Source organism: Balaenoptera acutorostrata, chromosome 5, assembly GCF_949987535.1.
Source record: "Balaenoptera acutorostrata chromosome 5, mBalAcu1.1, whole genome shotgun sequence".
Classification (NCBI taxonomy): domain Eukaryota; kingdom Metazoa; phylum Chordata; class Mammalia; order Artiodactyla; family Balaenopteridae; genus Balaenoptera; species Balaenoptera acutorostrata.
This window is the reverse complement of record NC_080068.1, coordinates 134,664,232-134,808,410: the sequence shown is the minus strand read 5'-3', so window position 1 is coordinate 134,808,410 and position 144,179 is coordinate 134,664,232. Positions and strand designations below refer to the sequence as shown.

Below are 144,179 nucleotides of genomic sequence, written 5' to 3'. Positions count from 1 at the left end.
CCATTTTTTGATTGGTTTGTTTGTTTTTTGATATTAAGTTGAATGAGCTGTTTGTATATTTTGGAGATTAACCCCTTGTCAGCTGCATCATTTGCAAATAATTTCTCCTGTTCTATAGGCTGTCAAAAAATTACAGATTTTTTGTGTTCTTTGTGTAGCTTGGTCTTCTTAATCTCTAACCTTGCCAGTTCAGTTGTTGATACTGATTATCTTAACTATACTATAACAAGGATTATATGAGGAAACTTTGTAAATTGTAATATTTGCATCAACTTGATAATGTTTAGAAACTTATTTTTTCCTCATGTTCAATAGCTAAAGAAGAAGTGATCTCAATATGATCAAGTTGATGCCAAACATCTAAACATGGAACCTGTTTTTGACAAAATAAATAAAACTTTCAAAAATAGTATACACTTTCCTGTGAAATTTATCTGATAATTAAAAAAACTGTATGTGATATTTATGTTGTTCTGTTTGGTTCATGCGGTAGTTCATGTATAAGGTGGGAGAATATGATTGATAATGTAATTCAGAACTTTGGGTATTAAATGAGCAGGGTTTCCTGAATAGAGTCAGCAATCAGGAGTTTTGTCTCTTTATATTACCATATTTTGTCTAGGGCACTCTTTTTATTTTATAGTAAAATAAGAAGCCAAGCATGAACAGTAGAGACATTAAATATGTCGGCTATAAATAAAGGCAAGATAAATTTTAGAAGACAATAAATACAGATATGGGTAATATTGAAATAGAGTTCACCATAAAGTGTATGTCATAATATGTTATTCAAACTTATCAGTTTCTTATAGAGTCAGTAATTCATATGCAAACAATTTTTACTTTCACACAGATAATTTAAATGGATTCTCTTTGTTGTGTGAATTTCCTTTCTCCTTGATTCCAAATTAGTTCCCTTAGAGGGCTGGTTCATTTTTCTGAGACAAAACAGGATTCACCATCTTTCTTTTTTCCTCTTTGGAATAGGCTGAAATTTTAAAATTCCCTTTTAGTTCAGCCACTAGTAATTTCACCTATGAAAGCTTTAAAATATTCAGAAAATCGGGAAGGCTCATTAAGAATAAAGAAGTTTGTATTTGTATTTAAACAAACTAGAATATTGATTCTGGAAAAATTATCTAAACATATATAATCTTTAACTAAGGTGATTTTTATTCACATTAAATAGATCACATGAACAATAAAGTTGAGTTTGGACATAAAACCTTTGAACATTTGTTGAACTCAAAATTGTGATTTGTTTTTTTACTCGTTAGACTAAATACTAATTTGTTCTGTAAACTTTATGAAAATTCATGTAGGTAATACTCTTGGTCTATACTACTGAAGAAATTATCTGTGGGGTGTATTTCAAAAGAATGTGAATGTTCTGAAAACCAGCATCTGAGCATAATCTCTAAGTATAAAAAGTGATGATTTAGCATACTAAAGTACTAAGGAGGTAGAAAGGTAGAAAAGTGACAATTTTTTTTTTTTGCTGTTGGTGTTTTATTTGTACTTGATTTTGAAAATAGAGTAATTAACAATGAGGGACAGACTATAATCAAAATGAGTTAGAAGGAATTTTGTTATGTTAGAATGAGTAAGGATAGTTGTTTCTCTTGTATTCATTTGTAGAACATGTAACAAGGCTATTCTTCAGATCAAGAATTTCAGTGAATTGATGGGCTGCAGAATTCAAACAGCACATTTAATGTATGTGCACAGGTAACTTTATAGCTTATTATAGAATTTTTTCAGTCTAATTTCAATTTTCTAACCCTATACGTTCCTATCTCTTTTTTTCTGTTTTTTATATAATAAAGTTTGGATGGCACTTATCTGGTCCAAAGGTAACCATTTCAACCCTTTCCAACAAATGAATTAAAGACTTCAACAAACAAAAGCTCAGTTGCATATCATTGCATCTTTATTCCATGCATTAATTTACCTCATGTCCTATAATTATGTGAATCCTTTAACTTGAATTGGAGAAGGACTTGAATTAACTTGAATATGGAACAACATAATGTTTTGTTTTGTTTCATTTTTTTCTTTCTTGGGAACTCTGTGAATTGATTATGTAAATACACAGCAAATTTGAAACTAAAAGTCACAAACCACGTCTTAAAATCTAGACATAATTTTCCCTGCCACGATAGGATAGAAGCACACTTTATTTTATTTTGAAATTAAGATCGGTAATTTACCAATACAATAAATTTTTCTGCAGTGGTGTGAGGGGATCTGGATAGTCAGATGAAAATTACAACTTCTGATTTTAATAAAATTACTGCTAAATTCCTTTGTGGAAGCATTACTCTCTAAAACCTTAAGCTTGGTGACTTAAAACCTCAGGCATTTATTTTTTCACAGTCCTGGAAGCTAGAAATTCAATATCAAGGTGTCAGTAGGACCATGTTTCCTCTGACGGCTTTAGGAAAAAATCCTTCCTTGCCTCCTCCTAGCTTCTGGTGGACCCTGCGACCCTTGGCATTCCTTAGCTTGTAACTGCATCACCTCAATCTCTGCCTTTGTCCTCACATAGCCTTCTTCCCTCTGTATGTCTCTTTTGATGTGTCCTCTCTTCTTATAAGGACATCAGTCACTGGATTTAGATCCCAGCCTAATCCAGTATGACTCCATCTTATATAATTACATCTGCAAAAACCCTATTTCCAAATGAGGTTACATTTTGGGGTTCTGGTTAGACATGAATCTTGGGAGGACACTATTCAATCCACTACAATTACCAGTTAAAATTTTTAGGTAAATGCATTATATTTGTAGATCAGAGGAATTATGTAAACTGAGCATGTGGAACAAGTAGAAGACTGACAAATGGATGATAGAGGTGGATGAAATGGAAAATAAATCTAAATGTAGTACTAACTTCATTTTGGGAGGGACCCTGGCTGTCTGTAAGGCTAGGTTTTTATAAAGGGTGCCCCTGTACCTCCAAATTGGTGACTTGGCTGACAACTCTGAAGTCATCTTGTCCATTCCAGCCTTCAGTGTGATCGACAGTGGTTCTCATGCTGGCAACAAGCTGGCCATGCAAGAAACTCTGATCCTCCCTGTTGGTGAAGCAAACTTCAGGGAAGCCATGCACATTGGAGAGGAGGTTAACCACAACCTGAAGAATGTCATCAAGAAGAAATATGGGAAAGGTGCCACCAATGTGGGGGATGAAGGCTGGTTTGCTCCTGAAGAATAAAGAAGCTCTGGAGTTGCTGAAGAATGAGATCAGGACAGCTGGCTACACCGATGAGGTTGTCATTGGCATGGACTTGGCTGCCTCTGAATTCTTCAGGTCAGGGAAGTATGACCAGGACTTCAAGTCTCCCAATGATCTCAGCAGGTACGCCACACCTCACCAGTTGTTCGACCTGTACAATTCCTTCATCAAGGACTACCCATTGGTGTCTATTAAAGATCTCTTTGACCAAGATGACTGGAAAGCTTGGCAGAAGTTCACTGCTAGTACAGGAATCCAGGTGGTGGGGGGGACAATCTCTCAGTGACCAGCCTGAAGCAGATTTCCAAGGCCGTGGGTGAGAAATCATGCAACTGCCTCCTGCTCAAAGTGTACCAGATCGGCTCCATGGCCAATTCTCTTCAGGTGTGCAACCTGGCTCAGTCCGATGGGTGGGGCATCATGGTGTCTTATAACTCATAACCGAAGTTATCTTCATTGCTTACCTGGTGGTGGAGCCCTGCACTGAGCAGATCAAGACTGGTACACCTTGCCTAACCCAGTGCTTGGCCAACTACAACCAGATCCTCATAATTGAAGAAGAACTGGGCAGCAAGGCTAAATCTGCTGGCAAGTAGTTCAGAAACCGGGTACCCAAGTAAGTTCTGTGCAGGTGAGCACCTGAGCCTTTCAGTCACTAGTTGGCTGGCTAGAACCCTGCTTCTGATGTTTGCACAGATAGTTCAAAGTCTCAGTTGATACATGTAGGGGCTTCTGGTAGTTAATGCCCTTCTGTTATCCCTGTGATGTTCTCTCACTGCTTCCTTAGAACTGCTTCAGAAGCCAAGTGGACCATCTGAAACCCTGTTGGAAACCTTAGCTCTGTAATCATGTCATTGACCCAAATCATAGTTTTTCTCATCTTTCTTTCCACCAACTGGAGCCATGAGAATCTACAGTGCAATCTCTGAGGTGTCCACAGGCAAGATCCTTATTGGTTTTGTGTGCAAAATAGAAAGACCTCAGTGACCAGTAAAAAGAAATTAACGTATCAAAAAGAACATTTAATAAAAGTTAATATATCAGGAAAACATTTTCATACCCCTTCATTTTATCCTATAACAATATAATATGTTCTTTTTGGTGAACAAAGAAAAATTCAAGTAAAACAATTATTTTTTTTTTTGTTTTTACAAAGTAAAATTTTTACAAAGTACTGAGAAAAGTTCAATTATGTTTTGGGATATAATGATTTTCATGCACAACTGTGAGATCTTAATTTTTTTGTTCTTTTTATTTTTTATTGTGAGTCGTAACATACAGACAGTAAGGTATATAGAACACAGTCGTACAGCTTCAGGATTTTTTTCACAAATGCCTCTGTAATCACAAACAGTTCAAGAACAGGACTTTTCCAACATTCTAAAAGTCCCTTTCGTGGCCCCCTCCAATTACAACCCCCTCTTTCTTTCTCTAAAATAACACTATCCTGAATTCTAACACAATACAGTAGTTTTGGCTGCTTTGTACTTTATCTTCATAGAATCATGTAGCATGTACTTATATGAGTCTGACTTCAGATACTTGACATAATGTTTGTATGACCCACCCCCATCTTTGAGTGGTTTTACTTTAGTTCATATATTTTCATGGCTATTTATTAATATCCCCAAATTTACATATCCCTTCAACTGCTTATGGACATTTGGGTTATTCTGAGTTTAGGCTACTATGAAGAAAGTTGCAAAACATTTAAAAAAAAATCCTTGACCATGAAGTCGTCACACATGTGCATGTATTTCTATTGTGTTATTAATTAATTAATTAATTAATTAAACTCTGTTGCTAACTCTGATACAAATCCTAGGAGTCCAGGAATGCCAAGAGTGGGGAGGTTCTGTATATTGAGTTGGGACTTGGAAAAATCTATTCCCCAGGTATCAAAGTGAACAGAATAAAAACATAGCCCTTAAAGCAACTGTCATCAGTTTTGAAACACCTCCATCCCTAAAATTAGCTTAATAAAATTAATTGATCAAAATTATCTACAAAATTATTAGTATAAGCATAATTTACCAAACAACTCAGGTAAAACTTAGTTCTATAGATAGGCCTGCATAAATGAGCAAAGATATATCACATGTTTATTGATTGTAACATTTGCTAAAATACCAAATAATAGAGCCAAAAAACCAATAACAACAGCAAAACAGAAAACAACAAAAATGTTCTGTCCTTAGTCATCCTAGTGCTTAACACTTGGTTGTAATGAAAGGAATAGCCATAATAGCAGGCTTGGTGATATGCCAGGGCCCAACAATAAGAACTCCCTCTCACTGAACCTATAATAGGTGACTGCTGAGTGCTCAACCAATTAGCAATAGAGACTGAAGTTAAACCCTTGGTAAGGCATCATCCTTTGAGCAACTTAGCTAGCCACCATAGGATAGACTGATTACATTGGATCCTTTCCATCCTGGAAGGGTAAATAATTATCCCCGTGCTGGATTGATACATATTCTGGGTAACCAAGATGACTTTAAACTTCTCCTCAGTTTAATGAAGCTTTGGACAAGTTTCTTCTAACTACAGACCACTGACCTAGCTTTTCTTAGAGCATTTACTTCAGAAACTTTCAACTGTAAATTCTTGTTTTGTTCCTTTGAAATGTATGTAAATCTGCTTCTAACCTCTTGCCAGTTTTATAGCTCAGGAAGTGTCTTTCTCAAGGACCTGGAAACCATCTCTTTGAAATGTAAACATCAAAGGAGATAACACCCCTATTTCCTAGTCTCTGAGGGAGGGTAGGAGCCTAACTTCCTGAGGCAACACTTAGCAAACACAAATAGCCTAATTAAAGAGAAAAAGCTTTGCAAACTCAGGAAAAGCTCAATGTGTTGGACGCATACCATTGATCAACCTCACCCCCAAAGTCCTCCAATACTTTTCCACTAGCTCATCCCAATGCTTGAAATCTTTCGCATATTTTATTTCAGTGGAGTTGAATTCAGTCTCCTTCCCTGTTGTAATAGTCTTGAATAAGCTCTTTTTGTCCTGCTTAACTTTGCCTGATGCAATTTTTGCTTTGACATGGGTGTGGCTAAGTGTTTTCCTTGTCTGTCTGCAGTGGCTTGGCCAGCAAGTCTACTCATGGGCTAACAAATTGATTTATTGTAATAAGATTATGAACAGTGCCTTAGAAAAGCAATCAACAATATGGTGAAGACGATGCAACATTAAGTACAGTTCCAAGAAATTCTGTGAACCTAATACTCTTAATATTCCTGATAGATAGAATACCTTTGTCTGAGTGCCCTTTCACCATTGCTCTCAGGGACACAATTGATTAATTTTTGCCTCATTGAGCAACTTTTGGCCTCTGCACTAGAGGTCCTGGTTCTGAGGGGAGGGACATGTTTACACAAGAACATATAAAGGATTCCACTAAACTTGAAATTATTGATCCAACTAAGTTATGTTGAGTCCCTCATGCCAGTAAAACAAGGAACAGAAAGAGAGTTACTATACTGGCAGGGATAACTGACCACGTTTATCATGAGGAAGTGGGGTGGCTGCGGTGTAATGGGACAGGGAGAAGTATGTCTGGAGTTAAGGAGATTCCTTAGGGTACCTCTTAGTGCTCTTATTGAGTCAAAACCTTACATGGCAACTGCAGGAAACACAATCTGACAAAGATATGGTAACCAAAGTATCAGAATTCTCAGGCATGAAAGTATGATTTATCACACTGGACAAGCACTCTTGGCTAGCTGAAGTGCTGACTCAAGTTGTGAGAAATCTAGTATGAGAAGTAGAAGAGGAATATAAAGAATATCAGCTGTGGTCAGCCTCAGGACCAACTACAGCAGCAGGGCTCCTTACCATCATCTTGTAATTTGTTGGTTTTTGTTGTTGTTTTTTTTTAAAAAAAATCGTGACCAACCTTTAAGAAGCAGTGACATTAATAGAACTGTGCATTTAATATAGGGCCTGAGGAAGACCTGAACAATGTAAAGTGAAGACATTTATTGCCATGCCCTTCCCAATACCGCAAGTAGTTCCCTATATTATGACTAGTCTCCAAATGTCAATCTCCGCATCCTGGTACCTCAGGGACACTTTCTGGAAGCACAGAAGGCTGTTTGTTCTCTGTGCACTCTTAGTTCTGGGAATGATCAGGGGATTCACATCATTCTGGGAGTTGAGGAATAAATACACAACTGCCTCTCCTCTTAAGTGAGAGAATATTAAAGTGTGATTTTATACCAGTTTTTAGAGTTTCCCCAGTGGATTAAATTCCATTAGCCCGCCATGACAGGAATGCACCTTTTATGACTGCCTTTTTTTCCTATGGTTTTCTCACGTCTCCACCAGTGACATTTGTACTCCAAAATAATTATTTGCATTCAAGTTTTTTTAATCTTAGTATCTGCTTTTAGGAAAAAACAAAATCACACATATACAATATGACTTCTGACAATTGACTGTGTAAGAAGGAAGTAATTTCTAAATCTCTATGTTATACAAAATAATAGTCATCTGTATAATTTTTTAAAGATCCTGATAGAATGATATTTCTAGATCAAATTGAATTTTCTTATCTATTTTAATTCATGAATATATATATATATATATATATATGAATGTGGGTTTAAATTGTACAAATATTATTTCTTATATAATAAAAAACTTCTGTGATAAGATAAAGGTTATCTTGATTACTTCCTTTACTTTAGTTGCCCAGAAATTTTTCAAATTTCATTCCTTAAGGATAAGCATTCACAGAGTAGTTAAGTCTTTGGTCAATTGTGTAGGATCAGAAGTGTGTCTTGGGATTAAGTTAAAGAAGTTAAAAAATATAGAATTATGACTTGCTGCTTACTAACTGACACAAGCTAGAATTTGTAGTTCAAATATGAAGGAAGAAAATAAACCAGCACAATTGGTTACGTGAGAAACACTGATTTATGGAACAAAAGTGTATTGCTTTTTAATGATAATGTTTTTGTTGTGTTCTTTAGCAAGGCGAAAATAAAGCATACTTCACTGAGTTGATAATTCCAGGTTTTCATGTATTTTTTTCATAATAAATTTCTTATATGTAATATGGCCATTAGACATGAGAATGTTTAAACCTGAATTAAAATGAATGTTCAAACTTGAATAGATTATATTATCTATGCAGTTGATGCACTTTAATGATTAAGGAAGTTCAAATGAATGCATCAGCTATTTTTTATCTAGTGTTTGTATTTTATGAATGTAAACTGTGGAGCGATTACTATAATTGTTATTAAGTTAAGAAATGATACACAAAGCCAAGGTATACCCAAAATTAAAACTATCAGAATTTTGACTGACATAAACTGAATAAAGTATGTGTGTATCTCTACATGTACATTTCACTACATTTGTTACCCAAATAAAAAAGCATTTACCAATACAAAATAAATCCACAACTATATTATGTCTTAGGAAGGTTTAGATATTCACTAGCCCATAATTCAATGTATATTTAACACTGTGAAATGGTTGTTATTTTAGAACCAACTTTTCAACAATTTCTTCATGCTTGCATTAAAAATTCACCAAATTAAATGTTTCTAAATGTCTAATAGCAGGGATATGCCTGTTTGATATAATGGATATAATAAATATTTATTATAGGTCTAAAGAATTATACTATCTATGAAATGCTATCATAGAAAAACATGTTATTCACTTCACGTAAACAGACATTTTAAAAATGGGAATCCGATTTTTTAAAATATTAGTATAATTTCTAACAAACCCCAGAGACCAAATGGATAACTCCATCTTGGCCCTTATGTACTTTTCTCCCCAGACCTTCAGAGACCTCTTTGATTATTAGCATAACATTTTCTCACCTCTTAGGCTCTGTATGTGCTTCAATAGTCTCATTTACATTTGGCTTACTCACTCAGCAATACTGCAGAACTTGTTTCATAGAAGGAAATAAGCTATACATGGACAGGAAGATTAAGCAATAGCTCGAGATTTACATTTTTTTTAAATCCCTATTTTCATTTCTATCAACATCCTTCTGGGACTTAGCTCTATTCCTTTATTTGTTGTTTATGTTAGCCTACATTTCTCCACTTATCTTTACTCCTTTTCCTTTTTCTTTTCTAAATAGTAGTAAAGACGGCAATCTCTTTTATCTTGTTTACTTTCTTTTAAAGTCCTTTGTTCCATCATAACAATATTTACCCATCCTAACAATATTTACCTACAGACAGCCTATCATCTGAATTATTTTTGCTAACATCTTAGAATGGCAGTATGTCAGGTAGGCTCACTAAGACACCGGAGTATAGTATAACTGAATACTAATTATAGTTGGGAAAGATCATGCAATTTGTTTACTTGGGTCTGCAAACACTTGAGGGTGCTGTGGAAAGTTAGAGCATTGATGTTCAAATCATTTCAAATAACTTCAGACTACCTCCTGGCACTCATTTTCTGTTTTGTCCTTTACAGAAGTTTTAATTAGGTGGATCAAAGTTGGTTCTCAAATCATAAACAAGGAAAAAATGAAAAAGTCAGCATGGATTTTTATATAAACAAGGGCTGAATGATTCAGATTAGAAGGGGAAAAAAGGAACTAAAAGATGTAGTTTAGATTTAAAATAATTTTAATGTAATCGAATTAAGATATGCAAATATACTTTGAAAAATGTCTGATGAAAGTACATCTAAAAGCAGATCCTGAATCACAGCAGGGTCATTAGTACAATAGAAAAGTCAATGAGAAAATTAATTATAACTGTAAATCCATAGTTTATAGTAGGTCTAAAGAAGTATTTCCTTCATGTATACAAGACTGAACTGCTTTTTAAGCTGGTGGGCAATGGCTTAGAGAAAGCTCATTAAGCTGTTTAATTTTATTCTGTGTCCCTGCCTCAGTTGGATGACAATTTAATTATAAATATGATGTATGAAATCAATAGATACATATTAAAAGTAAATTTGTGTCTTTTCAAGTATAATTTATATAACCAGTTAGATAGATGGTGATAAATACACAGAGAATATTTAATAGCTGTGTCTACCTATGGAAAATTCAAGTAAAGATTATATTTTATATGCTAGAAAATAGGGAAGTATAGGGATAATGATAGGGAGATACCATTATGCCTACTACAATTGTTCAGTTGAACCCAATTTTCTATCACTTTCTTTTACAAAGTTGTTGCTATGTGAACTGAATTCTAATGATCAAATATTTTTATAAATACTTGCAGGGGAATTTACAGTGATTTTGAATACCACAAAGAAAAAGATAATGTAACATATTTTAAAAATAAGTGTTGAATTCTGATACAGCACAGCATCAGAATCTTGTATTGTTTTGGCCTTTCACTGAGAGGTTACCTAAGGGATTATGGCATGTGATCTTTTCAAACAAAATCAATTGTCATCAAAAGTTCTATTTTGCATATTTCTTTTTGAACACTTCAGTTTTCATGAGTAAAATATGCAGGTACAATGTGTAAATAATAAAACTAGAGACATGAAAACCCTAAGCCTTTCTATTTGTCTAGTGGTAGAAAATATAAATTGCTACTGAAAAGAAATTTTAGCCATGTCTGTAAAATTCCATAAAAGCAACTAAAGGCACTTTTGGGGGAAAAAAATGTATTTAATTATCATGATCTAAAATTTAAAACACTTGAAGTTCCCCTTATATTTAGCTGATTAATACATCTTTATAATTTACTTATGAACTCTGATTCAAGACTGAGTCATAGTGCTTACTTTTTTTCTTACAGTGTACTTTATTTAGTTTTACCTCACTTGAAATAATAGAGGTTAGAGACACAATGAAATTATGCCTGGAGATCTGTTTGCTTGCAACAAAAGCATAATCAGTACATTTAGGTGTTGTGAACTTAACATATTTTTCTGACTTGAAAATTTAGATTGCTTATTTTTCAAGTGGACCTAGTCATTACTACCTCTTCAGCAATTCCTTAAAAACAAGTGGAGCTCTGGCAGGAGAATGCATCACTAAAAAAATTATTTGGTCATACTTTTAAGAATATTTTGAAAACTACAGCCTAGAAAAATATACTTGAAAATAACATGTATATATGTTATTTTTTTCCTTTTAAAAGAAGAAATGCAATAAATAAAGATTATAGCCTTAATTACATCTTAAAAGTAATAAAAGAAAGGGGACTAGAGGGGTTAAGAAAGAAGGAAAAGAGCATATGGAATATTTTCCAGGATAAATCATATTAGGCCACAAAATGTCTTAATAAATTTAAAAAGATTGAAATCATATAAAATATCTTTTTTGATCACAGTGGAATGGAACTAGAAATTAACAGCAGAAGACTGGGAAATTCACATATATGTGGAAATTAAACAACACATTCTTAAACAACCAATGAGTCAAAGAAGGAGGCCTGAGGGAAGCTAGAAAATATATTGAGATAAGTGAAAAGGAAAATACAACATACAAAATTTATGGGATTCAGTGAAAACAATGTTAGGAGGGAAATTTATACCTATAAACATTTACATTAAGAAAGAAGAAAGATAAATCAGCAACTTAAGTTTACACCTTAAGGAAGTAAAGAAAGAACAAACTAAGCCAGATCTACCAGAGGAAGGAAATAATAAAGATCAGTTCAGAGGTAAATAAAGTAGAAAACAGAAAACAATAAAGAGAATCAATAAAACCAATCCTTAAAAAACTAAAAATAGAACTACCGTATGACTCAGCAATCGCACTCCTGGACATATACCCAGAGAAAACCATAATTCAAAAACACACATGCACCCCAATGTTCATAGCGGCACTATTTACAGTAGCCAGGACATGGAAACAACCTAAATGTCCATCAACAGAGGAATGGATAAAGAAGATGTGGTACATATATACAATGGAATATTACTTAGCCATAAAAAGGAATGAAATTGGATCATTTGTAGAGACGTGGATGGACCTAGAGACTGTCATACAGAGTGAAGTAAGTCAGAAAGAGAAAATCAAATATAGTAACGCATATATGTGGAATCTAGAAAAATGGTATAGGTGATCTCATTTACAAAGCAGAAATAGACACAGATGTAGAGAACAAATGTATGGATACCAAGGGGGAAAGGGGTGGGGTGGGAGGAATTGGGAGATTGGGATTGGCACGTATACACTACTGATACTATGTATAAAATAGATAACTAATGAGAACATACAGTAGAGCACAGGGAACTCTGCTTAATGCACTGTGGTGACCTAAATGGGAAGGAAATCCAAAAAAGAGGGGATATATGTATATGTATAGCTAATTCATTTTGCTGTACAGTAGAAACTAACACAATATTGTAAAACAACTATACTCTAACAAAAATTAATTTAAAAAATAAAATAAATGAACTTTGTATTTTGGAATAATTTTAGACTTACCAAAATGTAGCAAAATGGTACACAAAGTTCGTGTGTACACTTCACCCGGTTTCCCTTGATGTTAACAACTTACGTAACCCTGTTACATTTGTCATAACTAGGAAATTAATGTCAGTAAATTATAATATGTAAAAATTTTTTAAAAAGAAAATCAATAAAACCAAGATTTAGTTCTTCGAAAATATCAACAGAATTGGCAAACCTTTATCAAGATTGGCTAAGAAAAATAGAAGACAAAAATAACTAAATCAGAAATAAAAGTGGGAATATTATTACTGATTTTACAGGACAAATTTTACAGATTTTACAGAAATATGAAGGTGAGAATTATTTGGGGAGAGGTTAATTATTGTCTTACTGAGCAAAGGTGATTTAAAACTAAGTCACTATTCTAAGTTGAATAATAGCAGTGTGCATGGACTGAACAAAGAAAACAATTTCTCTTACCAGGCTGTGAAGGTAAATATCACATCACATTCTGCTTCAAATCATAGAAATGGCAATGTAAAATGCTCAGAATTATAAACTTTTTGTCTTAGTCAATTTTTATCTTCTTCATCAATTCTATTTCCATTTTATTTATGACTTTAAAATAAGATTAAACTCAATAGAAAGCTATAGCATGGACATGTATTGGAAGAAAATTATTAAAAAGATACACAATTATTTTAACTTTGTGTATTAATTAATTTAATATGATTTCTCTGAAACTCCAAATGGATCTTTATTAACCTCAAGCAAATATTCCAAAACCCATTTGCAACAACAAACAAGTGACAATTATAAAACAATTTAAGCAGTAGAATAATGAGAGAACTGGCACACTATGGTTCACCAAATAATTGTAAAGCTCTAATAATTATGACATGCTACAGGTACAAGATCAATGAAAGCAAAGAATAATCTCAGAAAACAATGTTAGCAATTATATGCACCAAAGAAAAGATGTTTATTATCTATGTTATTTTTTAGAAGGAAGTTTTTGAGAGCAAGTAATGATTTACTTCTTCTGGTAGGTCCTATATGCATCCTTTGACAAATAGAAAAGGAAGGTTGATTGTCCAAAACTCTCTTCAGGCAGATGAAAGATATTCTGTAAAGAGCAGGGAATGATGGGAAAATATCAAAGAGAAATTTAAGCATCTACATTGAAGTTAAACATTTAGATAATATGAGAACTATTAAATAAATAGGATACTTAATGAGACTACATGAGACAAATCTCCTTGAGGAGATTTAGAGTAAAGCTCTATATTGCTCATTAGGTTTCTGGTTTTAACAGTGGTACCTTGGAAAAGAGATTGTGTTATGAGGAGCCCAAGGTTTATTTATACCATATGTACTTAAAATTTTATTATTAATAAAAAGTGATTTTCAAACAATTGCAGAATATTAAGTATTCTTCAGGTGGTTCAAGAAATATGGTAAATTTTGAAGAAAAAAACGAATTCAAATTTCTATGTCACATCATCACAAAAATAAATTCCAGAAGAGTTGAAGAGTTAAATACAAAACATAGAAATATAAAACCAAAAGTAAATACAAGTGAATACTTGAGAAGTATAAAAAAATTTTTTTCTAAGTATCAACAAAAGAAATTTTAAGCTGGAGGTGTTGGTAATTGATATCCCTGAATAGCTACGAATTTTACATTATGGTATTGAAACATACATAAATATTAAAGTTAAAGACAAATAACAAACAGAAACATAGTTTAGAGCATGTAACTCTAACATTAAATAAATAAAAGTATACAACATGATGAGCAAAACCATATATCTCAATATAAAATTTGACCAGAGAAAGAACAAGCATTTCATAAAAGAAGAAATATATAGGTACATAGATCAGTGGAACAGAATTGAGTTTCCAGAAATAAACCCATGCAAATATGTTCAATTAATTTTTAACAAATGAGCCAAGAATATACAAAGAGGAAAGGACAGTGTTGGGTAAACTGGACAACCACATGCAAAGGAATGAAACTAAACTACCATCTTATACCAGATACAAAAATTCACTCACAATGGGTTAAAGACCTATTAAAGACTTTAATATAAAACCTTAAATCATAAAACTCCCAGAAGATAAATATAGGCAGTAAACTTGGTGATGATTTTTTTTTAATCTGACACCAAAAGCAAAGGCAGCAAAAGCAAAAGTAGGGATTAGCAGAAGTAAACTATTATATACACGATAGATAAACAACAACATCCTACTGTATAGCACAGGGAACTATATTAAATATCTGTGATAAAGCATAATGGAAAAGAATATGAAGAAGAATATATATATATATATATATATATATATATATATATATATAACTGAATCACTTTGCTGTGCAGCATAAATTAACACAACATTGCAAATCAACTATACTTCAATAAAATAAATTTTTTAAAAAAGTAAAAATAAACAAGTGGGACCACATCAAACTAAAAAGCTTTATCACAACAAAGGAAATCATCAATAAAATGAAAAGGCAACCTACTGGCTGAATGGGACAAAAAATTTATTTAAAATCCTATATCTGATAAGAGTTTAATATCAAAAAATATAAAGAACACTTACAATCCAATTGCAAAAAAAAACCAATCCAATTAAAAAAAAAATAGGCAGAGAATCTGAATAGACATTTTTCCAAAGAAGACATACAGACGGCCAGCAGATATATGAAAAGATTCTCAAAATCAGGGAAATGCAAATTAAAATCCCTGTAAGATATCACCTCACACCTTTTAGAATTTCTGTTATTAAAAAGATGAAAAATAACAAGTGTTGGAGAGGGTGTGGAGAACAAGAAACACTTGTGCACTCTTGAGGGTAATGTAAATTGGTGCAGCCACTATGGAAAACAGTATAGCAATTCCTCAGAAAGTTAAAAATAGAACTACCATATGATCCATCAATTCTGGGTATTTATCCAAAGAAAATGAAAATACTAATTCGAAAAATACATGCATCCCCCCATGTTCATTGCAACGTTATTTAAAATAGTGAAGATGTGGAAGCAATCTAAGTGTCCATCAATGGATGAATGGATAAAGAAGATGTGGTATATATACAAACATACACAATGGAATACTATTTAGTCATAAAAAAGAATGAAATCTTGCTATTTGAAACAACATGGATGAATGTTGTGGGCGTTATGCGAAGTGAAATAAGTCAGACAGAGAAAGACAAATACTGTATAATCTCACTTATATGTGGAATCTAAAAAACAAACAAAACCCCCCAAACCCACCAAAACAAAAACCAAGCTTATAAACACAGAGAACAGATTGGTGGTTGTGGGACTGGAGGGGGTGGTATGAAATGGATGAAGGTGGTCAAAAAGTACAAACTCCAGTTATAAAATAAATAAGCAATGGAGATGTAATGTACCACATGGTGACTATGGTTAATAATACTGTATTGTATATTTGAAAGTTGCTAGGAGAGTAGGTCTTCAAAGTCCTCATCACAAGAAAAGAAAATTTGTAACTGCATAAGAGAATGGATGTTAACGAGACTTATTTTTCGTGGTCATTTTATAATATATACAAATATCTAATCATTATGCTGTAGATCTGAAATTAATACAGCGTTATATATAAATTATGCTTCAATAAAAAAGGAAGAAATACAAATATCCATTATATGTATAAAAAGAGAAAAACCTTTTAGTAACCAAAGACATTCCAATTATAAGAATGAAATAGGGGCTTCCCTGGTGGCGCAGTGGTTAAGAATCCACCTGCCAATGCAGGGGACAGGGGTTCAAGCCCTGGTCCAGGAAGATTCCACATGCCGCGGAGCAACTAAGCCCGTGTGCCACAACTACTGAGCCTGCGCCCTAGAGCCCGCGTGCCACAACTACTGAAGCCTGTGTGCCTAGAGCCCGTGCTCCACAACGGGAGAAGCCACTGTGGTGAGAGGCCCTCACACGGCAACAAGTAGTGACCCCCCACTCTCCGCAACGGGAGAAAAGCCTGCACGAGGCAGCGAAGACCCAATGAAGCCAAAAATAAAGAAAGAAAGAAAATAAATTTATAAAGAAAAAAAAAAGAATGAAATAAAAGTGATAAAAAATTTGGAAAAATGAAAAGTTTATAACTTTGAGTATTATATGTTAACATTTATAAATGTTGAAGTGGAATGTTATCAGACTGTTAAATTCTTGGCTGGTTAAGAAGAGTAGCATGGCCTGATGTAAAAAATTGGTACTATGTTTTGGACATACTGACCATATTGTACTTAAAATCACAGTACCAATTTACATTCTATCCAGGAGCACAAGAAAGTGTTAAGCCAATACACATTCTTTCATTAAGTGAGTAAACGATAAATGTGTCCTAAGGAAGTAGATATATGAGTACAAATTTATATATACACAGCATCTTCATCTGTGGTGCCATCAGTGTTATAGTAAAATTTTGTAAAATTTTATTATAGTAGAAATATTTAGACAATATAAATACTCTAGAAAAGATAAATTGTGATTTGGTACATGAATAAAACTGCACAGTGTTCATGCCTATGAAACCGGCACTAGAGACTATGTCAACATCTGTCCGTTACCCCTCTAACCAAAGCAGGGAAATCCAACTTAAGGAGCCACATTTGGAGTACTTATCATGTCATTGCTTCTACCAGCGCCTTTTACCTCTAATTATAGCCCATGTTTTTTTCAAATACAATTCAGTTTACCTATATGCCTCACTTTCAAAACAACATTCTGCCAACTCCTTGAGACTTCTGAGTCTCTAAACCTTGCAATTCCGGTAAATGGTAGCTGCTGAACTTTGTCTAAGTAAAAGTCCATTATGGTAGTCTTATCTCAAAGAAATTGCCTACATTCAACAGTAAATTAAATTTTGTACTCTATAAAACATGAAAACGCTGGAAACTTTAGTATTGCCATATTCTGCCATTTCTACTGTGCTTGGTGGTATTTCGGAGCATTGGAAACTATTTTTTCTACCCGTAACCCCAGCTCTAACTACCTTGTGTATCCTACTCTCAAATAATCTTGCAGATTGTTCCTGGGATCATTATACAGGTACACCGTTAAGGGTATCTCCTCAGTTAACATTTCCCTGACTGAAAACCTCTTTATTTCTAATCGTCATCACCATTCTTAGATCTGACTGGGGTGCAGCCAGCCACACCCAATAGCCTGAGAGTGACAGGTGACCACACCAGAAAGACCAACCATATGATTTAAGGTGAGGGCTTTGGGCCAAGTGATATCAGCCCCACCTCCAGGAGAGGGAATGCTGGAGACTGAGTTCATCACATGGGCAATCAATCAATCAATTCTGCTTTTGTAATGAGACCTCAATAAAATCTCTGGACATCTTGCTTCAAGTGAGCTTCCCAGATTGGCAGTGTTCCATGGATATTGTCATCCATGCCAGGAGAGTAATGCATCTTGAGGACAATGAAAACTTCCATTTGGAACCCTCCTGGATTCTTCCCTATGTGTCTTTCCACAGCTAACTTTATTTTTATTTTTATTTATTTATTTATTTTTTTTTTTTGCAATTCCTCCCCCATCGAGCGTTTTGGGTCTTTGGCTCCCCTCCCTGAACTTGGAATAAGCCCTTCCAATTCTTCTTTTTTTTTTTTTTTTTTTTTAAATTTCATAGCTACTTTATTTATTTATTTATTTATTTTTGGCTGTGTTGGGTCTTCGGTTCGTGCGAGGGCTTTCTCTAGTTGCAGCAAGTGGGGGCCACTCTTCATCACGGTGCGGGGACCGCTCTTCATCGCGGTGCGCGGGCCTTTCACTATCGCGGCCCCTCCCGTTGCGGGGCACAGGCTCCAGACGCGCAGGCTCAGTAGTTGTGGCTCACGGGCCCAGCTGCTCCGTGGCATGTGGGATCTTCCCAGACCAGGGTTCGAACCCGTGTCCCCTGCATTAGCAGGCAGATTCTCAACCACTGCGCCACCAGGGAAGCCCTCCACAGCTAACTTTAATGTATCCTTTCCCTGTAATAAATGTAAACGTGAGTATAATAGTTTCAATGAGTTGAATTTTGTAAGACTTACTAGCAAATTAGTAAAACTGAGGGTGGTTTGGAGAAACAACAAAACTTGAAGTTGGTGTCAGAAATTAGAGTGATCTTATATGGACTCTTTAACTTTGTAGTTGAACCCTTACTTCTTACAGCTGGGGTCAGTAGTCTTGGGAAGACTTTGTGGTCTGGAGGACCGTGCCCTTAACTTCACAGTTTGGTTAACTCCAGGGTAAGGGCCTTATTGTAATTCAGTCTTGGGTCTCACAAATATTAGCCTGGAGTTTAAAACTGAAGCATATAAAGGGGTCAGGAAGAAGAATTTCAGTTGGGTTGAAATATTACTTAAGATGTTCAAAAAACTGAATGATGACCATTGAACTGGATGGTGGTGAATATGAAGGAGGGTGGTGTGAGAGGTATTGTCAGATCTGACTTACCTGATTTCTATGTGAATAGTCACTCTTATATGAAGTGGTATTGTAATATGAGAGAAGATGTGGCTGATACCAGCAAATATAGCGAAAAGTATATAAATGATAGATAGATAGATAGATAGATGATAGATAGATAGACAGACAGACAGGACTTGCTGAGGAGGAGGTGGGGAAAAGGTAATAACTGAAGATAAACCCTAAGTTTTTGCCTTAAGCCACTGGATCTACTTAAATTGAAAATAAATTTTTGTCTCAATTTTAAGCATAGTAACTAAGTGTATCCTCCCTTCCATATACTAGTTTTCCACCAGGGGAGCTGAAGGGCATCTTTTAGCCATACCAATAAATGCCCTCACTTTGGAAGGTGAGAAGAATTCCACAGTCTAGAAAAACTGAAGTTGCTGAGTACTTGCCCCCAGAACAGCTGCTATAATCATAGACCTAGTTTTGTTTCAGTGAACACAGGTGATCACCTCATTCATATAAACAATAATGATGAATGCATCTTGTCAGAGTTGTCTGTAAGATCTGTCTCTACAGCTTCTCCTTCAGAAAGCTGTTCTTAGGTGAGACCATGTCTCTATACATGGAGCATATAAAAGGCTATCTTCAAGGAGGACAGGCTCATCTGGGTGGATGAACTCAGACAGTTTTTGCCATGGGCAACTAAATTTTACCATTTCAGATAAGGAGGGGCACCTTAAAGTATTTATAGTTTTCCATTCACTGAGTTTTAAACAACCCACACTGCAATGTATTGGGAATATCAGAGATCTAAAGAGATAGCCATGCTCAGGGAAAGCTTTTGCCTAGAAAACATTATTGCCATTGAATCACAACTTCAACAAACAAGGACAAGCTTTCCATGTAGCAGAGGGACCACCCTGCATAGCCTGGCTGTGCCGTCACCTGATAGGACTTCTAGATGGTCTTTAATTCATTCATTCTATAAATTTATTCATTTATTCATTGAGTCAGGTGCTGTTCTAGACTCTGGAGATATGACAGAGGGGAAGAAACACATTAAAAAAAAATCCTTTCTCGGGAATTTACAATCTAGTGGGGAAGGCAGATGAAAGAGAGTGAGAAAAAGAGAGACAAAGAATGGGCAAAAGAGAGAGAGGGAAAATGAAGAGAAGAGGAGAGAAGAGGAAGATGCCAGAGGGAGGAAATGTGCAGTAGAGATTAAGGAGAGAAAAGAAAGAAAGAAAGGAAGGAAAGTAGAAGTATTGTGGTAGGGATAAAAGTTTACATAGGGTGGGCCAGGGAAGTTTTTGTTCTCACTCTATCTACTTCACTCCCGGTCTTTTATCTGGATAGGTCATTCGAGGACAGCTAGCCTGGCTGGCTTTGTCTCAGAAGACCCTTCTTATGGGAATGGCATAAAGTGGAATCTGTCAACAGTTTTGGCGCTCATTGAAATGCAGATTAAAGGTGGGAAGGAGGACAATATTGAGTAGAAGTTTATAGCTGTGGATTGGTATTCACATTATAAGGAGATGGAGCTGAAATCAATGGCAAATGAAAGTAAAACAGGGTCAAACCTCTAAAAATATGAGAATACAAGATCTTATTTGTAATACAAATAAGATCTCAAAAGAGTCTTTCACGTCTGTGTTTAGTGCTAATTGTTCTTGTTGAGCATCAGATTGAAGGGTAATGAGAGCTGGGAAGACCTTGGTGCCGTGGAGGACCATGTCGGTTCCTGCCCAGACTTGGGGATGATCACAAAACCTACGCTATTTGGGGAGATGGGCAGAGTGTGCCAATTCAGGTGGAAGTCAGAAAGAAAAGGCACTTAGCACATAAGAACATACACCCTTATACCCTAAGGACTGGAATAGAGGAAGGCTGGATTTGGTAACTCGGCAAGTGAGGTTTGAGGCAAAACACAAACACATTCACACACACACACAAACCTGCTGTGCTGCTGTGAGAACGAACTGGACTTTGGAATTTCTTTTGACCATGGGATTTCTTTTGACAGATAAGAATCTATAATTTATCCATCTGGTCATCAAAAAAGATAATTCTCTAGACAAGGGAGCCCCTTAACATGCAAATGAAAAAATAGTCAAGCAACGGCTGACAATGTACTCCTTTGCTGCATCCTAGCTATTCTCCAATAGCTGTTTAATAAATTGAGTTTCTTTTGCATCTTGTTGAAAGAAAACTGGTGGAAAACCTGTGAGCCCCAGAGTACCAGATTGTTTTCACCTCAAGGCATTTGTTTGAAATTCTGTTTCCACTCACTCTCTCAGTACCTTTCAATGTCACCACCAAAGATGATCTTCCCTGATTACTGCATAAAAGACACCCTACTGTCTCTCCCTATCCCTTTACCTTATGGTTCCCTCTTCCTCTACCACACCTAGCAGTATGATATATATTTACCTGTTTATTTTCTGCCTTTCCTTCTAGAAAGTACTGAGAGCAATACCCAGCACCTAGCAGGAAGAAATTTGTTCTGTAAATCAATAAGCAAAATACTGTACTCAGCAAAGTTTGCACATCAGTCAAATAAGGATTTTGGAACATGCTTGTATGTAGTCTTATCTAAGGAGCAATATAAACATAACAAATATTCAGCATTTCTCTTGGTACATCATAGATCTTAGGAAAATATTTCTAGATTAGTCCTCATGTTGTAGGTACACTACCCATAATTCTTTAAATCTTGGAGAAAACACAGTTTTTTCCAGGTAGTAGGATCCCTTGGGTTTTACAATCCATATGACAGATAACAAACAAAATCAGAACATATAAAAAGCCAACTCTAAGGAAATACTGATTGTCTTTCCTTTGTTGTAGATTCAATGCTTAGTCCTTTGAGGTGTTTCAGGAAGAGTATCATAATAGTATTGCATAAAGGGATAGACAATGAGTGAAAATATTTTACAAATAATGTACAGGGTCCCCAAATTTATGATTTTTGTATAAACTTAAGAATGTGTAAAGATCGTCTTAACATTTTATTTTATTTTCATTTAAATTTATTTTCATTTGATAATTATTTTCAAAGACTATATGTGATAAAGTAATCAGTTTTTATTGCCATTATTTAGGAAGCTTTAAAAGTTATTTTTTTAATTTATTTTTTGGAGCAGTTTTACTTTTACAACAAAATTAAGTGGAAAATACACAGATTTCTTATGCACCCCTAACCCATACCCCACAGGCATAGCCTTGCCCATTATCAACATCATTCACCAGAAAGGTACATTTTTTACTAAGGATTAACCTGCATTGACACATCATAATCGAAGTTCATAGCTTACCTTAGGGGTCGCTCTAGGTGTTGTGCATTCTATGGGTTTGGAAAATGTATAATGACATATATCCATCATTGTAATATCCTTTAGAGCATTTTCACTGCCCTAAGAATCCTCTGTGCTCTGCCTATTCATCCCCATTCCCCCCAATCTTTTTACTGTCTCCACAGTTTTGCCTTTTACAGATGTCATATAGTTGGAATCATACAATGTGTAGCCTATTCTGATGGGTTTCCTCCACTTAGTAATATGCATTTAAGATTCCTCCATGTCTTTTCATGGCCTGATAGCTTATTTCTTTTTAGTGCTGAATAATACTCCATCATCTGGATCTACCAGAGTTTATTCTTTCACCTACTGAAGGATATCCTGGTTGCTTCCAAGTTTTGGTAATTATGAATAAAGCTGCTATACATATCCATGTGCAGGTTTCTGTGTGGACATACAGGTTCAACTCCCTTGGGTAAATATCAAGGAGTGTGATTGCTGGATTGTATGGTAAGAGTACGTTTATTTTGTAAGAAACTATCAAACTATCTTCCACTGTGGCTGTACCATTGTGCATTCCTACCAGCCGTGTATCATGTATGATGTTGATTCACATCCTCACCAGCATTTGGTATTGTTGGTGTTCTGGAATTGGCCATCCTAATAGGTGTGTAGTGGTATCTCATTGTTATTTGATTTACATTTCCCTGATGATATATAATGTAGAGCATCTTTTCATATACTTATTTGCCATCTGTATATCTTCTTTGATGAGTCATCCATTAAAGTTTTTGGCTCATTTTATTTTATTTTTATTTTTATTTTTATTTTTGGCTCATTTTAAAATCAGGTTGTTTGTTTTCTTAATGTTGAGTTTTAAGAGTTCTTTGTACATATTGGATAACAGTCCTTTATCAGATGTATCTTTTCCAAATATTTTCTCCCAGTCTGTTGCTTGTCTTATTTCCTTGACATTGTCTTTCATAGAGCAGAAGTTTCTAATTTTAGGGAAGTCCAGTTTACCAATTATTTCTTTCATAGATTGTATCTTTGATGTTGTATCTCAAAAGTCATCACCATACCTAAGGCCATCGAAGTTTTCTCCTATGTTACCTTCTAGGGGTTTTATAGATTTGCATTTTACATTTAAGTCTATGATCCATTTTCAATTAATTTTTGTTAAGGGTGTTAGGTCTATGTCAAGAGTCATTTTTCTTTTTTCTTGCATTTGGGTGTCTATTTATTCCAGTATAATTTGTTGAAGAGACTGTCTTTGCTCCATTGTATTGCCTTTGCTCTTTTGTCAAAGGTCAGTTGATTATATTTATGTGGGTCTATTTCTGAACTCCTTATTCTGTTCTATTGTTCTATTTGTCTATTCCTTTGCCTATACTACACTGCCTTAATTGCTTTATCTTTACAATAAGTCTTGAAGTTAGGTAGTGTCTGTCCTCCAACTTCATTCTTCTCCTTCAATATTGTATTAAATATTCTGGATCTTATGCCTTTCTATATAAACTTTAGAATCAATATGTCAATATCCATAAAATAAAGGTTTTTATTTCTTAAATATGAAAGGGTCAAGTATTAGTATTTTCCAGTGTCACGTCCCTATGGTAGGTCATTCAATATATTTTTTTAACATCTTTATTGGAGTATAATAGCTTTACAATGGTGTGTTAGTTTATGCTTTATAACAAAGTGAATCAGTTATACATATACATATGTCCCCATATCTCTTCCCTCTTGCGTCTCCCTCCCTCCAACCCTCCCTATCCCACCCCTCTAGGTGGTCACAAAGCACCGAGCTGATCTCCCTGTGCTATGCGCTGCTTCCCACTAGCTATCTATTTTACGTTTGGTAGTGTATATATGTCCATGCCACTCTCTCACTTTGTCACAGCTTACCCTTCCCCCTCCCCGTATCCTCAAGTCTGTTCTCTAGTAGGTCTGTGTCTTTATTCCCATCTTGCCCCTAGGTTCTTCATGACCTTTTTTTTTTTTTTTTTTTTTAGATTCCATATATATGTGTTAGCATATGGTATTTGTTTTTCTCTTTCTGACTTACTTCACTCTGTATGACAGACTCTAGGTCCATCCACCTCACTACAAATAACTCCATTTCGTTTCTTTTTATGGCTGAGTAATATTCCAATGTATATATGTGCCACATCTTCTTTATCCAGTCATCTGTTGATGGACACTTAGGTTGCTTCCATGTCCTGGCTATTGTAAATAGAGCTGCAATGAACATTTTGGTACATGACTCTTTTCGAATTATGGTTTTCTCAGTGTATATGCCCAGTAGTGGGATTGCTGGGTCATATCGTTAAAGTAATTTGATATTTGTTTGTTGCTTCTATAGATTTCTATGAGATAATTTTTAGTTATTTTCAGTTCACATGAGACAACTCTAGTCTCAATGCCATATATGCTTTAGTATATTATTTGTCATACAAATCTAAATTGTTATAGTTTGCCTTTTGGGGGAAGTAAACTACATGAATCTCATTCATTTATGTGTAGTTTTTGAAGTACCAGGACATCTGTGGTCTTTTATGGTTAGCCTGACTCCTACTCAGGGTAAGGAAGTCCTTGAGCTACTCCAATAAAAATTGTCTAGACTTGTAATAGAGAGCCATTGACTAGAATAAACAAAGCCCCTTACCCAAGGCTCCACAAGGTTGGAATAAGAGAAGGTGAACCAGCTATAAATAAATATGGTAAGAGAAAAGCTATTGCAAAAGCTTTGTGCTAACTTGCCACTTCTTTCATATTACTACATTGGTAAGTTTTCCAGGTTTGCATCAAAACTGCCTGCTGAAGGAATTCTTTATGATGCAGTAAGAGGTATATCTGAGTGTCCATATTAGGGAGACTAACTCACTTCCTTTTTTAAGTACCCTGGCAGTTTATGTATTTGTTAATCATACCAATGATCACTTGCCATCAATGATCTCTCTGTATATCAATAATCAGTGATGTCTCTCAGTATATACATCTATATCTTTATATATGTATACCTCTCCAACTCTCTCTCTCAATATATATATCGCATGCATGTGCAAGAGGGATGTATTATAAGGAATTGGCTCATGCAGTTATGGACTTGGCAGATTTGAGACCCAAGAGCTGATGCTACAGTTTAAGACAAAAAGCGGGAAAAAACCAATGTCTTAGCTCAAGGCAGTCAGGTAGGAGGAGTTTTCTATCACTCATAGGAAGGTCAGCCAGTTATTCTATTCAGGCCTTCAACTGATTGGATAAGGTCCACACACCTTAGGGAGAGCAATATGCTTCACTTAGTTTACCTATTCAAAGATTAATCTCGTCTAAAACACCCACACAGAATAATGTTTCACCAGATATCAAGGCACCCTGTAAAATTAAGTCTCACACAAAGTAATAGATATTTTTTTGAATGATATTAACACTGTTCACATGAATTATGATGCTCAGACATCTCTTCCCTGGATAAAATGTGCCCCTTCCCCTTTCATTACCTTATGCTGGCTGACAGTCCTTATTTCTCGCACTTGCACCCATACAAATGACTAGCCAAAGGACATCTTTTTGAAAGATTAGTAAATCTGGGTTTTGTGGCTGTCATTTTTAAAAAAATTTATAGTGTTTCCAAAATAAATGATCTGTTTTTGCTTCTGGATAAGAACTACACATCTTTGGAAAACTTTGGACTACTTAGTTCACTTCATATTTCTTAGAGCTTCATGCTGCATATAGGCATTTTTTACTCATTTACATCATTATATTCATTTTTATAAATTCACTTTTTTCTTTTGCATAAACATGAATGTGCCTTTCAATTCATATTGTGTATCTTCTACTGTTATGAAGGTAATTGTGAGGGTGAGGAAAGACAGATAAGCTAGACAGCTACTTTTCAAAGAAAGAAGTGACAGTCTTTTGTTCTGGAATGCCATTTGCATTTATAAGATATTTTCTGATGTGTCTATCAGAGCAGGTTAGCAGTACAGTGTTCAGTGTTTCAGAATGTGTCTGTATTTCGCATTTCTGATGACCTTTTGACATGGCCTTTACGTGATTTAAAGTAAAGGCTCTCAACTTCTCCATCACCCTAGTGACTGGTATTTACAAAAACAGGGAAACATGGGAAAAATAAAAGTTAAAACTGAGCATGTGTGCAGTGAATTTAGAAAGAGGAAGATGAATAAGGCTTAATTGTTTTTAGTCAGGGTCTAAACATTGATTAGAAAACTTGTAAAAATTTAACAATAACTCATCAATAATTTTTTGAATCATGCAGATTACCCACCACCAAATTCATCAGATATTTAAGATTTAACTGTCTATAGGGTATATTAATTGAGCAAGATTTAATGTCATTACCTTTTACTTGATTAATGAAATAATTATTTTTCAAATATTTTCTCTTATGGAAGAGTGGCAAGTTGGAAAAATGTACATATATTTTTCTTTTTTTTTTTTTTTCTCATCTTTTCATCTTGGAAAATTATTGCCAATCAAGATAGAAGAAAATAAAAGCACAGGAATTTTTTGTTGTTGTCTTTTTTACTTTTACTCCCAGTTTAGCCTTTCAATTTTTGGTAACTTTATAACTGAGAATACATTTTGCTTACCATCTCTGTTTTCAAGCAGCAGCAGTTGAAAAAAGCCATAAAGAATAGTTTGTATCCTCTGCCCATGATTTAGGGGTACTGATTCTTTTGGGGCTGCATGTCTTGGACCATCCACAGTTTGAGTGGTTTCATTCGCTTCCATTTTCAGGAAAATTTTATAACTCAAAACATTACTGTGCAGTCATGGTATAATGTGGTTTTCCATTGGCACATTTCCTGCGTCCATGATGGATGAAGTTAATGGCTTCATTCTAATTCTCTTCTTAAAGAATAAAATCTACACGTCCTAATTTCAAATCTGTGGTTGTTTGTTTTACTCCGTAAAAGTTTTTCAAATATTTATCAAGGAACAAATTATCATACAGTGAAGCAGAATGGGCAGAATGCCATGAATCAGATATAGAAAATCTGGGTCATATCTTGGCTTAACCTAATTGTTTCTAAAGACTTATTTTATTTTTTAATGATCAATGGCCACAGATCATCTACTAATGCCATTCAGATAACTTGCAAGTGCATTCCATTGTCTAAAATGATGCTCAACACAGTCAAACTACTCCAAACATGTGCATATTGAATCGGCACATAATTATCTTTGCAAATAAGTAAAAGCACATAGATACTGATAGTGTCTTGACCTTCTAAATTATATATCAACAGTACATATCAGGGTTTGAAAATATTCCATTTTATTAAAAATTCCTACATATATCTGCTCTTATATAAAGCAACTAGTTGACATGTGGTTAAGATTAACTCTCCCTTTCGTTATTATATAACCCAATCATAAAAACAGTAAAGTCAAGGTGGCTAAAAGTCATAATGTGCTTCACACCATCCTGTCTTACCTGTGTATAATGGTAAAAGAAGAACAACACATAAAACTGATTCCTTAATATATGAATATTTTAATTTCACATGAACTTGTCTCCAAACAGAAAAAACACTAAAATAACCTATAATTACTTTTGCTACTAAAATTATCTTTACCTCTCTTAACTTTCTTATAAACTAAACAATAAAACTGACACAGCATAAAAACATGTTACAGACTTCCTTTTCAAATGCATCACCAAACACAGTTCACAATTTTCCTATTACTGTGACTGAAAATGCACAGTTCCTTATAAAAAGCATCCTGCATTCTTGAGAGATCCAATTTTTCATGCTGCACAAATGCTATACAAAATTGTTTGAACCATTTCATACCATAGCACCCTTGTTTTTAGTATTGTTTTAAAAGAATGAAGGGTAAGCCCACAGGATGTTGCTTGTAAACACAGCTTTGCACACTAATTATGTGTAACTCTACATATATCCATATTTTTTACTTGGATGATACTTGGACAATAAGAAAAGACATTACTTGGAAGGGTCATTACAGAGTGAAGTTATGAAGTCTGCCCTTTGAGTAATGAAAAGACCCAGTGTTTTTAGATCTTGTCACTATTTGTGCCTCTGCCCTTTCACTTGTAAGCTGGTTGACACGTTTCCTCAATTATAGCTACCTTGTTTTTAATTGCTGCTTGTCATACTGATTGATTGTTGTCAATTGCTAACAGTCAGCAGCAATGCTTCATTGCTTCATGTCATGGATCAGTATACATTTATTTGATTTCTTCTGCCCACCATAAAGCAGCTGCTTGGAAATCCTGTTATCATGAACCACTCATCTTATTCAGTATATCTGAGATGCAGTAAATATTATTTCAAAGTTAGGGGACTGGCACTGTTCCACTGGAGAAATGCAAATCAAAACTACAATGAGATATCATCTCACACCGGTCAGAATGGCCATCATCAAAAAATCTACAAACAATAAATGCTGGAGAGGGTGTGGAGAAAAGGGAACACTCTTGCATTGTTGGTAGGAATGTAAATTGATATAGTCACTATGGAGAACAGTATGGAGGTTCTTTAAAAAACTAAAAATAGAACTACCATACGACCCAGCAATCCCACTACTGGGCATATACACTGAGAAAACCATAATTCGAAAAGAGTCATGTACCAAAATGTTCATCGCAGCTCTATTTACAATAGCCAGGACATGGAAGCAACCTAAGTGTCCATCAACAGATGAATGGATAAAGAAGATGTGGCACATATATACAATGGAATATTACTCAGCCATAAAAAGAATTGAGTTATTTGTAGTGAGGTGGATGGACCTAGAGTCTGTCATACAGAGTGAAGTAAGTCAGAAAGAGAAAAAGAAATACCATATGCTAACACATATATATGGAATCTAAGGGGAAAAAAAAAAGGTCATGAAGAACTTAGGGGCAAGACGGGAATAAAGACACAGACCTACTAGAGAATGGACTTGAGGATATGGGGAGGGGGAAGGGTAAGCTGTGACAAAGTGAGAGAGTGGCATGGACATATATACACTACCAAACGTAAAATAGATAGCTAGTGGGAAGCAGCCGCATAGCACAGGGAGATCAGCTCGGTGCTTTGTGACCACCTAGAGGGGTGGGATAGGGAGGGTGGGAGGGAGGGAGGTGCAAGAGGGAAGAGATATGGGAACATATGTATATGTATAACTGATTCACTTTGTTATAAAGCAGAAACTAACACACCATTGTAAAGCAATTATACTCCAATAAAGAAGTTAAAAAAAATAAAATAAAAAATAAAGTAAGGAACAATTATTCATACTTTCAAAGCTAAATTTGGCAATTAGCAAACTTTTGTTGAATGGATACAACATTCTGAGAAGAGTGTTTTTGTGCCTTTGTGTTGTGTTGTGCTTTCCCTGTGTGCTTTTGCTAAACTCTAGAGTGCAGTAAAGTTCTTGCACATCTATAGGAGATGACTGTCTAGTGGGGAGATGAAGGCTTGTTTATACCACATTAATGTGGGAATGAGTAGTGGAGATAACATGTACTTTGGAGTCCTTTAGGGCTAAGTTACAATGCTCGCTCCATCATGTAGTAGTTGCATTATTTTCTAATATTCTCAGAGAGCTTCTACAGCCAGCCACAGCTTTAAAGTTGGAATACTGTATGACTCTACAGGACTTTTTAAATTTTTTAGAATTAAATGAGATTGTACATGTAAAATTGAGAATATATTTTTTGCCGTATATTGGGTACTGAGTAAAACTTATTTTCTTATTTTCCTTCCTCAGCTATCTAATAATGGTCAGTTTGTATTTCAGTGATAGAAATTTGATATTGAAAGTCAGTATCTACAGCAAAGTTAGTTTATTATTACCACAAAGCTGATTTAGAAGTTTATCATAATACTTACCTTCCAAGAGAATTATAGCTCTTCAAAGGGCAAGAAGTCACTGCTACTCATTTTAAAAAACAAAAAAAGTATTTAGTATACCTAGTGAGTCATGGAACACTTTGCTAACACATATATGACATCCAACTCTGGCTGACATGTAGATTTATAATTTCAAAGAAAGAAAATTTAAAATTAGGATGTACAGTGAAATCAAACTCCATTTGATTAAAAAGCTACAGTAATCAAAACAGAGTGGTACTGGCACAAAAACAGACACATAGATCAATGAAACAGAAGAGAGAGCCCAGAAATAAACCCAGGCACTTACCGCCAATTAATCTAAGATGAAGGAGGCAAAAATATACAATGGAGAAAAGAGTCTCTTCAACAAGTGGTGTTGGGAAAGCTGGACAGCCACATACATATCAACGAAATTAGAACATTCCCTCACAACATACGCAAAAATAAACTCAAAATGATTTAAAGACCTAAACGTAAGACACGAGACCATGAAACTCTTAGAAGAGCACATAGGCGAAATAGTCTTTAACATAAATCAAAGAAATATTTCCTTAGATTAGTTTCCCAAGGCAAAAGAAATAAAAGCAAAAATAAACAAATGGGACCTAATCAAACATAAAAGCTTTTGCACAGTAAAGGAAACCATCTACAAAATGAAAAGACAACCTGCTGAATGGGAGAAAATATCTGCAAATGATACAACCAACAAGGGGTTAATATCCAAAATATAAAAACAGCTCATACAACTCAATATCAAAAAAACAAACCAATCAAAAATGGGCATAAGACCTAAATAGACATTTTTCTGAAGAAGACATATAGATAGAAACAGGCACATGAAAAGATGCTCAACATCACTATTATTAGAGAAATGCAAATCAAATCCACAATGAGATATCACCCCACACCAGTCAGAATGGCTATTATCAAAAAGTCTACAAATAATAAATGTTGGAGAGGGTGTGGAGAAAAGGTAACTGTCGTACACTGCTGGTGGCAATGTAAATTTGTGCAGCCACTATGGAAAAGAATATTGAGGTTCTTTAAAAAAACTAAAAATATAACTATCATATGATCCAGCAACTCCACTCCTGGGTATATCTGGAAAAAAAGAAAACTTAAATTTGAAAACATACATGCACCCCAGTGTTCATAACAGCACTATTTATAATAGTCAAGACATGGAAGCAATCCAAGTGCCCATCAAGAGACAATTGGCTTAAGAAGATGTGGTATGTATATATACAATGGAATATTAAAAAGAATGAAATATTGTCATTTGCAGCAACATGGATGGACCTAGAGAGTATAATGGTTAGTGAAATGTCAGACAGAGAAAGACAAATACTATATGATATCACTTACATGTGGAATCTAAAAAATAATACAAATGAATCTATATACGAAACAGAAACAGACTCACAAACATAGAAAACAGACTTCCCGTTTACCAGTGGGGGATGGGGGGAGGGATAAATTAGGAATATGGGATTAACAGATAAAAACTACTATACATAAAATAGATAAACAGCAAGGATTTACTGTATAGCACAGGAAATCATACCCAATGTCTTGTAATAATGTATAATGGAATATAATCTGCAAAAAAAAGCCCGTGAATCACTATGCTGTACACCTGAAACTAACACAATTCTGTAGGTCAACCATACGTCAATAAAAAAAATTAGAATGTACAATAAATTTAAACTCCACTGGGCCACTAGACAACATGCAACCCTAAAGCATGGAATTTTAGATCCTTTACTCATGAGAAAACATTTATACCAAATTAAAATGATATTAGATGAAAATCCTGAAATGCCTCGACCATACTTTAGAAAATTATAATGAAAATGGCCTCTTTTATTGGTTCATAGAATTATTAGTCACTGGAAGGAGTGGAAGAAACAGGTTAGAGGAAGTGTTCCGTGAGCTATGACACTTAGATGACCCATTAATTTGATTTTCAATGGGAGCATTTAGTTGTAGGAAAAGGGACAATTTCCCTTTCCTTTATTTTATTTTTATTCCTGAATAATTAGGTCTTCTCAATAGTAATAATTTTCTAATAAACAAATGTAGCTATTCCTTATTTATGTTCTAATGCAATTTGTTATCAGTAGCTTTTGGTAATAAAGTCAGGAAGCAGGGCTTCCCTGGTGGTGCAGTGGTTGAGAATCCGCCTGCCAATGCAGGGGACACGGGTTTGAGCCCTGGTCTGGGAAGATCCCACATGCCGCGGAGCAACTGGGCCCATGAGCCACAACTACTGAGCCTGTGTGTCTGGAGCCTGTGCTCCGCAACATGAGAGGCCCGCGCACGGCGATGAAGAGTGGCCCCCGCTCGCCACAACTAGAGAAAGCCCTCGCACAAAAACAAAGACCCAACACAGCCATAAATAAATAAATTAATTAATTAAAAAAAAAAAAGTCAGGAAGCAAATATAGCAAGATTATTATTTTTTATTGAGATTTCACCTAATAGGGAAGGCTGTTTTTCAAAAAAAATTGTCCATAACGCTCTTTTAGATTTATAATATATATTTTTAATAAATTTATAAATGTATTTATTTATTTTTGGCTGCATTGGGTCTTCGTTGCTGCACATGGGCTTTCTCTAGTTGCAGCAAGCAGGGGCTACACTTTGTTGCAGTGCACGGGCTTCTCATTGCAGTGGCTTCTCATGGAGGGCAGGCTCTAGGCGTGTGGGCTTCAGTAGTTGTGGCACACGGGCTCAGTAGTTGTGGCACACGGGCTTAGTTGCTCCACAGCATGTGGGATCTTCCCCGACCAGGGCTCGAACCTGTGTCCCCTGCATTGGCAGGCAGATTCTTAACCACTTCGCCACCAGGGAAGTCTATATAATGAATTTGTTATCTTCTTAACTGTCTGAAAGTGGAAAGCATACACTACATATATTAGCTTGGCAATTAGATGAAGAAAATAGAAAAATATCTAGAGTAGTAGAATGGGCACAGGAATGGATTCTGTTAGACGTGGGTTCCAATCCTGCTTCTGTCCCTGGTTAGCTAGCTGTGTCATTTGGTAGATGTTTATAATAAAATGAAAACCCCAAAATATTTGAGGGTAAGAGAGATAAGTAAAATGTATTTTGCATAGTTGGTATCAGTAAAAGCTTGTTTCTGTTATTTTGAAATGTTATGGGGATTAGTGGCTAAAATTCCAATTAAGTGGTTTGCCTAATAGTCTATTATAGAAGGAATGTGGGATTGAACTAAGAACATGTAATTCAGAGGCAAAAAAGGAAAAGTGTCATACATATTTTCAGGCATAGAGTTGATGTACCTTGATTGCTGATTTTATGTTGCAGAAGAATGAGAAAAGGAATCAAAAAGAACTTCAGAGTTTTTAACTTTTGTGACTGGAAAGACCATGGTACCCTTAGGTTAGCTATAAAAACACAAATGAAAAAGTTTTGGAATAAATAGTGATAATTAAAGTTTGGGAATTCAAACTGTTTGGGAAGCTTGTTTGAAACTGTGTCTTAGAATTTGACTTTCCTAAAACCCAATGAAAATAAGCTAAACATAGGAAGAATCAAAACTAAATAAAACACTTCAAGTGGTTACCAAGAAAAGGACAAAGTATGCTCTCGTGTCTTCTACTTTTAAACACTGAATCTCAAAGTAATAGAAGATTCTTAGAGGACAAGCACAGTACTCCACCCCTTGGTACCACAGAGTTGAGTTCACAGTACCCTAAGAATCCTTATAAATACTTTCAAATCTGGGGAGAAGCAAACTGAATAGCAAATCATTTGTTTTTCTTTTTTTGTTTGAGAATTAGTGGAAGCAGCTGCTGGGAATAAGTAGGTAGGCTGGGGAAAAACACATGACGGAGATGTCTCTTTCTGAACAAAGTAAACCTTCCAGGGCTATTCTTAAACTGAGTAAATCATTGGGATCACATAAAAATTGTTTTCCCTTCTTTGTCCCTGACACTTATGGGGAGTGAAGTTTGGTACAGATATTTTTAAAACTCTCAGAAAAAAGAGCATAGCCCATTTATTTTTAAATAGACTCCAGCTTTATCTACTCAGCTGCAATTTCTCTGTCCTCTCAGCATCCTCTCTAGGCCATACTCAGCCCTCACACTAGAGCTCACGGGGGAAAACAAAACAATCTGTCCTCACATACAATGGGAAGAATGACAAGAATTCTCATGCAGTCATGAAAGCAAATGTCAGTGTTGGGTAGAACTGGACTAAAAAAGTAAGCCTGCAAAAATAATAGCATACAGTAAAGGAAATACCATATGCCAATAAATGAAAAAGAAAACTGTTAAAACAGACAAAATAACAGAAAGAAACATAGTATCCCAAAGTCCAAGAAGTCAGTTCAAGGAAGAAAAAATTTCTCACAATTGTTTCTTGTATATAAATCAGCATAATAAGAATATAATTTAGAAAAATAAGGGCTCAAACACTAAATGATTAAACAACAGAATGAGATAAAAAGGGTATTTCAGACCTAGGATAACCAGAATTGGCACAACTCCAATTTGAACTTTACAGTTAGTAAGAACAAGAAAGAGACAAGGTACTACTAAAAATCAAATCACTGTCATAGTGGAAAGGCTTAAGATGATGGCAATTGTTGCAAAAACATTAAAAAAAAATTTCAAACAAATAAAGGGATACATTTTCAGAGTGCAGAGACACAAAATGGAAAATCAAATGCATTTTAAGAAAATGAAGAAGGAACTGAATATCGAAAATTGTCCCATGTTCTAAGGAATTTAATAAAACTTAGACATAGTCCAATACAGCAAAATTATTTTTCAAAGATGGAAGAAAGAAAAAAATAATTTGGTAATACAGGTAGAAAAGCAAATTATTACATAGGTGAAATGCATCAGACTGGTCTGTTTTCTCTTTTTTTTAAAAAAAAAAGAAGCAAAGAGCATAATGAATGTCAAAAGACATTGGAAGAATGTCTACAAAATCTGAGAGCAAGAATGCCTTGAGAAGTTTATCACCAGAATACAGGCCATTCAGGAATAGAATGAACAAACTCAGTAAACATAGCACCCTTGAGTTCTTCCTTGGGATGAAGTGGGAGATTACCTACTTGACCACCACATTTACACAAATAAAAGATGAATTTAAATATTGAGGCAGGTAAAACGTAGCCATGTTAAAAACTGTGGTAAATTTTGAATCAATACAAGTTCTCTGCAATGATACTTTCTAATTTGGGTCATGGGATTTGGTCTGATATTTCACTTTCGTCCTTCTGCATTTTTGGTAATGTTTGAAATTTTTACAATAAGTATATACCATTTTTGCAAAAACAATTGAGTAGTTTTGCTTTACAATAGAAAAAAATAAAACTAGTAGCAATTATACCACATTGTTAGTAGAGATTAAATCAGGTGGTGGAAAGATGGATATTATTCTTCTCTTTCTTATATCTTTATTTTTATTTTTAAGAACATCTAAAAACTTTCAAAAATTAGAAAACTTAGTGGATGATGTATTAAGTTTGAAGTGTCTTTAAGATACCCTGTGGGAGATGCTTATCAGGCATTGGGGAACAAGAACTAAAGGTCAAGTTTTGAAATACAAATTTGATAAGGGTTTGACTGGAAGTGATAAATGAAGCCTAGAAAGTGGAGATTATTTTAGAAAATTACCACCAGAGTATCTGTGGACAGAGACCTGTGGATATGACTGCATTTTAAGAAGCAAATAGTAGAAAAAAATCAGAAAATACCAGAAACCTTGCCCACTCACCCCTTTAATTGGTGAATAGGCCAAAAATCATGAACGAAAAAGTGATAAAAGACAACAGAACAAAGTTTCTTTTCTGACATTGGTGTATTTCCCAGGTTAAAAAAATATATTTCTACTTTTCTAATTCACAGTGTTTTGCCAATGATTAGCCTTATCTATTGAGGTTCTACAGATCTACTTTCTTTTTTGCAAATGTTTTATCATTCATTCACTATATTCTCTAATTGTTAGAGTATTAAATTTAAGACACAGTTCTTTTTCTATTGATTTTTTGATCCCCACATCTGGTATACCAGGTTCTGCCTGTGAATTTAATCCCACCCTGTTATATTGGGTCCTCAGCAAATCTTTTCAACTCCCTCTCAATCTGTTTCCTAGCCAGGGAATTGACAGAGCAGGAGGAAGAAGCACTGTTTTAGTTTGTTTTCCCAAAGGGAAATACAATTGCTATTTTGGTTGATCAGATTGTTACATATAAATTTAGTTTTTATGCTACAGCTCATTTATACTTTAGTCAACATGCCTCTGTTGCAGTTATCTAAACATCATGATATGCCAGGATTTCATTTATGATTTTATAAAGAAAATTCAATACTTTTCAATATCACTTTAGTTTGTTCAGGTGAAAAAGTCTTATTAGATTTGAACACATCTGCAATTATATAACATGTATGATATACTAGCTTTGAAATAATCTATTTTATTATTCAGGTTCTTATAAAACAGATTGTTTGCAACTGACTTTTATATTAGGATTAATTTGTTTTAATGTTTTGAAAATCAGACTAATTTATTTTAAATAGCTTTTATCAGAAAAATAACACTAAACTACAGGCTTCAACTGTTAAGAATGAGATTTAAACTCACACTGTTATCTAGGTAGTTAGTATTAAAATCAGATGACTACAAGAAAGGAAAATTAAATCTCTCTCTTTTAATATGTGAAAACTCTTAATTATAATTTGAGGTCTATATTTAAATTTTCAGTAATTTTTATATTGTTAAAATTATTTATCAATGAAATATGTGTAATGGCTCAAATAGGCAAAGTAGTTTTTTTCTTTCAGTGTAGAATTTGCATTAAAAATTGAGAATAGCATCTCATTTTCATTAGTAAGCACATACTATTTTTTAAAAATTCACTTTGACAATCTTAATAAAATATACAACTAATAATTACACTGAGGTCTCTGAACTGTCAATGACTTATTCCCAACCAAAAGAAAATCTAAAAATTTTAAGGGAAAAACATACAGCAAATTGGAATTTTCATATAAAACTAAAGTATCATTTGAATGACCAGAAATTCAGAAAAAGCATCTAAATGCATCTGCCTCAAGATCTGTTTAATCTGACATAGAAAACAGTACTAAACTTTGAGGAGGACAGCAATTCTTAGTGCCAGAGAGAGATACAGACTCTTAATCTGGTAGTAAGAATCATGGCATATTCAAGAAGACAGTGATAGGTGAGAAAGTCAACTCTACCAGCTGAGGGTAAGATCTAAAAATCCGTTCTTTGCAGAACCTGACATTGGGACTCGACCTGTGAGACCCATGGGTCACAGACAGGAAATAGATGTAGAAGCTCAAGTTGGAGTCTCACGTGAGCCCTGGGCGGGGGCGGGGCACACCTGAATTCAACCCCAAAATGCACCAACTTGGCTGTAGAAGGAATATTTTAGTATTTGCTCTAAATAACCTAAGTTGTCCATGAGAAAATGTGTTGTCTGCAGGTAGATACATGACATGGGGCCGAAAATTTGCAAATGTCACATCATGCTTTTTTGCTCTCTGTCTCTTCTGTGTGTGTGTGTGTGTGTGAGTGTAAATTACTGTTACAATTAAATATTGTTTAGATGAATGACATCATCAATTTAGCTGTTAAATTTAAAGGCTATGATTTTCTGATTTGGGGGAGCAGTATCCCAGATTTATTTATTTTATTGAAGTACATTTTAAAAACATATTTTGGACATGACGTAGGATTTAACAATGATATTAGAAATATATTTGCTAATTTTCAAATGGCATCTATATTTGAATTTTTTAAATAGATCTTTATTGGAGTATAATTGCTTCACTATACTGTGTTAGTTTCTATTGTACACCAAAATGAATCAGCCATATGCATACATATGTCCCCATATCCCCTCCCTCTTAAGCCTCCCTCCCATCCTCCCTATCCCACCCCTCTAGGTCACCGCAAAGCACTGAGCTGAACTCCCTGTGCTATGCTGCTGCTTCCCACTAACTATCTATTTTACATTCTGTAGTGTATATATGTCGATGCTACTCTCACTTTGCCCCAGGTTCCCCCTCCCACCCCATGCCCTCAAGTCCATTCTCTATGTCTATATCTTTATTCCTTCCCTGCAACTAGGTTCATCAGTACCATGTATTTTTTTACATTCCATATATATGTGTTAGCATATGGTATTTGTTCTTCTCTTTCTGACTTCCTTCACTCGGTATGACAGACTCTAGGTCCATCCACCTCACTACAAATAACTCAATTTTGTTCCTTTTTATGCCTGAGTAATATTCCATTGTATACATGTACCACATCTTATTTATCCATTCATCTGTTGATAGACACTTATGTTGCTTTCATGTCCTGGCTATTGTAAATAGAGCTGCAATGAACATTGTGGTACATGACTCTTTCTGAATTATGGTTTTCTCAGGGTATATGCCCAGTAGTGAGATTGCTGGGTCATAGGGTAGTTCTATTTTTAGTTTTTTAAGGAACCTCCATACTGTCCTCCATAGTGGCTGTATCAATTTACATTCCCACCAACAGTGCAAGAGGGTTCCTTTTTCTCCACACCCTTTCCACCACTTATTGTTTGTAGATTTTTTGATAATGGCCATTCTGACTGGTGTGAGGTGATACCTCATTGTAGTTTTGATTTGCATTTCTCTAATGATTACTGATGTTGAGCATCTTTTCATGTGCCTCTTGGCCATATGTATGTCTTCCTTGGTGAAATGTCTATTTAGGTCTTCTGCCCATTTTTTAATTGGATTGTTTGTTTTTTTGATACTGAGCTCCATGAGCTATTTGAGTATTTTGGAGATTAATCCTTTGTCTGTTTTTTCATTTGTAAATATTTTCTCCCATTCTGAGGGTTGTCTTTTTGTCTTGTTTATGGTTTCCTTTGCTGTGCAAAAGCTTTTAAGTTTAATTAAGTCCCATTTGTTTATTTTTGTTTTTATTATTTCTGTTACTCTAGGAGGTGGGTCAAAAAAGATCTTGCTGTGGTTTATGTCAAAGAGTGTTTTTCCTATGTTTTTCTCTAAGAGTTTTATAGTGTCTGGTCTTACATTTAAGTCTTCAATCCATTTGGAGTTCATTTTTGTGTATGGTGTTAGGTAGTGTTCTAATTTCATTCTTCTACATGTAGCTGTCTAGTTTTCACAGCACCACTTATTGAAGAGGCTGTCTTTTCTCCATCGTATATTCTTGCCTGCTTTGTCATAAATTAGGTGCCCATATGTGTGTGGGTTTATCTCTGGGCTTTCTGTTCTGTACCATTGATCTATATTTCTGTTTTTGTGCCAGTACCATACTGTCTTGATTATTGTAGCTTTGGGATATAGTTTGAATTTGGGGAGGCTGATTCTTCCAACTCCGTTTTTCTTTCTCAAGATTGCTTTGGCTATTCGGGGCCTTTTGTGTTTCCATATGAATTGTAAAATTTTTTGTTCTAATTATGTGAAGAATGCCATTGGTAATTTGATAGGGATTGCATTGAATCTGTAGATTGCTTTGGGTAGTATAGTCATTTTCACAATATTGATTCTTCCAATCCAAGAACATGGTATATTTCTCCATCTGTTTATGTCATCTTTGATTTCTTTCATCAGTGTTTTATAGTTTTCTGAGTACAAGTCTTTTGCCTCCTTAGGAAGGTTTATTCCTAGCTATTTTATTCTTTTTGTTGGAATGGTGTATTTCCTTAATTTCTCTAAATGAGAGTATTTCCTTAATATCTCTTTCTGATTTTTCATTGTTGGTGTATAGGAATGCCAGAGATTTCTGTGCATTAATTTTGTATCCTGAAACCTTACCAAATTCATTGATTAGTTCTAGTAGTATTCTGGTAGCATCTTTAGGATTTTCTATGTATAGTATTATGTCATCTGCAAACAGTGACAGTTTTATTTCTTCTTTTCCAATTTGTATTCCTTTTATTTCTTTTTCTTCTCTGATTGCCGTGGCTAGGACTTGGAAACTATGTTGAATAAGAGTAGCGAGAGTGGACATCCCTGTCTTGTTCCTGATCTTAGTGGAAATTCTTTCCGTTTTTCACCATTGAGTATGATGCTTGCTGTGGGTTTGTCAATATGGCCTTTATTATGTTGAGGTAGGTTCCCTCTATGCCCATTTTCTGGAGAGTTTTTATCATAAATGGGTGTTGAATTTTGTCAAAAGCTTTTTCTGCATCTATTGAGATGATTGAATGGTTTTTATTCCTTAGTTAATGTGGTGTATCACATTTATTGATTTGCATGTATTGAACAATCCTTGCATCCCTGGGATAAATCCCACTTGATCATGGTGTATGATCCTTCTAATGTGTTCTTGTATTCTGTTTGCTAGTATTTTGTTGAGGATTTTTGCATATATGTTCATCAGTGATGTTGGTCTATAATTTTCTTTTTTTGTGATATCTTTTTCTGGTTTTGGTGTCAGGGGGATTGTGGCTTCGTAGAATGAATTTGGGAGTGCTCCTCCGTCTGCAATTTTTTGGAAGAGTTTGAGAAGGGTGGGTGTTAGCTCTTCTCTAAATGTTTGATAGAATTCACATGTGAAGCCACCTGGTCCTGGACTTTCGTTTGTTGGAATATTTTTAATTACGATTTCAATTTCATTACTTGTGATAGGTCTGTTTATATTTTCTAATTCTTCCTGGTTCAGTCTTGGAAAATTGTACCTTTCCAAGAATTTGTCCTTTTCTTTGTGGCTGTCCGTTTTATTGGCATATAATTGTTTGTAGTAGTCTCTTGTAATCCTTTGTATTTCTGCAGTGTCAGTTGTGAATTCTCCTTTTTCATTTCTAATTTTATTGATTTGCGTCCTCTCCCTTTTTTTCTTGATGAGTCTGGCTAAGGGCTTATCAATTTTGTTTATCTTCTCAAAGAACCAGCTTATAGTTTTATTAATCTTTGCTATTGTTTTCTTTGTTTCTATTTCATTTATTTCTGCTCGAATATTTATGATTTCTTTCCTTCTACTGACTTTGGGTTTTCTTTGTTCTTTCTCTAGATGTTTTAAGTGTAGGGTTAGATTGTTTTTTTTTTTTTTTTAAATATTTATTTATTTATTTATTTATTTATTTATTTTTGGCTGTGTTGGGTCTTCGTTGCTGTTCGTGGGCTCTCTCTAGTTGTGGCGAGCGGGGGCCACTCTTCGTTGCCGTGCACAGGCTTCTCATTGCGGTGGCTTCTCTTGTTGCGGAGCACGGGCTCTAGACGCACGGGCTACAGTAGTCGTGGCCCACGGGCTCAGTGTTTGTGGCTCATGGGCCCTAGAGCGCAGGCTCAGTAGTTGTGATGCATGGGCCCAGCTGCTCCGCGGCATGTGGGATCTTCCCGGACCAGGGCTCGAACCTGTGTCCCCTGCATTGGCAGGCAGATTCCTAACCACTGCGCCACCAGGGAAGCCCCGGGTTAGATTGTTTATTTGAGATTTTTCTTGTTTCTTGAGGTGAGATTGAACTGCTAAAAACTTCCCTCTTAGGACTGCTTTTACTGCATCCCATAGGTTTTGGGTTGTTGTGTTTTTGTTTGTCATTTGTTTCTATGTATTTTTTTAAATTTCCTCTTTGATTTCTTCAGTGATCTCTTGGTTATTTAGTAGCACACTGTTTAGTGTGTGTTTTACAGTTTTTTTCCTGTAATTGATTTCCAATCTCATAGCGCTATGGTCAGAAAAGATGCTTGATACGATTTCAATTTTCTTAAGTTTTCTGAGGCTTGATTTGTGACCCAAGATGTGATCTATCCTGGAGAATGTTCTGTGTGCACTTGAGAAGAAAGTGTATTCTGCCACTTTTGGGTGGAATGTTCTATAAATATCAACTAAATCTATCTGGTCTATTGTGTCATTTAAAGCTTGTGATTCCTTATTTATTTTCTGTTTGGATGATCTGTCCATTGGTGTAAGTGGAGTGTTAAAGTTCCCTACTATTATTGTGTTACTGTCGATTTCCTCTTTTATGGCTGTTAACATTTTCCTTATGTACTGAGGTGCTCCTATGTTGAGTGCATAAACATTTATAATTGTTATATCTTCTTCTTGGATTGATCCTTTGATCATTATGTAGTGTCCCTCCTTATCTCTTGTAACAGTCTTTATTTTTAAGTCTATTTTATCTGATACGAGTATTGCTACTCCAGCTTTCTTTTGATTTCCATTTGCATGGAATATCTTTTTCCATCCCTTCTCTATCAGTGTGTATGTGTCCCTAGGTCTGAAGTGGGTCTCTTGTAGACAGCATATGTATGGGTCTTGTTTTTGTATCCATTCAGCCAGTCTATGTCTTTTGGTTGGGGCATTTAATCCATTTACATTCAAGGTTATTATCGATATGTATGTTCCTATTACCATTTTCTTAATTGTTTTGGGTTTGTTTTTGTGGGTCTTTTTCTTCTCTTGTGTTTCCCGCCTAGAGAAGTTTTTTTTAGCATTTGTTGGAAAGTTGGTTTGGTGGTGTTGAATTCTCTTAGCTTTTGCTTGTCTGAAAAGCTTTTGATTTCTCTGTCAAATCTGAAGGAGAGCCTTGCTGGATAGAGTGTTATTGGTTATAGGTTTTTCCCTTTCATCACTTTAAATATATCATGCCACTGTTTCTGGCCTGAAGAGTTTCTGTGAGAAATCAGTTGATAACCTTATGGGGATTCCTTTGTATGTTCTTTTTTGTTTTTCCCTTGCTGTTTTTAATATGTTTTCTTTGAATTTAATTTTTGTTAGTTTGATTAATATGTGTCTTGGTGTGTTTTTCCTAGGGTTTATCCTGTATGGGACTCTCTGTGCTTCCTGGACTTGGGTGACTATTTCCTTTCCCATGTTAGGGAAGTTTTCCACTATAATCTCTTCAAATATTTTCTCAGACCCTTTCTTTTTCTCTTCTTCTTCTGGGACCCCTATAATTCGAATGTTGGTGCATTTAGTGTTGTCTCAGAGGCCTCTGAGATTGTCTTCAGTTCTTTTCATTCTTTTTTCTTTATTCTGCTCCTCAGCAGTTATTTCCACCATTTTGTCTTCCAGCTCACTTATTCGTTCTTCTGCCTCAGTTATTCTATTATTGATTCCTTCTAGTGTATTTTTCATTTCAGTTATTGTGTTGTTCATCTATGTTTGTTTGTTCTTTAGTTCTTCTAGATCTTTATTAAACACGTCTTGTATTTTCTCAATCCATTCCTCTATTTTATTTTCAAGATTCTGGATCACCTTTACTATTATTACTTTGAATTCTTTTTCAGGTAGATTGCCTATTTCCTCTTCATTTATTTGGTCTTGTAGGTTTTTACCTTGCTCCTTCATCTGTGACATATTTTTTTGCCATCTCATTTTTTTTTTTTTTTTTAATGAGTGGGATTGTGTTCCTGTCTTACTGGTTGTTTGGCCTGAGGCTTCCAACACTGGAGTTTGTTGGCTGTTGAGTAGAGCTGGGTCTTGGTGCTGAGATGAGGACCTCTGTGAGACCTCACTCTGATGAATATTCCCTGGGGTCTGAGGTTCTCTGTTAGTACAGTGGTTCGGAATCACAGCTCCCGCCTAAGGAGCTTCAGCCTGACCCCCAGCTCATGAACCAAGATCCTGCAAGCCGCATAGGGTGGGGAAAAAAAAAAAGAGAACGATAACAAAGTAAAAAATAAAATTAGAATAGGAAACTAACATATGTTAGAAATAATATAAAAATAAAAATATAGATGAATCAACAACCAGAAGGTACAACAGTACCACAATAGTAAAAAAGAGGAGGAGGGAAAAGAAAAAAAAGAAAAGGGGGAGGGAAAGCCTTGGCTGTGGAGCGCGGAGCCTAAGCAAAGTTGAGGTTTGGGTGGTGGACGAGGCCAATGCTCAGGACCCACAGGGTTGGAAAAGATCCTGGGGTCTGTGGGGGGTGGGGCTTAGGCTCAACAGAACAGGAAGGGCCCAGGTGTGCCCCCCAACCCTTGTCTCAGAGGGCAGGGGACCTCACCTGGGAGCCCAGCAGGCTTCCTGGGCTCTAGGGGGCAGGGCAAATGCCCTCCTCTCCTCTGCCACTCCTCCCAGAGGGCCCCACCCACCTGCCTCTCCTGATCTCCCCAGCCTCAGGGGTGCCGATCCTGTCTGGCCTCCACTTCTCCTCCCCCCTCAGTCCCCCCATGTCCTACCGGTTCACTTGGGGGTTTCTCCCTTCTCCTTGGGCATCAGAGTACTCCACTAGTGGCTGGCAGGTGCCCTAGCTGTGGAGACATGCTAACTCCGTGTCTTCCCACACCACCATCTTCTATTTGGCTGCTGATATATCAATATCACTTTGATTTTTTTTTTTTTTTTTTTTGCTTCATATAATAATGGCCTCTGTTTTTTGTTTTCGTTTTTTTTTTGGCTGCATGGCATGTGAGATCTTAGTTTCCCAACCAGGGACCGAACCCGTACTTCCTGTAGTGGAATTGTGGAGTCTTAAGTACTGGACTGCCAGGGAAGTCCCTAATAATGGCCTTTTAAATTGTTCAACTGTAACCCCAAACTATAATATCCATGTATAGAAACTTCTTAAACCAGGCCACCAGTTTATAGCAAAATACACATTCAATAATTTTGACTATAAACTTCTACAAAAGATAGAATTCACATTACCCTTTATGAGGAGGATATTGTTGATTTTTGAAGGGAAAATATGCAGCAGACAAGCAACCACATGAAACTGGAGGGAGTAACCAGGTTCATATGTAAAATTGGATTTTTCTATCAAGGTTTTATTTTTATTAAGTATTCTCCATTTTTTGCAGAGAAAACATGCAAACTGACTCTATCTGTGGTTATTTTATAATCGTGCAATATTTCTTTCAAAATCCTTGTTTCTCTGCTCAGCAATATACTTTAATACATTAGGGTTAATACAGGTTGTGTTCTTTATACTACCATTTTCCATATGCACAAAAAAGAAATAAGACCTGTGTGATTTTCAACCATATATATTACATTAAAGCAGAGATGATGCAATATGGGTTATTAGGAATGCTTTTAATACTCTGAACGCTTGAGAAAAAGAAAAGCCACCCCTTCACCTTCAACAGCTACCCTAGCATTCTCGGTTAGGTGTTGGTGTCGCAGGGGACAGTTGGGTCTCACAGCTAGGTGCTGGTACTGACTTTGAATGTGTGAATTTTGCAAAATAACACGATCATGCAAGGCCACTCTGATTAAGACAGAAGTAAGATTACTTCATAATTATGGTTAAACTTAGATAAGAAAAAGAACATTGTCTAAACATCAAATATAACCAGATATGTCTTCTTCTTGGATGAGTAGCTGCTGCCTCTGCATTTATTACAGCCTCAGCCTCACTACATTCTTTACACTAGATAAGATTTATTAAGATAGGCTACCATAGCATTCCCTCTGCTTCCTGACTGCATGAAATCCAGAGCAAAGCATCACGTCTTTGAAATATCTCCCAAAATCACCTAACATAAGGTCAGATCATAGAATTCCTTTTAAACACCTTCTTACTGAGACATTACATGATTCTCATTAGTGTACTTTCTTCCTCCTTGCAATAAGTCAATAAGCCCAATATTTTTCAATTGCAGGTGTGTTTCTGGTAGTTCTTGGCTGGAGGCCACTGACACCTCTTCTGGCACGTTTTTTTTTTTTTTTAAAGAACTATCAAGTACGTTCACATCTAGGATTTCTTCCATGTCTTCCTCTTAAGCATTTTCGAAAATTGAAATTTTAAATTTCAACTAAAATAAAGATTTTAAACAGTGCTGGTCGGGCCTTCTTCACAGGTCAAAAGATATCAATATGAATTTTTTCTCTCTCTCTCTCAGCAATGTGTGGCTTTTTAACATTTAAATGTATGATAGGAATTTATATACAGCCTATCTTCATGATTCATGAATTCCATATTTGTGAATTTGTCTACTCACTAAAATGTATTTGCAATTCTCAAATCCATACTTGTGGCACGTTTATGGACATATGTGGACAGCTGCAGGGTAGTAAACATTTGAGTTGCCTCACAGGCATGTTCCCACCTGAGAACAAACAAGGTGATGCCATGCTTTATTGTTTCAACTCTCATACTGTAAACAACTGTCTTTTTTGTGGTCTGTTTTGTGCCAGATTTTTCTCATTTTTGTGTGTTTTTTGTTAGTGATTTCCTATTTAAAAAGGTCTCCAAGCTTAGTGCTGAGGTGCTGGAGAGTGTTCTTAAGTCAGAGATGAGTATGATGTGCCTTACGGAGAAAATATGTGTGTTGGATAATCTTTGTTCAGGCATGAGTTAGAGTGCTGTGGACCATGCAGTTTAATGTTAATAAATCAACAACATATATTAAATAAGATGTCTTTTGAAACAAACATAAATGAACTGTAGAAAATAAATACACAAAAAGGAGTATAGGGCCTACCCTGGAAAATAGGTCCTGGAAGCAACCCAAGTATTTAATTGAAACCCATGAGAAACTATGTCCTAGGAAAATCATAACTGCAAATAGACCAATATTTATACAGTTTTAAATTTATCTTTGAACCGTCTCAGTCTCTGTTTGGATCAATATGATCTGCTCCTACTCTAACTAGAGGTAAGAAAAATAAATGAATTTCTTCTGAAGAAAGGTAACATCATTCAGAGTCTCTGTAATTTCTCATTAAAGTGTTTAGCATTCAATAAAAAATCACAAATTATGACAAAAGACATGAAATTGGGACAAAAGCAAACTAAAAATCAGATAATATAAACAGACTCACAGGTGATCTAGATAGTAGTTATCAGACACAGATTTACAAATTAATAATACAGAGTACATATTAATTACTCAGTATTTTCAGGAAACTGATGACGCATTTGAGAATTTAATTAGAGAATTGAGGTTTAAAGAATTGTCATACAGAATGCTAGAAATTGTTGAGAAAAAATGGTTGGAAGTAGGGCTATAGAAAATATAGAGAATAAAACACAGAGAGAAAAAATGAATTGGAATAAAGCACAGAAAATAATATGAAACATCAGAAATGATTTTTTAAAAGTTCAAAATAAATGTAAGTGGGGTCTCTGAAAGAGAGAAAAGAAATATTTTGAAAAAATTTTCCGAAAAAATGATGAAATGCATCAAGCCCCAGATTCATGAAGCCCAACAGATTACAAAAAGGATAAATACAAAGAAACCACATCTAATCATGTTATTGTAAAACAGCTGAAAACAATGATAGAGAGAAACATTCAGAGCTCCTGAAGGAAATAAAGGCACATGAGTTTCAAAGACACAAAAATCAGACTGATAGCTGACTTTACTATAGAAATGGTAGAAGAAAGAAAACAATATAGTGACATGTTTAAAATTCTGAAAGAAAATGATTACCAATATAGAAGTCTATTGCTGATAAAAGCATCCTTCAAAAATGAAATTATAGAAAGATGCTTTCAGAGAAACAAACAAACAAAATTTCTCACCAGTAGCCCTGCATTAAATGATTTACTTTTTAAGGCATAAATAAAATGATCTCTGATGGACACACCACAAAAGGAAATAATAAAGACCACTACAAAGCATAAATGAATTATTAAAGCCAAATGAATATTGTTTATAATATTAATAATTTAAAATACATATATTAAAATAAATATGAAAAATCACCGATATTGGAGACAAATTCAAATTAAAACCACAGTGAAATACCACTGCAACTCATTAGAATGGCTGAAATGAAAGAAAGAAAAAAAAAAGAAAGAAAGAAAGAAAGAGAAAGAGGAAGGAAGGTAGGAAGGAAGGAAGGAAAAAGGAAGGAAAGCAATAGCAGGTGTTGGCAAGGATATGGAGATAGTGGATCTGTCACATAATGCTGCTGTGAATATAAACTGGTAATTGGTGATACTACTTTGGAAAAATGTTTGTCAGTATTAATTGATACTGAGCTTATGTATACCCCATGTTGTAGAAATCCCACTCCAAGATACAATAACAACAGAAATGCATATGCAACAATGAACACTTACATAATACTTCTGCAAAACTAGATTGATGTATCTCCCAAATATAATGAATATTAAGAGAAAGAATTGAAACACAAAGATTATACTCCATGACATCCTTTCGATATTTTAAAGTATATAAAAAACAAAACTAATCTCTGGTGATAGAAATCAGAATAGTGTATATATTTTGGGGCACATAATTGGAGGGAGAGAACACGGGTAGTTTCTGGCTACAAAGTGATGTCTGATATTTTGATTGGGGTGATGCTTCCTGGGTATGTTTACAAGGTACAATTCATTAATCTGTAAAGGCAAGATTTGTTTTGCAATGACTTTTCTTTATTATACTTAGACATAAAAAGTTTAAATATAATTATACTAGTGTAATATTTTGAGTAAATCACTTATCCTATATACCTCAGCTAAATCTTCTGTAACAAATAAACATTATTCTCTTTTCCTTCTTGTGACTTTCCTTCCCACACTGCAAAAGCCATTGTTCTTTTTCTGGGGGGAGAAATAATTAGGAATAATTATACAAAGCCACTGTAAAAAAAAATGTGCAAGAGAAAGAACAACATATCTATTTCTACTAAAAAAATAATTATATTAGTTTGTATTCAGGAAACTCATGCTTTAAATGTAGCTCTTCCTTAAACAGCAAGGATTTACTGTATAGCACAGGGAACTATATTCAATATCTTGTAATAAACTGTAAAGGAAAATAATAAAAAAAGAAAATAGATATATACATATATATGTATAACTGAATCACTTTGCTGTACACGAGGAACTAACACAATATTGTAAATCAACTATACTTCAATAAAAAATAAATAAAAAAAATAAAATATAGCTCTTCTTTAACTTACTCTGTGATATTGGGAAAAGAATCAGTGTCACTTATGTTTAATTTGTAAAATGCAGTATGATATTATAAAATCACCCAGTTCTCCTGTTTTGGAATACAACAATATCTTGCATGTGATTATGTGACAATACTTGCTTATGAAAAATATGTCAAATGTCATAACTATATATTTGAAAACCCAGGCATATACTTCAAAGAAAAAAATTAGTGCCACCACATAGATTAATAATGTTAAGACTAAAAAAAAAAAAAAAGTTAAGACTCATCATTGGTAATAATAATTGCATTTATATGTAGTACCTTAATTGGGAGGAATTTAAACCATTTTAGAAAAAAGATGCTGTAAAACAAGAAACTATCTTCATATTGTTCTTGAGACACAAGCAATTTACTTGATAGAATCATCCTTAACCATTTTACCCCATTCTACATTTAAGTTGTTGAATCATAGTATGACACACAAGAGACAATCACATTGCAAGGCAGAAATAGAGACACAGATGTAGAGAACAAACGTATGGATACCAAGGGGGGGAAACTGGGCGGGGGGGGAATGGTGGTGGTGGGATGAATTGGGAGATTGGGATTGACATATATACACTAATATGTATAAAATAGATAGCTAATAAGAGCCTGCTGTATAAAAAATAAATTAAATTTAATTTTAAAAAAAAGTCACATTTTTTTAAAGCAGATGGTAATTGTCAATTCCTAATTGAAAACTTGTCAGTCCATTGATACAAACTAGGGAATACACTTTTCAAATGGAAGGTAGAAATTAAAGAACAAAGAGAAGGCCCTCTGTGAATTCTTAACACCAACAGACAGAATCCAACTGCGAATAAACCAAATTTTAAAATATCAGCAGTAAGGGAAAATTGATTTTCACCTCCTTATTTGAAACTTTTGGTCAAGATAAAATCAATATTTTATCTAGCAATCTAAGTTTTGTCCGAGGCTGTCACTAATTCCAATCATGATCTTCCACTATCATTAAAAATATCATTTAGACAATTATATTTTAAAGCAGTTAAGTTTTAATTTCTCTTTAGTCAAATAGGCAGCCTCTATGACTATGAAAATGGAGTGTGCTATCCTACATAAGCCTGAGAAGATATAAAAAGTTCAACTGTAATTACTTCTGAAATGTTCTTTAACCTGCTTACAAACTAATGAGCCAGACTCTCACTGTTTCATGGGTGCAGGCAGAAGACAGGACACTATGACACTACTGATTTAGAGACAAAGAACTTTGTCACGCAAGGCAGAATAAGCAGCTAGCACAACATGTTGGTGCTGTAAACACAACCCTGTACAATGTATTCCTGGCATACCCCACAGGAATGTTCAGGGATTCTCAGAGCCCATTGCCTTTACCAACAGTCTTCTGGGTTTCCCCAAACATAATGTATTTAACTGTGTTGCTGCACTGCTTGCAATCAATGTATTGTCATTTTAAACGTTTTAATTATTTTCTTCCAACTAGACTGTGAAAATGAGAGAAGAGTCCACTCATTTTTGTGACCTCAGCATCTGTGGACATCAACATAAATTAGTGTTTCCTCTGCTTCTCTATTGCTGCATAATGAATCACCCCAAATAGCTTAAGACAACAATAATTTCATCAGCTCTCATGGTTTCTGCTTGTTTGGGCATTTCTGACTTGGGACCTTTCACAAAGTTGCAGTCAGATGGCTGCTACAGCTGGGACTCTGTGGGCTGGGAGAAGATGGAGGCTCTCTGGGTTTTGTTTTGTTTTTTTCATTTAATGTAGCATGAGGGATTTTTCCTATAATCTCTCCTGGGTGCTTTTGAGGTTTTTCACAGTATGGTTGCCTCAAGGTACTCAGACTCCATGCTCCCAAAGAGGAGGGTCCCTGAAAGTAAGACAGAGACATCCTTTCCCCCTGTTACTTAGCAGTCCCTTCCTCCAAGGTCAGTAGCCTACTCAGGCACATGGAGGAGTATATAGGATCCCAACAGCATGGCAGAAGTGTCAAGATTACATTTTCGGAAGAGAAAATTTGATGAGAGATAACATTGTGGCCATGCTTGGCATATACAAATTGCCATATTAATATTGTTTTACACATTTTTGAAGGAAAGAAAAATAGAAGATAGGAAAGGTGTGATATTGTGATCTATATTTGTTTTTTGTCCCTATTTTTGGCACAAAGTTCCTAAAACCCTTGGAATTTCTCAAGTGAAAAGAGTGATAAAAGTGTCTTAATATTCATAAAAATCCCTCTCAACCACACCTGAGTTTATGTTAATCAGGTGACTTGGAAAACACCTAAAGATGGGGGCTGTTTGGCAGGGGAACCAAACTTGCGATTAGAAGGTCAGAACTTCTCTCTCTCTTTTTTTTAATAAATTTATTTATTTTATTTATTTATTTTTGGCTGCATTAGGTCTTTGTTGCTGCACGCGGGCTTTCTCTAGTTGCAGCGAGCCGGGGCTACCCTTCGTTGTGGTGCGCGGGCTTCTCATTGCAGTGGCTTCTCTTGTTGCAGAGCATGGGCTCTAGGTGTGCGGATTTCAGTAGCTGTGGCATGCAGGCTCAGTAGTTGTGGCTCTCGGGCTCTGGAGCGCAGGGTCAGTAATTGTGGCGCACGGGCTTAGTTGCGCTCAGGCTTAGTTGCTCCGCGGCATGTGGGATCTCCCTGGACCAGGGCTCGAACCCATATCCCCTGCATTGGCAGGCAGATTCTTAACCACTGCACCACTAGGGAAGCCCTGGTCAGAACTTTTCATTACCACCCCCTGGAGTTTGAATTGACCACCAATACCTAATGATTTAATCAATGGTGCCTATGTAATGAAGCCTCATTTTAAACCCAAAAGGATGGAGTTCAAAGAGTTTCCAGTTTTGTGAACCAGAATACTCCCATGTGCCACTGTGCTGGGCCAAAACACAGGGGCAGAAGTTGCTTTGTTTGGGACACCATCCTATGGATCTCTTCATCTGACTGTTGATTTGTATCTTTTAACAGCCTATGTAATAAACAAGTAATCTAGTGAGTAAACTGGTTTCCTGAGTTCTGTGAGCCACACTAGCAAATTAATAGAACCCAAGGAGGGGGTTGTGAAAACCTAGGATTTAAAACCCTCTGATCGGAAGCACAGGTGACAACCTGGACTTGCAACTGCTACATGAAGTAGAAGACAGTCTTGTAGGGTTGAGTCCTTAATCTACAGAATCTGATGCTACCCCCTGGGTCGATAGTGTCAGAACTGAGTTGAATTGTAGGGCAACCAATGTGGGTGTCTGAGTGTCTGAGTATTGCTTGGTGGTGTGGGGAAAACACCCCTACACACATTGGAATAATTGGGTACAGAATCTTTAGAAGGAAAGGAGAGACAACAGAGAGAGGGAAGAAAAGAAGGACAATAGTAACAACCTAAACGTTATAGAAATATAATTATAGGAAAGATGCAAAAAACTATAAAAATACAGATATTGTGGATGCATACATTTATTTTATTCATGTGTTAAAAGTACAATTATCAATCAAGTCTATATCAGATGAAGGAACTACTGGATGAGTAAAAGATTCAAAATAATATTGAAATCTGATTGAAATCTGACTGGATGATTTAAATGTAAAAATAAAATGTAAATCTCGTAATTCTAAAATAAGTTCATGCATCTTAACATTGTTTTATGTTTTCTTTTAACCATTAGTATCGTAGTATTATTCTGTTCTGACTGACCACTGATGGACACCAACTAGTAGTTTGAATAAGGCAAAATAGCTATTTTATAATGAGCATAGATATAAATGAAAGAAAGAATGAATGAATAAGTGCATAACTAAATACTTTAGATGGGTCCACACAATCTTGAATTTCAGTTGGTGAACAGATTTTTTTTTCTCCTTCACTAGGATGGATTTTAGTGATTCCAATTGCCTATTTCTGAACAAAGAGGTTTGTGAATTTTCTGGTATATTTTTGAGTCCTTGAAAAATATCAAAGAATTATAACTTAAAATAGATACTGTCTATGTCTTATAGCATTGTTGGTCAGGGGCTTTCTATTACTTTTCTTTTGACCTTTGCATCATTTGTTGAGAAGTTTCTACTGTTGTAGGCTAATAGGCAATTTACTTACATGTAACGTGACTCTTTCACTTGGCCCTATAATCATCAACTTCTTTGAATGCTACCAGGAGCTTCCGCAGTGGGTGTGAGTGACAGGTCTGCTGATAATGGAGGTCATGCCATGTAGAGATGATGTGTTTCTGCTTTTCAGTCCTTGGTGCAGCTTCTGCCAGTCAATTGTTCTTTCTGCCTTTATTGCCATGTGGGGGACCTTCTTTATATGAGAAGATAATAACACTATCTTGGAGTGTTTCATGGCATTAAATTATGCTACTATTATGTCTATTTTTCAAGTATATTCCTTTCCCTATGCAAGCAATTCCAAGCCATTTAATCAGTTTTTCAGTTGGCACATTATATTTTAAAAATCGAATCAGAGGATGGTATTCTTTTACAGAAATTATGTTTACTTAATTCTATAAAATACCAGGATTCTCCTTTGTATTCAAACAAGTTTCATATTTCCTATATTCCCCGATGTGATAATAATTAGAAATATTCTGATTTAGATGTTCTTTCTTAGATGGAGTTTCACTTTAAAGTACACCTTGGTATAACTATGTGATTCTTAAGGCAGTGTTCTTCAAGTAGTAACATAATACTCATTTTGATATCCTTGATGGTGGTGACTCCTCAGCATTGCTCTCTCTACCACCTGTTTTGCAGGCCAACTGGACATCCTTATTCCTGAAAGTTACAGTGTTATCTTCAACATCAGAACATTCAATGAGGTCTTTACCTTATTCTGGAAAAATTCTTATTCTCCTGACTCCCAGTGGTACCCAAATAACCCTTCCTCATATGCTACTTCTCCTCCTAAACATTATTTCTCCTGTGAAGACTGACATTTCTAGCTGTATATTAGGTTCCTGTACCATGATCCCATATAAATTCAAAGCCTCTCACTCTCTCTCTGCACACACCCAGACACACACACACACGCACATACACATACGCACACATACATACACCCCCTAACACTTCTTCAGTTGACTATCTTACCTGGTAGACTATAAGCTTAGTGAGGACAAGGACCAATTTTCCCTCATCACCACAGTGCCTGGCCCATCATAACTGCTCAATAAACAATACATGATACATTTGAACTCAGTGTTAATCCCTATTCCTAGCCTCTATTAACGTTTTGAAAAAGTGCTCTCTGTGAAACAAGAGAAAGAGAGAAGTTGAGGAAATACAAAGACACAATGATAAAAGAAAGGCGATAAGAGAAGTAGAAGGGAGAGTAGGAATGAGAAATGATCAGAGGGCGAGAGTTAGGACAAGTATACAGTGGTCTGTCCCAGATATAAAGCAATAAGCTATAACTGGAGTGACTGAAAGGACAGTTTAGTTTCTAATAATACATCTGAGCATAATAAGACTAATGCCGAAGGTATTTATAGTTTTTTTTAATTTTGCAAGGTGCTTTGCTATATCCTATCTAATTTGTCCTCACACAGTGTGAATGAGTTTCACATTCTTACCTGTGTGATAAATGGGAAAAGAGCCTCTGACAATGTCCCCAACCTGTGCTCATGGAGGACACTCCTGGTTATTTCCTGGGTTCATCCTCTCCATCCTATTACCATTTTCCTCTGCTTAGCTCAGCTACTTACCTTATTTCAAACGTAAGTGTCGAACACCTTCCACATATCTCTTCACTTGCTTTCCTGGCCACTCCATACCCTCCAAAGTTCTTCCAGAGTGTTCTTCTCAAAGTTTCAATTTATCATTTCACCCAGCTTTAATCTTTCCGTGGCTTCCCATCACACTCAGGAAAAGGGTGAGTATAATTTGTTGCCTGTCTTATTTATATTCCTTTTCCATTATGCCTCCCTCTTCTCCCTACACTTTTGGTTATTTATAGATGCTTGAGAATGACCTTCTCTTTACTCCTCTGGGCCTTTAAACAGGTGTCTGCTGTCTAGCATGACTTTCTCCTACATTTTGCACTAGGTTAAATGCCACTTACACTCAAACACACTGTTCAAGTGTCATCTCAGCTCAGGAGTCTTTTGTAATCCCTTTAACTGAATGAATTACCTCTCTTCTTTAATTTTCCGAAATATGTCCTTTATATCCTGCATTATAATATTTTTGGTTCTTATTATATTACTCCACTCCCATACTACCTTCATTTACTGAGGGCACAGACATTTCTCTGATTATCTACATATTTTAAGTACTTAAATCTGGACCTGGACCTTGAATTTAAGTACTTAAATCATATACATTACAGAACATGGTCTGGATACTGTGGTTTTAACCCAGGGTCTCTAAGTGGCAAATTATAGAAATCCATTGTAATTTTGCTTAAGCAAAACATAACTTTTTAAGAAATGAATTAAAATAGCCAATAGAATCCAAGTAAAAGTTGAACAGATAGGAACTGGAAAATGCCATTTAATTTTTTTTTTTTTCTGTCCCTTTCTCCCTTATGCCTTTTTCTCCTTTACTTCTGGGGTTTTTAGTGCTTCTGAAGCCATATGGCCACTGCAAAGCTCCTAATTTATACCCCTTCCTTCATTGGTACTGCCAGTAATTTATTTGCTTTTCTGAATTCCAATTCCAAATTCCTATAGAAAGAATTACTATGAAAATTTCACAGAGCTTAAACCATGTGTCACATGACCACCCTTTGTTTAATCACTGGTGTTCAGGTTAATCCAAGTAGTAATTAGATGGAATCATCCCTGCTTGTAACAACAGATCTCTTAGCGAAAAAGAATAAGCTGTAGATAATTTCACATGGGTCACTAGATTTCTCTATAGTAGCTAAAATCAGAGAAAATTTAGTAGAATAACAACATGTGGAATTCAGAAGTGAAAAAGGAGAAAAGAGTCAAATGATCATCAAGCTATGTTACTCTTCAAGAGAAGGTAAAACTATTATGAGACAAAACGCAAACCAGGTTTTGACTAGTATTTTTCAAAAACAAGACGTTGAATCTATGAATACTTTGCGCATTTATTTCTATTCATTTTATTTATTTTAGCTTTTGTATTTGTATATTTTTTAGCTTAGTTACATTTGAATTTTTTTCTAAATTTTAGAACTTGTGAAACTATTTTTTCTTCTTTACTAATCATATATGTTAATCTTTATATTTTCTTCTAAGTAAATATTTGCTGTTTTGCCATTTCATATGAAGTGACTATTTATTTATGTTGTAAAATATTTGATTTAAATTTTTTTTCACGATTTTCTTTGTGGTCAATGTATTAGGGTTCTCCAGAAAAGCAGACTAATAACATGTGTGTGTATACAGAATATACATATACATAAATTTATATATTACTATATGCTACTTTCTCTTATTCTATATATTCATATACACCTATATGTTTAAACATAGAAACAAAATATTTTTTAAATATAAGAATTAGAAAAATAAATGTGCAGAATTTTTATGTAATCCTTTCAGATTTAGAACCATCTAGTAAACAAATAATTAATAAATCCATTGAGGCACTAAGTAATATAATTAACACTCAAAATAAAATATATGTAAATAAAGAAAACCTTATGTCTCGTATATTTGCATTATATACATTTATAAACATCAGTTGAACATTTGACTGTGATGGTTAATTGTATTTATTTTATTTATTTATTTATTTTTTAGACCTTTTTATTGAAGTATAGTTGATTTACCATGCTGTGCCAATGTCTGTTGTACAGCAAAGTGACTCAGTTATACACATATACACATTCTTTTTTTTAATATTCTTTTTTGTTATGGTTTATCATAGGATATTAAATATAGTTCCCTGTGCTATACAGTAGGACCTTGTTGTTTATCCATTCTAAATATAATAGTTTGCATCTACCAACCCAAACTCCAAGTCCATCCCTCTCCTCCCTCCCCTCCCCCTTGGCAACCACAAGTCTGTTCTCTATGTCTGTGTGTCTGTTTCTTTTTCGTAGATAGGTTCATTTGTGCCGTATTTTAGATTCCACATATAAGTGATATCGTATGGTATTTGTCTTACTCTTTCTGACTTAACTTCACTTAGCATAATAATCTCTAGTTGCATCCATGTTGCTGCAAATGACACTATTTTGTTCTTTGTTATGGCTGAGTAGTATTCCATTGTATATATGTACCACATCTTCTTTACCCATTCATCTGTTGATGGACATTTATGTTGTTTCCATGTTTTGGCTATTGTGAATAGTGCTGCTATGAACATAGGGGTGCATGTATCTTTTTGAATTATAGTTTTGTCCAGATATATGCCCAGGAGTGGGATTGCTGGATCATATGGTAATTCTATTTTTAGTTTTCTGAGGAACCTCCATACTGTTTTCCATAGTGGTTGTACCAACTTACATTCCCACCAACAGTGTAGGAGGGTTCTCTTTTCTCCACACTCTCTCCAGCATTTGTTATTTGTAGACTTTTTAATGATGGCCATTCTGACTGGTGTGAGGTGGTACCTCATTGTAGTTTGGATTTGCATTTCCCTAATAATTTGTGATGTTGAGCATCTTTTCATGTGTGTACTGGCCATCTGTATGTCTTCTTTGGAGAAATGTCTATTAAGTTCTTCTGCCCATTTTTTGATTGGGTTGTCTGTTTTTTTGTTGTTGAGTTATATGAGCTCTTTGTATGTTTTGGAGATTAAACCCTTGTCTGTTGCATCATTTGCAAATGTTTTCTCCCATTCTGTAGGCTGTCTTTTCGGTTGTTTGTTTGTTTTTTTGTTTTTTGGGTTTTTTTTATGGTTTCCTTTGCTGTGCAAAAGCTTGTAAGTTTGACTAGGTCCCATTTGTTTATTTTTGTTTTTATTTCTATTGCCTTGGGAGACTGACCTAAGAAAACATTGGTATCAGAGAATGTTTTGCCTATGCTCTCTTCTAGGAGTTTTATGGTGTCATATCTTAAGTCTTTAAGTCATTTTGATTTTAGTTTTATGTATGGTGTGATGGTGTGTTCTAACTTCATTGATTTACATGCAGCTGTCCAACGTTCTCAGCACCACTTGCTAAAGAGAGTGTCTTTTTCCCATTTTATATTCTTGGCTCTAAGTGTGTTGGTTTATTTCTGGGCTTTCTGTTCTGTTCCATTGATCTGTATGCCTGTTTTTGTACCAATACCACACTGTTTTGATTACTGTAGCTTTGTAGTATTGTCTGAAATCTGGGAGAGTTATGCCTCCTGCTCTGTTGTTTTTTATCAGGATTGCTCTGGCTATTCTGGGTGTTTTATGGTTCCATATAAATTTTTGGATTATTTGTTCTAGTTCTGTGAAAAATGTCATGAGTATTTTCATAGGGATCTCATTAAATCTGTAGATTGCTTTGGGTAGTATTGCCATTTTAACAATATTAATTCTTCAAATCCAAGAGCATGGGATATCTTTCTATTTCTTTGAACCCTCTTTTATTTCCTTTATTAATGTTTTATAGTTCTCAGCGTATAAGTCTTTCACCTCCTTGGTCAAGTTTATTCCTAGGTTTTTTTTTTTTTTTTTTGGTGTGATTTTAAAAGGTTTTTTTTTTTTTTTTACATTCCCTTTCTGGTATTTCATTGTTAGTGTAAAGGAATGCAACTAATTTTTTGAATGTTAATCTTGCATCCTGCTACTTTGCTAAATTCATTTATTAGATCTGATAGTTTTTGTGTGGAATCCTTAGGGTTTTCTCTACACTGTATCATGTCATCTGCATATAGTGACAATTTTACCTCTTCCCTTCCAATCTGGATACATTTTATTTCTTTTTCTTGTCTGATTGCTGTGGCTAGGACTGCCAATACTATGTTGAAGAGAAGTGGTGAGAGTGGGCATCCTTGTCTTGTTCCAGATTTTAGAGGGAAGGCTTTTTGCTTTTCACCATTGAGTATTATATTGGCTGTGGGTTTGTCATAAATGGCTTTTATTATGTTGAGATATGTTCCCTCTGTTCCCACTTTGGTAAGAGTTTTTATCATGAATGGATGTTGAATTTTGTCAAATGCTTTTTCTGAATCTATTGAGATGATCATATGGTTTTTTACTTTTCTTTTGATAATGTGGTGTATTACATTGATTGATTTGCATATGTTGAACCATCCTTGTGAACCTGGGATGAATCCCACTTGGTTGTGGTGTATGACCTTCTTTATGTGTTGTTGGATTTGGTTTGCTAATATTTTATTGAGAATTTTTGCATCTATATTCAGCAAAAATATTGGCCTGTAATTTTCATTTTTGGTGATGTCTTTGTTTTTGGTATCAGGGTGAAGGTGGCTTCATAGAATATCTTTGGGAGCATTCCTTCCTCTTCAGTCTTTTGGAAGATTTTGAGAAGAATCCGTTTAAGTTCTTCTTTCTATGTTTGGTAGAACTCACCTGTGAAGCCATCTGGCCCTGGACTTTTGTTTGTAGGAAGTTATTTTATTATTATTATTATAGATTCTATTTCACTTCTAGTGATCAGTCTGTTCAAATTATCTATTTCTTCTTGATTCAGTTTTAGTGGGCTGTAAGTTTCTAGAAAGTTGTCCATTTCTTCTAAGTTGTCAAATTTGTTGGCATATAATTGTTCATAGTATTTTCTTATTTTTGTTGTATTTCTGTGATATCAGTTGAGATTTCTCCTTTTTCATTTCTTATTTTGTTTATTTGGGTTCTCTCTCTTTTCTTTTTGGTGAACCTGGCCGGAGGTTTGTCAATTTTGTTTACCTTTTCATAGAACCAGCTCTTGGTTTTGTTGATTTTTTTCTATTTTTTTAAATCTCTATTTTATTTATTTCCTCCCTGATCTTTATTATTTCCATCCTTCTGCTGACTTTAGATTTTGTTTGTTCTTCTTTTTTAAATTCTTTTAGTTGGTAGGTTAGGTTGTTTTCTTGAGATTTTTCTTTTTTGATAAAGGCCTGTATTGCTATGAACTTCCCTCTAAGAACTGCTTTTGCTGTGTCCCATAGATTTTGTATGCTTGTGTTTTCATTGTCATTTGTCTCAAGGTGTTTTTTAATTTCCTTTTTGATTTCCTCGTTGACCCATTGGTTTTTTAGTAGCATGTTATTTAGTCTCCATGTAATCATTTTGTTTCTTGTTTCTTTTCCTGTGGTTGATTTCTAGTTTCATACCATTGTGTTAGAGAAGATGCTTGAAATAATTCTATACTCTTAAATTTGTTGAGGTTAGTTTTGTGCCCTAGGATATGGTTAGTCCTAGAGAATGTTTCGTGTGCACTTGAAAAGAATGTATATTCTGGTTTTTTGGGGATGTAGTATCCTGAAAATGTCAATTAAGTCTACCTGTTCTATTGTATCATTTAGGACCTCTGTTCCCTTACTGATTCTCTGTCTGGAAGATCTGTCCATGGATGCGAGTGGGGTGTTAAAGTCTCCTGCTATTATTGTATTCCTACTGATTTCTCCCTTTATGTCTACTAGTATTTGTTTTATGTATTTGGGTTCTCCTATATTAGGTGCATATATGTTGATGAGTATAAAATCCTCTTCTTGTACTGATCCTTTTATCATTATATAGCGTCCTTCTTTATCTTTCTTTATAGCCTTTGCTTTAAAGTCTATTTTGTCTGAGATGAGTATTCCTACTTCTGCTTTCTTGTCATTTCCCTTTGCATGAAATATCTTTTTCCATCCCCTCACTTTCAATCTATGTGTGTCCTTTGCCCTAAGGTGGGTCTCTTGTAGGCAGCACATTGTAGGCTCTTGTTTTATCAAGTCTGCCACTTTATGTCTTTTGATTGGAGCATTCAGTCCATTGACATTTAAGGTAATTATTGATACATATGTATTTATTGCCATTTCAAACCTTGTTTTCCAGTTGATTCTTTGTTTCTTCTTTGTTCCTTTCTTTTTCTTTTTGTGGTTTGATGATTTCCTTTTATTTTATGCTTGTTTTCTCTTCTTTTAGTTTTTTGTCAATCTACTGTATGTTTTTGATTTGTGGTTGCCCTGTTTTTCAAGTATGTTAACCCCCTCCTACATCTGCTTGCCTTAGACTGATAGTCATATAAGCTCAAATACATTCTTAAAAAAAAAGAAAAAGAACCTGCATTTTCTTACTCTCCTTCCCCACATTTTATGATTTTGATGTCCCTTTTTACATCTTCATGTTTATCCTTTTGCTGTTCCTTGTTTTTATCATTGCTTTCACAAATAGGTTTTTTTTCCCCCTTTTTGATGTGTATACTGGCTAATTTAAGTGATTAACTTTCCAATTGTTATTTCCTCCTTCCTATTTCTTCTTGCTTCTTTTCTATTTAGAGATGGCTTTTCAATATTTCTTTTAGGGTAGGTATAGTATTGCTGTATTCTTTTAGTTTTTGCTTGTCTGAGAAATTCTTTATTTCTCCTCCTATTCTAAATCTTGCTGGGTAGAGTATTCTAGGTCGCAGATTTTTCTCTTTCAAGACTTTGAATATATTTTGCCACTCCCTTCTGGCCTGCAGTGTTTCTGTAGAGAAATCAGCTGATAGCCTTATGGGGGTTCCCTTGTAATAAACTCTTTGTTTTTCTCTTGCTGCTTTAGAATCCTCTTTTAACTTTTGCCATATTTATTATATTATGTCTTGGTGTAGGTCTGTTTGGATTCATCTTGTTTGGGACCCTCTGTACTTCCTGTATCTGGATATCTGTTTCCCTGTTTAGGTTTGGGAAATTTTCAGCCATAATTTCTTCAAATACATTTTCAATCCCCTTTTCTCTTTCTTCTCCCTTTGGAATCCCTATTATGCATAGATTGGCCTGATTTATATTATCCCATAGTTCTCTTATATTGCTTTCATTTCTTTTTTTCCCACCTGCTGTTTTGATTGGGTCATTTCCATTAGTCTATCTTTCAGGTCACTTATTCTTTCTTCTACATTATTCATCTTGCTATTCATTGCCTTGAGCTCAGCCTTCGTCTAAGTAAATGAATTTTCTAATTTTTCTTGGCTCCTCCTCATAGTTTCTAGTTCCTTTTTACAGTAATCTGAATTTCTGTCGCTAGCCTTTCTTAATTCCTTCAGTATTTTCATTACCTCCTTTTGGAATTTGGTGTGAAGTGGTCTGTTTGATTGTTTGTTCCTTCAGGAGAATTTTCTTGGTGTTTTAACTGAGAGTGGTTCCTCTACTTCTTCATTTTGCTTATATTTCTCTTAGTCTATGAGTTTAGGACAAACAATTATCTACTGTAGTCTTGGAGGGCTATTTATAAGCAGGAGTGTCCCTATGTAGCTTGTGTGGGTTTAATAATTTTTTGGTTTGAGGGCTGTTTTTGGTTTGGATGCTTGACATCTCTTTCCTCAGCATGTGCTGGCTGTTATCCTCTTGATAGAGGGTGTGCAGCTATGCAGGTGCACAGCTTGCACAGGCTCCCAGGAAGGTGGGGGCAGTGGTGGGCTCCTGGTCGCAGGTCCCTCCACAGCGGTGGTGGTGGGTCAGGTCATGTGCCCCCGGGGAGGTGGGGGCAGTGGTTGGCCTGAGATCGCAGGGCCCTCAGCAGCAGCTATGTGTCGCGCAGGCTCCTGGGAAGGTGGGGGCAGTGACCTGCACCTGCTCAAGGACCCTCAGCCGTGATGGCAGCAGCAGCAATCTGCATGTGCCTCTGGAGTCCTGGATGGCAGCCTCAGCTCGTGCCTGCACCTGGAGCTCATGTAGGCATTGCACTGCTGCCAGTGAGCATGCGGAGATAGAAGCTCCTATGGCAGGCCCACCCGTCTCCTTGTACATCCCCCAACAATGGTGCCTTGCCTCTCTGGCAGGCCCAGGATTCTTCTCGGACTCCCTCAGTGGTAGTGCACTACATCCTAGCCCCCTCAGGCTGTCTTCACACAGCCAACCCCAGTCCTCTCCCCAGGGTCTGACCTCTGAAACCCCAGCCTCAGTACCCAGCCCCACCCACCCCAGCCCCCAGTGGACAAGCAGACAAGCATCTCAGGCTGGGGAGTGCTTGTCGGCACCAACCCTCTGTATAGGTCTCTCTCCACTTTGCCCTCTGCACACCTGTTGCTGTGCTCTCCTCCAAGGCTCCAAAGCTCCCCCTCTGTCCTCACTGATCTCCCTGCCAGCGAGAGGATTTCTCAATGTGCAGAAACCTTTCCTCTTTCACAGCTCTCTCCCAGAGGTGCAGGTCCCATCCCTATTCCTTTCTCTCTTTTTTTCTTTTTTCTTTTGCCCTACCCAGTTATGTAGAGATTGTCTTGTCCTTTTGGAAGTCTGAGGTCTTCTGCCAGCATTCAGTAGATGTTCTGTGAGAGATGTTCCACATGTAAATGTATTTTTAATGTATCTGTGGGAGAAGGAGAACTCCATGTCCTACTCCTCTGCCATCTTGATCCGATCTCCTTGTGATGGTTGAATTTATGTGTCAGCTTGACTAGAACGTGGTACCCAGTTTTTGGTCAAATATAGTCTAGCTAGATATTGCTATAAATGTTGATGTGATTAACACTTAAATGTGAAGACTTTGAGTAAAACAGATTAACCTCTCTAATGTAAGCAGGCCTTATCCAATCAGTTGAAGGCTTTAAGATAAAAGACTAAGCCCCACAAGGAAGAAAGAATTCTGCCTCCAGACTGCCTTTGGACTGGAGACTGTAATATCAAATCTTTCCTGGGTCTGCAGCCTGCCAGCCTGCCCTAGTGACACCCTCCCACACCCCACACCCAGTTGCATGGGCCAATTCCTTAAAATAAATTTCTCTCTCTCTCTCTCAGATTAAATGTCATCTCTCAGATAAAATACTTTTAAAATATTTTTATTTGAATAGTTTCTATTGTTTATGACTTTGTACATTTTTCTTATAATAAGTGCTTGTTTATTCTGTTTAGTGCTTGTATTCTTAAATTTTACCTTTCTGACATTTGTATTATGGCATATTTTACTCATTACTTTGTTTTCTACTTTTCTTTATTACTGACTGGGCTGTATTTCTTATTCCAGATACTTTTTCTTCTCTCCTCGATATGTTTATACTATATGTATATGTATTTATATACATACAGATATATTTATACATAGTGTATATATATTTATACTATATGTATGTATATATAGTATGAATAGTGTATATATGTAGTATAAATAAATAAATATTTATTTATTCATTCATTTATTCATTCATTCATACTAGGGTTCTCTGTTCCCCACTGCCTTTCTCTACTAAAATTATGAGGAATTTTTAGAACAATTTTACTTCCTTAAAACAAACTCTACCCTATCAAAGTATCCTATATTTTCTTTAGTTACAATAGCATTTTTAGTTAACAGCTTTTACTGTTTCTTTTGTAGCAAGAATTTTCTTTTCCAAGAATACTTATTCTGGAATATAGTTCATACTCTATTAATTTGGACTTAATTTTTTATATGCTGAAGTTTATTGCTCACCATTGATTTATTTCCTCTGTATGTTCTCCTTTCTTGAGGTTCTGTTCTGGTTCTTTTATTGGTTTGCTAGATTTCTTTTCAGTATTTTCTTCAGATAGTAGAGTGAGTGATATTTTCTTTGTATAAAAAAATTAACTTCTTTCACTTTGTCTAATGAATGACATCATTGATGTGTGTAGGATTCAGTGGGGCAGCTCTTTTCTTTCAGTAGCTATAAATATCATTTGCTATTTTTAGGTTCCAGTGTTGTTGAAGAGAAATCTAATTTACTTAAGTAGCTTGTTTTTCTGAGTGGGAGTCTTTATGATTGTTTTTTAATTTTTGAATTTCTCTAAGTTTATGCTGTTTTGTCATCAATGTCACCCAGCAAAGTGTCATCCATTTACATATTCAGACCATTATTCATCTTAGGAATATTATTTTTCTTTTGATGGAATAATTATTGTCTCACTTCCATTCACTTCTTTTTCTTGTCCTGTTATTCATATATTACATTTCCTAGATTCATCTGTCATTTCTCTTATTTTTTCTCTGAATCTCATGTTTTGATTTTTTCCTTAGAAAACAACAGGAGTCAATGAATATCAAAATTCATACATGGGAGTCATGATTAAAATCTCAAGCCATTCATAACCAAGATCCCACAAAACAAAAGGGCAAATTTATCTAATGCCTCAGCTTATATGTTCTTGAAGGGAATTACTAGATATATTTATAGGTGTCAATTGTGGATTCTTCCTTTTTCCATTCTTAAAGTGGTCAGGTGCCAGCTTTGCTAGACTAGTGTAGTTAATGATAGACCTAAGTATTCAATTTTCTGTTCAGTTGTAATCATTATGTTGTGAATTTTTATTAAATTTGACTAGAGACTTTTGCCAATATCAAACATGAATAAGAGAAAAAGAAAATTTTAGGCAATATTAAGAGAAGAATCTACATTAAAATTTTCAGTTTCTCCTGTGCATAAAAATAATTACTGTATCTTTTTCCTTTCGTGGGATGAAATGAATAATATCTTTGAGAAGGAAAAAATAATATCAGTACATCCTGTTATAATATGATAACTAATCTTTGCTGGTTGTTTTTTTAACGTCATTCCGGAATGGGCTAGAACAAAAACTCTTTCGTAAAATTAATTTTGTGGGTTGGAAGATAAATTTACATTTTGGATTGAATTCAGTTAATGATAATATGTATTCCAATTTTTGCCCACCAAGCCTGCATTGAGGTATATGCACATATGTTTGCATGCTGATGTCAGATGTTTATAATTCCATGTCCTTATTTAACATAATTCAGTTGTGTTCAATCTCAGCTTTCATGTAGTGACTAAGAATAAAATAAAAATACAATATTGATATTTGTCCTTCATAATTGAAAATCTGCCAATGAGAATCATAGGTATTTTTGGTTGTGAATGTGGGTATGACTAAAAATGAATGACATTCCCTGATAAAACAGGGGTTATATCTATGGCCCACAGGTCAAATCCTGCTGGCTGCCTATTTTCATATATCCTGCAAGCTAAGCTTATTTTCACATGTGTAAGTTGTTGAAAAAAAAATGAAAAGAAGAATATTATTTCATAAAAAATTAAAATTATATGAAATATAAATTTCAGGGTCATAAATATAAATTTGCTGGAACACAGCCATACTCATTTGTATATTTTCTATGGTTGCTTTCATGGTACAGCTACAGAGTTGAGTAGTTATAACAAAGAGTATATAGCTTACAAACCCACAAACACTATCTGACTCTTTTCAGAAAAACTTTATTGACCCTTGTGATACAAGATACAACATATACTTGTTAAAACTGGAATTATATTTAAGGTATAAGCTTCCATTTGAATATCTTTTGCTAACAATTAACCCTGTTTTACAATTCCTGTTTTTTTTCAATATTAAGTTCAAAATGACTAGATGAGGGAAAAATTATATGTATAGAAAGTGCAGATTTTCAAAGCAAACTAAGTAATAGAATAAGCTATAAACAGGAATTTTATTTTAAACCTGTATATTGATTATAACTTGTGACCTTAATAGAACCTGAGCAATAATGCTTGAATCAATCCATTTATTTCAAATGAGAAAACGTTTATACAATGGCTGTCTTATGAAGGACACTAGAAGAACCTGTGGAGAATAAACATAGTTCCTTTATCTCTTATATCTAGTATAAGAGATTAGATAAGTGTGATTAATGAATAATACAAAAGTCAAAATAAAAAAAGTACTTAAGAAAACATCAGAACTGGGAAACAGAACATGCTTCTCTACGTTTTGCAAGGTTTACTACATACGTCTCTCATGAATAGCTCCTGTATAAACAACAAAAAAAGAGAAGCACATTTCTGACTCATATTGTAAGAAAAAAAATATCACCCAGGGATTTATACAGTTTTTATTGAAATAAGACATTTTAAGAGTCCATATAAATAGTTCATTATATTTGAACAAACAGACTTTTACAAATAGCTGACTTTATAAAAGTAGGACGGCTCCAGTCTTCACGTCTATCTTCTCCATGTGGACTTTGTAGAAAATGATATTGCAAAAGAATAAAGTGTACTTTTTGTGTGCATATGGGCAAGAAACATTTCCTATACAAAAATTGGATCCTAAAATAATTAGGGTGAATATATTTCCCTGTTTTCCTGGCAGGATCCTTCTTCATTAAACCAAAATAACTATAACCTCACTCCTTTACCTCTCACACGTGTCCTGGTTTGGGTAATAAATTATATGATCATCATAATTATTACAGCAACATTTTGAATAGGGATAGTGGGCGGTTTTAATGCTGATAGTTTATTGCTAATATCTCATTTTAATGTCTCTTCTTAATATTTGTTAGACTTTTATTTAGGTTGTTTAAAAAGGAAATAATTACAGTAGAATAAATTTCTAATTCCTTGTCAAGATAGGGAAAGTTTTTCAACTTTCTTAAACATAACACAACGCAAAATTAGAAGTAATGCTAATTTTATTTTGACTTCAACCACATAATTTTAGTCACCTAAAGTATGGGACATTTTTATAATAGCCAAAAAGTAATATCACAGATATGAGACTAGGTCTGTATGCATATACGTTGGTCTGCATGTGTACATGTTACTTTTTCTTGTGTTTCATAATTAAAAGATATAAAAAATATGGACAAGGATAATATCATTTGCTTATTTTTCTAATTAAAATTAAAATAATTATCATTTACTTTTTTAATTGGACTTGAATATTCTGAAACATATTTGAAAATAGTCTTTATTTTATTATTTGAAATATCCAAATTAGTCTCTTCGCTTAATCTTTAATGTAATAAATCCCTGAATCACATTTCTTCTATTATAATGTGTGGCTTCAAAAGTGGGTAGAATAAAATTATATATGTGTTTTGGGTCTATGCAGAATTTAGAAAGCATTAGAGGTTATATTTAAATAGAAACCAGTTAACATTTAAGGTTAAGAATATTTAAACTTATGATGAAGTAACAAATCTTATTAATTGAATATCTGGAACTGAGAATCCATAATAATGTATCAAATTAAGGGGTTTTAAAGAAGAGATACTTGAATCCAGACCATGCCATTTATAAACTAAATCACCTTGAGTAAATTGTTGATTAATTAGAGATTTTGTTTCCTCATCCCAGCAATTACGTAGGTGCTATCTGCTGAAGAAGGTTATTGTAAGATAATAATGTAGAAAAATGCTTGGCAAGCAGAAGATACTCAATATAATTAGTGATCTTATCTCTGTATCATTTTCCAAACAGTAGCAATGCCCACACTTTAGTGTACAATGTGCATCCAGGTTTTACCTGGCATTTTATAGAAATGTTTCTATTATTTCCTTTGATTAAACCAGCTTGAACTAAATTGAAACTTAATATTTTATTACCTATGAATATAAATGTTTATTAAACAAATTAATAAGGTAAATGTAACAGGATTCTTATATTAGTGAAGAAAATATTAAAATATTAATCATAGTACCTAACTTTGGAAGCGTCCTTATAGACTAAGTATCTACCTACTTTATTTTACATATGAAGAAATAATGGGAAAATAATCTTCCCAAAATCATTTTACTAAATCATTCATATGTGTTTATGAATTTTATATTTACTGTAGGCAGATCTTTTCAACTCTGTGAGATAAAAAGGAAATAAAAAGAAAAAAGTTAACTTGTAAGACTGCAGTGAAGCTCAACAAAGGGTACAGTACTTGAATGTGCTTTTAAAAATTTAAGTCACAAAATGAATATATTATTGTCAAGAAATGATGTTTCCTTAGTAGGTAATTTCTTTACCTAGTTTAGTAAACTAAGCTACTTTCTTACACTTGAAAAAAGCAATACTAAATCTTTACCAACACTCTATATGCCTGTTATATAAGTGGGTTAAAGACTGTATATTGGCCTTATATTGTTCATTTCTTCAAGGCAGGCTGGGACCATTAGCTCAACACCCAAACTCAAATTTTTTACACATCCAATTGCTTTAAATATAGCTAAAGTAAGCAGATGTTTAGACATTTAAAGCCTTCCTGCTTTGCATACTCCACTAACTACACCCAAGATCTGCTAGCCATAGATAAGATAAACCCTGGGACCATGAAAGACCCCATGCCACTGCTGCCCTTCAGAGTTCTATGACTCAGAAAATTTCCCTTGTTTCCCTTGTGCTGTTAAGCCACATCATCAGGACGTGTAAGTTCCCTCTGTGATTCTGCACACCCCCCAACCCAGAGTTTCCCTGTCTTCTTCCCCTTCCTGTTGGTGGCCCACACTGTTGCCTCTGGAAGGTCACAGGCTGTCAAGGATTGCCTTTCATGAGCAACCTTTCAAAGTGGCACCAAAATAAGCCCATTATGTGCTGTTGCCAACTCTTGCCTTACCTTTTACCTTGATCAGCCCCCAAATCCCTTGAATTCACTACAAGACCAAATTTAAAAACAAAAACCTTGTAATTTATTTGGATTAACAAAATATTTTAAAATGTAAATATTTCATTTTATTTTTTAATATATGAGACTAATTAAACCCACATAAAGAGTCATAGATCACATTTTTCTCTTGTTCCTATGAATCAAAAACTTTTAAAAAATTACTCAGATTTATGCTCAAGTGAAAGAAAAAATCAGTTCTGATGCAACTGGTTCAAGTAACCAACAAAACAGCAACAATAACATGTTCATAAACAGAATTTTAAGAATGCAGAGCAACATCTCATAATTTCTTATACAATCATCATCTCTAACCTGACTTAGTTAATGAATGTACCTAAAAAAGCAACAGGATAGGAATAACATGACTTTGGAGAAGAATCTAATCATTATCTAGAAAAATTTATAACCAGGGAACTATAAAGAACAATAAATTTTTCTTCTGGATAAGTACAGCTCTCTCTTAACAAGTCTTCCTGAGTCTGAAACCCAAACCTACAAAAAAAACCTCCCCTTTTTCCTTCACAGTTAACTTTTCAAAACTTAGGTCACATAATTTCTCTTCTCAGTAACTTCTTATGACTCAACATTGATTATAAAATAAAGTCCACTAAAGACTTTACATAGCCTACCTTTCTGGTTCTAACACATTATTACATCATTTTACCCACTAGACAAGTATTTAGTATTGTCATTTCTCTATACTTTGCTAGTGATGAAGTCGAATCATACTTTAGAAGCAAACAATTCAGTTATCCTATTTGGTTTTCAAGATGTGTGTGTGTGTGTGTGTGTGTGTGTGTGTGACACATAGGTACCTAAATATCTTTAAAATGTAAATTCAATTTTTAATATCCAAAGCTTTTACATTTAAAAGTATCAACATTTGAAAAAAAGGCATACTTGGAATCTAGAATATTTTAGTTTTGTTGGCCTGTTACAATTAATCAATTATAATACATATACAAAAAAACTTAATTGTAAAATTTCGTATTAATATACCTCTTACTTTAAAGTTTTATTTTAGTATATTTTCGCTTGTTTTACAAAAGAGCCATATATGTTTCAAATGCTTAAAAACTTAATTTCAGGATTTCAAATGCTGGACTATTTTTAAGGAAAAAATTTTTTTTGCCATTGAGATATATTTTAAAATTGAGGTATGTACATCTCTGCAAATTGGAAGTGTCTTTTTTAAGGTATAAAGAGAAATGTTCCAGAATCTGACGATATTTGCATTTGGTTTTCACTAACGACCTCATTTTTCACTCCTGCAGGTAAAGTCTAGGATAATCCCGTCACTGTGATTCATTGATAGAGACCTACTTAATCACATGGCTGTATTAATAATTTTTGTTACACTTTATACCTTAGTGATTTTAAGAGGTCAGCATTCATCATTCTGTATCATGTTGGGCAACACTTCTTGGAGAAAGCTAAAAATTGAATTGATTTCTCAACTTTATTGAGACATGAGGGCACTGGTAATGCGTAATTGGTCATGCCTGAATCCCATTTGCATTTACCTCTCACTGTTTTCCTCTGTGCAATAGGCAGAAAAGAAACCTGCATTTGCTGTAGATACTGACAGGTTAGAAATCATCTGATAGATGTTCTAGATAACTGAGGTTTGAAGATGTCTGGAAACACTTATGTGAGAGAAATGGCTGAAGGAACCAAAGAAGCTTGACCAGAGAAGAAAATAATTAAAGGAGACATGATCATTTTTTCAGGTATTTGAGAACCGGGAATTTACAATGGGTGTCATGTCTTTGGTGTGTGGTTACAGATGTACTGTAACCAAGTAGGTACCGAGGGGTTAACCAACAGGGTTTGGAGAGATGCCTCAAGAGGGTGCTGACCTCCAAAGATGAGAGCTCCTCAAACTTTAATGTGCACACAAATCACCTGGATGTCTTGTTAAAATGAAAACTGACTCTGTAGGTCTTAGGTGGGACCTGAGATTCTGAATTTCTAATAAGCTCTTAGATGTTACAACTTTTTTGATTCTAGTTGGTGAAGTTGAAGGAGTAACTAGAATCCAAGTTTATGAAGGTTATTTGGGAATAAGCAGAAACTGCAGTTTAGCCTTGAATGAAACTGGTTCAAAGAAGCTAGATATCCAGGCAAATATAGAAAACAGCAGTGCCCAAAGCATCTGACTAAACCAAATGGAACATACAGGTGATCTTGGACAAGTCAAGTGGCATCAATATTGCATAGGAAAAAAAGTGATCAGAAAGCAGCTCAGAGACAAAATGCACCTAATGACAAACAAATGGCAGGATCTAAAATTTGGAGCATCTAACAAAATTAATTGATTCTACCCTCTCCACCCCCCTAAATGCCCCATTTTAGTTGTTGAATTTTACTAATAATTGCCTTGATATTGGAACATATCATTAAAGTCATGGAAGTAGTAGAATTAGGACTAATAGATAAAAAATATAAGAAAGTCAATTCAGCTCACTGTAAGGAATTATTTTCTTAAAACATAATGAGTATACCTAAAAACAAAACCAACAAAAAAATCTTAGTGGCTGGTCTTACATTATGTAATGCAACTTTTTAGAACAGTGGAGCCACTCTACCTTTTATAGATTTTAAACAGGTATTCTTGCTTTAGATAAAATAGATAAATTTCAAAATTCTTTCCGAAATTACAATTTTATGATACTGAGATTTTAAGTGATAATTATGCGGTTAGGGTTCTTATCATTTTTACAGCATCCAGTTGATCTCTAGTCATGCACAGAGCCAACAAAGGTTAATACAAAATCTCCTCCAAATTGAGCATACCACCCTCTTATTCTGAAATCTCCAGTAGTTCTCTTCCTGATGCTGACAAGACATGTATAGGGGAGGAAGAATAATTTTTTCTCTACCCTTCTAGGTTCTTGGCTGAGCTCCCCCACTGTAATTTACACAATTAAAAAACAAATTTATGTACAGGAGTCCCACAAAATATGAGACTCTACGAAGTGACCAGAGATGGAAATTTTGTACCTTTTAGACAAAAAAAAAATAATAATTAAGTAAATTTGTGAAGAATTGACAAGACAAAGGAATTTGGGCTAGGGGAAATAAATGGGAAAGAACCAATTACGAAGATATGGGTTAGTTTAACTAAGTTTGTTTACAGCTGTCTTGGCTCTAAATTCCCTTTCTCTGGTGATAGGATGCCTCCTACCTTCCTGGTACAGGGAAGGTATATTTCCTTTCATCTGGGAGGTTTATCTCCTGTTTTCAGGGAAGAAGGGTGAGGTGGGGGGGAGTCAGAGTGATCTTCCTGCTTCTGCCATTATCTCAAACTCCTTCAACTTAAGAAATTCAATATACCAAGGTGCTGTATTTTGGGGTAGCACATCCAGAACCCCATCACATGGTCATATTCTATAATTATTTGTACAAAATAAAATCCACCATACTGATACTATCCCTAAGTGCCATTATCTTATATCAATCATCCTTTAAAGGTACATGCTCCATTATTTCTTTACACTTACTTTCCTCTACAGCTAAACTATTTTTTCATTGGTCTCTGAACTGATTTGGGCTCTTCCACATCTTCACTTTATTTATGAAATTATTTTTTAAAATATCGGGCAACTACTGTCTTACATATCAATTACTTTCTTTTCCTGAATATTTTTGGCCACTGGTCTATCTGGTTATCTATCTGATTATCTATTTTCCTTTATCTATCTCTCATGGACTGAATTGTGTCTTCTCAGAATTCATATACTGTATCTTAACCCTTAGTTTCTCAGAATGTGACTGTATTTAGACTGGGAATCTTTAAACAGTACGTTTAAATGAGGTCACTGGGGAAGAATGTAGTATTCCAAATGGGCTGGTGTCTTTATAAGAGGAGACTAGGACACACATAACGCAAAGACAGAGGGGCAACCATGTGAAGACACAGCAAGAAGGTGGCCAGAGAGGCCTCATAAGAAACCAAATCTGCAGACTCCTTAACCTTGAACTTCTAGCCTCTAGAACTGTGAGAAAATTAATTTCTGTGTTTTAAACCACCCAGTCTTCCGTTATTTTGGCAGCCCTATCCAAATACATTACCCATCACTACAAAAAATATTATAGGAAAATTTGATTTTGAGGGATATAAGTGTGATATGGAACATATTATACCGTATTATAAAGCATGATCTATATTTTTAACGTTGCAGTGGAACTTTAAAGACCTAAATATTGGTCCACACCTGACTGAATGTCACAGATTAGAGGAATATCAAATGTGCAGGCCAGTTTCCAAGGTTTATTGTAAACCTTCCACATGTAATTATAGAAAGAAAAAATGTAGAAATAAAAACCTAATGTTTCAATATATTTCCAAAAATATTTCATATATGTTCTATATGTCTCATTATTTATCTACATATCTGTATCTTTATATATTCCATATATAGTCTATATTCATATATCAATATCTATGTAGATATAGATACACGGACTCACAAACTTATATAGACCTACATACATAGATATATTAATGTTGAATTCTGCCTTTGGCTTTTCTGGGGACATGATAATTTGGTTTATATATTTTTTGTTTCCATTTTTATATAATTAAATTATTTGGAAATTCTATAATATGGGACATATAGTACTTACAAGTACAACTTCATTTTCTTGACTGATTATTCAAGATTTTCTATGATTGGCTATTAAACCACACCTTCATACAAGTGATGTTCAGAGTAGCAAAACAAATCTATGCCATTCCTTTTCCTTGGAGGTACTGGTTTTCCAATCTGGCTGGACATTAGAATTACCTGGGAACATTTAAAATATTTTAATTCTCAGGCTACATATCCAGAGATTTTTATTTAGTTGTTCTGGGGTAGATGATGGTCATCAGTACCAGGTGATTCTCACAGTCAGCCAAGGAAAATAATTATTGCTCTATAAAACTTGAGAAACAATTGGGATTTTCTTTTGCTCCATACTTCATTTATGAGCTTCTCAGTTAAGGGAGCAACGTATAACATCATTAACATCATTTTGTTGATCTTGAAAATCATTTTACTTAATTATATGTAAGTAAAATACAGGCATACCTCAGAGATACAGCAGGTTCAGCTCCAGACCACTGTAATTAAGTCAATATCACAATAATGTGAATCACATGATTTATTTTTGGTTTCTCAGCGCATATAAAAGTATGTTTACACTATACTGTAATCTATTAAGTGTGCAATAGCATTATGTCCAGAAAAGCAATGTACATACCTTAATTTAAAAAAACATTATTGTTAAATATTGCTAACCATCATCTGACAACTCAGGGTTACCACAAACCTTCAATTTGTAAAAAACATAATGTCTGCAAAGTGCAATAAAGCACAGCACAATGAAAAGAGGTATGCCTGCAAAATATGTTTTGCAGAAAATCATATAGCAGGCTTGGGAACTATTGATTTGCCTAGGAGTTATTTTATTTAACTACCTAGTTTAAGATAGTCTGTCAAGTTATGAGCAAAAGTCTGAATACCTAGGGGTATCTTAGGTGGAGAGGGATGGCATTACTTAGTATTTGCAGGAACAAAATCTTTCAAGTGAAATTAGGTTTGTATGGGCTGGATCATTTAAAAACAATTTAAACTCAGCTTTGGAGAAGTGGAATATTTTTAATTTTATAAAATGAAAAAACATCTAGTTTGGACACCAAATGTTGACATATTCTAAGTTAAAGCATGGATTGAGTGAAACATACATATTTTTGTATATACCCTAAAGTCAGATGTGAATTGAAGGGATAACTTATTTTTAGCTAAGATAGAAGCCTTATCATATATTTGTTTGGGACAGGATCTATTGATCTTGCTTCATACTTTATACACACATATACTGAATAAATTACACTATTGCATTCCACCAATCAAACCCTCAAATAACTGAAAACTGCCAGAAAGAGGCTACTGCTGCTTTTCCTTTTTCTGACTTATTTCGTTGTTAATTCCCAGTGTTTTATAAAAATAAAAATGTTTCCTATAATCTGAAATTGACAGTTCAGTGCTTCATGAGAGGTTTTTTGTTTTGTTTTTTTGTCTTTTTTGTTGTTGTTGGTTTTTGCAGAAAGGTAGAGAAAATTCCTTTCCTCTCTACAATTTTCAACTTTTCCTGTTCAAGTTAAATACCTGTGACAACCTCAAATAAACCCAAAGAAAAAGCTCATTAAAAAAAAAAGATTTTCATCAGTCAGAATGTGTGATGTTTGGAAGCAGAACGTTGGGCAAGTTTATCTTATGCAAAAGAAAAAATTCTGGTCTGAACTGTGTTAATTACCAAAATTAAAAATTTCAGTAGGAGCAGCTCTGAGTTTTCTTTAATGCTAAAATTTACTATATTGCAGCACTTCAAAATGCAAGTAAAGATTCAACATATTTGAGGCACAGTATTTTACTTTTATGTTGAATAGCCTCTGCTTATACCTGGATACCCCAATTTTGGATTCCATAAGTACATTAACAAATAAACAGGAATACTAAATTACAGTTAACAAATTTACTAATCATAATAAAAAGTATAATACAAAATTATTTATTTAGGTCTTTAGACTTGCAAATTATAGAGATTCCAGAGCTGATTCATATGTTAGCTGCTATTAGTTTTCTAATATTTCCTTCGGACAAATTTATTTTTGACAGGAAACGCATATTTCCTTGAGAAGACAAAAGGCAGAAAAAAGGAAATGTGTCACTAAAAGTCATATTTTATGTCTTCATTATAGTTATAAATAAACTCCCAAGTAAGGCTCTATACATATGTTTATTCCTTCCTTAAATGATTAATTGTTAGAATATAGGTAGCCCTCAGAGTAATCTTTTTCTAAAATTGTAAAGGAATTTCCTTCAATGAACACTTTGAACTACATAACTTACTTATCTGACATTACAATAAGAAGTCTCATATTTGGCTTTGGTTAGCCTTTAATTGGTAACCAAATGAGGGGAGATCTATCAGCAAAGTGCCTAGACCTGTACAATCCAGCATAAAATTTGATATATGTTTGAATGTATATTTGGAAATAGTAAAAAAAAAAAAAAAAAAAAAAAAAAAGCTCCTTTTCTGGCCCTTTTACAAAAACAGATACAATAATTGCATATACATCTAGGCTGCATTATCATATTCATGCATTCAGCACACACATTGAATTATCTTCCAAATACGATACTTCTAGTGGTGGTTACCGACTAAAATCAACTTATCTTTTTAATACACGGAATCCAAACAAAATGCAAGGGTTTTGGTTAATCAAATTTCAAATTTATGTAAAGTAAATAATGTGCTATTTAGTTTCTAAATTTTAGTGGGTGTGCACTGGACACTCAAAAGTTTTTCTGTTTATAAAAATTCAATTTTCAGAGACAGTACTGCTTTCATCTTCATTCAATCAGAATGGATTTGTATTTAAAAGGAAGAGATGGACTGTAATTATAAAGTTGTTTGATGCTCTTAAATCAATTCATGTGCTGATGCTTGGAGTTCCAGCTACATGGTCAAAATGTAGTGTCTGGCTCTTGTATTTTCCAAAGCAATAAGAGAGATCTCCGAAGGACAACAAAAGAATGGGAAAGTAGCGGGTACGCTGCTGCAGAAATGAATGCAAATGGCATCGCCCTCGCTGTTCATTTCATTCACAGCAATCTGTCACCTTTTAGTTTCTCTTTCCAGTTAGAAATAGGGAATAATGCTGGAAATAGTAATGCATAAGTGGACAGGGTCTGACCATTAAAATGTTTACCATTTCCAGAATGATGCCTGCAGATGTTACAAAATTGAAACTGGAGAGGTGGTAGAATTGCTGCCGGTTCCCATTCATTTGAATGGCAGCAACCCAGAACTCTGTTTTAATGTTTCGTGTGGAGGAGCAATCCATTATCTTTTTTTTCCCCTTCTGGGATCAAATAGTATTTTTGTGAGGATTATATCCCTGTGGTAAGCAGCAATGGAACTAATACTATGAGGTTTGAATGTCAAGCTTATTTCCAAATTCAACTCCTTTACAATTGCAGGGTTGACTTAGAAATTGAAATCCCAGTTACGTAATTGATTTTTAAAAGTTTTGAATAGGAAACTCTTCCTTCAAAATAAGCCTTAAAAAGACTCACAGGAAATAAAAAGTAGCAGGTGAGAAAAAAATAGGTGTTTTTGTATCATTAAGAATTCTTAAAAGATTGTACGGATGCCAAATAACCAGTATTTACATATTAGTTTTGAGCAAGTAATTTTGTCAGCAGTTTTTTGTAAATGAGAAAAATGAAGCATAGAAAGGTTAAGTATATTTTTTCCAAGATTCACATACTTGGTTAGCCTGAGGTTATAACACGTAGTGATTTTTTTTGAGACAAGAGTCTACCTGCCTCTGAATGTTGCACTTAAGCCCCAAATGAAATAGTCATATTTGTTTTAGAAAAAAAAAAAAAATTTGTATTAAAAGGTATAGAGAGTTCAGTAGTAAAAAATGCAACATATTAATCCTACACATATTTTAAATTATTGTAGAATATTATGCCTGGGAAACAACTCTTATTGATCTTAATTTTCAGAGAAAAATCAGATTGTGTGTAAATGGTTGCCCTGTTTTTCCCCAACCGCCATTTAGTGCAACATTCTACAGTGAGTTGTCTAATACTTGCTGGTTTTAATTTCCTTTTTCTTCTTTTTAAACTCACTTAAATCAAGCTTTTATCCATAGACATATATAAATATTCTTGGCAAGGTTATCTAAAAGCTCCACATTTCAAACTCCAGTGATCAGTTCTCAGTTCTCATCTTACTTGATTTAGCAGTATTTGACACAGTGATTCACACTTTCCTTCTTTAAACAGTTCTTCACTTGGTGTTTTAGAATGTCACAACCTCCTGGTTTTCCTCCTATCACAGTAAGCACTTGGTCTCATTCTCCGTATGCTAGTTTCTCTTCCATTCCCCACCCTGTAAACATTTGAGTGGTCTGACTACCATTGCTATCATGTTCTCTATGCAGTGATCCTCTTTCATAACTTTAATTGTCACCTATGTGTTGATGAGACCTTACTTTTTATCAAAAACCTGGGTATCTCCCATTAATTTCAGATTTGTATATATAATTACCTGCTAGACAATTCTATTTTGAGTTCTAAATATGTAAGTCAAACTTAACATGGTTAAAACCCAAGCTAAAAATCTTAATCTCTCGCTCCTTCTCTCCAATGTTGATGCTGTCTTCCCCAACACAGTTAATGGCAACTCCAGCCTTTCAGACATCCACCCCCTTAATTTGGAATCATCCTCTCCTTACTTTCTCTCAGTAACCCATCAGCAAATTATACTAGTTTTACGCTTGCCTGTAAATTCTGTAATAAACATTACATTTATATAAAATTGCTCTAGTACTATATGCCCATGCATATTCACTTGATAGGAGGCAAATGCAGTTAAAGTTAAAGGCAAATCCCCTAGCCCCCCCTTCCCAGTAGATTGCTGTTCTTAAACCTCCTTTTTAAATAGTATGGAGAATGTAAGGCTGCTGAAAGTGTTAAGAGCCTCAGAATTTAATGAACACATGTATTTTTTCCAGATCTCAAAAAAGGATCAGAAAATATAACACCATCTAGGATAATGAAATGCACTCTGAACTTTTTCCTATCAGGCAGAAGCTTAAAAAGAAGTCAATCTAGTCATTATTTTCATCAAGATTGCTGTTGACAAAACAAAGATATTAAGTCCGAATTGGTTTCTCAGTTAGGAACAATGGTATAAAAAGAAACAACAGGATCAAATGGAAATAAGAGAAGTTATGAAGTTGGAAAAATAAGAGGAGAGAGTAAGATGAAGTACCCGATCCCTTTAGAATGTCAGCTTTGTAAGCGTTTTCTGCTGTATCTACAGGCCTAAGAAGGATGCCAGGCACTAGGAAGGCATCCAAGTATTCGCTGAATGAATAAATGTTGCAGTGACCTTTTCTAACCCCTGGGAATACATTTCCACCATCATTCTAGATTCTTTTAGAGAGGCTAAGACAAGGAGCAGAATCCAATGCTGAATTATGAATATATTAACACAATATTGTGAAGTAATTATACTCCAATAAAGATCTATTTTAAAAAAAAAGACATTTTCAGAAAGTAGGGTTTCTTCTTTCCTTCCTTCCTTCCATCCTTCCTTTTCTCCTTTCTTTTTCTTCCTTTTTTGCTATTTTGATATAATTGATTGGTCTGCAAAAAGTAAAATATTGCAAAAATGATTTCCATTTGGTGTTTGTAAGTTATTTCAAAGATATAGCAGCTTGAGAATAAAAATTATTTTTTTTCCCTTTCTTTCTGATGCTCAGCTGTTTAGTAGAGGCAACATGAATTTCTTTTGAGCCTTCTTTCATGTAATCTTTGAATCTTAAAAAGTATGTCAAGAATCACCAAGATTCTAAATTTAAATTGTCTTCAAACATCATACACAAACTGAATGTAAGCACTGCCTTGACTAATAGGCAGCATTTGCCAAGGTGTATTTTTTTTCTTGATAACCACTTATATAGGCTTGGGCAGGTAATCAAATTCTGACAAGCATTTTCTCCTCAACTAAATATAATAAAACAATTATAATACACACTGCATGCCTCCAGATTGCTCTCATTGAACAGGATGAGGTGATTTTTCCACCATCTGATGTTTTAAACATCCAGGGATAATTGCTCCATAGTCTTATATTTAAATGATCTTTAGAAGATAACACTTTCTAAATCTCCTTCCCAAAATGTTATGCAAGTAGCATTTTTACATAATCTGCATAAGAATATAGAGCTTCACTAAAATTGCTAGATACCAAATGTGATTTAAAATGTGTTATTAAAAATGTAAGCTCAATTTGACAAAAATATACTTCATATATTTTCTATTGACTTGGCTTTTATTTCTTTAGTTTCTAAAAACTTTGAGGCCAAGCAGGGCCCCTACTTAGAAATATAATGAAGTATATGAGGTGTTTACCAAAAGGAGTCCTAATGATCTCTGGTAAAATTGCAAATATCTTTGTTTAGTTGGTAAACTAACTATTTAGTTGATAAACAAACTATCTTTAGTTGATAAAGGTACTACTTTAGAAGATGGTGGACATTTTCCCCTCATTCTCTGATTTAATAATAAACCATTGAAGATGTATAATACCAAGAATGAGGTTTATTACCTGAAAATGATATGGGTATACTTTGTGTAGAAATAATGTGGAGACTTCCATGCATTTTTGTGAATGATTTAGCCTCTATAGTTTGACCCTTAAATTTGCTTATCTTTACTTCACTGAAATTTGAAAAATTTAAGCCTGAGCTGTTCTTACGGCATAAGTGCTTAATTACTATACGTCAGAGTAAAAGTTTTACAAAATAAATTTCGTAATTTTCCACTTCCATAGAAAACCTATATCGTCCCCCCAATCATCAATGTAAGAAGCTCACTTCTATATGTTTACCCTTCAATCCAATTTGATCTTCTGACTTACTCTGAAGATACCCAACAATTTTTTCAAATTATTTTATTGTATTTGATACCAAGAAGGTCAATAAAATAAATAAGTAATGAATAACTCATTTGTTTATTCAGAAAGTGTATTGAATACTGACATTTTGCGAAGAAAAGTTTTAGGCCCTGGGGACACAATAAGAAAACTGACAAAATCCTTGGCTTCTTGGAGCTTACATTCTCACAGGGCTGACTATTTAAAAACCCTGTAAAATAATGTCAATTAATAATAAATGCTCTGAATAAAAATAAGTAGAAAGAAAGGATAAGGAGTGAAGAGGAGTGCTGTTTTAGACAGGGTGATCTGGAAGGAGGTCTCTGTGAGGAGGGGCAAATTTTAAGCAGAATCCTGACTGAAGTTTGGGAGCTGGCCAAGGGTTATGTGGAAGAAGAAAATTTCTCCTAGAGGAAACAGCAAATGCAAACACCTTGATATGGGTTTATGCTTGGGTGTTTAGGAAAGAACAAGGAAACCAGTGTGGCCGAAGGAGAGATAGCAATGGAGGTGGTAGACAATGAGATAATCATATAGTGCTTGGTGGCCCAGGATATGGTAAGGATTTGAATGCTTTCCTTAGCTTTTCAGGGATTTTAGAAGTGGAAAGATATGATCCCAACTTTTAAATTCATTGTTTTGCTGCTCCCCAAGCACATCTGGTTTATTCATTGCTGTAGAACTTTTCTACCTCAACTAGATTAAGAAGAGCCTTTTTCATTTTGTATTCTCTGTACATAACACAGAGATTGGCAAGATGACGATGATGATGACGATTTACTGAAAATGTCACATAATGAAATAAGGTAATTAAGATAAAATTAATATTGAAGGGATGAGTCCCAAAAATTGAAGATCTATCAAAATGATGACAAGCTACTGACGTGCTTAGAAGTTGGTGATTTGGACGTCAAAGTTATAGTCGACCAAGGATGCAGTATGTGACCACTAGCAGTAGATGTAGGGAATATACGGATTGAAGTTGTTAAACGTAAACTGAGGCATATTGAAAATTTTAAGAGTTTGAGAAAACTCTATTCTAATCACCATACTGAAGTGGCTAGGAATGCTCCACCAACAGGAGCTCAAGGAGAGAATTTTATAGAGAAAAGGCTGAAGCAAAGTAAGGAAGTTATTGATTGGCTATAGCTTAAAGCCCAGCTGGCTGCTTGTGATTGGTTGTCCTTAGGTTTCAATTTCATAACTTTGAAGCAATCATAGATTTTGGTTTGTTCATGTGGGCTGCCACAGCATTAGAGCCACCTGAGTCTAACAGCCTCCTTGTGTAACTAATTTAACATGTTTATGATCTGCATAATGTTCTATTTACTATCTGAACATGATTATTTTATTTTCATGTTATTTTGTTCAGAGAAGAGTTTTACATGACCATAGAAATAAATAAATATAAAACATATTTGTTTGTATGCAGATAACATATTATTATGAATATTTTTAAGTTCCTTCCAATCTATGGCTATTGTATAATACCAGAGGGAGTAGTACGTCACTTTATGAAACTTCTCTTTGAGAGGTAACAGAGAACTGTTAAGTCTGTTATACATTCAGAATAATATCGTCAGATGGAAGACATCTGGAGTATATTATCAAGCTCTATATTACAGATCTCTCTTAAAATCTGAAAGTAATTAGGCAAAGAAGATAAAGAAGTAGAAGCATGTTTATTGAAATAAATTTACCAAGAATATGGATAAAATTGGAAAAACAATCTGTTCTCGAAAAAACATGTTACCTTGAAATAAACTTTAATGGGTTGTGAATTTTAATGGACTTTTCTTAAATAATGGTGATTCTAATGCAAAATGCTAACTTAGTTTATATATATAGTTTTGTTGTATATAGTTATATATAATTCCCCCAATTCTTTTACCTAGCAGTTTTTTTAAGAGGGTAGCATTTTCATGTCTAAGAAACAAAAGAACATAGAGAAGAAAAATTACAATGTTCTATTTTCTCATAAGCAATTTATATTTCATATTTTCCTAATGAGATTAACAGAATCATTTACCTTCTTGGCTGTTACTTCAAGATCTGCTACGTTAATTTACAGGTAACATTATTTTTTTAAAAAAACGCTGCCTCTAATATCATTTATTAATAGTAATTTATATGTTGAAATGTCTCCTATGTATTTTTCAGTGATCCAAATTATTTTTTGTAACTTGGCAAATGGTGGAAAAATCTGTCATTACAATATCATATATCATACTTAGTCTAAGAAAACTATAATGATATGTTTCTGTAGCTGAGTAAAATTTAATCAATATTTTTAAACTAATTTAAAATCATCACTTTAACTGAAGTGTTTTGTACCTCCAACTGCTATATTATACTACTTTGCATTGTAAGTGAATTTATTGCTTAAGAAAATGGTATAGAATGGATATTTAGAGCTATAGTATCTTCATAGACCAAAGTAAAAAACAAAGAAAGTAGTCAACAAATATAGAATTTTTAAATCAGATCTTATTTTACACTCTGTAGGTTTGAGTCTACCTATTTAATAGTATCAAATCCCCTTTCCATATATATGTGTTTGTTAGCATATGGTATTTGTTTTTCTCTTTCTGAATTACTTCAAAACACATATATATGGAATCTAAAAAAAAAAAAAAAAGGTCATGAAGAACCTAGGGGCAGGATGGGAATAAAGACACAGACCTACTAGAGAATGGACTTGAGGACACGGGGAGGGGGAAGGGTAAGCTGGGACAAAGTGAGAGAGTGGCATGGACATATATACGCTACCAAATTTAAAATAGATAGCTAGTGGGAAGCAGCCGCATAGCACAGGGAGATCAGGTCGGTGCTTTGTGACCACCTAGAGGGGTGGGATAGAGAGGGTAGGAGGGAGGGAGACGCAAGAGGGAAGAGATATGGGGATATATGTATATGTATAGCTGATTCACTTTGTTATACAGCAGAAACTAACACACCATTGTAAAGCAATTATACTCCGATTTAAAAAAAAAAATCCCCTTTCACTGCATGAAATGAGGCAGGTATAAGTGTGAGCCGACACCTAGGTTCAGAATGGCTTTCAATAAAAACATGGAAAAACTGAAGTAATACAGATATGGAAAAAGGGAAGAAAGATATTTATAACATTTCTTCAAGCTTGATTATACATCAAGATTTGTTATTTTATAACTTAAGTTTCCCCAAATTCATTACCAGTAAAATCATTGAAATTAAAATAATGTGTGCCCTAGTGTCTGGAGTAAAACAGAAGATACTCTTCAGGGATGGAATTCCAAGAGGTAACATGCATGGTGACAGATTAAAAGGAGAAAGGCAGCAGTTGAAATCCCTAGGTCAGACAGCAAGAAAGTTTTTAAAATATAAATATATAGTATAAATATATAAATATATAGTATAAAATACAAATAAAATATATAAATAGAGAACTACTTCTGGGGTTTCAGAATATTAGGAATTAATAAATGCTTTATACAGAAGAACAATAGAAACAGAAAATAGATATTAGACCCAAATAGTCAGCTTATATAGAAAACATTTTTAATGGAAAGCAAAATAGCAGCCCCCTTCCAAAGCAAGTCAAGCATTTTATCATTGGAATTATTCAAAATTACTTCAAGAGCCAAGCTATTTGAATTTCCCATGATACTGGTGTTGGTCTCATAAATTATTAGATATGAAGGGTCTTGGTCTTTGATAACCTTAATATGTCACTGGAAGAATTACAAAATACAGATAAACTGTGAAAAAATAATAATTGGAAAAAAACAAGTCAAAAATGGAAATGGATTCTATTAAAAAGTCTTGGATGAAAGAAAAAATACAACTGAAATATTAGAGTAATGAATTCTATGAAAGCAATAGAATTTATGGGATTTTAAACAATGAACAGAGGAGTATTTATAGTTCTGTGTATTTTTGTTATTAAAAATGAAAGAATGAAAATAAGTGAGTTAAATTCTCAGCTTCAAAAACCAGAAATAGAACAGCAAAGTACATGGAAAGAAAGTACAAGAAAGGAAATAATAAAAAAGCAGAAATTAATAAGTTAGAGAAAGGAAAAAGAACAAATCTATATTTTAAAATCCTTTTTTTTTCTTTTTATTACCAAATCACTCTTTAATTTGATCATGAAAAGAGAGAGAGAGGGGCAGAGACAGAGACCTAGAGACAGAAAGACAGAATAAATAGATGGTAAAGGGAAAATGACCATTTAAACAGAGAACATTTTTAAAAAATCACAAGAGGCTACTTTGCAGGCCTATACAAATAGTTTTGAAAACTTAGATAAAATGAATAATTCCCTAGAGAAATAGAGTTTATCAAAATTATCCCATAAAAAGCTTATGCACTCAAATTTGCACAGGAAAAAAAATAGAATAATGAAGAAATTGCCCTACAATAAAGGATAAAGCCAAGATATTTTCACGAGGGAATTTGGTAAAACTCCAAAGACCAGTGTTCCTGGAGGCTCTGTGACATATCAGTCACATTGCTCTGACAAAAACAAATTTAGGGTTGGATTTTTATGTTTTGAATGTTAATATTAGTTTCAGTAGGATCTTATCAAATAACTTACAAGGCTTTTGTGAAATTTGCATATTAACAGAAAAAATATGCTCACACTGTAATGTTGAGGAAAACACACTACAGGACAGACTAGGAAGATCAGCCCAAGACAAACCAAAAGGAGGTAGGAAGACCTTCTAGATCTCAGCAAGGATTATCACTGCACATGAGATCACCACTGATACTTATTTTGTTTTTAATAGCTTCTATATTTACAAAATTGTCTCTAAAGAACATTTATCAATTATAACTTAGCAGCAAAACTTTAAGATTTTCACTTCTTAATTGTGAAAGAATCAAAATGTGATATCTTTCTGCCTAGTTATAGGATCTCAAAACAATTCTTCAATTGTTAGAACAGAGAATACAAATAAATTATCCCTATGGAATAGCTGATCTTTACTAACCTTTTGATTTCTCTGGGCTTGAGGCTAATACTGACCCACATGTCTTCATCCTGTCTCAAAACTCAACATCCTATAAAAAAACAAATTCACTCTTTTTTCTCAAAAAAGAAAAGAACCACACACATGGACAAACAGAGACGCAAAATTATAAACAAAGCCGGCTTCTAAAAGAGATTAGAAAATGAAAATTTAGGATTATTAAAACTTGGTTTATAATGACCTCCTTAAAATGAAAAGTAATCTAATAAGAAATTCCTCATATTCCTTTTTAATTTTGTCGGAAAGGTTTTCGCTCTGTCTTATGCCTATTTGATGAAGTGAGTGATGTCGCTTAGCTTTTTTAGAGCACTTTATCTTTATTTCCTCTTTCAGAAGTGTCATTTCTCTTTTCTTGGAGCTGATCAACATCCATCACACATTTCATTTCAAGCTGAAAATATGTACAGAGAGTTTTGAATTTTGTGAACTCTTCTATTATTAAGTTTCGTCAATTGTCAGCATCCGTATTCCATTCTGATGATGAATAGAGGCATTATATTTCAGCATTAAAATGTAGTTTGGGTTGTAATGAGCATCATTAGGGACTCTAATGGGAATCAGAACTGTATGTCATTTTATTCAGGGTTTTTTAAAGTTTACTTGTGTTTTATAAATCTTTTAAAACGTTTCTACCAAGCAGGTGGGAGTAGAGTAGCATTATGATTTTAGAAGTACATATAGAAACACCATTCTAAAACATCTATTTAAAAATATTCTGTTTCTAATCCTGTCTATTTTATTGTCTTATTTTCAGCAGCCTTCAAGAGTAGAGTAATAGTCCTTCCTAATACCTATTTCTGCTTCTAAATCCAGAAGCAAGTTTTTTTCTTATAAATCTAGTCTGAGCCTTTATGAAATATACATTTTTAAGTGGACATCTGTACACTTAAATCAGAATAAATTAAGTGATCTATAATAGAAATGAAAAAGACTTGCTTTAAAGTCTGACTCATAAAATGAGTAGTCCCTTGTTTTTGCCTTAGAAATTAGCATATACATCTTTTTGCAGAAGTTATGGAGATATATGCTGTAGCATTTCTCAGTCTCCTATGTGATACATTGTGTGTGGAGACCACTGACATCCTTATGCAAACTTTTTAGGTGTGCTTTCATAATATGTGTAGCTCTGTACAGATTAAACATGGACTAATACTCATTGTCTCATAGACTAATACTAATACTCAATGTATTAGACTTTCTATTAACTCTTACAAATTAAGAAAACTATTCTTAAAAGGAAAAATAACTTTTCAGAAGTTAATCTTTGTCCCTTTATGATACAACTTTCTACAGTTTTATGTAAATATAATTTTTGAAGGTTTCTGTGAAGTAGGATGATGACATCTTATTAATCAAAAATATTGGGTGACCCCCTTCCCGTTTCATAAGCCAAGTTAACTATCACAGTACTTTCCATCTCTAAATTAAAGCATTAGAGATCTGAGACTTACTCTGAAGAATTAACTCTAGTCCTCTGAAAAATGGATCTTAGTAGCAATGAAAGAATAGAACTCCCAAATGAAATATCAAACACAACTTAGACATTCCAAGTCTTACTGCTGTATTGGGAACAGAAGTGAAAATCAATGCCTGATAGAGGGCCAAATACAAATTAAATGAAAGAGAAACATTGCTCTGGGTATAATAGCAAAACTGTATAAGGTGACATCTGAGAGGTGCCAGACTCTTGAAGGGCGCACCTCTTAGGTTCTCCTCTGACGTATGCCATCTGATAAAAGGAGTTAAGGTAGAAATAAGAGATCAAATCTTGATTTTTAACACACTCACACTGCATAATTCAAAATAGATGCAAATTTAAAGACAAAGAATATTTTCTCATGTATTCTGAAACACCATAGTGAACCACATGTATTTTTCTTCGTAGTTGAAGATATTATTTCCAGTAATGTTCACTATGAAATAATCTCATTATAATATTTGAAGCATAACAAGTCTGCAGGTTAAAAACGTTTAATGAAAAAAAAAAGTGAAAAAATAAAACTAACACCAGGTTTTATATTCATTTGATTAATTATATCTTTCTAATCATTTCACTAATATAAAATTTTCTTATAGTTTAACTTTATTGAAAACCTGTCACTGGAATAGCTATCACATATGTATCATTTTATAAAAACTGTCTAACATTAAATGTTAGAATTACTATGATTTTCCATGAATCTTAGCTGTTTTCACATCTAGCAACCCAGTAGGGTGATATTTCATCTCTGTCTCTATGAATTAAGGGAAAAAATATCACACACACATATTCAAGCATTGTTACTGTCACCTTTAGAAGATGCAAATTTTTAAAAGTAAATGCAGGACTTCCCTGGTGGTCCAGTGGCTAAGACTCCCTGCTCCCAATGCAGGGGGCATGGGTTCAATCCCGGATCAGGGAACTAGATCCCATGTGCTGCAGTGAAGATCCCGCGTGCCATGACTAAGACCCAGTGCAGCCAAATAAATAAACAAGTAAATAAACATTTGTTTAACAAAGTAAATGCTGCAAAGTCTATATATAACAAATTCAACCTACTAATTCTGGGACTACAATGAGTATTTTTCTGTCACTGGAGTCTTTATTAGAATTAAACAACTATGAATAATTCTATTTTCCAAGAAACTGACAAACATTATCCCACCATGGCATTCTTTCTAATATTTTCTCTTTTCCTTTCTTCTTTTATTTTAATGCTGAGTGATAGAGCAAGCTCACAAAATTTTGGCTATATTCCCTCTGTTTTACTATATATCTTTAAGCCTATTTTACACACAGTGGTCTGTACCTCCTACTCTCCCCATCCCTATATTTCTCCTCCCACCTTCCCTCTCCCTACTGGTAACCATTAGTTTGTTCTCTGTATCTGTGAGTCTGCTTCTTGTTATATTCACTAGTTTGTTGTATTTTTTAGATTCCACATATAAGTGATATCATACAGTATTTCTCTTTCTCTGTCTGACTTATTTCACTTAGCATAATGCCTTCCAAGTCCATCCACGTTGCTGCAAATGGCAAAATTTCATTCTTTTTTATGGCTGAATAGTATTCCATTGCATATATTTACCACTTCTTCTTTATCCATTCACCTGTTGATGGACACTTAAGTTGCTTCCATATCTTGGCAATTGTAAATAATGCTATTATAAACATTGGGGTACATGTATCTTTTCTAATTAGTGTTTTTGTTTGTGGTTCTTTTTTGGATATATACCCAGGAATAGAATTGCTGCGTCATATGGAAGCTCTATTTTTAGTTCTTTGAGAAATCTCCATACTGTTTTCCACAGTGGCTGCACCAATTTACATTCCCACAGCAGTGTAAAGGGGCTCCCTTTTCTCCACATCCTCTCCAACATTTGTTTTTTGTGTTTGTTTTGATAATAACCATTCTGACAGATGTGCGGTGATACCCCATTGTGGTTCTGATTTGCATTTCCCTGATGATTAACACTGTTGAACATCTTCTCATGTGCCTGTTGGCCATCTGCACTTCCTCTTTGCAAAAATGTCTATTTAGTTCTTCTGCTCATTTCTTAATCGGGTTGTTTGCTTTTTTGATGTTAAGTTGTATGAGCTATTTATATATGTTGGATATTAATCCCTTATCAGTCATATTATTTGCAACTATTTTCTCCCATTCATTAGGTTGTCTTTTGATTTTGTTGGTGGTTTCCTTTGCTGTGTAAAAGCTTTTAAGTTTAATTAGGTCCCATTTGCTTATTTTTGCTTTTATTTCCTTTACTTTAAAAGGCTGATCCAAAAAAATATTGCTGCAATTTATGTCAAAGAGTGTTCTGCCTTTGTTTTTCTGTAGGAGTTTTACAGTATCTGGTATTATATTTAGGCTTTTAATCAATTTTGAGTTTATTTTTGTATATGGTACTAGAGAAGCTTATGTCTTAAGAACAGTGGTTTCATTTCCTTTTCAAACAACCACTTTTTAAATCCTTTTAAATACATAGTGTGTGATACATCTACAGGTGATATTAACCAAAGAAGAAAGCAACCTGCATCTGTTATTTTTACTGACATGATTTGGTGTTTATTATTCCATTTGTGGAAAAGTTCAGAGAATATTTTATGCCTTGATTTGGAAAGTAGGATACATGAACATGGCTGAACTAATTCAAATAATTCCTGTGCTTGGCGTGAGCGTAGAGATATTTGTGTAAGCTTTTAGTTTAGTGTTACTTATTTAAAGTGGGAGGGGTTGTTTTAAATTGGTTATCATCTATCTTAAATCACTGCATGTTTACTGGGTTTTAGATAAGTAGCTTCTTGGTCACAGTTTGTTATACCTTTTTGGTCTTGAAGGTGTGAACCTATTTTTCTTTTTTGTTTTTCTTTTCTTTTCTTTTCTTTTCTTCTCTTTTCCCTCATAAGCATTTATCTAGATAGTGATATTCTGTGTAATTTAGTTAAAGATGAAGATTTAATTGATTGCAAAAGCATGATCAAATTCTACATGTCACATAATTACAAACCTGATAAAAACAAATTGAAGAATCCTTGAAAATAGACTATTTTATATTAAAAACAGCCTTCCAAGGGAGTAAACAGGTATGAGAAAATAAGAGAAAATAATTGAATGATGGAGGAGGGTGGAAATCAAGGCAGTTGGATGTCAACTAAAAAACCCAGAAGGTTATATGACTTTTTTTGACCTTGGGATAGACCTTTTAAGTAGGAGGTGAAAACATGTACACACTACTCAGAAAGAAACCACTTACAGCTTCTGTTTTATTGCTAATCCCCTCACTCCAAAAATATATCTCGTTTATCTCACTGTGTCCCATGTCTTACCTTCCCATATCCCAGGCCAATAATTCTATCTAAGGTTCTTTGATTTGCACAGTTTAGTTAAACTTCCTATTCCTCTTCTGAAACGCTAAAACACTGAATGAAACAGTGATTCTTGTTGTTGTTTTTGTTTGTTTGTATTATAGCTATAAAGATTACAAATGCTTTTTTAGGCTTTCACCAAAAATCTTACTATTGGAGAGAAAAAAAATGTATGTATGTATATGCATTTATATGAAAGTATATATACACATAAATATGTACACACATATCTAGATCTATGTACTTAACTATATTTAGTTCTATATACATATTCATATCCCATATCTATCTCCATATCAAGAGTTCCCTCTAAACTCAAGACCCACTCAATGCCCAGTTGCTCACATGAGACATTTTCTTGGCTATCTCATAGACATCTCAGATTTAGCAGGTCCAAAGCTGAACCTTTGATTTATTATGGCTCCAACAGATTCCCCTCCATCAATCTTATTTTCTCACTAAATGGCACTACTAGTTATTCAGCTGCTCAAGTCAGAAACTACATATCTTTGATTCTTTCTTGTTCCTAACCCACTACACTTAAGACAACAGCAAGCACTATTGATGAGCCCTTCAAAATGTGTGGCTCTTCTCTCCACAGTGAAGAGGTCCCATTACACTACCACTGCTGGCCTTAAGTCTCCTGCATCTATCAATCCATGTGACTGTATGTATGAATGTGAGCAAAAGACTAAAAATCAGATCATGTCACTTGTTAAAACACTTCACATACTTCCTATTTCAGTTTTAATAAAACCCAGCTCCCTTACCTTAACCCAGCCTATGTCCTGAACTCATCTTTTGCAGTCAGGTCATCGGAGACTTTTTAGATTCTCCTTCTTCAAGGCTTCTTCGGCCTTTCACAACTCTGATTTTCATTCTTTAAATATCCTTAACTTCATATTTCAGCCAAATCATCTTCTATGAGAAGTTGTTCCTAAAATTCTACCAAAATTAGATTAGGTCACTACTCCCCCAAAAGAGTAAAAATAGCCTGTGTCATGGTTCTTTTTTGTTTTAATCAGGCCCATCATAATTAATGATTTTATGTTCATTTGTTTATTTACTTACTTCTTGGGAAATATCTATCTTGTTAACCAACGTATCTTTATTGCTGAGAACTTGAATGTCATAGACAATCAATATTAATTTTTGAATGAGTGGATGGATGCATGTAGAGGGATATTACAGGAATATAGGGAGGACAAAAAAAGCAGATGCCGTAAAATACATAAAATGTTACGTGGTCCACTGAGAATAGAGAACAAGTAATGGATGTTTAATAGAGAGATAGGACAGGGAGACTATGATAATGGAAAATTAAAGTGGAACTAGATTGTGAAAGCCGTTGTGTTTTATGTTTTGAAAGTAGGAATTCATCTTGTAAGAAAGCACATCATGAAAATAACTGAAGCCAGCTTGGGGAATATGTTGGAAAGAGGTAAAAGTCTGCACTCAGTCCATTTAGGAGGCTATTAGAATTGTTTATATAATTAATTATTCTTGTTACTCAATAAGTAAAAATGTAGAAAACTCCAGCTGAAGTTTCAGAATATGACTATGCTATTCATTTATTCATTTATTCAATGAAAATTTTGGCTTAGATACTTTTCATCTTAAGAACTGCCATATGTCTAGGTAGGTTCAAGACATGGATGACCCATTCAAAGCCTGGCCTCTCAGCTCTTTGACTTCCTTATCATCAATGAATTTTTCTTTTTCAATATCTGCCATCAACTCCCACATACCTATCCTCTAAGTTGTAACCACTTTAAAGTGTACCAGCTCTGACAGCAGACGTTCCCAGGTCCCAGTAGACTATTTGCTCCAAAACCCCAACGTCACCTGTCTTTGACTCTTTGGAAACATCTAGTCTATTAACCTCGGTGTGCTTTTCCTACCTGTTAGACACTTTTTGTCTTCAATTCTGTCATAAGACACCCTTAAACAAATTCTCACATGGAGTTTAATATCACTCACCTGACATAAATATGTAATGGTTTTTCTCTCTCATTCAAATGAGGTTAACTGGCTGCAGTTATTGTCAATGTATTTTAAGCAAAGTTAACCAAAACATATGAATTTCTTTGCTGAGAAAATCTCTGGGAAACATCTAAGTTCTTTAACTCTCAGTGCCTAAAGTTTTGCTTTTACAAATTTTGCTTCCCCACTTTTCAAGTTGCTATAAAATACAGGGAAAGTACACCTTAGTGTTCTAAGGAAATAAAAACTGCAGCATTTGAAAGGATATCACCATGGGGCCACATTTTATACCCTGAGGGAAACTGTAAAACGGATGTGAACGCTCGGCTTGTTCTTGGCTGAGAGTCTAATAGCTGACACAGAATTAGCTGAAAGACTTAGGAAGAGAGCTGCCATGTGGCCATGTGGTTGATGGATTCATGACAACTCTGGGGCCTAGAAATATTGAGAAACTTGGAGAATCTCATTTTTTATAGAAAGTGCTGGAACCAGTGGTAGGAATAATACCTTGGAATTATGCAACCATGGGAGCAGAGGAAGCCTGAAGACATTTGGATGATTTGTGTCATTCATTGCTCTCTAATTCCTTACTCATTTCAGGCAAAAAGAAGTCAAACACAATTTTTTCCAGAGGGAAACAATATCTAATTTTTCAAGTCCTACAACAATGTCCTATAGAATTAGGCTTATATTAAGTTGTCCATGGGTTCATTATTTTGTCAATGTGTCAAATCCTTGTATTCATTAGTCCATTTGTCCTTCCAATATGGTTAAAACCTAAATTCTAGAGGATTCCCTAGTTCCACTTTGTCTACACTTGTATCTAGGTTGACAAGGATTACTAAAGATTATCACTTAATCAGGGAACTATAAAGTTAGCCTCATTATTTTTAACAGGGCCCACTAAACTGCTCAGAAATTCCACAAGATTTCTCTAAATTGGCTTATCCTCTGGTTCTGTGTACTGGCTATTTTACAATATTTACTCTTTTCAAATATCTGACCCAATCACTTTGTCTTTATTCTTTTCAAATTATTGTGCTTCCTAATTTACAAAGAAAATGAAAAGCCTCCATTTTAAACTACCTTAACCTCCTACCAAATACACACACACACACACACACACACACACACACACACATGCACACATATATATATGTATATATATATATATATATACAATCTTCCTGCTGTATGTAGTCTCTGAATTGGATTTTTAAAAAATCAAAACACATAAAAGAAAGGACTTGGTTATTTTTGATAGTCATTACAGTAAAGACCACCCTTGTTCAGCAGGTATTTTGTGGAAGTTCACCTTATCCATGTGCATTTAGACCCCCTCCAGCTCAGTTCTAGGCAAAACAGTCTCTCCCAGAAGGCACAGGGAGGTGTGAGAGGCACAAGGAGCAATCATAGGAATCTAGATAGTAGAATAATACAAAGACCAAAGGATTTTAATAATAACTGTGATGGGTGTGTTTGGAGAGGGGGGTGATAAAAATTGTCAAACTGCCCCATGGCCAATTAGCATAACTTGTCAAAACAAGTATTACTCCATAAGCATGAATGATGTCACATCCTATGAGAAAGGTGAGAGAGGTAGGCTTCATGAAGGGATCATATTTAAATGATGTATTATTCTTCCCCAAGCAGCTCTAACCCATTATGTTAGTTACATCTCTATTTATCATTTAATAACAACCAAGTGGTCCTCACCTTAAGATCTTGTTTTCCCTCCTTAATATAATATGTGAATATGTTTAATGACATTTTAGAAATTAAGACTTTAATAATAAAGCGCCCTGAGACTCTTTGTAAACACTAATCTCAAATTTCATAAATCCTATTTTGGAATTTGACTGACCTAATTTCTTTTTGGAATTCAGCTCCACCTGTTTTCCCCAAGTCTTTGATGGGAAACAAGGCCAACTTCTAATTTGGACAAGCTAATACTCATTAGACTTAGATAATATCTCTCCCAAAATTTGTATTACAAATTCTAAATATACATAAAATATCTAATTATCATAGAGAATAAGTTTGCTTGCTTATTGTTATTTTTTTCCTGAGTGTGGTTTGTCTTCTAATAAGATAAAAAGTAGGGGAATTGGTGCTTCAAATTACTAATTGCCACCATAAATATTTTTAGGGATAATTTTGAGATTTTTCCTTTGATATAGATTTATAATATCCTGATTAATTTCTCCAGCATGAATAAATATTACACTTTGTTTATAAACAGGTTGAAACATAAGGAAAATATTGTCAGAGAAACTTTTATTCCATATCTAATAGTAAAAACAGTAATATTTCTTTATTAGGAATAAAGATACATTTCCATCCTTCTTTTCATTTTCCAAGTTATAATATTTATGTTTACTGACTAGAATGAAAGGATTTTATACTCATTTTGTATCTGAAACAATATTAAGATTTAATGTAAGGCATTTGAAAATTAGCACACAATTTCCTTATTAAAAATTGTGTGAAGTACATTTTTACTATAATCTGTAACTTTGGCATTTGTTGAGATCTGCTTTGTGACCCAACATATGATCAGTATTGGCCAGTGTTTTATGTTATTGTTGGCTTGGATTTTAAATTTTTCTCTTCACACTCATTTTGTTGTTATTTCTTTATAGAGCACATATTAATTTAGATGTACCCATGCATCTACCTTTCCCATTTGTCTTCTGTACCCATGCATTTACCTTTCCCATTTGTCTTCAGCACATGGTGTCCTGGTCTGCCTTATCTTGCTGCTCTCTTGTATGTTGACAGCACTGTATAAAAAAAATTAAAAAGAGAACTAAGAGTTCGGGAGGAGATGAGATTCAAGACAGTGCTGTTAATAATGAACCTTTTCCTTGTCAGACCCTGGAATCTAAGTTTTGTCCCCCTCAATGCAGAGAGGATGTTAAAAGTTTTGCTTTGCTTCTCAGAGATTCTTGCGCAGCTTTCCTTTCACTGTGGCAACCAGTAAGTGTCTCTAGTTGAAAGTTACCCCTAAAGCTAAGCTCACCTCTCTGGATTTTTCTCCCTCCTTGGACTTCAGATTCATAAATCCTCACAGACTTAGTTGCTCTCCAAAGCCTTCAAACAAAGTCTTCAAGAAGATACTTTAAATATTTTGTCCAGCTTGTCTAGTTGTTAAATGAGGGAAGATTGGTTTGAACCACCTACTGAACCATTACCAGAAGTAGAAACATAACGGATAAATTTTAAGCATGAGCCAATAACATTGTGTGGAATGCCTTTTTATTCTAAATAGGTTACACATCATCTGTGGATTATATATTACTTTTAGTAGAGTGATTTGGTTTTACCATTAATTTTCTTCTTACCTGTAGTGTTTTTTTGGTGAAAGTTTTAAGAACTATTTTTTCACATATAAAATTGGGTAGTACTGGTTAGAATTTTCTTATAGGAATGTCATTCAATTATTTTTTTTATAACATACAGGTTTATGGTCAACATGGCATAGTACAATGTCCTAAAAATAGTTTTCCTGATTTACCATCTGTCAACTTAATGAAATTTTAATCAATTTTGTTGAAATATCCTCCTGCATTGTAATAGGATTTGTTACTCTGCCATTAATTTTCACAATTCCACTATTATCAATGTTGTAATTGTCTCTTATTTTTAGTATCTTGAAGTTTTTCATACCTTAGTACAATGCTCGATTTAGGATGGATAAGGGGTTTGCTTTTCTTTTCGAAAGGGAGGTAGAAGGATTGCAGCAGGGCAAATGGGAAAGTACAACTAATACTGCAAGCTTTTAGGAAGGTCAATTTAGGAAAGAATAAGTATGAAAACTGAGGATCTGGAACTGAATTCCTGAAAAGTGTTCATGTCTGATATCCCATGGAAAATTGTTATGCACTCCCCTGAGTAATGGTTATCTGGTTTTTAAAAAAGCTGGCATATCTCAATATCCTGGATGTGAGCAGCTCCAATCCAGGCTAGGCACTTTATACCTAAAGATATAAATAGGTTTGTTAGGCCTAAATGCCTTTGAAACAGGCAGAATTTCTAAGATTTTTCTTTTTCATGCACTTCCTATTTTAAGCCACACAACTCATAAAGATATTCACATGCTATCCCATTAGATGTAAGATTACTGTTATGACTTTTTGTGACTTGCATTCACAACTTACATGTTTATTGTACTTAACCCCTGATGCACAGCTATCATCCTGTGAGGGCCGATTTTCAATATATTTCACAAATTTTAAAACATTGTTTCTTTTCCTCTCATGTTTCTCCCATCCTCCCTCCCTTCATCCATTCTTTCCCTCTTTCTCCCTCACTCCCTCCCTCCCTCCCTTCCTTCCCTCCTTCCTTCCTTCTCTCTCCTTCTCTCTATGACTGCCTCCTTGCCTTTCTTCCTTCCTATTTATTTCTCTTTTTAGGTGTTTTTTTGATTCTCTATTTAAAAACCAATAAGATATGGCCACTTTTTGCTTCACTCTTGTTTTGGATCTCTGTTAACTCAATCTCATATTTCTCTCTTTTTCTCTCTTGTCTCCCCCCACCCCCCTGCCTGAAACACACAATATTTTTGGTGAACACTTTTTTTTTAATTAATTAATTTGCTTATCTGTTTTTGGCTGCACTGGGTCTTCATTGCTGTGCACAGGCTTTCTCTAGTTGCGGCAAGCAGGGGCTACTCTTCTTTACGGTGCGCGGGCTTCTCACTGCGGTGGCTTCTCTTGTTGCGGAGCACAGGCTCTAGGCACGTGGGCTTCAGTAGTTGTGGCTCGCAGGCTTAGTTGCCACGGCATGTGGGATCTTCCTGGACCAGGGCTTGAACCCGTGTCCGTTGCGTTGGCAGGCAGATTCTTAACCACTGCACCATCAGGGAAGTACCTTGGTGAGTACTTTCTATAGGAACTTCCTGAGGAGGAGTATATGGAGGATACATTTTTTAAAGCCTTCCCTATCTATGTGTATATATAAGTGTATGTTAAAATTTTATACTTCTTCAAAGACATATAGATGTATATATCCTAATATACTTATAAATAGATAATTTTGATTGATGCTATTCTTCTTACAGGACATGTTTTTCCTTTCCTCCTCTACCCTTCTCTCTTCATTTCTTTCTTTTTCTCTTTATTTTTTTAAAATTTGTTTCTTCTGTGAACTTTTAGGATTCCAGGGTTTCTCTTTATTCCAGGGTTTTGATTTCATAATGGTTTATGATGTGACTTTGGAGTGAACTTTGAAATTCATTGACCTGCTGATTCTGTAAGTCCTTTTGTATAAAAATGCATCTTGAGTCCTGAGAAATTTTCTTGAATTATTTCTTTGATCATTTCTTCCTCCATTTTTGTGCTTTTTTTAGACTTCTATTAGAAGTTAGAACTCTTATTTTTAAATTATTTTATTTTCTTATGTTTTCTCTCTTTTTGTATCTCTTTTTCGTTTGCACTATGTTTCTGCTGACTTTCTGTATTTTCTCTTTGAGCTGTTCTATTGGATTTTGTTAAAATTTCCCTATCACTTTTTTTTTTTTAATTTTCATGAACTCTTTCTAGTTGATTGTTCTTAATTTTATGGTATCTTGTTCATATATCATGGCTACAATAAGTTCTATTATCTTTCTGAAGATAATAATATTTAAATATGTACACATAAATGTACATATACATTCTCTTTCTGATAATAATTATAATACAATGTATATGTATTTGCATATATATGTAGTTTCTGCTCCCTGAATTGTTTTTGCTTTTACTGATTATTATTTTTCTTTTTGTTTATTTCTTTCCTCCTTGACTTTTATGATAAAAGGCTTTACTCAATTTTCTTGTGAGTTTTTAAGTATAATTTGGAGCTTTATATACATGAACAAGGCTAGATGTAAATGAGGCTTCCTTTTAGGCAATCTGGTGGGAATATGACAATGTTTGGTGTAAATCATAAAATATTCTCTTAGATTGGAGACTGGCAATTGCTTGGATATTCTGGGAGAGAATAGGAATTCTGGAATAGACTAGTATAGACTTTTTTTTTTTCCTGTGCTATACAGTAGGCCCTCACCAGCCATCAACTTCATACATAGTAGTGTACGTACGTCAATTCCAATCTCCCAGTCCATCATACTGCACCCCCCTTGGTGTCCATACATTTGTTCTCTATGTCTGTGTCTCTATTTCTGCTTTGCAAATAGGTTCATCTGTACCATTTTTCTAGATTCCACAAATATGCATTAATATACAATATTTGTTTTTCTCTTTCTGACTTACTTCATTCTGTATGACAGTCTCTAGTCCCTCCACATCTCTACAAATGACCCAATTTCACCCTTTTTTATGGCTGAGTAATATTCCATTGTATATATGTACCACATCTTCTTTATCCATTCATCTGTCAATGGACATTTAGGTTGCTTCCATGTCCTGGCTAACTGTCCTGCTTCCAACCCTACCACTTACCCCTTTCTCTTGAAGTGTTTGTTCTCTCCAAGAACTGAACCTTTCTGGCTTTTCACAGGGCAGTTCAGCTTGATTCTTTCTGGCTTCACCTTTAGCACTTAGGTTTCAACATTCCCTGTTCTTCTAAATTACTTACCATTCTAAACTTCTTTACTCTACTATAATTTCACTGACATCTCCCTTCTACTGTCATCCTCTCTCCTATTCTTTTTGTCTTGTTTTGTTTAAAAAACAGTGTGTCTTTAGTGCCAATATGCTGGAGTGTCACAAAGAAAACAAGTAAACATGCCTTTCAATTCAATATATTTGTCTATCAGGAGAATTACATTTGATTTCAAGAACAAAGGTGTTTATCTGCTATTGATGTGAGGAGTAAACATTTCATTTTTCAGAATATAAAGAAGTAAATTTTAAGCCTAAATGAATAAATCTATCCTGGCTTCACAGGATGTCATATTACCAAACTCCTTAAATGATGCACCATAATATAAAGAGACTGAGAAATAGGCTATACATTCATTGAGTTGTTTCAGTAACTCAAATTGTGTGTGTGTGCACGTGTGTGCATGTATGTTTCCTATCTCTAACATCTTTAAAGCTCAAGGTACACCTTTTTTTTTTAATGTACTGAAATATGACAGATATCTTTTGAAGCAAATATCCTAGTTTATCATAAGGAGTGCTTATTAATTTTTCAGTATGTATTTTAAAAATTGTGTTTAGAGAGGAATATAAAAGTAAAAGAATAAGATTTTCTATTTTTGCATAGATTTTGGAAAAATAGCAAATCTCTGTTGCTTACTGTTTTTCTCAATTCATTTCACTGCTATCTTCATAGTTCTGTATTTTGTCTTCCCTTTCTTGCTCTCTATTTTTTTTCTTAGCCAATCTCTGTCATTTCTACAGTTGACCAATTAACAGTATGCAAATAGCTTTCAGATTAAAATGTCCAGTCCAGTTCCTTTGTCTGAGCAGCATAATTACATATCTATTCCTTGCTACATACTTGGATCCTAATATTTTTCATCACCTCAACTTATACCAGAAAATGCTGTTTTTTCACAAGCTGGATGTGATTATAAATAATGAGATACTACCTTTCTGTGTCTCATAAAGGAGCTTGAATTTACTCCCCAAAAAGGAAACTCAGTTTTTCTGCTTCCAGGAATATAGAGTAGGCATACTTTTCCCAATTCCTCTCAGAAAGTGTTAGCAAAGTATAACTAACAAGTGTAATCCTAATATATAAAACAAACATTAGAAGACTCTAAAAGGTGGAGAGAGGACAGTTGGGCTAGAGATCTTGTGATATAAGAAATGACATAGGGAATAAGGAGTTCCACAAGTTTTACTTTTGCTTCATATATCTCAGGCTTGTAGCTAAAGAAGCCAGCAACCCAAAAATGTCAGCAGATGTAGACAAAAAGAAATTAAACTTAACCCTCTTTTTTAGCCAAAGGACCATGAAAGGGGCATCCTAGCAAAACATAAACTTTTATATAATAACCACTATACTCCAGAAAAACACAGCAGAAAAGACTGTGACACAACCACCCATGCCAGCATAGGCCAAGTTGGAAGGGCAGACATCCAATGTTGCCAAATTGTACTACGTCACCTCTAATGCCCTAAGGTGGTATCAAAGAAGGCTGAGTAAGGAGGCTGGACTTCCATCCTCAACTGGCAGAGACAAGGCATTCCTCTCCCTTACCACTGGTTAGAGGAGGTCTAGCAGGTAGATATGACTTCCATCATAGCCCAATAATAAAGATGCCATCAGCATCTCTTCCCCCTGGTGTCAGTGGAAACCATATGGAGAACAGTAATAAGACCCTCCTACTCCTTCCCATCAACTGCCAATGAAGATTTAATGGGGGGTCAGCACTCTCACCTCTACCTAGCACTGACAAGGAGCCCACTCCTTAAGCTGTCAAAAGTGGCAGATGGGGAAGGTGGACTTTTACACCATATGCCACTGAGGAGGTGGCACCACTCCTCACCCTGCTGAAGCAGTTCAACCAAAATAATAAAAAAACCTTTAAACAAGATCCAGAGTATGATAATATAATACACAAAATATGCAGATTTCAATAGAAAATCACTTGTTATACCAAGAGCCAGGAAGATTTCAAACCCAATGAAAAAATATAATCAGTAGATGCCAAATTGAGATGACAGACATAATAAAGGGGCAGGACAGCAATAAAGACACAGACATAGAGAATGGACTTGAGGACATGGGGGGCAGGGAAGGATAAGCTGGGACAAAGTGAGAGAGTAGCTCTGGCATATATATATATACTACCAAATGTAAAATAGATAGCTAGTGGGAAGCAGCTGCATAGCACAGGGAGATCAGCTCAGTGCTTTGTGACCACCTAGAGGGGTGGGATAGGGAGGGTGGGAGGGAGACATAAGAGGGAGGGGATATGAGGATATATGTATGCATATATCTGATTCACTTTGTTATACAGCAGAAACTAACACAACATTGTAAAGCAATTATACTCCAATAAAGATGTTAAAAAAACAAAAAGCTAAACAAAACAAAAAAATGAGTAATTACCAACACATTTAAAACACAAAAATATAAAATCTCAGTAAAAAATAAACTATTAGTAATAAAATAAAAGATATGAAAAAGAACCAAGTGGAAGCTTAAGAACTAAAAAACACAATAACTGATATAAGAAACCCAATGGATGAGGTCAGTAGAATAGAAAGGACCAAGGAAGAATTAATGAGTCAGAAGATAGAACCATAGAAATTACCATTTAAATTTCAGAGACCAAAATAAACTGAAAAAAAGATGCCTCAGGGGCCTCTGTTACTATAACAAAAATTCTCACATTAGTATCATTATAGTCACAGAGGAAGAAGAGAGAGCAGAAAGAAAATTTACATGACCATATCACTCAATGCAGAAAAAAAGCACTTGACATGCATTCAATACCTACTCATAATAAAAGCTCTCAGAAGAATAAGAAAAGAGGACAACTAACGCATTTTGATAAAGAAAATCTATTAAAAAAACTAAAGTTAATATTACATATACAAATGATGAAAGATTTGATGCCTTTTCTCTAAGACTGAGCAAAAGGCCAGAATAACAGCTCTCATCACTCTTACTCAACATTAGACTGGAAGTTTTTGCCAATCCAATAATGCAAGAAAGAGAAAATAAAAGTCATAAAGATAAGAAAGGAAAGAACAAAACTATCCCTATTGCAGATGACATGATTGTGCATGTAGGAAATACCAAGAAACCTATTTAAAAACTCCTAGAACTGGCAAGCAAGTTCAACAACTTTGTAGGATGCAAGATAAAAGTTCAAAAATCAACTGTATTTCTATATACTAGCAATGAGCACATGAATTCCAAAATTAAAAATGTAATACTATCATTCAAAAAAAAATACTTAGGTATAAATCTAACAAAAATGTATAAGACTTGTATGCTGAAAACGAGAAACCATTGATGAAAGAAATCAAAGAAGACATAAATTCATGGAGAGAAATACCATGCTCATGGATTGCAAGACACAACATAGTACAGAATGTCAGTTCTCCTCAAACTGATATGGAGGTGTGACATAATAACAAATAAATATTTGGTCTCCATCCCTGGTTCCTGGCACAGAGCTCATAAACCCTTGAAACCTTCTAAGTGGTAGGGGTTTGAGGAACATCTTTTGTTATTCATGATAAGCTCCTTTCAGCCACACCTGACTTTACATTAATGAGGTGACTTTTGGAGGTTGGGGCCTGGTTGCCATGGGAGCCAACCATGTAATTAGAGGGTTGGAAATTTCAGCCCTATCCTCATGACCTTGGGAGAGAGTTGGGACTAGAAATTAAGTTTAATCACCAATGGCCAATGATTTACTCAGCCTTGCCTATGGAATGGAACCTTAATTAAAATCCTAAAAAAAAGGGTTAGGAGGGCTTCTGGGTTGGTGACTATATGGAAGTGCTGGGAGCACAGTGCATCTGAAGAGGGCATGTGAGCTCTGCACTCCTTCTTATATACCTTGCTCTATTCATCTCTTCCATTTGGCTGTTCCTGAATTATATCCTTTATAATAAACCAGTAATAGTAAGCAAAGTGTTTTCCTGAGTTTTGTGAGTCCTAGCAAATTATCAAACCCAGGAAGAGAGTCATGGAAATATCCAATTTATAGCCAGTTAGAAGTACCAGAGGTGTGAACTTGTGATTGGCATCTAAAGTTGTGGGCAGTCTTGTAGGACTGAGCCCTTAACCTGTGGGATCTGCACTACCTGTGGGCAAATAGTGTCAGAGTTGAGTTAAATTGTAGGACACCAGTCAATTTCCATCAAGAAGACCATTGTTTGGTATAGAAAAACTATATATCTGGTGTCAGAAGTAGGGTGAGTATAAAAAAAATAGGTTTGACACTTTTCCTATCAAAATCACAGAAATATTTTTGTAGATCCAGACAAGGTTATTCTAATATTTATATAGAAATGCAAAGGATCTTCAATCACTAAAACAATTTTGAAAAAAAAAAGAATAAAAATGGTATAATTGTGTACCAAAGATTGTACTATTGATATAGATACTGTGTAGTATTGATCAGATAAGCACACAGATCAATGAAACAATAGAGAACCCAGAAAAAGCCCACATAAATATGCCCAAGTGATGTTTGACAAAGGTTTAAAAGCAATTCAGTGAGGGTAATATAGCCTTTTCCACAAATAGTGCTAGAACAAATTGGACATCTATGGGTAAAAAGAGGAAGCTCAACCTAAGTCTTATATGTTATGCAAAAAGTAACTAAAAATGGATCACAGGCTTACATATGAAATGCAAAGATATAAAACTTTTAGGAAAAACGTGGGGAAAATCTTAAGAACTAAGGCTTAGGCAAAGAGTACTTAGACTTGACACTAAAAGCATGGTCCATACAAGGAAAAATTGATAAATTAGACTACCTTAATATTAAACTTTTCTCTGCCAAACATTCTGTTAAGAGAATGAAAAGACAATATACAGACTTGGAGAAAATATTGCAAACCTCATATGTAATAAAGCACTAGTATCTAGAGTATATAAACACTCTCAAAACTCAACATTAAAAATATCATCAATCCAATTAGAAAATGGAAAGAACATGTGAAGAAACATTTCACTAAAGAATATATTTGAATAGGTTATGTATTAATCCCCTAGGGCTGCCATAACAAAATATATATATATATATATATATTTTCTCACGTTTCTGGAGGCTAGAAGTCTAATATCAAGGTGCTGTCAGGATTGCTTTCTGGTGAGGACTCTCTTGCTGGCTTGTAGGTGGCCTCCTTACCCTCGTGTCCTCACGTTGCCCTTCCTCTGTGCACTTGCAGAGAGAGAGCTCTCTTGTGTCTCTTCCCCTTCTTATATGAGAACTTCCACATTATTAGCCAACAGGGCTTTTAACTTTTAGTGAGATAGGAATAGACATAATTGTCTTAGATTTAATGTAGACATTTAAGGGGCTCTTTTGTTTAAAAAAAAAAATCCAAGACAATATTATGAATGAAGGCAATATAGTTGAAACAAGGCTTCAAGATAACCAGTTTAAACTTGTAAATTTCTTTGGAGCAACATCTCTCTTATTTTTCTTACAGTATATTACTTGTTTAGAGGTAAATCTAGCACTTAATTTATATGCATAATTAATTTATATCCACTGCTTGCTTGTCACTGTAGAGATATGTCATAGATAGCTAAAGGGAATTAATTTACAGTTTTGTTTTGTTTTTTCTTTATGAAATTCTGGGGTTCACTACTGGGATTTTGAGTTTTGGGTTCTTTGCATGGGTATAATCATTCTAGTAGAAATGTAAGAGTGAGATAGAAACATCAGAGCCTGTTTTATAGATGTACAGACACTGAATGAATATATTGTCACATATTTTTCATATTGATATATCACAGAACAAGAATAACACAGTATTCTGAACTTCAAGTCCTTTATTCTAGTGATTAAAAGTGAATAATATTTTTTAAAATGGCTAGTCTCTATTTCACCTAAGCTCTTTACCAGTTCTCTCTTAATAAGTTCTGGGTATATACACACAAATCATAATTTGAAATAGTATCCCTGTCCTTAAGGCAAGGATGGTGGGATGAGGAGTAGATGTAATTTAGTTACGGTTTGGGACAAATATTGGGAACTGGGTGAATTTATTGTGTGTGTGTGTGTTTTTTTAATCCCAAATTTTTCCTAAATATTTTATGTGTTACACTGCTTTTTCCAGATAATTATCTCTATTCTCTACTGGGTAGTTACTATGGACTTAGCCCTGTATTTGTTGATTTTACCTACCTTACTTTGCATGCCTGTAAAGGAGGTATTGTGACTACTGAAGCATTAATGGCCCACAGGTAATGATTCACTTATGTTACCCAGTGAGAAGACCCTACTCTCTACCAGTAAACAAGGTACCCATCCACACTCAGTGGCTCTTGGCAACTTGGGTAATCAAAGCAATAGCTTGAGGTTGTGCATATAAAACTAATTTAAAAATGTACCAAGTTCATTTCTGAAAACTATTACAGATTCAAGGCTGATTAAATTGTATGTTTTTTTTCCTAGAGGCTTTAAGAAAGAATTTGTTGAAGTTGAACTAAGTGAGCAACACAATTGCTCCTGTTTAGTGTGGCCAAGCTCTAATTTGCAACTAGGATTTTAAGGAAACATGGCCCTAATTGGTGGGTCCATAATATATATTATTTAGCCATTGCAGAGTATGGTTGTAGATTGTTGAGGCAACAGGATTTTTAAAAATAAAGGAAAATTATTACTGCCATGATTGCAATTAAAATAATTTAATTACTATGTGTCTGCATAGTTTTTACACCAGAACACAAAAAATTGAATTATTTGTGAGTATAACATATGAGAAGACAATATAAAAGTTAACTATATGTGTATTTATATGTAAAAACTAAAGATTAATTTATTAAAATAGATGATATTAACAGGAAGTATTTGATGAAACCAGGTTAACTGATACTATCAAATTACTTTTTAAATATGAGGAAGAAAATATTAAAAATATATCTTTGCTGCATATACATTCAAACCTTATACAAATGTGCTAAAAATAATTAAAGGTTTTAGTGGTAAATTAAAACTTTAATTTAGAATATTCTGAAAGCTACTGTTATTATGACATTCACATATTTTAATATAAATATTTGTGGCAATGAACAGACTATTTTGAAATCAACCCTAGGAGATGGTATATTCCATGGTCCTCAAGATCTTTAGGTACCTTGTCTCCAGTGGCCACTTCCAGACACATCTTGTAATCAGCTAGTACCTTGTATCCACAGTGCCACAGCCAAGCGTCTTCTGTGTAGTCTGGCAGAAACTAGCAATGACTCTTGCTTCTCTTTTTTCTATAACAAACCTTACTTATTACTTGTCTAAAATACTTTACATAAAATGAAAGGGTAAACTAGCGCCAATTAATTTATATCCAATTCTTAAACCCATTTTTATTGTCTCAGGTTATGGACACATATAACATCTGAAAATATATATAAACATTAAGCATTTCCCTGGGTTCATGAAAAGTCAGCAAAATAGTTTACATCAGCTAAGAAAATTAAATTATGACTTCACATTTAAAAGTGATGTTCCCTTTGTTCCAGAGAGGCCATAAAATTCTATACTGTAGTGACAATAAATCTAAACTTCAGACATGGAATTTTGCTGCTTCAGTTCTTTTCAGGCTGTGTCATTAGTTGAAATAACTCCCCAAGGCTTATGTACACTTTAAAGATTTTTTTCAGTGCTTGAAAAGAACATTTTCTAATAAAATCCCTTACTCTTAAAGCTAAAATAATCAGTGTATCTAAATTTGTTTTGACTACACCCATTATTTAAAGCACTTTTACCCAGAATTCCTGACTGGCAGTGGGAATTCTCTGCATTGCAAGCTGACCCTGTCTTGGATTTAAAACCTACTGGGGCATCACTCATATTGTGGTTACAGTGTTAGCTAAAGGATTCTGAAAACTGTTAGTAATATCACTTTGCCAGAATCCCTTCCTATACAGTGTGATCAGAACAATTATAGCCTAAGTTTAAATGGACAGGAGTAGTGTTGACGGGCAAATAAACTATTAGGGCTTTCAATTATTTTCATTTTATTGACATGTTGATGTAATATTTGTCCTACTTTTCACCTTGTCACTGACTCTCCTTCCTATTCCACTCATAAAAGAGATACTCCATATAGAGAAAAGGGTATAGCATTTTCAAATTTGGATTTTATAACATATTGATACTGCATGTATAATTTATTATTTTATGAACTTTATTTTAATTGAGAGTAGGATTTAGCAAAAACATGGAAGTATGGATTTGTCATTCTCATAATTACATTACATGATATTGTATTGATAATCTTTTAAACTTATAGCTTTTATTATATGTCATCCACAAAAGCAAAATGGTTTTGAATATGAAATAAAACAATTAATCAAAATATATTAAACAACACAACATCTTGCACTGGCTGAGAAGCAGTTATTGCTATCCTGTAAACTGTTTTCCAAATATGAGCACATAGAGGAAAAATTGGGCCAATAGAGCTGTTCTAAGGTAAATTGGCAGCCCACATCCGTAATTTTTCTACACATAGCTTATAATTCAATAAAACTTGATATCTGAGCTTTCTTACAACATAGGTATGAAATTGTTTCATATGTATATCCATACACGTTGTCTTCCTCTTTTGTAGGTTGTGTAGCATTCTTCAATGCTCTAAATATGGCAGGAATTAATTGATGTGTCATGATATTATTTCATTTTCATCCATAAAAAATATGTGGAATGATTTCAAATAAAGCCTATGATTGGGTCAAGTTATTCAATACTTAAAGTAAGAAATATATGAGCATTCCTGAGGTCTCTTAGTTAAATGACCTTCCAACCTGTCCCTAACTTTCCCTATTTAAATATCAAACCTATGATTTTGAAAAAAGTTTTAGAACATAATGTTATTTAATTTCCTACATTTTTGTTAACCTTCTCCGCTTATAAAATAATTTTAGCGCTGTACTTCATCTAGTCTTAAGAGTGCCCATCACTTAATCACAACATATCAAACTCTTTAATTAAATTTATCTACAAGACACAGATCAGATGAGCCTGATCCCACTGGTGAACACAGATCAAAATGCTGACATCTTACAACTACACTAATATTTAGAATATTAGGGTGACTTCTCTGCCATTATGAAATGAGATTCATTGTACTTTACAGTTTAAATTGTCATAGGTGAGAAGAACTGAGTTAGACTCATTTACCATTTTCAGTTTAGATAACTGAATATCAGATAATCCTGGTAATGGGATAATATATTGATTAATTTTCAAATTAACAAAATCTTTTTTTTTTTTTTTTTAATTTATTTATTATTCATCCTTGGCTGTGTTGGGTCTTCGTTTCTGTGCGAGGGCTTTCTCTAGTTGCGGCAAGCGGGGGCCACTCTTCATCGTGGTGTGCAGGCCTCTCACTATCGCGGCCTCTCTTGTTGCGGAGCACAGGCTCCAGACGCGCAGGCTCAGTAGTTGTGGCTCACGGGCCCAGCTGCTCCGCGGCATGCGGGATCCTCCCAGACCAGGGCCCGAACCCGCGTCCCCTGCATTGGCAGGCAGACTCCCAACCACTGCGCCACCAGGGAAGCCCTTAACAAAATCTTTTAAAAAATCAATGTCAAATATTCTTAAGGAGATACACGATTCTGATCTGACAATAGGAGGTAAGATAAGATGTAACAAACAGCACAGGTAGTAACAAGTAGCACCACCAGGTAGGCAGCTCCTGCTATAGGCTGAATCTTTCTCTTCCCCTCAAATTCATATGTTGAAACCTAAACCCCAATGTGATAGTGTTAGGAGGTGAAGACTTTGGGGGGTAATTAAGTCATAAGGATAAAGCCCTATGAATGGGTTAGTATCCTTATGAAAGAGGCCCCAGAGTGCTCCCTTGCCCTTTCTGCCAAATGAGAACTCAGGGAGAAAATGGCCATCTATGAACCAGGAAGTGGGCCTCCACCAGACACTGAATCTGCCTACACCTTCATCTTGGACTTCCCAGACTCCAGAATTTATTGTTTGAGTCTATGGCATTTTTGTTATAGCATCTGGAATGGACTATGACAGCTCCACTGTAGCTATTTTCAACAGGCACATGTTGAATTGCCAGTTACTCTGGAGATTAGTCTTTAAGTATTAAAATGGACAAAGTTGTACGTATACTCACTGCTTAAATTTAACCTTATTGTATTAGTATGTTTTGGCACAGTAAGAAGATAATTCAGCACAAATAATAAAATGGGAGATACCCAGGTATTATGTTTGCCCATAGACAGACTTTTTCTTGATTGTATACTTTATAAAAAAAAAAAAATTTGTTTTTTTTTGCTAACATGGTAATATCTATTTAAATGACCTAAAAAAAAAAAAAAAAAAGAGAAAAGGCACATGTATCTCTGAAACTTGTTTGTTTTTGTCATTCACTAAGTTACTGTGAACAGTGTGACTTTTTCAGATAATTTGTAGAATCTCTCATTGTCATTTCCTCAAAATAATCTCTTTGGTTCAGTGTAGTGTTGATGCTAGTTTTTTGTTTTCATCCAAAAACATTAGTTGTTCAACTCTTAAAGCATTAATTAATATCTTATCAAATGGGTAACTGGAGAGTTTAGGACCAGATACTAGTGGCTACTTAGTTATAATTTCTTCACGTAGACTTGGATTGTGAAGTAAATCCTTTCTATTGCAGTGGAAACATTTGATAATGGTATTATGACCTAGAAATCCTAAATGCTGTATGTTATACTTGAATCTAGAATTTAACCATATTTTTACATAATTGTTCACACAGGGGAAAAAGAGAATCAGGAAAAGCTTTAAAATTTAGAAATTTGAGAGGTATAGAAATATTTATTTCCTCAAAATGTGCACTCTCCTGCCCTGGTACAATATTTAACATTCTTATCTCAGCATTAAATAATTCAGGTGTAATCTCACATAATTAAAGGGTTGTGATGATAACATTGATACAAATTGTTGATTTTTATTTGATCATATGGTAAATAATTCAAGATCAAAAGGAAATGAAAACAGTAAAATATGACTTTAGCCATAGCCCCAGCATTATTATTATATCTCTAAATAAGAAAGAGAATGAAAAGGCAGGAAATAAATAGATAAAGAACCCCAAGTATAAAAATTGTATTTTAATAGTGTTGTATAATTGACACCCAGAGTAATTAGGTAAATGAGATATAATGTACTGTTTCTTCCACTGTCACCTGTGAAGAATGACCTCAAAGGCACAAGCTCAGTAATTGCTCTAATTACCAGAGATTTTCCAACTCAGGTAGGTTAAAATGAAAAATATAAGTTCATCCCATCTCTCTTAGACACCTTCAAATAGTCTGGGTATATTACTGCATTACACGTTGAAACAAAACTTCAACTGGGATGTATTTTTATAATGGTTATGATTCTACTGGTCCAAAGAAATGCCTGGGCTATTCTTAAACTTTAACCTCAGATTTGGGTGATTGCAAAGAATTCTTTTAAGCAGATATTCTTAGTTTACTTTACATTGATACACACACACACACACACACACACACACACACATAGAATATATATGTATATCTTCAAGTTTACAAAATCTAATGAAATCATTTTAAAGAGAGAAAGAATCTTGAAAGGTTGTTAATCTTATCTCTTGCCTTCAGGAAGACCTATAAATAGAGTCGTTGTTCCTGATTTTTTAATAAAACAAAACTTTTGGAAAAAAGCATATTTTATAATGTTTTCTGAAAGCTTATTTCAAGGTTTAGCCAACTATGCTGTCAGAAAATTTCAAAATTAATGTAGCAATTTCGCAGCATAGTAAAGTCTGCAGATCTAATCTCCTTCCTCAAGCCCCTTAAATACAGAAGGAGACACTTTATACATCCTGGCATATCCTAAGCATCACTATATCAGAAACAACCCCAGGTGAAACTGTAGGGAAACAAATCAGAATTGCTTGCAGACTCACTGCAGTCTGCCTACCTCAGGCACCTTCGTTCCTCAAACTTGAGTCACAACCCTCAGAAGGTCAGCCTTCACCATGGAGTCCTTTATAGACCTTCCATTTCCATGCAGCACCATGTTTGGGATATTTTCAATTTCCTCAAGCAAAACAGACATTTTTTTCTTTTATTTGCAGAACCCTGAGAGCACCATTTTTTAAAATTTGATAATGTAAACTGTGACAGTGTGTTAATGAGGGCTGAACCATTTGTATATTTTAATTGTAATTTTCTGGAGATAATTATTTCACCTCGATTCAGAGAAGTGCCTCTAGCGATGGGAATTTCATTCCAGATGTAAAGAGAGCAGGGCCCCGTGGTAACCTGGAACTCTCACTTTTCTGTCTTCTCTTTCTGTGTTATTTGCACTCTGTGTTTTTAGTTCACGGCTGGAGACAGTAGGCTTGGGGATTGGGAAGGGATCTGATATTACCCAAAGCACTTCCAGCTCTGTGGGGAAGATGCTTACCTTGAATTGGGAACTCGAGCAGTGACCTTTTCTTCTTTTCCTGAGCTATGGTTACAATATGAAAGAAACTCAAATTTAAAGCCTAATCTCACCTTTCATTCATTTACCAGTCTCCTCTGTCTCTCTCAAGAGGATGCGTGGTCATGCTTTTGGCCAACTTTGATTCCAAACAGCAAATGATGGTGGAACGAAGGAAGACATGTTTGTCGGCAGAGACTCTGCTTTTAATTCTGTCCCAGATTGTCACATAATTAGAAGCTAGTCAATTTTGTTTTTATATTTAAGAGTTAAAAATAACAAAGATTTATGAATTTAGTGAAAATCGTCATGGGGGAGTTTCAATGCTCATTAAGTTCTCTGATACACACAATTTTAGATTTTATGGAGAACATAGCATGAAAATTGTATGCCAGCCTGATCTCTCAGGAAAGATTGACAGTAATCTACATAATAGCAATGCCAGCTACACAGCATGCTTGTATTGAAGGGGAAAAGTATCAGGGAAGGGGGTGGGGTTAAGTTTAAAAGGATAGAGCAGAGCAGTAATTAGGACAGCAGTGGTAAGATCACAGGACCATGGACACTTTAGCAAAGGACATAGTTTCTGGAAACCTAACTTTCAAGAATGGGAGTAAATCCCACACTGCTGGCTAGAAGACAAGCAGAGCCTATCTAGTCCCTGTCTGTTCTGAAGCTCTATGCACTTACTTCCCCCATGGTTTCAAATTCATGTATTATTTGGACATTTCCAATTCTCATATTTATATTCCACTAAGTCTAGAAGAAAAGAAGGCATTGGTATTCTAATTTTCCCAGCAAAAGATCTAAAGATCCTTGAGTTATACCCTATACAAACCCAAACCAATCTCTAGGGCCAAGAGATATTGCTAGTCCCACTTTACAGATGAGAAAACTAGTTATGAAAAAGTAATGAGTAAAGTGTTTATGGTTGTAAACAACTATGAAGGCTGTTTTGCATGAGGAAGGGAAAGCTTCCTTCAGGATTAGTATTCAGAAATATTGATCCTTTTCTGAAAATCTTAAAATTATTCACTTTTACATAAATTTTTAACTTTAGCTTAATATTTCAGAGGATAACAATAATAAAAATGCATAATGTTGTTAACAAAATGTAAAGTTCATATATGCTATTCCTTTACATCTTTCTTTTTTTTTTTTACTGTTGGTTTGACTTTTTAAAAAAATATTATTTATTTTTATTTTTTACTGAAGTATAGTTGATATACAATATTATATAATTTACAGGTATACTATATAGTGATTCAAAATTTTTAAAGATTATACTCCATTTATACTTATTATAAAATATTTACTATGATTCCCATGTTGTACAAAATATCTTTGTAGCTTATTTAGTAGTCGGTACCTCTTACTCCCCTACCCCTATATTGCCCCTCCCACCTTGCTTCTCCCCACTGGTAACCACTAGTTTGTTCTCTATATCTGTGAGTCAGCTTTGTTTTATTATATTCACTAGTTTGTTGTATTTTTTAGATTTCACATACAAGTGATATCATACAGTATTTGTCTTTCTCTGTCTGACTTATTTCACTTAGCATAGTGTCCTCTAAGTCCATCCATGTGGCTGCAAATGCAAAATTTCATCCTTTTTTATGGCTGATTAGTATATATACCATGTCTTTATCCATCCATCTATTGATGGATGCTTAGGTTGCTTCCATATCTTGGCAATTGTAAATAATGCTGCTATGAACACGAGGGTGCATATATCTTTTAGAATTTGAGTTTTTGTTTCTTCTTCAGATATATACCCAGGAGTGGAATTGCTATGTCATGTGGTAGTTCTATTTTTAGTTTTCTGAGAAACCTCCATACTGTTTTCCACAGTGGCTGCACCAATTTACATTCCCACCAACAGTGTACGAGGGTTTACCTTTCTCCACATCATCGCTGACTTTTGTTATTTGTGTTCTTTTTGATGACAGCCATTCTGACAAGTGTGAGGTGATATCTCATTGTGGTTCTGATTTGCATTTCCCTGATGATTAGCGATGTTGAGAATCTTTTCGTGTTCCTGTTGGCCATCTGCATTTCCTCTTTGGAAAAATGTTTATTCAGTTCTTCTGCCCCTCTTTTAATCAGGTTGTTTGTTTTTTTGATGTTGAGTTCTATGAGCTGTTTATATATGTTGGATGTTAACCCCTTATCGGTCATACCATTTGCAAATATTTTCTCCCATTCAGTAGGTTGTCTTTTCATTTTGTTGATGGTTTCCTTTGCTGTGCAAAAGCTTTTAAGTTTAATTAGGTCCTCTCTGTTTATTTTTGCTTTTATTTCCTTTGTTTTAGGATGTAGATCCAAAAAATAGTGCTATGATTTATGTCAAAGTGTGTTCCGTCTATGTTTTCCTCTAGGAGTTTTATAGTGTCTGGTCTTACATTTAGGTCTTTAATCCATTTTGAGTTTATTTTTGTATATGGTGTTAGGTATTCCTTTATACTTTTTTGTTTTTATTTTCCTCTTGTGATCAATGAATAAAATAAAACCATTTTTGGAAGATAGACAAAGTTATAAATACCAACTTTAAACTCACTATGAAGAGACTAAATGTTAGACAATATTTGGTTTGAAGGATACATTGCTTTACTCATGATGGCTTGTATGAGGAATCATCTCATCGCTTTAGTTCTTTCTGTCAAAATAAAATAAGAAATGATATGATATTATGTGAGAATCATAATGCTCTACAAACAATAAGGCATGGAAGAAAGATAGAAGATGATATGCTATTAAACATAACTTTTCTAATTCTAATGCTGAGGCGTAAATGCACGATATCAATGTATGTTGAGAATGCCCGCTAGCATTCAGTGTTCACATTAATAAGCATTATACACCTCCGTGTTCTTTACTCTGACTTTCTAGAATTTAGTTGTATTGCATGTGTAACATATGATATGCATGACTGAAGAAAGACATGCAGTGTGTCTAAAATTAGTGGTGGTGAAACTCATCTCAATATTTATAAAATATTAAATGAGATACATACATACATAGTATATTTGGGTGGGACTATCTATCAAAACACCTTAATCCTAATAATGTTTGTCATTTATGTAAATTAAGATTTACATTTAATTTTGTTTGTTCTCATTCAGAAATCAGCGTTTTTTATATATATATATATATATATATATATATATATATATATATATACCCTATTTTCAGATTTTCACAAACAGCAAGTGTGCTTTATTAAATAGTTTTAATAGTTATTAAAATTGCCTAACTTACAGATGTATCTGTAATATTTCATTTTTTTCTTTTAAAAAAAGTACATTACTGGCCAGTTTTAATGCTCCAATATTTTCTAGATATGACATATTTGATTGGTAAAAGTAACTTTGGCTCCTGTTTCCCATCTGTACTCTGATCAAAATATTTGTTTTACAAAATTTTCCAAAACCAACTGAGTTGGTGAACTTTTCAATATTGTTTCATTTTAGAAACAAATATTTTATTAAACCTACAAATATTTGTTGAGCACCTATTATTCCAGGCATTCTCCTAGTCACTAGGGACAAAGTAATGACAGATAAAACCCCAGCCCTCATATAGCTTACATTTTAGAGAAACAAAAGAATCAATAAACAAACATCAAATTAAATCAATAATATCAATTTATCTACTGGTTATTACCAAGGAGAAAATACAATATGACTTCAGAAAATAAAATAGAGCTTGTGCCGTGATGTGGGATAGGGTGTGGCGGAGTGGTTTAGGAAGAATTTTCCCTTGGCCATGAGAGCTGGAAGGAAGCCATTTCATCCCTTGGTGAGGAGGAAGACAAAAAAGTTTTCATGGAATTAACACCAAGAAATCTGAACATTTTACAGAAATTCTAGGATCAAGAGATTTACAAACAATCTATTAAAAAAATAGGAATAACCATCATTTTCTGGTGAATAATTGATGATTGAAAGAGGTCCATGAGTCACAGAAGTCCAAGCTTTCCATTTTAATGACAGCAAAAATAGGAAGTGGGCTGTGGTACCTAGAATCCTCCAGGAAAAGATATGACTGCATTCCTTCTAAGTGCTATAAAATGGCTTTTATTCCGTTTCTCTCCTTCACCTGACTTACTTCAAAATGAATAGCTACATAATTTTGTCTTCACTGTTGTTTGTTTTTATGTATCTCTTTGGCTGTATGTCTTGTGTTGGTTAGAATCAGACAAAGCTAATTAAAAATCCCTATTCCAGCTCTGAAAATACTCTACTTATAGAGATTACAAGTACAGATTTGCTGTGAGCAGCCCAATTCAAGCCCACTTTTGGCAAAATTATTAATAATGTTCTTTTCAGTCTCAAACTGTACTCATTTAGACACTAAATTCAATGTCACTACAGCTATAGAAGATGTCATCCTTACTTTGCTGGGATTATTGATAGAATATAAATACCCTTCATCTGAATTTATGCAATTAAGAAAATTGAATTTTTTTAAATAAAGAACAGTGTGTAAGAAATGTAAAAGTATTTCCAGTATTAGATTCTTCAAGAATGCAACAATATAAAATCCTATCTTTTCTTAAATTCTCTTATTTATTCACTGTTTAAAAGTACCCTGAAGCCACTTTTATTTGAAATTCACAGCTTATTTGTAGTTCTCAAAGCACTTAACATAGTTTTGACAGGTGATTTGCAGTCAATAAATCTTGAGTGAATAAATAAATGTAGAGGAGGTCATTTCTTGAGGAACTTAAATCTAACTTTAAGATATTAGCCAAAGTAAATAGTATATAACTATAGGTTTATTAGTTTGCAGACTAAACAATGTAAAAAATAAAAGAAATAGTGACAAAAGGCAAAATGCTACATGGACAAAGTTTTTCTTGTTCCATATAATTTTCTTCATCCTGAATAAAACCAAAGAGCTTACATTCTGAGAAATAAGCAGTTGTTCCTAGGCACAGTTGTAACTCACTGTTAGTAAATGGGTTTTTAGTAGCCAAACTCCATGAACACAAGCAAGTTGACGGAGAGATTGAGTTAATGAAGATAATTATAATATTATGGAATTAAGGGGACAGTATAATTTAAACAAGACCACTTTAGGAAATGAGTACAAAAAAAACAAATCAACAAACAACTGGGAAATCTATCAGGGGAGGAAAAATAAAATCAAGCAGATGAATGAAAGTATATTAAAAACATGATGTGTGTTATGCAGATGTCTTTGACTATTTCAACCATAGTATAAAAATGAACTCATGTTAGTAACTGGGCTTTCATCCCTGAGGTATCATATCCAGAAAATGACTAGGGCCTGATGACTGTTCCTCAATATATTTGTATTTTTTATGACTCTGATAATAACTGGGAAATTAGGAATCTTTCTAGTTTATTGAGGCCAATGACTAAGGGCAAATCTGATTAAACATCATACCCTATTCTCCTCCCTGGAACGTCATATACCATAGATTATCATAGAACTTCAAACATAAAGTTATTTACTTTTATCAAATTATAATAATTGTAAAGGTCTTGTATTGGTTTAAGTTCATGTTATAAAATAGTCATCCTTTAACTTATTTCATTTGAATAATCAAAGTTTCACTACAAAATAAGTTTACTAAATATCGAAGATGAGTTACATGTCCATTTAAAATATAACATTTAATTAGAAATTAATGAAATTAATTTCATTCTCAGTACTTATTGCTGGTTCATTTATTTAGTCATTCAGGAAAAATGTCACAGCTAGTAATGGGCAAAGCATAACATTTCACAGCATAGAATCTTATAGTGAAAATAGCATCACCTTGATCTAAATATCAAGACTAGTTACTATTTTCTAGCAAAATTATGGAAATTTTTATTCTTATAGTTTGATTTTCTTTGTCATGTTGGATGTTAGGTAGTTCTTTATTCACTTTGTGACCCATTGTTATTAAGTACAGATCACCCTGTATTATGTAACTTATGTATCAAACATTCCAGACTTCATCTTCTTTTCCTAAACTTTTTTCTTTTGCTTTCTTCTTCTAATTACATTTCACATTGTTACAGTGTGTGCATAATTGTAAGTTACCTTTTGTTATTTTAGAACAAGTTTTTAAGCAATGTTTTGCCAACAAATGATATTAAATATATGATTGTAGAGAACAAGAAAAAAATAATTGGTAAAGTGTCTTTCTAAATCAGGTTCTTCTTCCTGTGTTTCCTCACACCCTCAGAATCTCAAGGAATAAGACTTGAGATCACAGTTTACTTCCTACCTCCCAAAACCTTGCTTTCTTGGTGGAATTCATAAACCTTAGTTGGCTTGATAAGTATAGCTAAAGAAATTTATCTTCTGCTAAAACTAAACCTGTTTAATCTTAAGTAGAACACACATTATATGGTTGAGTCTTTTTAAACTATCAAAGCAAGTAACAAGAATGGCCCATCTGAAGGAATTGTGCTTTTACTGTAGTATCAAACAGGGATGCTTTGTGTCAAAGCATTTATCAACATATACCTTTTCCTCCCCTTCATCGTCTATCTCTGAATGTTTGGTTTTGAGGAAGACGTTGTCATCTTATATTTGTCCACACCAACAATAGATATCAAATGGAGTTAAGTAAACCAAAGTGATGAATAATAAGAAAAAACATGTGATTAGAGAGAAATAGATTTGTATTTTTAAAACTTTCTTCAAAAAATGCCTCTATTAATATAAACAAAAATTAGTTTTTCAGTATATATATATTTCTTACAAAAAAAATTTCTCCCCACAATGTCTGAAATTTGAGTATATTTCCTAGAAATATTGTGTATTCATTAAACAGTTTGTTGAAGATCTGCTCTATTGCAGACCAGTTTTAGGGAGTTAGGGACTACTATTCTATGCCCACATACTGTGTCTACTTTCTTCTGGCAGAGGCTGACCAACTAGAGTCTACATCCTCCAGCCTCCTAAGGAGTTATGTGTGGCTGAGGAACTAACCTTTTTCATGGCAGGAAATGTGTTCTTGTCTTAACTCAACTCCTGAAGTTCACAGAACTAGGCTGAAAGGCTACCAATAGCCAATGTGAACAAATATTGTCACTGTTCTGAGCGCATCCTTCTCAAGACTCTGTTCCAGCAGGTCACTTTGGCCCCTCCCCTGAATCGGCCCAGACCACCCTGAAGCTGCAATCTGGGAAGAAAAATCCATGCTTGGTACAGCGTGTCCTCTTGGACTTGCTGGGACATGGCGTCAGGTGTCCATTCTGATTTCTTGTTGTCTATAGCATACCAATTATTAAAAATGTTGAAAATAACCCCTGAAAATAATTGTTGCTTAAATATGTGCTATATAATTATCTTAACATAATTATACAATTTGTGTATAAAGCATGCAAATGTAATTATTATTAAATAAAAATCCTCCTCAAATATTTTTTAATCCATCTATAAGGAATCAATTTAATAAGTTATGCCATACAGTGTAGAACTATGCAGCCATTAAAAAGAATGAGAAGAAATATATCTATATGGATCAATATGGGTAAATCTCTAAGCTTTTTTTATTTCCTATTTTGCCTTCCATATATATTTAAAAATTTTTATTTTATATTGGAGTATAGTTGATTTACAATATTGTGTTAGTTTCAGGTGTACAGCAAAGTGATTCAGTTATACATATACATATATTTATACTTTTTCAGAGTCTTTTCCCATATAGGTTATTACAGAGTATTGAGTAGAGTTCTCTGTGCTATACAGTAGGTCCTTGTTGATTATATAATTTATACATAGTAGTGTTGGTTATTCCCAACATCCTAATTTATCCTCCCACCCCACCTTTCCCCTTTGGTAACCATAAATTTGTTTTCTAACTCTATGAGTCTGTTTCTGTTTTGTAAATAAGTTCATTTGTATCATTTTTTAGATTCCACATGTAAGTGATACCATATGATATTTATCCTTGTCTGATTTACTTCACTTAGTATGATAATCTCTAGGTCCATCCATGTTGCTGCAAATGGTATTATTTCATTCTTTTTTATGGCTGAGTAATATTCCACTGTATATATGTACCACATCTTCTTTCTCCATTCCTCACATCCATCACCTCACGTATTTATCTTTTTTTTTTGATGAGAACATTCAAATTCTCCTCTCTTTGCAAATTTCACTTACACAATACAATGATATCAACTATAGTCACCATGTTATACATTAGCTCCTCTGATCTTATTCATCTTATAGCTAAAAGTCTGTACGCAATTTTTTTAAATTAATTTTTATCAGAGTATAGTTGCTTTACAATGTTGTGTTAGTTTCTACTGTACAACAAAATGAATCAGCTATACATATACATATATCCCCTCTTCATTGGATTTCCTTCCCATTTAGGTCATGGCAGTTCATTAAGTAAAATTCCCTGTACTATACAGTATGTTCTCATTAGTTATCACTTTTATACATAGTATCAATAGTGTATATATGTCAACCCCAATATCCCAATTCCTCCCCACCCCCCTTTCCCCCTTGGTATCCATACCTTTGTTCTCTATGTCTGTGTCTATGTCTGCTTTGCAAATAAGATCATCTATACCATTTTGCTAGATTCCACATATATGTGTTAATATACAATATATGTTTTTCTCTTTCTGACTTACTTCACTCTGTATGACACTCTCTAGGTCCATCCACATCTCTACAAATGACCCACTTTCGTTCATTTTTATGGCTGAGTAATATTCCATTGTATATATGTACCACACCTTCTTTATCCATTCATCTGTCGATGGACATTTAGGTTGCTTCCATGTCTTGGCTATTGTAAATAGTGCTGCAATGAACACTAAAACTATTTTTAGTTTTTTAAGAAACCTCCATACTGTTCTCCATAGTGGCTGTATCAATTTACATTCCCACCAACAGTGCAAGAGGGTTCTCTTTTCTCCACACCCTCTCCAGCGTTTATTGTTTGTAGACTTTTTGATGACAGCCATTCTGACTGCTGTGAGGTGATAACTCATTGTAGTTTTGATTTGCATTTCTCTAATAATTAGTGACGTTGAGCATCTTTTCATGGGCTTTTTGGCCATCTGTACATCTTCTTTGGAGAAATGTCTATTTAGATCTTCTGCCCATTGTTTTGATTGGGTTGTTTGTTTTTTTGATATTGAGCTGCATGAGCTGTTTGTATGTTTTGGAGATTAATTCCTAGTCGATTTCATCATTTGCAAATATTTTCTCCCATTCTGAGGGTTATCTTTTTTTTTTGTTTATGGTTTCCTTTGCTGTTCAAAAGCTTTAAGTTTAATTTTGGTCCCATTTGTTTATTTTTGTTTTTATTTTCATTACTATAGGAGGGGGGGATTCAAAAAGATATTGCTGCAATTTATGGCAATCTACAGATTCAATGTGATCTCTATCAAATTGCCAATGGCATTTTTTGTGGATCTAAAACAAAAATCATAAAATTTGTTTGGAAACACAAAAACCTCGAATAGCCAAAGCAATCTGGAGAACGAAAAACAGAGCTGGAAGAATCAAGCTCACTGACTTCAGACTATACTATAAAGCTCCAGTAATCAAAACAGTATGGTACTTGCACAAAGACAGACTTATACATCAATGGAACAGGATAGAAAGCCCAGAGGGGGAAAAAGAACCACACACACCTATGGTCAATTAATCAATGCCAAAGAAGGCAAGAATATACAATGGAGAAAAAACAGTCTCTTCAATAAGTGGTGCTGGGAAAACTGGACAGCCGCATGTAAAATAATGAGTCTAGAACATTCTCTTACATCATACACCAAATTAAACTCAAAATGGATTAAAGACCTAAATATAAGACTGGATCCTATAAAACTCTTAGAGGAAAACATAGGAAGAATCCTCCTCAAAAATTTTTAAAGCACCCTTCTTGTAAAATATTGTTACTTTGTAATTAGAAAAATGTCAGCTTGAAGGTTCAAAATACATTCCATGTTTGAACAGGTTTCATTGCTTTTAGAAAAGGTGTGATAAGCATAAAATAGAGACAAAAATAAATTTTGCTTTAAACTAAAATTTGCAGACTAACCTTATCACTGTCATTTCCAAAGCTGTATTAAATGAGATTACTGGCTAATTATATATGCCTGTACAAAGAGTCCTAACAAGAGTTTACACAAATATTACTACTCTATTGAAAAATCAGTTTCCTAACCTTCATCTTGCACACTCTTTCACTAATAATGTTCCTACTCTAATAGAGTTTACAGTCTATTGTGGGGAGAGGCATAATGCTAAATGATTACACAAACACGTGTACAGTTTCAACTGTGACGTGATTTACAAAACAGGTACATAGCACACTGAAGTCCTATTAGCAGGAAAGTTGGCCTAGTCAAGAAACTCAGCAAAGTCTCCCATGAGGAAGTGAAGTTTAGCTGAGATATAAAGGTTAATAAGAAGAGTGGAAAAGAAAAATGAAAAGAAATTCAGAGGAGGCAGTGGCTTTTGCATGGACTTGTAGGGAGCAGAACATGTAGGAAACGGACTGAAGGAAGCCCACGGCTGGAGCATTTGACTCACGGCAAGATTTAGCAGCGGGGGGGCGCTGAAAGGTAGGTACTGGGCAGCTGAGACAAGCACCTGTAGGCCACGTTATAGTCTATTTCTTGCCTGCGATTAGTCTCCATAAAACTAAAAGTGTAGAGGATTTATTGAGAAAGCATTTAAAGTGCTTCTCAAACTGGCGTGTGCATCAGAATCACCTTTGGTCTGTTTAAACATAAACTGTGGAGAATTAGCCCTGGACTTTATGATTCAGGCCTGAGAATTTGCATTTTTAAAAAGTTCCTGGTGATGTCCATGCTGCTGATCTGGTGAGAACACTTTGAGAATCACCAAAACTCAAAAATAACTGAAGAACTGTAGTATCCCACTTATCTATTGCTACATAACAAACCCTTCAAAACTTAGTGACCTAAAGCAATTTTTTAATAACATCTCATAGCTCTGTGGGTTGATAAGCTTGGCTGGGTTGCTTCCTCTTGAGGGCTGCGGAAAGAATCTGTTCTCTGCTTCTGGTAGTTTTCGGCAATCTTTGGAGTCCCTTGGCTTGTAGATCTCTGCTTTCATTCTTCCAGTGTGTATCTTTCCTTCAAATTTCCCCATTTTAAAAGGACACTAGTCATATGGGATTAGAACCCACCCTAATGATCACATTTTAACTTAATTATCTCTGTAAAGATCTTATCTCCAAATAAAGACACATTCTGAGATACTGGGGGTTAGAACATTAACATTTGAACTGGGGGGGGGGGGGTGGAAAACATAATTCAACCCATAACATAAGAGTAGCCCTGATTCAAAGGGAGGGACTCTAGGAGGATGTGGATACTGGCAGTTTTGGTTCATTTATTGGGCTGGATTTTCATATTATTTCCATATTTCCTTATTTTGAGAAAATACCAGGTAACAGGGAAGTATGGAAGAAACTGCCAATTTTTTTAAAATACAGATAGTAAATGCTTCCACTATTCCTGTATTAACCTCACTCATTCATTCATTCTTCTTTTCATAGTCAAGTAATATTTACTGCCAAGAATAGTCAAATGCCAGGTGACTAACACAACAAAAGACTGTTTTGTTTCTACATTGAAAGGAAAAATATGAACTTTAATCTTTAAAAAATTCACCACTGGCATTATCAACTATTAAAATTGAAATAAATAGAGGACAGAATTTATTGCTTTTAATTGTATACAATTATGGTTAAAATATCTTCTTTCCCAATTGGTCCTCAAATATCATGTCCTCCTTTAGTTTTACTTCAGATGCAGATGCAAAATTATTGTTAGAATGATAAATAAATTAGGAAAAATATCCTCTTATCCTTTACAAGACTTCAATGTCACAGTTTTCATGATGTAGTAAAATTCAGGAATATGTTACTACAATAAATTTTTACTCTCAATCACTTGAAATTTTTTAAAAAAGAGACATTCCAACTAAAAACTCAAAACTTTTACTTGTACAAAAGATGTTTTAAAATATATATTTAATTTAGTTGTGGTACATATGATTAAGTGAGAATTTAATCATTTTCTTTAAGGAAAGAAATAGAAGAAACATAATCCTCCAACTCATATTACTGAAAATAATTTTATTTTTTGCTTTTATTTTTGTTAACATAATTTAATTCAATGTATTAGAGAACTATACACTGATGACTTACAATATACAATTTTTGAGCTGGAAACTGGTGCTGTAACACTAAACCAAATAGGCCAGTTTTGTTGGCCTATTCCTCCCTTCTTGGAGTGGATTTTCTATTGGGAAGGCACATATCAAAAAGCTAGCCTAGCTCTCCACCCAGCCGCTGACAGGCCGCCATCACAGACACGAGCTGTGTGCAGCCCATCATTGCCAGAGTCACCAAGGTGCTGCGCAGGACCGGTTCGCAGGGACAGTGCACGCAGGTGTGCGTAGAATTCATGGAGGACAGGAGCCGCTCCCTGATCGGAAACGTGAAAGGCCCCATGCGCGAGGGCAACATGCTCACCCTGTTGGTGTCAGAGCCAGAGGCTCAGAGGCTGCGCGGAACCATGTAACTGTTCTGGATGTCTGGGTCGACCACTTGGCCCACGAGGATGATCTGCTGTTAATAAATGATGATCTGCTGTTATATTGTATGTTAAAAAAACAAAAAGCTAGCCTATTACAAATACGAGAATTTATTAAAATGTATCTAAGTTTCAAAAAATGATAATTTAATCTGAAAATTAAAACAGAAAGGATATAAATGAGGAAAGATGGGTTATGTTGTGGTGTTTAGGGAGCGCTTTCCAGAGAGAATTGATAGCATATGTAAACATTCAGATATGACATAATCTTCAATATAGTATGTCTTTATTATTGATTAGAATTGTGTTGAAATTAATAGATTTTTTTAATTTATGAGATTTTTTAGATTGACGAGTCCTTTTTATTTTTTTATGAGTCCTTTTTAGAACCTCTGAAATCTGCATCAAAAGTTCCTTCTGCTACTTAATGCAAGTGAAATATAAATTTGAAAAATAATTCATTTATTCATATAGGCACAAAGTTTACAGGAGTATTTATGAATTCTCACTATTTTTCTAAAAAACTATTCTTCACAACACTTTTTATCTGGGGTAAGGATGAAACAAAGCAATGCATCATTCAGTATGTTAAAAAGCAAAACAGGGGCTTCCCCGGTGGCGCAGTGGTTGAGAATCTGCCTGCCAGTGCAGGGGATACGGGTTCGAGCCCTGGTCTGGGAGGATCCCACATGCCGCGGAGCAACTGGGCCCGTGAGCCACAATTACTGAGCCTGCGCGTCTGGAGCCTGTGCTCCGCACCAAGAGAGGCCGCGATAGTGAGAGGCCCGCGCACCGCGATGAAGAGTGGCCCCCACTTGCCGCAACTAGAGAAAGCCCTTGCACAGAAACGAAGACCCAACACAGCCAAAAATAAAAATAAATAAAAAGCAAAACAAATCCGATCCTCTAAACCAAACTTGCTCTTATGTTTCCTAATTTTCAGGGTTTTTTTTTTTTTTTTTTGTATTTTTAAAAATACAATTAGTAATACTGACTTTTCAAAAAGTCTAAACAAATAAGCAGACAGGCAATTGCAATGGGGAATGAATTAAGAAATACAAAAATCATAAGTATTTTCATTTAAGAGGAAATATAGAATAACTAGAGCAACTCTACATTTGGAATTATGTAATCTAGAGATGAATAAGAGGACACTTTATGTCCTTCTGTAACAGTAAGTGATACCACCTGCTTATAATTCCTACTGAGAAACAAAATTAGATTAGACTATACTGTAAAGATTGTAGATGATATGCCAGGAAGAATTCCTTGTTGTGGGGAATATAGCCACTGAATGACTTCTTTCAGTGTAATTGTTTCAGTAACACTACTTTATTTTTCTGTCATTACATCTGCTTTAAAAATATTTTCCATTTTACTCTATGTTCTGCAGTCAACAATTTTAAATAAGCATAATATATTCAATAAAATGACTATTTATCTCCTTAATATTAGGACTGATCTTGTAGAAGGGAATCCTCCTACCAAGTGCAGCATCTGGTCTACTAAAGCTTGTATTATTTGCAATGTTTTATGAAAGTCCCAGTACGATAATTTAGATTCTGTTTGAAGTAAGTGATAGAAACCATCGTTTTTAGCTTAAGCCAAACAAGGGAAAGGATTGGCAGGATATTGTAGAAATGACAGAACTTAAGGAACAGAATTTAAGGAGCAGAGCTCCAGACAATTACCTCAATAATAGGAATTTTTGGATTTTCTCTATGGAAACACTGCTGATCCTGAAAATTAGCCCACACACTCCCAGCTTCCCTGATTAACAGTTTCAAATTCCAATTCCTAGAGAGAGAATTTCTAGTTTGGGTTGAATGTCAAATAGTTATAGGTATTTGGGTAGGAAAATTCATGACTATTTGGAACAATATCAACTCCTAAGAAATTAAATACTGTTTTTAAAAATTAAAATATGAGTTATTCTTACATATTTCTTGTATGTTTCTGAGACTCTGGGAGAACAACACAGCTCTGCTTTGTTTTTCCCTTTTAAAATTTTACCTCTTCCAGCCACAGGTGCATTATCAATGATTTTCTGCAGTTTTAAATACTTAATGTAAAATAAATAGTAAAAAACACCTTGAGCATACTTCAGAATTAAGAGATACACAATATGTGGAGTTATTTAATACACACTACACATATATATGTATTCAGTTAATGTTGTTATTTTATGTGCTAATATTATAGGTATGTTTGCTGTGCTATTTTATGCCTATTTTCGAGCAATAAAAACAAAGAAAAAGAACATAGTCCACTACTCGGTAAGAGTGTTAAGATTTAGTTAATAGGCTTGCAGACATCCATGTCTTGATAAGTAAATACATACACACATATTTTACATAAACAGTCCACATAGCTTTATAAGAATAAAGTTGTATTATTTAAAGACAAATACTTTTATTTAATTTTATTTTAATTTAGGAGAAGGAGAAACAATCATGTGAAATGGAAGAAATTCCTATATTTCCAATAATTATACCTTCAACATGATATATTAGTGACTAAAAGATCACTTAAGTATGATAAGAAGGTCATTAAAAATCATCAAGAAGTTGTAGTTGTTATTTTGTAAGCCACAGGTTAGACAGTTAAAAAGAGGAGCTGATTTGCACTTTTCTTCTCTCCTCTATCTCAGTTTTCATTGTTTTATATATTGTTCTTTAACCATAAGTCTTCTCACTCTTTCGTCTCAAGTTTTAAAATAAATAAACTCATTGTCCCAAACCAGTCCTTTTACCATGCCTTCTGTAACTTAGAGTTGGTATTTCAACACATCTTTTTCAACCTTAATCATTTAGCTTTTAAGAGAAATTCTTGTGGAGGATGCATTTCCTTGATTCATTGATATTTGAGAATTTCTGCCTTTTATCTTTATTTTAGAAGGACAAATTACCTGATGTGAATACTCTGGATCTTTTCCTTATTCTTATACTATATTTCCTCATAGTATTTCATAGCCAGTTTGCATTTGTCCTCTGATTCTAATGTTAGTTTCTATATGCTTTTTTTTTTTTTTTTCTTATTTGGGCCCCTTAAAAGAATTATCTTTACAGTTGAATAATGTAATATAAATGTGCCTTGATGCTAGTAATTTTGTATCAAATTCTTCCCTTATAATTTTCATTTCAATCAAAATATCCTTTATTCTTTCATTTTATAGAAAGCTTGCTCTTATGTGTTTGAATTTCTATTCCATTTATTGATTTTTTTTTACCACTAGTTACTAATTATCTTTATGTTGAACCAGTGATATCTGTTCTCTTATATATAATTTTTTCTCAACTTTAATAATTTTGGGGATTTCTCCTCTGTTTTCACCATGACATTAATTTGATTTTATTCTTCTGAGGCCGGGTGGTATGGTGATATTTTGTTAAGCAGGCTCTCTGGAGGCAGACAGCAAGTGTCTGCATCCTAGCTTTACAGGGTACTAGCCTTGTGACCTTAGACAAGTTGCTTAGCCAATCTGTCTAAAGTTTATTACTTTTTAAATGTAGAAACTTGAGTTTTCTACATAAAAATGTTTTTGTGAGTATTAAAAGAGATAACACAAGTAATGGGATTATGAGTTTCTGGCATATAGTAGTTAATAAATATTAGGTATTATTGTTATTTATCAAATTTGTTTAGAAGGTAAACAATGATTCAGTATATTGTTCTCAGTCTATTTCTCTAGTTCAACTACTTTATTATCTCATTCTATTGTTTTATCATCACCTTGTTGATCTTATATATGATAGGATTACTATTAGTACTAAATTCTTCAAAGCACAAATAGGTAATCAATTTCAATCCTTTAGAAAATGTTCTCTTCCAACCTGAATTTTTCATCTGCCTTTTGCATGCTATTTATTATCTTTTGGTGGTTTTCCTATTGTGTTTGCACAATAGAACAATTTTCAGGCCATTTATTTCATTTTAATTTAACCTAATGTGGATAAATTTGTCTAGATATTATGCTTACTTTTGGATGACGTGGGAAAATTTATTCTGAATTTTTCCCACCTTCTCTGGGATTACTTTGTGTTGGCTTAGGCAATTTGAATGGGACGTGAGAAAGCAAGAGGGCTTCACTCACATATCCAGTGCCTCATCTGGGGAAAGTAGTAGAATGACAGGGAGCTGGTCGGACTTCTCATCTCCCCTCTTGTCTCGTATTTTCCAAAGCCTCTCTGTATCCACCTGGCATCTTTCTCCAACAGAGGAGTGGGCTTTCTTTAAATGGCAGCTGGCTTCCAAGAGAAAAAATCATAAGCTGCCTCAGTCTGGAATCACACAGTACCGCTTTGATTTTATTCTATTGGCTCAACAAGTCATCAGGCCAACCCAATCATGGGTAGTGGACATAGAGGCCATTTTGTGTTCGGAAGAAGCATATTTGTACAGAGATAGAAATAATTGTCTTTCACTGTTATATATTCTCCAGGGTCTAGAACAGTGCTGTCACCTTGTAACTGGCACATATCTGTTGGATGGATGAATGAATATCACTTTCATCACTGCATATAGTTTAAGAATATATTTTGGAACAGAAATGGTCCTCTCTCTCCTCCTCCTCCTTCTCCTCTTTGTCCTCTCCCTTCCCTTCCTCTTCGTCTTCTCCTTCTTTTTCTTCTTTTACCACAGACTATCTATTATCATGATAGAACATCTTAGAATACATTGTGGGAAATGTTGCCAAATATCATTCTTCTGAAATATATTGGCTTTCAAATAATGGTATGTAACACAGCATTAAAAACTCAGGTTAGTAGCAAGAAACTAAGCAAATGTTCTGATTTGTGTTCTTGTGTGTTTACAAATTGATAAATATTTTATAAGCATGAGGCTGTGGATTCAGAAGATGTTTAATTGGGAAAGTCAAGGAACTTGATTTTTTTTTTTTCTCTGAGAGCCTCTTGAGGAATCGCAAGGCTTTCCCTACTTTTCTTCAAACCCTTATTGTACATTTAATCAAGAACAAAGTCCTTCACTGTACCATAGCTTTTGCAATGTGGTCTACTTTTCTGTATGGAATTTGTTTCTTAAGACTTATTTCTTCAAATGAGCCTGGATACATAAATGAGCTTATTTGTTGCTTCTGTAGAGGAGACCTTGGCCTACACACTTTCTTTCTTTCTCCCTTCCTTCCTCTCTCCCTCCCTACCCCTTTTTCTTTCTTTCTTTCTCTTTCTTTCTTTCTTTTTTCTTTCTTTCTTTCTTTCTTTTTTCTTTCTTTCTTTCTTTCTTTTTCTTTCTTCCTTCTTTCTCCCTTCCTTCCCCCCTCCCTTCCTCCCTCCCTCTCCCTCTCTCTCTCTCTCTTTGTTTCTTTCTTTCTTTTCCTCTTATTTCCTGTCTTTGGACTTTCCTTGTATGATGAAATGGAGAAGGAATAAACAACTTGGATGCTGTCTCTTTCTACCTCTGGATATTTCTTCCATTCTTTCATTCTCTTTTCATTGACAGGTGAAACAGACTTGTGATGCTGCCATTTGGTGGTTACCCACCCTGAGAGGGTGGTGTTTCTGTCCTGAATTCTCCATTCAGACTCTTTTACCTCACATTTAGCAAAGCAACATACAGGTAGGCCTTGTGCTTCTCCCTTCATGCAATGACCTTCCTCTGAGAAATTTACTCAAAAGATCTTGCTTTGGCATTATCTAAGCATTGTAGAAAATACCATTCTTTTTGCATAACTTATTCATGCTTATTACCAAAGTAATAAAATACAAATGCTTAAGTATCAGCTGTTCCTTTTGGAGTTCCTGAGCGGGATCTTTGTTTCACAAGAGGGCCTAGGGGAGGGAACGTATTGGTTGCCAAAAGTGTGAACTTCTATTAATTTGGGATTAAATATATGAAAACAGCTAGGCAAAAGATAAAAGATGTTACTATGATTTCTTTGTAATTTTACACTGAAGCATCCCTGCAATTTAGCTGTATGTATTTAACAGTGTTTAAGAGATGATAAATATCTTTTTCATAATTCTTATGTTGGGGTTCTTCAGAGAAAGAGAACCAATAGGAGATCTAATATATATGTATATTAATGTTATATATTATATACATGTAATATATATCAATATATTTGATATTATATAATATATATTAATATTATGTCTACATTATTTATATAATATAGGAGAGATAATTATATAGGAGATCTAATATATGTGTATATTAATAGTATATATTATATGCATATATTATTATATTTTATATCATTTAATATATGCATATATTACATTATGTCTACATTATATATAGTACATATATTTATATAGGAGAGGTTTGTTTTAAGGAATTGGCGCATGTAAATATGGAGGCTGGCAAGTCTAAAGTTTATATGGCAAGTTGACAGGGTACAGATTCAGGTAAGAGCTTGCAGTCCTAAGTCTGAAAACTGAAAACTCAGGATTTCTTTGCTGGAGTCTGGAAGCAGAATTCCTTCCTTGAGAAACCTCATTCTTTGCTCTTAAGTTCTTCACTGATTGAATAAGGCTCATCCACATTATGGAGGATAATCTGCTTTACTCAAGTCAACTGATTGAAAGTGCTAATCATATCTAAAAGGTATCTTTACAGGAACATCTAGACTATTGTTTGACCAAATAAATAATTACCAATCCAGACAAGTTGACACACAAAATTAACCATCACAGTCTCCTTCCGTTTTGACTTTGACTTCATAAAATGCACTTCCATTTCATTCATGATATTCACATTTTTTCATTATGATGTTTCTGACAAAGAAAGTTATCAAAATAAATGCATTGGTTTGTTTGTGGAAATCTTGCTCTATGTTAAAATAAGTTATTTGTTAAATATATGGAAGGAATCCAGTAGAAAAACAGTATAGTAACTTTAAATGAGATTTGATAGAACAAAAATAATTATTAACAAAGAAGAAATAGTGATAATTCTCTATCATTTTGAAACCTATTGTGTTAGAAATATATTATTTCTTAATTTACATGCTGCCTTTTCAAAAAAATTTTTAGTAAAAAAGGAGTTAGAATTGATGATTTGCATTAGTGATTATTTGGTTTATTTTTAAAAAGATAGTTATGTATGAATACCTAATAATATATTGAAGATTGTACCTCAGTTCTTTATCCGATTTGTTAAACATTTTGTTCATTGCATATTATTGTATAACAGTAGTTGTTATGTCAAAATTGCCTAAAGGATATTTTCAAGTATGTTAAAGAAGTTAGGACTTCTGAAATGATAGCATAAGGAGCTTAGAAAATTCTCTTTTCCTAAAAATTAATGATGAAACTGGACAGCATTATCAAAAAAAATCCCTGTCAGGATTCTGGAAATCACCCAAAGGTACAGAGCAAATTGAGAAGTGATTATTCAAGGAAAACTACTAAACAGTGGTAGAAACAGTGGCAATCTGTGGTGTTTTATCCCAGTCAACTTCCCCTCCCTCCCAGCTACATCGACATTGTAGGGGTTTTTTTTCCAATTTTTTTTAACATCTTTATTGAATTATAATTGCTTTACAATGTTGTGTTTTAGTTTCTGCTGTATAACAAAGTGAATCAGCTATACGTATACATATATCCCCATATCTCATCCCTCTTGCATCTCCCTCCCTCTCACCCTCCTTATCCCACTCCTCTAGGTGGTCATACAGTACCTAGCTGATCTCCCTGTGTTATGCGGCTGCTTCCCACTAGCTATCTATTTTACATTTGGTAGTGTATATATGTCCATGCCACTATCTCACTTCGTCCCAGCTTACCCTTCCCCCTCCCCATTCTCTACATCTGCGTCTTTATGATTCTCCTGCTCCTAGGTTCATCAGAACCATTTCTTTTTTTTTTTTTAGATTCCATATATATGTGTTAGCATACGGTATTTTTCTCTTTCTGACTTACTTCACTCTAAATGACAGACTCTAGGTCCATCCATGTCACTACAAATAACTCACTTTCATTTCTTTTTATGGCTGAGTAATATTTCATTGTATATATGTGCCACATCTTCTTTAGCCATTCATCTGTCCATGGACACTTAGGTTGCTTCCATGTCCTGGCTATTGTAAATAGTGCTGCAATGAACATTGTGGTACATGTCTCACTTTGATTTATGGTTTTCTCAGGGTATATGCCCAGTAGTGGGATTGCTGGGTCCTATGGTAGTTCTATTTTTAGTTTTTAAAGGAATCTTCATACTGTTCTCCATAGTGGCTGTATCAATTTACATTCCCACCAACAGGGCAAGAGGGTTCCCTTGTCTCTACACCCTCTCCAGCATTTATTGTTTGTAGATTTTTTGATGATGGCCATTCTGACCGGTGTGAGGAGATACCTCATTGTGGTTTTGATTTGCCTTTCTCTAATGATTAGTGATGCTGAGCATCCTTTCATGTGTTTGTTGGCAATCTGTATGTCCTCTCTGAAGAAATATCTATTTAGGTCTTTCACCCATTTTTGGATTGGGTTGTTTGTTTTTTTGATATTGAGCTACATGAGCTGCTTATAGATTTTGGAGATTAATCCTTTGTTAGTTGCTTCGTTTGCAAATATTTTCTCCCATTCTGAGGGTTGTCTTTTCGTCTTGTTTATGGTTTCCTTTGCTGTGCAAAAGCTTTTAAGTTTCATTAGGTCGCATTTCTTTATTTTTGGTTTTATTTCCATTTCTCTAGGAGGTGGATCAAAAAAGGTCTTGCTGCGATTTATGTCTAAGAGTGTTCTGCCTATGTTTTCCTCTAAGAGTTTTATAGCGTCTGACCTTACATTTAGGTTGTTGATCCATTTTGAGTTTATTTTTGTGTATGGTGTTAGGGAGTGTTCTAATTTCATTCTTTTACATGTAGCTGTCCAGTTTTCCCAGCACCACTTACTGAAGAGGCTGTCTTTTCTCCATTGTATATTCTTGCCTCCTTTATCAACGATAAGGTGACCATATGTGCATGGGTTTATCTTTGGGATTTCTATCCTGTTGCATTGATCTAAATTGTGTTTTTGTGTCAGTACCATACTGTCTTGATTACTGTAGCTTTGTAGTATAGTCTGAAGTCAGGGAGTCTGATTTCTCCAGCTCTTTTTTTCTTAATCAAGATTGCTTTGCCTATTTGGGGTCTTCGGTGTTTCCATACAAATTGTAAAATTTTTTATTCTAGTTCTGTGAAAAATGCATTGGTAGTTTGATAGGGATTGCATTGAATCTGTAGATTGCTTTGGGTAGTATAGTCATTTTCACAATGTTGATTCTTCCAATCCAAGAACATGGTGTATCTTTCCATCTGTTTGTATCATCTTTAATTTCTTTCATCAGTGTCTTATACTTTTCTGCATAGCAGAAAAGACAGGTCTTTTGTCTCCTTAGGTAGGCTTATTCCTAGGTATTTTATTCTTTTTGTTGCAATGGTAAATCGGAGTGTTCCCTTAATTTCTTTTTTGAGTTTTCATCATTAATGTATAGGAATGCAAGAGATTTCTGTGCATTAATTTTGTATCCTGCTACTTTACCAAATTCATTGATTAGCTCTAGTAGTTTTCTGGTAGCATCTTTAGGTTTCTCTATGTATAGTATCATGTCATCCACAAACAGTGATAGCTTTACTTCTTCTTTTCTGATTTGTATTCCTTTTTTTTTCTTTTTCTTCTCTGATTGCCGTGACTAAAACTTCCAAAACTATGTTGAGTAATAGTGGTGAGAGTGGGCAGCCTTGTCTTGTTCCTGATCTTAGAGGAAATGGTTTCAGTTTTTCACCATTGAGAATGATGTTGGCTGTGCGTTTGTCATATATGACCTTTATTATGTTGAGGTAAGTTCCCTCTATGCCTACTTTCTGGAGGGTTTTTATCATAAATGGGTTTTGAATTTTGTCAAAAGCTTTCTCTGCATCTAATGAGATGATCATATGGTGTTTATCCTTGAATTTGTTAATATGGTGTATCACATTGATTGATTTGCATATATTGAAGAATCCTGGCATTCCTGGGATAAACCCCACTTGATCATGGTGTGTGATCCTTTTAATGTGCTGTTGGATTCTGTTTGCTAGTATTTTGTTGAGGATTTTTGCCTCTATGTTCATCAGTGTTTTATTGGCCTGCGGTTTTCTTTTTTGTGACATCTTTGTCTGGTTTTGGTATCAGGGTGATGGTGGCCTTGTAGAATGAGTTTGGGAGTGTTCCTCCTTCTGCTATATTTTGGACGAGTTTGAGAAAGATAGGTGTTAGCCCTTCTCTAAATGTTTGATAGAATTCACCTGTGAAGCCATCTGGTCCTGGGCTTTTGTTTGTTGGAAGATTTTAAATCACAGTTTCAATTTCAGTGCTTGTGATTGGTCTGTTCATATTTTATATTTCTTCATGATTCAGTGTTGGAAGGTTATACTTTTCTAAGAATTTGTCTATTTCTTCCAGGTTGTCCATTTTATTGGCATATACTTGCCTGCAGTAATCTCTCATGATCTTTTCTATTTCTACAGTGTCAATTGTTACTTCTCCTTTTTCATTTCTAATTCTGTTGATTTGAGTCTTCTCCCTTTTTTTTCTTGATGAGTCTGGCTAGTGGTTTATCAATTTTGTTTGTCTTCTCAAAGAACAAGCTTTTAGTTTTATTGATCTTTGCTATTGTTTCCTTCATTTCTTTCTGATCCAATCTTTATGATTTCTTTCCTTCTGCTAACATTGGGGATTTTTTGTTCTTCTTTCTCTAATTGCTTTAGGTGTAAGTTTAGGTTGTTTATTTGAGATTTTTCATGTTTCTTGAGGTAGGATTTTATTGCTATAAATTCCCCTCTTAGAATTGCTTTTGGTGCATCCCATAGGTTTTGGGTCATCGTGTTTTCACTGTCATTTGTTTCTAGGTATTTTTTGATTTCCTCTTTGATTTCTTCAGTGATATCTTGGTTATTAAGTAGTGTATTGTTTAGCCTCCATGTGATTGTATTTTTTACAGATTTTTTCCTGTAATTGATATCTAGTCTCATAGCATTGTGGTCAGAAGAGATACTTGATACAATTTCAATTTTCTTAAATTTACCGAGGCTTGATTTGTGACCCAAGATATGATCTATCCTGGAGAATGTTCTATGAGCACTTGAGAAGATAGTGTATTCTGTTGTTTTTGGATGGAATGTCCTATAAATATCAGTTAAGTCCAACTGGTCTAATGTGTCATTTAAAGCTTGTGTTTCCTTATTTATTTTCATTTTGAATGATCTAACCATTGGTGAAATTGGGGTCTTAAAGTCCCCTACTATTATTGTGTTTCTGTCTATTTCCCCTTTTATATCTGTTAGCATTTGCCTTATGTATTGAGGTGCTCCTATGTTTGGTGCATAAATATTTACAACTGTTTTATCTTCTCCTTGGGTTGATCCCTTGATCTTTATGTAGTGTCCTTCTTTGTCTCTTTTAATAGTCTTTATTTTAAATTCTATTTTGTCTGATATGAGAATTGCTACTCCAGCTTTCTTTTGATTTCCATTTGCATGGAATATCTTTTTCCATCCCCTCACTTTCAGTCTGTGTGTGTCCCTAAGCCTGAAGTGGGTCTCTTGTAGACAGCATATATATACAGGTCTTTTTTTTGTATCCATTCAGCCAGTCTATGCCTTTTGGTTGGAGCATTTAATCCCTTTATATTTATGGTAATTATCTATACGTATGTTCCTATTACCATTTTCTTAATTGTTTTGGGTTTGTTATTGTAGGTCTTTTCTGTCTCTTGTGTTTCCTGCCTAGAGAAGTTCCTTTAGCATTTGTTGTAAAGCTGGTTTGGTGGTTCTGAATTTTCTTAACTTTTGCTAGTCTGTAAAGCTGTTGATTTCTCCATCAAATCTGAATAAGATCCTTGCTGGGTAAAGTAATGTTGGTTGTAGGTTTTTTCCCTTTTATCACTTTAAATATGTCCCGCCACTCCTTTTTGGCTTGCAGAGTTTCTGTGGAAAGATCAGGTGTTAACCTTATGGGGATTCCCTTGTATGTCATTTGTTGCTTTCCCCTTGCTGCTTTTAATATTTTTTCTTTGTATTTAATTTTTGGTAGTTTGATTAATATGTGTCTTGGTGTGTTTTTCCTAGGGTTTATCCTGTATGGGACTCTCTGTGCTTCCTGGACTTGATTGACTATTTCCTTTCCTATGTTAGGGAAGTTTTCAACTATAATCTCTTCAAATATTTTCTCAGACCCTTTCTTTTTCTCTTCTTCTTCTGGGACCCCTATAATTCGAATATTGGTGCGTTTAATATTTCCCCAGAGGTCTCTGAGACTGTCCTCAATTCTTTTCGTTGGTTTTTCTTTATTCTGCTCTTCAGCAGTTATTTCCACTATTTTATCATCCAGGTTACTTATCTGTTCTTCTGCCTCAGTTATTCTGCTATTGATTCCTTCTAGAGAATTTTTAATTTCATTTATTGGTCATCGTTTGTTTGCTCTTTAGTTCTTCTAGGTCCTTGTTAAACGTTTCTTGTATTTTCTCCATTCTATTTCCAAGATTTTGGATCATCTTTACTATCACTACTCTGAATTCTTTTTTAGGTAGACTGCCTATTTCCTCTTCATTTGTTTTGTCTGGTGGGTTTTTACCTTGCTCCTTCATCTGTTCCATATTTCTCTGTCTTCTCATTTTGTTTCACTTACTGTGTTTGGGGTCTCCTTTTTGCAGGCTGCAGGTTCGTAGTTCCCTTTGTTTTGGTGTCTGCCCCCAGTGGGTGAGGTTGTTCAGTTGTTTATGTAGGCTTCCTGGTGGAGGGGTCTGGTGCCTGTGTTCTGGTGGATGAGGCTGGATCTTGTCCTTCTGGTGGGCAGGGCTGCATCCAGTGGTGTGTTTTGAGGTGTCTGTGAACTTAGTATGACTTTAGGCAGCCTCTCTGCTAATGGGTGGGGTTGTGTTCCTGTCTTGCTAGTTGTTTGGCATGGGGCGTCCAGCACTGGAGTTTGCTGGCCGTTGGGTGGAGCTGGGTCTTAGTGATGAGGCGGAGATCTCTGGGAGAGCTCTCACTGACTGATATTACATGGGGCCAGAAGGTCTCTGGTGGTCCAATATCCTGGACTCGGATCCCTCACCTCAGGGCTCAGGCCTGACACCTGGAGCAAGCACCATGACCCTGCCAGCCACATGGCTTGGAAGAAAAAAAAAGAAAGAAAAATGAGCAGATAGAACCCCAAATCGAATGCTAAAAGCAAAACTAAATAGACAAAATCACACAAGGAAACATACACATACACACTCACAAAAAGAGAAAAGAGGAAGAAAAATTTAAAATATATATAAAAATATAATAAAAGAAAAAAAGAAAAAAGAAGAGAGCAACCAAACCAATAAACAAATCCACCAATGATAACAAGCACTAAAAATTAAAGTAACATAAACATAAAAACCAGAAACAAATCAGATGCAGTAAGAACCCCAAGTCTACAGTTGCTCCCACAGTACACTGCCTCAATTTTGGGTTGATTCATTGTCTATTCAGGTATTCCACAGATTCAGAGTTCCACAAGTTGACTGTGGGGATTTAATCTGCTGCTCCTGAGGCTGCATGAAGAAATTTCCCTTTCTCTTCTTTGTTCACCCGGCTCCTGGGGTTCAGCTTTGGTTTTGGCCCTGCCTCTGCATGTAGGTCGCCCTCAGGCATCTGTTCCCACCCAGACAGGACAGGGTTAAAGCAGTGGCTGATTAGGGGGCTCTGGCTCACTCAGGCCGGGGGGAGGTAGGGGTACGGTAGTCATAATTGGAATGTGGGGTGAGCCTGTGGTGGCAGAGGATCATGTAACATTGCAACAGCCTGAGGCGAGCCGTGTGTTCTCCCGGGGAAGTTGTCCCTGGATATCGGGACCCTGGCAGTGGCAGGCTGCACAGGCTCCTGGGGGTGGGGGTGTGGGTAGTGACCTGTGCTTGCACAAAGGATTCTTCGTGCCAGTGGTGGCAGCATTAGCATTTCATGCCCATCTCTGGAGTCTGGGCTGATAGCCGCGGATCGTGCCCGTCTCTGGATCTCGCTTAGGCAGTGCTCTGCCTTCTGTGGGCTCATGGAGCAGGAATCCCCTCTCCTCATGCACCCCGAAACAGTGGTCTCTTGCCTCTTCGGCAGCTCCAGACTTTTTCCGGGACTCCCTCCCGGCTAGCTGTGGCGCACTAGCCCCCTTCAGGCTCTGTTCATGCAGCCAACCCCAGTCCTCTCCCTGGGATCCAACCTCCAAAGTCCGACCCTCAGCTTCCAGCCCCGACCTGTCCCCGGCAGGTGAGCAGACAGGCCTCTCGGGCTGGTGAGTGCTGGTCGGCACCGATCCTCTGTGCGGGAATCTCTCTGTTTTGTCCTCTGCACCTCTGTTGCTGCTGTCTCCTCCACAGGAGGAGAAGTTTCCCCACTGCCCACCTCCTGTCTCTACCTGTGAACGGGTTTCCTAGCATGTGGAAAGTTTTCCTCCTTCACAGCTCCCTCCCAGAGCTGCAGGTCCTGTCCCTATTCTTTTGTCTCTGTTTTTTCTTTTTTCTTTTGCCCTACCCAGGTACGTGGGGAGTTTCTTGCCTTTTGGGAAGTCTGTAGTCTTCTGCCAGTGTTCAGTAGGTGTTCTGTAGGAGCTGTTCCACATGTAGATGTATTTCTTTTTTTTTTAATAATTATTTATTTATTTATTTATTTATTTATTTATTTATTTATGGCTGTGTTGGGTCTTAGTTTCTTTTTTTTTTTTCACACACACACACACACACACACTGTATTTTATTTTTACAAGAGATAAATAGACTGACACCAAGCATTGTACATGGATGACCACAACAAAAGCAACAATGATTGCAATTACCAAACATGAAACACACTCATACTATGTCATAATATTGACATTCAGTCCAGTAATCCTCCACTGTAACAGCTCCTTTACTTTGCAGTGAAAATTGATTTGTATATTCTTTGCCTCTGAGTCCTTGTGGGATTTTTTTTTTTTAATTCAGACAGAAAGTCACAAAAATTATACTCATCCTCATCAGTTCACTCAGTCCCATGTAATTAATTTTTTTTTTCATCTTGATCTTTGGTTAGCACTTTTATGAGTTCATCAGTTTTTCATTAGAGTTCTGAAATGCTTATTCATTCAGTTCAGCAGTACAGTCAGTTACCAGAAACCTGTACTTGTCAGAGTCTTTTCCATGAATTTCTTGAAGATGAAACCCTTTTATAGGAACATATTTGCAAAATCATCAGAGTACACCGAGAACTGTCTGTAAATGACAAAAGACTTAAAAATGACCACGGTTAAAGATTTGATGAAAGTTCATAATAATGCAGTTGACAAGAAAATTAGTTATTTCTGAGATATACATTTTAAAGTAATAACTAGGATTATTACTCATAACATTATACCAGAACATATAAGATTTTTAGAAATTTCATGTAATGTCTGAAACATTTATATTAACATATTTCCATACATATTTCCATACACATACAAATATAAGATTTTTAGAAATTTCATGTAATGTCTGAAACATTTATATTAACATATTTCCATACAAATAACCCAATGAAAGTTTAGTATTAGTTGTTTTGTTTGTTTTTTTATACTGCAGGTTCTTATTAGGCATCAATTTTATACACATCAGTGTATACATGTCAATCCCAATCGCCCAATTCAGCACACCACCATCCCCACCCCACCGCAGTTATCCCCCCTTGGTGTCCATATGTCCATTCTCTACATCTGTGTCTCAACTTCTGCCCTGCAAACTGGCTCATCTGTACCATTTTTCTAGGTTCCACATACATGCATTAATATACGATATTTGTTTTTCTCTTTCTGACTTACTTCACTCTGTATGACAGTCTCTAGATCCATCCACGTCTCAACAAATGACTCAATTTCGTTCCTTTTTATGGCTGAGTAATATTCCATTGTATATATGTACCACATCTTCTTTAGCCATTCGTCTGTTGATGGGCATTTAGGTTGCTTCCATGACCTGGCTATTGTAAATAGTGCTGCAATGAACATTCGGGTGCATGTGTCTTTTTGAATTACGGTTTTCTCTGGGTATATGCCCAGTAGTGGGATTGCTGGGTCATATGGTAATTCAATTTTTAGTTTTTTAAGGAACCTCCATATTGTTCTCCATAGTGGCTGTATCAATTTACATTCCCACCAACAGTGCAAGAGGGTTCCCTTTTCTCCACACCCTCTCCAGCATTTGTTGTTTGTAGATTTTCTGATGATGCCCATTCTAACAGGAGTGAGGTGATACCTCATTGTAGTTTTGATTTGCATTTCTCTAATAATTAGTGATGTTGAGCATCTTTTCATGTGCTTCGTGGCCGTCTGTATGTCTTCTTTGGAGAAATGTCTATTTAGGTCTTCTGCCCATTTTTGGATTGGGGTGTTTGTTTCTTTAATATTGAGCTGAATGAGCTGTTTATATATTTTGGAGATTAATCCTTTGTCCGTTGATTCATTTGCAAATATTTTCTCCCATTCTGAGGGTTGTCTTTTCGTCTTGTTTATGGTTTCCTTTGCTGTGCAAAAGCTTTGAAGTTTCATTAGGTCCCACTTGTTTATTTTTGTTTTTATTCCCATTACTCTAGGAGGTGGATCAAAAAAGATCTTGCTGTGATTTATGTCAAAGAGTGTTCTTCCTATGTTTTCCTCTAAGAGTTTTATACTGTCCAGTCTTATATTTAGGTCTCTAATCCATTTTGAGTTTATTTTTGTGTATGGAGTTAGGGAGTGTTCTAATTTCATTCTTTTACATGTAGCTGTCCAGTTTTCCCAGCACCACTTATTGAAGAGACTGTCTTTTCTCCATTGTATATCCTTGCCTCCTTTGTCATAGATTAGTTGACCATAGGTGCGTGGGTTAATCTCTGGGCTTTCTATCTTGTTCCATTGATCTATGTTTCTGTTTTTGTGCCAGTACCATATTGTCTTGATTACTGTAGCTTTGTAGTATAGTCTGAAGTCAGGGAGTCTGATTCCTCCAGCTCCATTTTTTTGCCTCAAGACTGCTTTGGCTATTCGGGGTCTTTTGTGTCTCCATACAAATTTTAAGATGATTTCTTCTAGCTCCGTAAAAAATGCCATTGGTAATTTGATAGGGATTGCATTGAATCTGTAGATTGCTTTGGGTAGTATACTCATTTTCACAATGTTGATTCTTCCAATCCAAGAACATGGTATATCTCTCCATCTGTTGGTATCATCTTTAATTTCTTTCATCAGTGTCTTATAGTTTTCTGCATACAGGTCTTTTGTCTCCCTAGGTAGGTTTATTCCTAGGTATTTTATTCTTTTTGTTGCAATGGTAAATGGGAGTGTTTCCATAATTTCTCTTTCAGATTTTTCATCATTAGTGTATAGGAATGCAAGAGATTTCTGTGCATTAATTTTGTATCCTGCAACTTTACCATATTCATTGATTACCTCTAGCAGTTTTCTGGTGGCAGTTTTAGGATTCTCTATGTATAGTATCATGTCATCCGCAAACAGTGACAGTTTTACTTCTTCTTTTCCAATTTGTATTCCTTTTATTTCTTTTTCTTCTCTGATTGCCGTGGCTAGGACTTCCAGAACTATGTTGAATAATAGTGGTGAGAGTGGACATCCTTGTCTCGTTCCTGATCTTAGAGGAAATGCTTTCAGTTTTTCACCATTGAGAATGATGTTTGCTGTGGGTTTGTCATATATGGCCTTTATTATGTTGAGGTAGGTTCCCTCTATGCCCACTTTCTGGAGAGTTTTTATCAGAAATGGGTGTTGAATTTTGTCAAAAGCTTTTTCTGCATCTATTGAGATGATCATATGGTTTTTATTCTTCAATTTGTTAATATGGTGTATCACATTGATTGATTTGCGTATATTGAAGAATCCTTGCATCCCTGGGATAAATCCCACTTGATCGTGGTGTATGATCCTTTTAATGTGTTGTTGGATTCTGTTTGCTAGTATTTTGTTGAGGATTTTTGCATCTATATTCATCAGTGATATTGGTCTGTAATTTTCTTTTTTTGTAGTGTCTTTGTCTGGTTTTGGTATCAGGGTGATGGTGGCCTCATAGAATGAGTTTGGGAGTGTTCCTTCCTCTGCAATTTTTTGGAAGAGTTTGAGAAGGATGGGTGTTAGCTCTTCTCTAAATGTTTGATAGAATTCACCTGTGAAGCCATCTGGTCCTGGACTTTTGTTTGTTGGAAGATTTTTAATCACAGTTTCAATTTCATTTCTTGTGATTGGTCTGTTCATATTTTCTGTTTCTTCCTGGTTCAGTCTTGGAAGGTTATACCTTTCTAAGAATGTGTCCATTTCTTCCAGGTTGTCCATTTTATTGGCATAAAGTTGCTTGTAGTAGTCTCTTAGGATGCTTTGTATTTCTGCAGTGTCTGTTGTAACTTCTCCTTTTTCATTTCTGATTTTATTGATTTGAATCCTCTCCCTCTTTTTCTTGATGAGTCTGGCTAATGGCTTATCAATTTTGTTTATCTTCTCAAAGAACCAACTTTTAGTTTTATTGATCTTTGCTATTGTTTTCTTTGTTTCTATTTCATTTATTTCTGCTCTGATCTTTATGATTTCTTTCCTTCTGCTAACTTTGGGTTTTGTTTGTTCTTCTTTCTCTAGTTTCTTTAAGTGTAAGGTTAGATTGTTTACTTGAGATTTTTCTTGTTTCTTTAGGTAGGCTTGTATAGCTATAAACTTCCCTCTTAGAACCGCTTTTGCTGCATCCCATAGGTTTTGGGTTGTCGTGTTTTCATTGTCATTTGTCTCTAGGTATTTTTTTATTTCCTCTTTGATTTCTTCAGTGATCTCTTGGTTATTTAGTAACGTATTGTTTAGCCTCCATGTGTTTGTCTTTTTTACGTTTTTTTCCCTGTAATTCATTTCTAATCTCATAGCGTTGTGGTCAGAAAAGATGCTTGATATGATTTCAATTTTCTTAAATTCACTGAGGCTTGATTTGTGACCCAAGATGTGATCTGTCCTGGAGAATGTTCCATGCGCACTTGAGTAGAAAGTGTAATCTGCTGTTTTTGGATGGAATGTCCTATAAATATCAATTAAATCTATCTGGTCTATTGTGTCATTGAAAGCTTCTGTTTCCTTATTTATTTTCATTTTGGATGATCTGTCCATTGGTGTAAGTGAGGTGTTAAAGTCCCCCACTATTACTGTGTTACTGTCAATTTCCTCTTTTATAGCTGTTAGCAGTTGCCTTATGTATTGAGGTGCTCCTGTGTTGGGTGCATATATATTTATAATTGTTATATCTTCTTCTTGGATTGATCCCTGGATCATTATGTAGTGTCCTTCCTTGTCTCTTGTAACATTCTTTATCTTAAAGTCTATTTTATCTGATATGAGTATAGCTACTCCAGCTTTCTTTTGATTTCCATTTGCATGGAATATCTTTTTCCATCCCCTCACTTTCAGTCTGTATGTGTCCCTAGGTCTAAAGTGGGTCTCTTGTAGACAGCATATATATGGGTCTTGTTTTTGTATCCATTCATCCAGTCTATGTCTTTTGGTTGGGGCATTTAATCCATTCACGTTTAAGGTAATTATCAATATGTATGTTCCTATGACCATTTTCTTAATTGTTTTGGGTTTGTTTTTGTAGGTCCTTTTCTTCTCTTGTGTTTCCCACTTAGAGAAGTTCCTTTAGCATTTGTTGTAGAGCTGGTTTGGTGGTGCTGAATTCTCTTAGCTTTTGCTTGTCTGTAAAGCTTTTGATTTCTCCATCAAATCTAAATGAGATCCTTGCCGGGTAGAGTAATCTTGGTTGTAGGTTCTTCCCTTTCATCACTTTAAGTATATCATGCCACTCCCTTCTGGCTTGCAGA

At 34.7% G+C, this 144,179-nt stretch overlaps 1 protein-coding gene and 1 pseudogene across 1 annotated transcript; both read left to right on the top strand.

Annotated features, from left to right (window-relative positions):
• Positions 1-2,812: 2,812 nt before the first annotated feature.
• LOC103012086 (alpha-enolase-like) lies at positions 2,813-3,858 on the top strand (annotated as a pseudogene).
• A 58,803-nt stretch (positions 3,859-62,661) lies between these two features.
• LOC114236481 (40S ribosomal protein S28-like) lies at positions 62,662-124,381 on the top strand. The gene is made up of 2 exons (XM_057546328.1): positions 62,662-62,760; positions 124,157-124,381. Exons 1-2 carry the CDS (start codon positions 62,662-62,664, stop codon positions 124,379-124,381), a joined length of 324 nt encoding a protein of 107 aa, XP_057402311.1.
• The last annotated feature ends 19,798 nt before the right edge of the window (positions 124,382-144,179 follow it).

Coding starts and splice junctions, on each gene's coding strand:
- LOC114236481 (XM_057546328.1), top strand. CDS start 62,662: ATGGCAGCAGCAGCAATCTGCATGTGCCTCTGGAGTCCTGGATGGCAG. Junction 62,761..124,156: donor TAGGCATTGCACTGCTGCCA/GTGAGCATGCGG, acceptor AGCCGCTGACAG/GCCGCCATCACAGACACGAG.